We start from the raw sequence: 144,179 nt of genomic DNA on the forward strand, positions 1-144,179 counted from the left end.
CTGAGCAAAGATGAAATATGCTTGCCTGATTGCATGAGAATTCGTTTATTCATTTTTGCAGTCTATTTTAGATATATGTACCTCTTCTCCCATTCCAGATTACCTTCTGCAATGTATTACCACTAGATGTCAAACGTAACATTGCCATGGTCCAAGTCAAGTCTCCTTTAGCTGTTACCAATAGGACTAAAGAGCAAGACCCAACCCAGAAATATTATTGCTTCTGGAAGAGAACTATTCAGAAGACTCTTCTGAAACCTGGCTGGGCAAGTAATTTCAAGAGTGGTGGGGAGTTATTCAAGTATCTGCTGCCTGAAACAATAGCACCAGTTTGCTGAGGGATGAGCCATCCTTTCTGCCAATGTTTGCTGACGTTGGTCTGTACACATATTAGGCAATGTGTTTTTGACCTGGAGACAGTCAAGTGCATGTCTAGTAGCATTCTGAAACTGAGTGAAAAATTTACGCATCTTTGTGGAGGACTTGGAAGAGGGGCTTGAACATATGTTAAGACTCACAATCTTTAACATATCCATTTTAACTTTTATTTGAATGTAAATTATTTCTCAAAGTATGTGTAATGTTGGATTGTACACAAATGCAGTTTATTTTGTTAGATGTTGAAAAAGATGAGTAGGGTTAAATATTGATAAGAATTGATAAGGATCATGCAACAAAACCTTCCCTCATACTCTTCAGCAGAAGTAAACATGATAAGTTCTGTCCATTTGTTGCCTCATAATTGTTCCAGAGCAGATTGGACAGAAGCAGGAACTGGAAGGACCCATATTATTCAGGCCATCCTATTCATTTCTCAGCATTGGCTAATTCTTAAAAAAAACATGCAGCCAAATAACACAACAAATGTTCTTCCAGTTTGGTTCTGAATAAGAGCTTGTATTTTATGAACTATTTGGAGACAGAGAAAAACTGACAACTTAATCTGTTGAAATGAAATGGTAGTAGTATGGCTTCAAAAACCGGACAGCTTCACCTCCTCAGGAAAACTGAAGAGTTCTAGCACATAATCTTAGGCAAATAAAATATATCTTTTTGTGGGAAAGAAAAAAACAGAGAAAAAACAGAGAGATAAGGAAATATATTTTTGAAGAAAGCCTTGTGTGAAGCATATGTAGTCACTACCGGACAAGGAGTCATATGCTGGGAAGCCCATATGCTGCTGCATTTTAAAAATAGTGACACACCAGATCATTTTTTTAATATATTCCGTCTGGTTAAGTGACTCATGGGCTGCTTTAACTACTTCCTGAATAGGCTGTTGTTCGAAACTTTCTTTTTAAAAAATAGTAATTTTATTAAAAATTACATTGAAACAATAAAAGTTAATACAAACTTTTAATAAAGAAAAAGGAGAAGGTCAGATAAAAAAGAAAAATAAGAATATAGTAAAGAGGGGGGGGGGAGAAATATATAAAGAAATTATTTTTCCCTTCACAAGAAGTATAAACAATTTTAGTAATATATCAGCTTTGTTTAAAATGCAACAAATGATCAATTCTTCCCATATCCCTTCTTGCATCTATAAACCATACCCTGAAATCCTTGTCAATTCAGTTAGGATGTCAGTGAAAGTCCATAAAGTGTTACTACAAAAGACAACATATTGATACAACATATTAAGAATCAGTTTGATCTAGTGTTTAATGCACCTGACTACAAACCAGGAGACTGTGAGTTCTAGTCTCACCTTAGTCGTGAAAACTGGCTCTAGGGGGCAGTGCTCATCTCTGTTTCAAAGCCAAAGAGCCAGCACTGTCCAAAGACGTCTCCGTGGTCATGTGGCCGGCATGACTAAATGCTGAAGGCGCATGGAACGCTGTTACCTTCCAACCAAAGGTGGTTCCTATTTTTTCTACTTGCATTTTTACATGCTTTCGAACTGCTAGGTTAGCAGAAGCTGGGACAAGTAACGGGAGCTCACTCCATTACAGGGTGCTAGGAATTCGAACTGTTGAACTGCCAACCTTTCTGATCGACATGCTCAGCGTCTTAGCCACTGAGCATCCCTTTTTTTTAAACTTTTTATTACTTTCTTCAGTAGAAGTAATCGAATAGCACCTTCCATTGAAGGCAACAGGCTCCTTTCAGTGGCAGAGCAACACCTGAGACACCTGAGTCACTCTGATAAACAATAGCTGAGCTAATTCTTACTTACTTAGCAGCCTAACTTGTTTCCTTTTCATCTCTTTCCCTATTAGGTTTATTGGAGTAGGGGTGGGAATTAAGAAGGTCAAGCCATGAAGCCACTTTTGTCTTATTTTTTTTTATCCCACATCTCATTTAAGAGCTGAAGATTGAATACGTATCCTCTCTCTCTTCTCATTTCTTTTCTACAACAGCAACTTTGTACTCTTTTTTACACATCCACATCTTCAACATATAAATAAATTGTTACAAACTCTTCCTCCTTAGGGTGAGGGGAAGAATTCTGCAAATCAAATTCAGTTTCTAGTGATCCCATAAACACAACAATACAGTTTTCATAACAATAGTATAGAATCCTTTGCTATTAGCATGGAGTCCTTGGTGTTTTCCAGACTGATGATATTATATAGTTGGGTAATGAAAAGCTGCAAGAAAATAACCGAGCTCAGAGAGCACCAAGGACCCCACAGTTCAACCCTGAGCTACAAATATTCTCTTTCAATTTAATACAATAATACAATAGTAGAGTTGGAAGGGACCTTGGAGGTCTTCTAGTCCAACCCCTGCCTAGGCAGGAAACCCTATACCGTTTCAGACAAATGGCTATCCAACATCTTCTTAAAGACTTCCAGTGTTGGGGCATTCCCCACTTCTGGAGGCAAGCTGTTCCACTGATTAATTGTTCCAACTATCAGGAAATGACTCCTCAGTTCTAAGTTGCTTCTCTCCTTGATTAGTTTTCACCCATTGCTTCTTGTTCTACCCTCAGGTGCCTTGGAGAATAGTTTGACTCCCTCTTCTTTGTGGCAACCCCTGAGATATTGGAACACTGCTATCATGTCTCCCCTGGTCCTTCTTTCTCTTAAGCTAAACATACCCAGTTCCTGCACGTAATTTGCCATTACGTTTTTACTTCTGGGATGTTTTCTGACTTTCCAATCTAGCCTATAGCCCTAAGATTTCCTGGTGGTCTGCTACCTAAGTATTGGCCAAGTTCAATTCTGCTGAGCTTCAATCTTATTGGCCATTTCCTATCTTCTACATCAATGTTGAATAAAGCTATATCTCACCTCCTGAAATGTGGCTTGCTTCTGATTGAAGAATTGATTCTGAGAAACATTTTCTTAGCATGTTTTTATTCCAATTTACAATTAACAGCTTCTGGCTGTTGCAGCCTCTACATTCTGTAAATAAATAATAAGATTAAAAAGAAAAGAGGAAAAATAATGACATCTAACAGGGTGGTCCAAGGGATTTTCTTTTCTTTGTAAGTTTTGTTTTAAAGTGCCATAGTCATTTATATTTGTACGTGCTTTCAGAATAAGACAAGGAATGTCCCATGTGGTAGCAGTGTTAAGCTCCTGGAAGACAGACTGGTGTTCTTTATTACAGAATTCTTATATGTGTTTTAATCCATTATGCAAACCAACAGGATCAGATAAATCATAACTAAATTTTCATTTTCTTCCACGGAGCTGTGACATGCATTTTTATCTTTGTACATTATAGTATTAATGTGAATATTATATTTCCCCTTAAAGCCATGCTGTTAGAAAAACTGGCAACTTAAGAAGGTCTTAAATTTTTTAGCGCTCTTAAGGAAAGAAATATCAATATATATCCAATAAGTAGAGGAAACAGGAAAACTGTTTTATAAAGACATCATTAACTTTGACATATATTTCATTTATCCTTAAATTAGCACAATCTTGGTTATCTTTCTTCAGTCTCGGGGGTGGGGAGAGGTGTATGGCTTTAACAACCCTCTTTTGTAAATCCAGTAATGAGTCATTATCCAGGTTGTTTTTCATCCCCTGGGTTATCATTTGTATTTTTACTTTAGTTTTCATCTCTGTCTTACAGTTCAAAACTTCTATTTTATTTTCTGGTATTTTCGCATATGCTGGGTTTTGTTTTATTTCTTCATTCTGGCAATCTGTAAATTCTTCCAAGATATTCTCTCTCACGTCTTTCATTTCTTCGTTAAGATCTTTTTAAAATGGTACCTTTTCATGAGCAAATATTGTTGTTATTGTAGCTGCAAGCTTCTTTCATATTTCTTCCAAAAAAAAAGCCTTTGAAAGGTCCCCAGTGTAATACTTTTATCTGTCATCTTTGTAAGTTTCATTCCTGGTTATCAAATTCAAAAGGATAGAAAACAGACTTTTCTTTTTCTCTAACTGGAATCTTTAGCAACATCTAGTGTCTCCTTTGTGTAATCACATAAGGTAAAGGTTCCCACACACATATGTGATAGACCTGAAATGGTGAACCTATGGCACGCGTGCCACAGGTGGCATGCGGAGCCATTTGTCAGGGCACACGAGGCAATGCCCTGTCAGCTGGCGAGCTGACTTCGGCCTTCTTTTGAGGCCGTTTTTCACCTTCCGGAGACTTCCCTGAAGCCTCCAAAGCGCGAAAAACCACCCCTATGAGCAAACTGGAAGTGACTTCTGGTTTGTCCGTAGGTCCGTTTTCACCCTCTGGAACCTTCGGGGAAGCCGAAAAATCAGTTCTATGGACAAACTGGAAGTCACCATTCCCAAATTTCCGGGTTCCCCATAGGTCCATTTTCTGCCCTTCAGAGGCTTCGGGGAAGCTCCTGAGGCCTCCAGAGGGCATCTGGGTGGGCTGTGTTTGCCCTCCCCAGGCTCTTGGAAAACCTCTGGAGCCTGGGCAAGGCAAAAAACTGTGGCAAAAGTGGGGGGTGTCACTGATTGCCCGCACGCGCAGACACTGGAGTGGTGTGCACATAGCATTATGGGTGTGGCACGCCATCGCACAACCCCCCTGTGCTCCCCCAGCTTTTGGCACAGCAGCCAAAAAAGCTTTGCCATCACTGTGCTAGCCATTCCCGATTCTAGGGGGTGGCGCTTATCTCCATTCCAAAGCCGAAGAGCCAGCAATGTCCAAAGACATCTCCGTGGTCATGTGGCTGGCATGACTAAACACTAAAGGCACATGTTATCACGTAGCCTGCCTCAAATTTCTTTAGCTTCTTTTTCTTAATCAACCAATCATTTTTTCCCTGAAAGCCTAAACAATTTATATTTCCACAAGGATATTCTTTTGTTTTGAATTATTTCAAAAATCTTAAAAGTAAAAGTCATAAAATTCCAAATATGAAATCAAATAATTCACATTTGTCTGTTCTCTTACTTTGTTTCAAACTATTTAAAATTCTTATCTAGCTTTTTGTTTTTTATTTGCATTATTTAAATTGGTTTATTCTTTAAAAATGGTTTTTTATGAACCTGTTGTTCATATCAGCTCTGCTGGGCTTGAGAGCTTGCTGGATCTCCTCATCTCTTGATGGGCAAACTCACGAGTTAAACAATGTCCTTTCGCCTTCTCATGAGGAGCAGGTGTCTTGAGTGCAAGTAGATGATTTCTCATCCTCTCTGTATCCAGAGAGGCTCTGTTGGATGAGACTTGCCACTAGTTATGCTCATTATATAGGTAGTTAAATGTATTAATGGGAGGAGGGGAGATATAAAGATGTCAACTGAGTCCTACTAGTGTATAAAGTTCCAGTTTTAATGCTAAGTACTGTGCATATAACATATTAATTGAATTCTCACTCATAATCTCAGTAAATGCAGTTACATGCAGGATCGCATCCTGCCCCACACATCCCTACGACCAATTCGCTCACACAGAGAGGGACTTCTCCGGGTGCCGTCCGCCAAACAGTGTCGGGGGGCGACACCCAGGAGCAGAGCCTTCTCTGTGATGGGCCCAGCCCTGTGGAATGACCTCCCCCGTGACATCAGGATTACTTCCGATCTCCGCTCCTTCCGTGTACAACTGAAGACCCACCTCTTTCAATTATCTGGCCTGGCTCAACCGTAATTTTTCTCACTCCTCCTGACTGTCTTTTTAAATTTTAAATTTTAATTGTACATTGGGTTTTTTACAATTGGGGTATTTTAATGGTGATTTTTAACTGTCTAAATGTTGTAATTTGTTACCTCCTCCATGCATGTGTGTCTTTGTATATATGTATGTTTGTGTGTTTGTACACATGTTTTATGTTTTATATGCCCATTGTACGCCGCCCCGAGTCCTGCCTGGAAAGGGAGCGGCTAATAAATTCAAATTTATTATTTATTATTATTATTAAAATTAAAGCAATTTAAGAAAGTAATGATTAATTGAACTTTTTTAGTTTGACATCTATTTTAAAAACAAGTAATTAAGATATTTTTTGTTTCTTCTTGTCTTTTTTTTTCAGTCCTTAGTGTTGGATGAGTTTATATAGAAAGTTTGTATTTTCCTAAAGGGATTAACAAACTGCCCCTAACAAAATTTCTGAAGATAGTTGCTTAAAGATTTCTCCGAAGGACTTGTTATCAAAAAGTTCAAACTTTTCTTTTGGGGGGGCTCTCCAGATGCACTGTACAATATCTCCCAGTTCCTCTAGCGCCTAGTCATTCTAGCTGATGGCAATGAGAATTGCAATCTATCATATTTGAGAAGTGTCTGCTGGGGAAAATTTCTGTGAAACCTTTACTTTTAGTAAGAACTAAAGTGGTGCATTGGTTAGAGTGCAGTGTTGCTGACTGCTAGCTGCAGTTTGGCAGTTCGAATCTCACCAGCTCAAGATTGACTCAGCCTTCCATCCTTCCAAGGTGAGTAAAATGAAGACCCAGATTGTTGGGGGCAATATGCTGACTCTGTAAACTGCTTAGAGAGGACTGTAAAAGCATTGTGAAGCAGTATATAAGTCTAAGTGCTATTGCTATTTAACCTTAGGGAAGCCATTAGCTCTTTGATCACATAGCATCACCTTGTAGCAAAGACCCATAAAGAGCATATTCAGGAGACAGCGATGTCTCTAGAAGAAAAACACCACTTCTTGCTTCTGTCCATTTACAGAGAAAACTCTATTCCATGGATTCATTTGTTAAATATATGACCCCTCTTACTAGTTTTATCAACATCAGATTACATTGGTGATTGCTAGAGTTTTTTTAAAAAAAAGATTTAAGAAAAGGTTTTGGTGGGAGTAGGGTTAAAGCTGAATGTAGCTGTGAGTTTTTCATAATCATGTTCAGAAAGACAACAGTGTAATATGAAATAGGGTTTCCCCCCCTTTTGTTTGTCACAGTTATATCAGCAAGGAAAGTCCAGGCATGTTCAAACAGTACTTTAACCTTATTACTGCTGCCCAGAATAAACATCCAAGAATGTTTCTGTGGACAAGGCTTCAGATGATTGCCTTAGCCGCTCTCCCTTGGGTAAGACAGACAAGAAAATGCGTTTTCTCCCTCGATCTATCATCTTAACTTGCATAGGTTTCATTTTCCTGTTATGGTGGCACCATCATCTCTCTACCCCTCAGCAGCAAGGTAAGTTATCTCCCCCATCCCTGATGTGAAAGCAACACTAAGTTTGCCTCAACTAGCCAAAGACATGTGTTGAAGCAATATAGGCAGCGGAAGGCACTTTCCCATGTTCTTAGAATCAAGATATTTAATAGGTCTCTTGCAATAGAGGCCAAGAAAATTTTAATAAATGTATTAAAACAAAAGTCAACTGTCCCTAACACGTATGGCTTAATTGGAGAAACACTCCGCCAAATCTGCCATATTCTCTTTCTTTTTTTATACAGACATATATATCTGTTACAGTTTTTTTTTAAAAAAATATTTTTAGACATAAAAGACCAACCACACATGACATATAAAACTCTCATCCATTACATACAGCACGTCGTTTGGTTACAAGCATTTGTGAATCCATATTTTCAATTACATATATGATCATTAAATTTCCATCAAATATAACTAAGTACCTCACTTTCATTGTACAACATGTATTCAGTTGCAATTAATATTCCTTCCTTTTAAGCAAACCTAATTCTCTTGCATCCTTAATTATCTATTTAATAACAATATACCTTGCTATAATCACCTATCTCATTCTAGTTATTTTCACAATGTGAAAGAATTTTCCAACTGTTTATGTTTATACATCACTACTTTCGATTATGCATAGTCTCACCAATCATCCATCAAGTATGCTTATGTTCATTGTTGTCCTTGTGCATCATACATTCAAGCACAAATGTTATTCCTTCATTTTTAAACAGAGTATTCACTTCATACATGTACCAATCTTTCATTACTTCCTTATTAAACTGCTTAACAACAAAATATCTTTATAATATACATCACTACTTACAATTATGCATAATATCACCAATCATCTATCAAATATACATAGGTTCATTATTATCCTTATCCTTCATTTTAGAACAAAATATTCTAAATTATTCAATTCATATTCAATTCATACCAGTCTTTCATTGTATCATTATTAATCTATTTAACAACAAAATGTCTTGTATTATCATTTATCTCCTTCAATTGAAACATGAATAAAACATTTTTCATTACCAGGTTTTTTTTATCTATCCACTGATAAAACAAGTCCCATATCTAATAGAATTGTTCATCTTCTTGTTCTGTAATTTCAAATGACAATTTACTCATTTCAGCAGACTCCATTATTTTTCGAATAACTTCCTCCTGTTTTAGTATTTTCTCATTTTTCCAGTTTTTTTGCAAATACAATTCTAGCTGCCGTTAAAACGTTTACAATCAGATATTTCAAGTCTTTATTGTAAGTTTCTGGTATAATTCCCAATAAAAAAATCTCTGGTTTAAAGTCTATGTGTTTATGTAACAGTTTCTCCAACCACATGTGGATTTTAGTCCAGTATCAATGCAAGTCCACCACATGTGATAATATGACCCCGGTGTCTGATGACATTTCCAACACTTTTCCGACTTATTCTTGAACATTTTTGCAATTCTCGTTGGGGGTAGGTGCCACCTGTAAAACATCTTATACAAATTTTCTTTATATGCAGTTGACATTGTCATTTTTAATTTTGAGACCACAATTTCTGCCATTTTTCTAACTCAATCTCATGTCCAAAATTTCCCCCCAAGCTATCATAGTTTATTTGCCTTGTTCCTTGCAGTTTAACCTCTAATAGATATCCATATAATTTTTAATTACTTTTTCATCAGTACCTGTTAAAATTTTATCTAGCTCAGTCATTTTGTTGTAAAAACCTTCTGATTTTCTATCTTCATTATATCTAGAGTGTATCTGCACATATGAATACCAATTCATTTCTATTCCTTCTTGTTTCAACTCTTGCATAGATTTGAGTTCACCCTCTGCATTCAATATTTCAACATATCTAACTGTTTGTTCCTTTTTATATATTATTGGATATAAAAAGGCTTCAATGGTTGATATCCAGACTGGAGTTTTTAAGTAATGTAACCTTTTAACCTTCTCCCAATTTAATAACAAAGCCTCCCTTACATAATGTCTTCTAAAATAACCATGTGCTTTGGTTCCCTTATACCATAAAAAAGCATGCCATCCCAACAGTAAATCATGACCATCTACATTCAATAATCTAGACTTTCTTAGTGTTATCCACTCCTTAATCCACATCACGTTTGTTGCCTGGTAATATAGCTCTCAGTCAGGTAAGCCCAATCCTCCTCTTATTCTAGCAGCTTGTAGCAATTTGAGTCTTATTCTTGCTTTTTTCCCCTGCCAGATAAACTTCAAAACTATTTTGTTTAAATCTTCAAAAAAGTCCTTCCCCAATCTGATTCCATTTTCTGTACAAAGTCTTTTTCTTTCAATATAGTATTGTTTAATATCCATCTAGATCTTGTCCTTTGGCCTTTCCATTTGATTGTGATTGGATTATGATCCACCCGGGTGCTTGTTTCAATCTCGACTTATTGTATGTTACAAATCAATTCTGTTGAGGCCCATATCACATCAATTCTGGAAAATGATGAATGTCTATTTGAATAAAAAGTATATTGTTCTTTTGTAGGGTTTCTTTCTCTCCAAATATCTTTTAAATTTGTTTCATCTATCATCCTGAAAAAGGATTTCGGAAGCAATTTTCTATTTAACTTTGTTGTTTTGTGTGTTTTGTAGCCCATGTTCTGGTTTACAATTGGAATCATTGAAATAAAAAGGGAAAAAAGAAAGTCTTAAATCCATCGCTTTCTCTCTAGTCAGCCTTTATTTTAAATTAAATTTCCAGATTTAGGGTGTTCTCTCTCCAATAGAAAATTTTTTAAAAACTCTCACCAAAACAACATGCTTCTCATCTGTGCTTGCGTATAGGAGCTGTCAGCAGTTTCAGCAGCCTGGGGGCTGACTCGCAATCATTGGCAAGAAGGGCTTTTTCCGGGTCACCAGAAACTTTGCGGGTGTCTCTGGGACCACAGGATCTGCCCCTACCTTTCACCGTCTCTTCAGGACGGTTTAGGTCTGATTGGACCGTCCACATGAACTGAATTCAACAGCGATCCCGGAGATCCCAAACTCTGTTACAGTTTATTAACATTGCCAATGAATCCTGGCTCCATAGCAGAGGAATAATTTTGGTTACCGGGTAACACATAACAAGCAAATAATAGTATTAGAGTAACTTATACTTAGTTGTTTCCTCCTCTTCCTTTTCAAAAAAGTATCTCAATAACATAAAAAAGTAACTTCATTGATATAGTATAGCAGTAAAATAAACGCGGTATTCATTTCAAGTGTTCATTATTTGATCGGCAATTTGTAGTAGGAGAAAAAAGCCAGGAAACAAAGTGCTGGTTATTCAGTGGCACAACTGGAGGAGACTAAAAAAGTGGGGAACATACACACACACACACACACACACGTGTGTGTGTGTGTGTGTATGCATGTGTGTATGTATGTATGTATGTATGTATGTATGTATGTATGTATGTATATATGCTGATTTTGTTGTATTCGGGTCTTTTCCCATGTAAGATTGAGATTATCTTGGCAATGTTTCAGCGAGATCTCACTCGCCATCTTCAGGCTGTTGTCTTTGGCTTAAAGTGCGAAGGGAGCTGCAGTCTTTCTGTAAATCTTGGTAGGAGGGATGGAGTGCTGGCTTTGTTTCAGTAAGTGGAATGATTGGTTGTGTAGTTGTATCATGATTGGTAGATTGGTGCTGATTGATGCTGTCTGTGTGTACATTGTTGCTTTGTATTGTAATGGCCTGGGTGGTGGGTGGGGTGACGATACCTCCCGCTTACCAAACATCTGGAAACCAGCCCTAGTCAACAAACAAACCCCACCCACCACCCAGGCCGTTACAATACAAAACAACAATGCACACAAAGCCAGCACCAATCAGCACCAATCTACCAATCATGATACAACCACATATATATATATATATATATATATATATATATATATATATATATATATATATATATATATATATATATATATATATATATATATATATATATATATATGTATTTGTGTTACAACCCCTGGTATGCCCAAATATGGGAGGAAGCTCACTACTCCCTCTTTCTGTCCTTCGGCTCATTACAGAAGACCATGCAGGCAGAAAACCATATTTTTATTTTTAATGTTGCCTTTTTATATTTGTGTTGTATTTGTGCTGATAAATAAATAAAGGGAGACTAGTATAGATCTATTTCGAGCTATTTAGCTCTCATCAGCTAGCCATACCCTTACTGGGATTTGAACCTGGGCTGTATTACATATTAGGCAGGAGTCTTAGCCATACATACATACATACATACATACATACATACATACACATACACACACATACGTGTGTGTGTGTGTGTGTGTGTGTGTGTGTGTTCCAGCATAGCTCTGGAACGCTTCGAACAATTTCAACTAAATTTGGTACACAGATGACTTAGTCTCTGGAGAAAAATACTGTGTGGGTTAAGATACAGCCTGTGTATGTGCCATACTGGATTCTACTGTACAGCACAGTAGAGTTGCCATGGTAATGGCTTCACAGTACTCCACAACAGGCTTCTTCTGGTAAGGGAGAAAATCCACTATTAGAAATTACATTTGATCCGGACATTTCCCCGCCATAAATAAGTGCCAGGCAATGCTGGGTTATCGGCTAGTTAGAACTAAAGGGACAAATGTTATCAAGCAGCTGATGATTCACATCCTTGAATAGCTTTTACCATCCTATGTTTACAGACCATTTGACCATCGAAGTGGAGATTGATGTACCCCTCACATTTGATGCTCTGCTACATATTCAGCAGGTCAGAAAAAAGACATTGCGGTCTTTTTGCAAGAAAAAGAGCAAACTCACTAAACTTCCAGCTACCCAAAAGGAAGCTTCCCAACTACTCTCTTCTATTGCAGTGAATCACAAACTGAATTTCCTGTATTGCAAAATACCAGGCACCGGGGTGGAAGAGTGGGAGCAGCTGTTGGAAGTGATATTGGAGAACGAAAATGTCACATTGCAGGTGCCTGTCCCCTATCACCAGGACTTTGGTGACAAAATGGCCTTGAGTAAATATAACTTGACATCAATGGAAGCTCTGCTTAAAGCCTACACAAAAGTGGTTTTCATTAGGGATCCTTTCCACAGACTCGTTTCTGCTTACATGCATCGGATGGCAGACAATCTAACCTTCAAAGAGTTCATTGACTACATCTTGTACAGTGGATTGAAGAATGCCAGTGTTGAATGGACACCCTTAGTTAAGCTGTGTCATCCATGTCTTGTTCAATATGACTATATAATAATGTTTGGGTTTCTTGGCAATGAAGTGCACCATTTGATGCTCCGGAATGGATTTCCAGATAACATCCAGATGCCCAAGTTCATTGACTCCAAGATCCAGCGGACATATAACTGGCTAGAAGAAGAGATGTTCGGTGAATTATCCCTTGTGCAGAAGAAAAGGCTTTGCCATTTCTTTCGATTTGACTTTGCTGCATTTGCCTTTCCCAGAAGTTTGCTCTCAGACCTCATATGCATTTCTGGAAACAGCTAGGATTATCAAAGACATCAAAGAAGAATAGCCATAACTGAACTGATGAAGTGAGATCTCAGATTCTTATAGAATGGGGACCTACATTGGTAACCTTGACATCTCGTAGAAGCAAATTCCATAATGTAATTATGTGCCTTGCAAAGAAACACTTCCTTTTATTGGTCCCAAATATTCTGGAATTGTTTACAGTCCATTTTTTTATTGTATGCTCCTTAATAATTTGCAAATAATCAAAAGCATTGTCTGGATACAGAACTTTTGGAAAACAGTAGCACATTTGTACTACTGTTATTAATGGCATTTCATTCAAGGAAAACCAATTTGGGGAAACAAACATGTTTGTGACTCAACATCTCAAGAATCATTTCACAACTTCTTTTTCAGTTGGATAACTGAAGACAAGAAGCATGCACCAGAGGCTCTAGATTTTTTGTTTGATAGAGGTTTTGAATAAAAGGAAAAATGCCCTTCTGGTGTGTTGCACCGTTTCCCATTTAATCTTTTGAATGCCTACCCTTTGAATTCTGTATTTTCCATGTTATTCTTTTACTTACTGCAAAATGGAGTTATTCTCACACATTCCTGCCTGAAATATCTACAGGTGACATAAAAATCAGAACCACTTTGAATTTTACTTTTGAAGCTATCAAAATAACTGTTGTGACAGAACAGCTTGCAGTATAGGACCAATATATCATAATCTCTGATGACCTTTGTGACTCTTTACAGTTCATGGAAATTACCCACATATGGCTGGATGATTCAGTGGTGGTATATTGGTTTTTAAGAAGAGATTGGGCAGCTGATTGGAAGATCTCCAAGGTCAGCACTTGAGCAGCTGATTGGAAGATCTCCAAGGTCACTTCCAACTCTCTTATTCTGTATTCTATTATGTATAAATTAATGGTCCATATTTGATTTCTACATTTTGGGCACAGCTAAGAAATAAAGTCCAGATTGGAATTGTGTAGAGAATACAACATTTGATTCCCAGTGACTGTAATCTTCTAGGCAAATCTAGCTTCCCCCACATACATTTTGTGAAATATCTTCTCCCATAAATGAGAATGATGTTCATCTTTGATGATGGGCATGGGGGGGGACTAATGTGCTACATTTGGTGGCCACTGACAAGGAGAAAACCTTCTTCTGTTCAATGCATAGTTGCTCCTGGCAAACATCCAGGAAGGGGAGAAGTTGTGTGTCTCCTGAGTCATCATAACATTATGTAAAAACAACAAAAGCATTTAAATACACGTTTATTTTTCAAAATGTTACATTTAGCGCAGACATCCAGATTGATCATAAAAGAATAAGCTCATTTAGAAATGTCTGTAACTGATGCAGGTAAAATTAATCTGCATGCTTCCTGGAAAAGTAGCCTTCTTATGAAGAATCATTAATAACAAGATGTTATTGATATCTATCCCTTCTTTTGCAAATACCTCGGAGCAGATATGGTGAATTTGAATTCTTATTTAACATCACATTTTATGGGCACATTTTATATCACAGACTTTGTTAGCTTTTAAACGAGGCCAGTGAGGGGGAAAAAATTCTCTCTGAAATTAGAGATCAGCTAAGGAATGGTTTTTTCCAATGAATCAAGTGAATAAGAAACCAAAAAGTAGGGTTTCAGGATGATCCTTTTCTTCAACAGGATATTAGATGTGCCTCATGAAGTTACACAAACCACTTATTAAGATTGAAATGATACAAATCCATTATTTTCCTTCACGTCACTCCAACAACTTCATCCAACATTTTCAATGATGAAAAGAGTTTTTGTCATGACCTCAGTCCCTGGATGCTTTAGAGCAATATCACAGCAACATCAGATGTCTCAAGAATAGTGTCGTTTCTATGATGCAAAATGCCTAATTGTGGTGAATTGCAGCTGCAGGTAAAAAGGAACATCTCATCCTAAATTGTAATGCAGAATCAACCATGACTAAGCCCAGAATAGTGATGAATCCTGATTCCCCCACCCCTCCAAAAAATGGAGGCATAACTGGTCACTGGCCTAGTAATGCATTTTGATTTGCCCATCTCATGTATCAATATTAGAGCAAGTGGAGATATCAGGACATTGACAGCCCTATGAAACAATCTCTTCTCTTTCTTCTGTCAAAACACAAAATAGTAGCTATCAACATCAAATGCAAAGTATTGTTTAATAAATGACAAACAGGAGTTGTTACTAATTTATTTCACCTTATTATAAAACAATACCATAACTCCTTTTTTATGATCTTGTAGTCCATGAGGACATTTAATAAACAGCATAGTTGTACTGCATTGCTCTACTGAGCAACCACTTGTAAAAACAACAAATTTGATTAGAATTTAGTCATAACTTAGAGTACATCCATTGAAATCATTGGGAATTAAATTACATGAAAATAATGAGACTATATTTGGTCCATTCAAGATTTGGATTGCGAGTGCTTATGTACCTATTCAGTTTTGAGTGGTTCATTTCTTTTGTTAGAAAGCACTAAAATGTGGCATGTTGTTTTTCTGTTCTAGGAATGTACACATTGGTTTTATACAATTTTCTTGGTATCAACCAGAAACCGCATCCCAAGATCCCAAGGCAAAGTCAGGATCTTTGAATGACACCATTACCTGGTTTCTGAACATTTAGAAATGAATTTGTACTATCTGACATTGATTCTAAAATTTAGGATTCTAAGATCCTAACAGAATGTAAGGAGCTATACAGCACAAAGCGTACAATGGGATTTGATGTGGGAGAAATGGAGAAAGGCCCAATATGGTGAACTAAATGGCTTTTAAACATTTCAGATATATTATGAACTAACTCATCTTCAGGAAGACAGTCCAGTCAGTTCACCTATACATTTCTCCTCCTGAAATGGAACTAATATGATCAACTTGTCCAGAATTCTTCCCATTTCTCTAATATTTTAGGGTTCCTTAACTTCTTATCTATAGAAAATATGTTTATTGTACAATGTATTTCATTTTTTTGTAATTTGTTTTGAAATTTATGGATTTGGAACATATTCATCGTGAGTACAGAATGCAATATAATAACCTAGCCTACACACAAAAGTAAAGCATAGACTTGATAAAAGGAAAAAAATCAATATCCATGTAGCGGAGTGTTTGGTTAAAAAAACACTGCACTCAACAAACACTATAGGTCAAAATATAGGAAGACCCTAATAAGCCTCCATAAATTGTGCTTTTGTGCAATCCCACAATCCTCAATTTAACTGATCCATTTTTTGATAAAATTAAACTGAAGATAATGTTCCCTAAATTATGAGAAAAAACAGCTTTCTGTGATATATCCACATACAGGTTACTGATATCCTGGATATGTCAAGTCAAAAGTAAATCCCCTTGAGTTCAATGGATCATAATCCCATGGATTTGGGTATTGGATGATTATATGCTTCTTATCTCCTCCCTGGGGTGAGTGTCTCACTCTGACTAAGGGTCAGACTAACACTAATTTTACTCTAGCAAATTTGAAAGACCAGGAAGTTGAAAACAGAGGCCAAAAGTGCCTCTGTTAGCCATTACAATACCTCTCTCATCCTTGGTACACAAAATAAAAATGAAACAGTGGCCTCTCCCAACTGTCTTCCCATTTTCAGTGATCCATCCAAAAGATTAAGAAGAAATTAGATGTGATGATGATTAATTGGTTGCATCAAATCAGCTAAAACTACATTTTGGAGGCTGGATGTCATGATTGCGCTTGAAAAGTGAACATATGCATAGTGTTTCCCTGATTTTCACTGCAAGCTTAAAGAAACCATTGCAAACTTTCTGTTCATAAAAGAAAAGTCATTTTCTCTCTCTCCCTTCGTTATATACAACATCTGCAGTACTTTATCAACAATAACATTTTTCTTGCTCAACTGATGCTTCCACAATTACATTATAAAGCTTTCTCAATCAATAAGGCAGACACGGAATACAGTTTTGATTTCAGCTTAGAGATACTGCTTTGGTTGGTCCCTGGAGATAAAAACCACTTTGATAAGTGGAGCTAATTTCTAGAGATGTCTTCATTCACACGTTCACAGACCATGGTTTGAAAGTTCCTGGTTCAGCAGGTGGACACTAAAAAGAAAAAAATGGGATGAGAACAATTCTAGATGTTTCAATTTTTTGCATTTCCAGGTAGGGCTGAAAATAGGTTCTGCTTAAAGTCCTGAAGTCCTGAATCAATAATCCTGGACTTCATGGGTCAAGAAGGATTTTTAAGGATGACAAAAGATTTTAATTTTGTATTCTCTTAATAATTTCTGCAGCTATCTTGAATTCAATTCATCAATTGTGAAACTTTTTTTAAAAAGTCAGACTAACAATTGCATGAATTTAGGAAAAATTTCTCCAAACATATGCAGCTTTGTTTACAATTGTACCCAATGTTTAAAGTTTTGCAAATAATTTTGGTAATAAGATATATTGTGGTGCATTATATTCATTAATATCTGCATTTTAATGTTCTTAATGTCCTTCATTGCATTAACAAACTTCTGAAAGACTCTTACTTTAGAAAAGTGTACTTTAGTGTACTTAACTAAAAGACTAAGGTTCAAGTCAGAAATCTTTGTTCAAATCTTGCTTTTCCCATGAACCTGCAACAAGATCTATTTTGCCATGAAGATTTCAAGATTATACATTTTAAATCCTTGAAAAGCACCATAAAATTGTTAAATGTTGTGATTACCAAGTGTTCGGAAAAGCCTCTGCCAATGGAAAGCTGGGTCCTGGTTTGTGTTGATCTAATGCTTAATGAATTATACTTGCAGAAGGGAATAGTAGATAAATTAACTTACCAATTTGGTGAAGAAATCAACACAAGCATTGCGTATTCTTTCTGGAGTAGCCGGACTATCTAATCTGAATGTTCCTTTCAATCCATATTCTTCCCTTGCAGAGACAATTGCATCTTTGATAGCATAAAATACAGAGGCTGCTAAGAACAACGGAGGTTCACCCACAGCCTGTGGAGATGAAAGGGCAAAAGGCCATGCAGTCTTCCATCAAAAAAGTATTCTCAGCATATAATAAGATACACATATCACATGTCATGGACTGAGCCACAATTTCACGGGACCACATACTGTGGAATTACTAGGTACGATAATAGAAAAATGTATCATTTATGCATAATTTGTGTGTTGTATTCCCCATTATGCTCTCTTATATGTGCTCTCACCTAGCTTCCCAAGAGCATTAAGTAAACTCCTTGTCCTGACAACAAAACCTTTTATTCATTTGCTGCGAATTCTGTTCATTCACATCCAGCAACATCTTTCGAGGGAGGATTTACAGTCATGGACCTTATCTGGCTGGGAGAGCTGACATGCCGATATCTGCAAAACTTGGCAAGGAGTCTCAGAGAGTCACGAACGAATTAAGCAAACTAATTGTCTCCTGCAAACTCCACTCCCCTTTCGCTTCTCTTTTATTACCTCTGGGAGGGACCATTCATCATCTACCTGTGGCCTTACTCCCAAGTCAACCCCTGTTCTTTAGCTGTTCCCCTTCATCTGTCAACTCTGTGCATGCGCACACTGGGAACAGGCTCCAGCTGTTTATTTGCCTCACTGATGTCTGACTCTGAAGGCAGCTGATAACTAGCATATGGCTCTGGCCCCCTCTCTGCCTCGGACACAGAGCTTTCATCAGAGCCTTCCCCAGAGTCCAGGACTGGCCCATGTTCCTCCCCAACCTCCTCACTACTCAAATCTGCTGCCAGCTCAGCTGGCCACTGGTGGGCCACAACAATATGACATCATCAGCTAACTTGTGGATATATCATTCCTTTTATAGTCAACTAACGAGCACAATCTAGTAGTGTGGATTTGGTGAAGATAAATGGTATTGAAGGGATAGGACTCAAGGCAGCACTTCTTTCTTTTGATTCTTTTCCTTTCACCCAGGCTTCAGTGCTGTTCAAGTTTTTGTTCACATCGTAAGAAGAATCATGTGAGAACAAGTAATCATCAATTCATTCCCCTCCCATGACAATGCTATAGTCTGAATCTAATGTCTTCCATCCATATATTATACAGTATATATTGGGAGGTACGTGTCTGTAGAAGAAAGTCTGCTTTATTCATATAGACTCTAATTCTGATTATTCATGGAGCTACATTTCCTGGGAACATAGACTACAACAGCAAATTCTCTGCTTTCAAGTTTTTTTCACAACACATAATGAATCATCACAATCAAATAACTGCAATATGATGGAGGGAAAAATGAGTCCACTTTCACTTTTACAGATTCCCAATTGTGTAGGAAGAAGACAGATATATCTATCTGTTAGGGAATTTATTTTATTTATTTATTATTCGTATTTATAGACCACCCCTTCTCCTGAAAGGGACTCGGGGCGGTGTACAGTCACTAAAATGCGTTATAAAATACATACATAAAACAGTTAAATAATTAAATACGTAGGTGGAGGAGGTTGCAAGACTGTATATAGAATAATAAATATAGTACATTAAAAGCTTATTAAAACCCCAAACCCAATTAAAATGAATAAATCCCCGGGAGGTAAAACTAAGAAAGTGCCAGGCCAGCTGATTGAAATAGGTGAGTCTTTAACTTTTGCCGGAAGGAACGGAGGTCGGTGGTAGTTCGAATGTCTGGGGGGAGGTCATTCCAGAGGGTTGGGCCCATCACAGAGAAGGATCTACTCCTAGGTGTCGTCCGCTGGCATTGCCTAGCAGACGGCACCAGGAGGAGCCCCTCTCTGTGTGAGCGGATAGGTCGCAGGGACGTGTGTGGTAGGATGCGATCCTGCAGATACCTAGGTCCTATGCCATGGAGCGCTTTAAAGATGGTAATCAGTACCTTGAAACGCACCCGAAAGGCCACAGGTAGCCAGTGCAGCTCGCGCAGGAGAGGTGTTACGTGGGAGTAACGAGTACTTCCCATAATAACCCGCGCGGCTGCGTTCTGAACTAGCTGCAGACTCCGGATGCGTCCCAAGGGAAGCCCCATGTAGAGAGCATTGCAGTAGTCCAGGCAAGACGTCACCAGCGCATGAGTGACCGTGCGCAGGGCACTCCGGTCCAGTAGGGGGCGCAATTGGCGCACCAGGCAAACCTGGTGGAACGCCCCCCTTGCCACGGCTGCCACATGGTCCTCCATTGACAGCCGGGCATCGAGGAGGACGCCCAAATTGCGCGCCCGCTCCACAGGGGACAGCTGTTCGCCCCCTATGGCCAGCGATGGGGTCAGCTGGCTGAACCGAGGCGCCGGTACCCACAGCCACTCAGTCTTGGAGGGGTTGAGTTTGAGTCTGTTGTCCCCCATCCAGACCCCGACGGCTTCCAAACACCGGGACATCACTTCGACAGCCTCGTTGGGGTGGTTTGGGGTTGAAATATACAGCTGAGTATCATCAGCGTAAAGATGGTACTCAACCCCAAAACCACGGATGATCTCGCCCAGCGGCTTCACATATGCGTTGAACAGGAGAGGCGAGAGGACCGACCCCTGTGGCACCCCACAAGTGAGTGGCCTCAGGGACGACCTCCGCCCCCCTGTCAACACACATTGCTTCCGGTAGGAGAGGTAGGAGCCGAACCACCGCAAAACGGTGCCTCCGACTCCCATCCCCTCCAACCGGCGCAATAGGATACCATGGTCGATGGTATCAAAAGCCGCCGAGAGGTCTAATAGGACCAGGATAGAGGAACAACCCCTATCTCTGGCCCTCCAGAGATCATCAACCAACGCGACCAAGGCTGTCTCAGTGCTGTGCCCGGGTCGGAAGCCGGACTGGCGTGGGTCTAGATAATCGGATTCGTCTAGGTGTCGTGGAAATTGCTGCACCACCACATTCTCAACAACCTTCGCCAAGAAGGGGAGGTTGGAGACTGGACGATAATTAGCTAGCTCCATTGGGTCGAGCGAAGGTCTCTTGAGCAAGGGTCTCACCACCGCCTCTTTCAAGGCGGTAGGTAAGTATCCCTCACCCAATGAGGCGTTCACCAGGCCCAGGAGCCAGCCTCGTGTCACCTCCCAGGCTGCCAGTACCAGCCAGGAGGGGCACGGGTCCGTTAAACATGTGGTAGGTCGCAGCCGTCCACGCAACCTGTCCAAATCCTCGGGGGCAACAGAGTCAAACTCCTCCCAGAATGGTCTCTCAAGACTCGCTGTTGGCAGCTCGTCTGGTCCACTGACAGAGGCCCACCCGCTCCGGATCTGATCGATTTTGTCCTGAAGATATTCTCCAAACTCCTCTGCTCTACCCTGTAAGGGTGTCTCCCGCGCCCCCTGCGATAAAAGGGAGCGGGTCACCCTAAACAGGGCGGCAGGGCAGTTATCCGCGGATGCAATAAGAGCAGCACAATGTCTACGTTTGGCCGCTCTTATTGCCACAAGGTAAGTCCGCAAATAGGCTCTTACCTGTGTTCGGTCAGATTCGGAGCGTGAGGACCTCCACCTGCTCTCTAGACGTCTCCTGTGGCGCTTCATCACCCTAAGCTCCTCAGTAAACCAAGGAGCCCGGGTGGGTTGATGCCGCAGGAGAGGTCGCAAAGGCGCAACCCGGTCCAAGGCCCCAGTCGTCGCCCTATTCCAGGCAGTCACTAGGTCCTCGGAGCGGGAGCGGGACAAGGCTACAGGAATTGGCCCAAGCTCCGTCTGGAATCTATCAGATTCCATCAGGTGCCTGGGGCGGTACCAGTTTATAGAGTCTGGTTCCGCCTCCTCGCGGTGGGGGATAGCGCCAGGGAAGTCCAGCCGGAGGGATGAGTGGTCTGACCATGACAGGGGCGTGATGACTAAATCCCCTATTCCCAGATCACTCGTCCACTGTTCAGATACAAAAATGAGGTCCAGTGTGTGGCCCCCTTCGTGAGTGGGGCCCTGCACTAATTGGGTCAGGTCCATGGCCGTCATGGAAGCCATGAACTCCCGAGCCACCTCAGAAGCCGCTCCCGTTGACGGCAAGTTGAAGTCCCCCATGACCAAAAGTCTGGGAGTCTCAACTGCCGTCGCTGAGATTAGCTCGAGGAGCTCGGGCAGGGCTGCTGATGCATAGCGAGGAGCCAAGTATACAATCAGCAAGCCCCACTGCCTCCCTGGGCCCCAGTTCACACCAAGGGACTCACACCCGGGTATCTGAGGGACAGTGAACTCCCTCGGCTCTAAACATTCCCGCATAACCACCGCCACCCCTCCACCCTTACCCAGGGCCCGAGGCTGATGGAATGCACGGAAACCCGGTGGGCACATTTCCACGAGGGGTAAACCACCCTCGTGGCCCAACCAGGTCTCCGTTATCCCTGCAAGGTCTAGCTCCCCCTCTGAGATCAACTCATTAATGAGGGGGGCCTTGTTGGTGACAGACCTTGCGTTGCAAAGCATCAGCCGCAGGCCCTGGCTCTGTAGGACCTGTCCACCTAGACTGCAGGGGTTGGTACAAGTGACCGGGCGTAACCAACAGCCGCGGTCTCCCAACTGACCTTGGGATCTTATCCTGTCCTCGCATCCCCTCCTCCCCGCGACCGTTGTAATAGGACAACCCTCTGCTTTAGTGACCTTTATATTCCCCCCCTCCACCGCATCCCCGTCCTTCCTGGACTCACCTGTCTGTCCGGCTCTGGCCCTCCTCCCGGTCTGATTAACCCTCCCCCCCACCCTGGGACCCCCTAAAAAAGATAAAAAACATTTTACTAAAAATCCCCTTAGCTTCCGGTTCCTGCACCTCTCGGGGTCCACGAACCCGTCATCAAGGCAGGCCCTTGAGAGAGCCAAGGGCCATGCCTGCGAGAGAGGGGCCTCCCGCAGGCGGAGCAGGTCTGACCTCGAGTAGATTGTTAAAAACCCAGTGGGGTAAGGGTGCTGGTACTGAAAAGTTGGTAAACGGGGGTTAGAGTCTCAATAGGAAGTAGGAGGCTTCAATGTCCAGTTAGTACTTGGATGAGGGGGGGGGAATAACACTCTGTACCTCCAGGACTAAAAAGCAGTGACATTTTTTATCTTGTATAATGTTTAATTCAGCGTGTCAAACTTGCATCATCACATCATTATGTGATATATCACTTTTTTCTCCTTCACTAAACCAAGGTGTGATACATCCAGCCTGCAAGCCACAAGTTTGACATTCCTGGTTTAATTAGAAAACACATTAGGCTAAACAAAGATTTGTAAAACACATTAGGCTAAGCTAAGCTCAAATGGAATTGTATGTGATTCAGCATGTTGTTTGACCCTGATCATATTGAGCCATAGTATTGTTTAGCTGCTATTTACAGTATTGTGTTAAGCTGTATTGTGTTAGGATTTAAAGTGGTCTGTGCATTCAGCCAAAAAGTACTTAATTAGTGGAGAAACATTTACTATATACTAAAGTTTCTACAGCCAGTAACCCAAGTAGACAAAATGAGCAATTCCAGATCATCCTACAGTAAGGTCATTAAAATGTTTTAAAGTAAGGCAGGATAATATAGAAGAGATAAATAGAGTTGTTAAAACATAATATTTATATTCCTCAGTGTAATAGTATGAAAATCATTACGCTCTGTTGCTCCAGCTAATAAGTTCTGACTTAGCTTTGACCTGACCTATAAATACTAGACTGTTTTAGAATGGTGGATGGAAAGAAACAAATAAGTGGGGGGGAAATTATAAAAGGAAAGGGAGAAAAAAAGATATTCTTCAAAAGAATTAATCCAATGGTATTCATTACCTAAAGTATATTTGATGGTATTCTGGTTACTTACTGAAGCAATCAAAACAAGACCCCATGTTGCTAATTGTTATGAAATATCTGGAGTACAGGAGATATGAGAACAGTGTTCTGCCTTGCATATATGCTTAATAAATTAACATGTTAATTAACAAATGGAGAAATGCATTTCTCAATGAGATATTTACCTTAGATGAATAAATGGCTTTGTTGTTTGGACAATCCCGGAGAAGAGAAACATGGAACTCTGACGGGATGTCACCAAATGCAGGGATCTTGTACATTCCAGGCCCTCGTGTATACAAGTTGCCTTCAGGGGAATAGCGTAGCTCCTCCATGGTAAACAACCCAAGTCCTTGGACAAATGCTCCTTCAATCTAAAATAAATGAATAAAGCAAGTCCAAATTTGTTTTTTTTCCCTTTCTTTTCCCCATCGTTTTGGTTACAATTGAAAGATCAAATGGGTTTAGAGATTTAAAACCCAAATATTGCACAGGTCTCTGCAGAAATGCTTAGGCCAGCTTCCTAAATGCTTAATTATGACTGCAATCCTAGTCCCATTTTGGGAATAGGCCCCACTGGGTTCATTAAGACTGTGTGTAAACCTTATCATCAAACTACGAAAACTGCTCAATTCGAAGACTTCAGAGCCAGACTGCAATTATTTAGCGATTAAGAAAAACATTGTTTGCAGACATTTATGTAAATCACATTACATGATGGTTGCTTAAATGAGTGGCAAAGCAACTATTAAAATTATAATGAATATATTGCTTTACCATCTGTTGTAAGCCATGTTTTAAAATGTGTGCTTGCTAATGCATTTGGACATTATACTGAATTGCATTAGCAATAAAAGCCAAATGTCAATGGTCCTCTGTTCAGGTATGGCCATGAAAGGGAGATCCAATTGGTCTCGTTCAGATGGTGAGTCTGAAGTGCTTTTTCAGTAAGGTATTCAGAAAAAACCCCTCCCCTCCTCTTCCGGCCCTTTATTATGGTAAAATTGGCCTCTCTCCAGGTATCTAAATGCTCCAAGGAAGTCTGTTTTGTTGGAAGCTTTTGCACATGCAGAGTAAATGTTTGCAAGATCCTGACCCAAACACATTTTGTCTTGCAGGCATATACATTTCTCCTGCAGACATTAACAATGAACATGTGAATATTACAAGGAAACTTGTTATTTGAGTAAGATTAGCAGAAAAGATGATTTATCAGATGACATGCATAATTCAATTCAAGTGACACCTGAATGGGGCTTGTTTCAAACTTCAAAATGTAGCTATTTTGAGTAATTGTACGGTAGTTATTTAGAAAACTAAGTCAGGTTCATAAATTTTGAAGGTGGCTTGTTTGCCAAAATCATAGATAATATGCATCAAAACCTGTGATACCTTGTAGAGACAGGTGAAATTCATGAGAAGCCAGAGGCTCATGCTAAGACCTTGCTAATATTAGACCCAAAAATGGTTCATTTCATAGTGTAGATGAAAAAAAGCAATAATAATGAGTAGTTAAGAAGAAGAAACATAAATGTAAAAGTGCTTGTGAACAATGCTTATCTACAAGAAAAACATTTGCAGGTGAGGTTTAAAGTGTACCCAAAATAATACATGTAACAAAGTTAATTGTTAACCAGTGCCAGTTTTAATATTACCACATATTGAAGATTTGCCAGCTCAAGTGTGTATACATTCAACTAGATTGTATGTCTAAATCAGTGATCCCTAACCTTTCTGTCTTGGTGAACCAGCGAGGTGGGTGAGATGGGTTGGATCAATGTGAGCAGCAGGCACGCGCACCCACCACTCTTGAGCAAACAGAGCTTTACATGTGAGCGTGAGCACCTATCAGTTATGAAAGTGAAGCTGTGTGTGTGTTTGCACGCTCAACCCCCTCCCCCGAACTTGCACAGCCCTATTCCGAATGGGATGCAGCCCGGTACTGGGCCACAGCCAGGGGCTGAAGGGCCCCCTGGTAAAAATAATTGGTTTGCGGTATGATATTTGGTTGGTAGTACAGGAAACCTCATAGTTGGCTACATATCTGAATTCATTAATTTAGGTGAATTGCAACACAGGTTAAAATAGAAAGTGAAGTTTCTCCAAAACATGTGAGCTTTTTCTGAAATGAATCTACACTGTAACGAACAAACCTTTTTCCTTTTTCCAGCTGGCATAAAGATATGCATCATGTGCAAAACACTTGAAGACTAACACAAACTGATAATAAGCAATTAACAGTTTCCTGTGTTAAAAGAGTTCATAGTACTGCTGGCTTTTGCTGATTATTAACCAATGTAATCTGTCTGTTTGTATACACATTTATTTCAGCTGCACAGAGTACAGACAACTTGCACTACTTACCTGCCCTATATCTATAGCTGGATTCAGGCTGATGCCAACATCCATCACAATATCAGTACGAAGATTCTAAATATTGAAACAAGTAAAGTCTTAGTAACCACAAGGCTAATCACATACTATTAGCTAAATATGCATATCATTTGACTTGATGTTTTTTTATTTGTTTGTTCCATGGAAGAACAAAGTTTTCATCTGAGCTGGAACTAACCAGGTCAAAATTCAGCCTAGATATTGATGTTGACAAGATAACTCTCAGTGTGAAGTTAAGATCCCAATCTCAATGCAATGCAATGCAACACAATACTTGATGATTTAAAAAGTTATCCTGATTATAGAATTCATTGCTGAAAGATGCAGCCCTTTGGAGCTAAATGTCAGGATGGCCTTCACATTTGGGGAAATTCATCATCACTGCGAAATTAATGATTAAAACAAAATTAACGAAATAGATTATAAAGTTCCATTACAAATTTGGAGATGTTTTTTACCAATTTCATACCCAGATGAATCCACCAAAAGCAAAATACTCCAAGTGATTTTTAAAAGCAACAACTATATAAGCCTAGTTTGAAAAATAAGCATGGAGCAAAAGATTTACTAAAGTTCACACAATTGAAAGACAAACATAACTTATCCATTGCATTTATTCCTAATTAATGTAGAATGTCGCTCCATACATCAAAATGAAGAAGATGCTTTTAATCGCTTACAGGGGTGTCCAAACTTGGGAACTTTAAGACTTGGGGAATTCTGGGAGTTGAAGTCCACAAGTCTTAAAGTTCCCAAGTTTGGACACCCCTGGCTTAGTAAGTCTGCTTACCTTATGGTCACCGGTCAGACAATCTATCTCAACCTCAGAACAAGAAACACCATAGGAGAAATAATGGAAAGGCTTTCCTTCATTCTTTGAAAAGTCATACCCAGCATTAGGAATTCTTAACAGAAAGGGAACAAAAGGAGGAAAATATAAAATCATCAGAGAGATTATAAGGTACCAAAGGCAATGTATGAATCAATGTATGGACGTAGTCAATGCAAGGTTGGTTTGCAAGAATAAAAAAAGATGGAGAAATATAGCGAACAGCTGGGAGTAAACTACATTGTCTACATTTCATTTTCTTTTGCTCATGATAGCTTTGATCTCTTTGGCCTACAATTTCTTCTTATTGTTATTATTTACACTGTTTCTTATCCTAAAAGGAAAGAGCAAAGAGGATGTGTTTGTATGTATGTACAGGTTTTATTATTATTGCAGGAAAATCACTAATTGTGATTTAGTCCAATTTAGTTGTTAGGTCAGAATATCTGAAAATTACTAGAATAAACCAATACAGGTGGATACTTATTCATCAATATTATCAAGCAAGATGTTTGTATTTCCAACCTGGTCCCCAAACTCTGGAGGTCACATTGAGGGCCAGCATTGTTTCAGTTATTCCATGAAATAAGCTGCACTTATTCCATTTCTTTGTTACAGCATTCTTCTCCTCTCCCTCTGGCTCTCAGCCACAAACACATTTAGCTGTTCTCTCTAATTCTTATGTATTATTTAGAGCATGCAAATATTGTGACTCAAGTCAAGACTGCAGCCTTGGATTTCAAGGAGTTAACAAGCTTATTATGTTAGTAGATTGCGGATAAGAGACAACTCTGTCTCATCTTCATTATTATAAGCCCATTTTATAAAATTAACTACCAAAATCCCCAACATCAGAAATAATACTCAAATGCCAAACTTTATGACATTCTGCAAATCTTCTCTCTGATAGTTTCACTCACCTGTAAAATCCTGTAGCTGATAAACTCACACAATCATAATAGGCTGCTAACACCTAGTGAAAAAAAGCATATAAAATCATGTTAAGCTTTTCTCAAACTGGAATAGCTGTCATATCCTGGGGAGAATGGAAGTGTTTCATTGAGTAACACAAGTATTCGTAAGCAAAACGTTATGAACAAAAACTTTTTTAAAAATTCAACCGCATCTGATTAATTTTTACCTAGAAGGGTGTCCCACAGAACCAAATGCAATTTCCTTCTGAATAGAAATGTACAGGAGTGCATTGCTAAATATTAAAATGCCTTTTAATTGTGCTTTTATAGCTGCCAACTCAAAACCACAGGCAACCTTATTCTGCATTGATATTTTTACATGCTTTTAGATCAAATAGATGGCAACATCAGACTAACCATGGTTGATATAAAATCTAAGTTGCATTGGCTTTTATCAACACATGGATGGGGGACCATTTTTAAAGCCCAGAGTTATAGGCTAGGCTGGGGGGGGGGGGGATTTATTTATTTATTTTTAAATTTTGTTTGCCACCCATATCACTGCAATAGAAAGGTGGTGGGGAAACTGTTTCCATATCACATCAAGGAATCTGCATAGATGCATCATCAGGAATCAAACTTGGTTAGAAGGCAACCTTACCATGCTGTAACAGATAGTAATACAGGACAAGACATTTTTATCACCATCACTCCTTGAATAGGGCACATCTTGTATAGACCACAATGACATGAGTTATCAGCATAAGAGCTAGAAAATTGTAGTAGTTGCCTCCCACAAAATTCTACCTATCTGGAAAAAGCCCCAGATTGGGGAAGGCTGCCATATAACATTAATACAGAATCAAGATGAGATATGACAACAATACAATGCTATATGTAGTAATTAAGAGAAAGCTGCTCAGAATGAATGAACAGAATATATTAGCTAGCAAACAATATACAGGTAGCACATTTATTTTATTTAAACTTCAACTTGCACTCAATAAAAACATACCCAGTCTTTCCATGATCCTTTTGGTTTAGCACATCTGAATGGCTCCAATCGTTCTAAGATGGTCTGGCAAGCATTCTAAGAAATAATCCAAATCAAAGAAAAAATTGTTGCAAACATAATCTCTATTGTGCCCGCAGATTGCAATTATGTCTACATAGTTTTATTTGTCTGAAAATGAACTCAAAGGAAGAATAATGTAATGATCTATTTTATATTTAAAATTGCCATGTCAGGTACTTTTAAAGCACCAACTGTAGATATACTTAAAACAAAATCAGAATGCCCACTTTTACAGTGCAAACTAAATAAATTGTTTCTTGAACTCCCAAGCCAGACTAACAGCAACAATCAACTTTTCTAACTTTTATGGGACTGTACATCACAGATACGATCTCAGAATTGCAGACTATGGCCATGGAAGCTAAAAAGTAGAATTTGATCCAACACATTTGGAGGATAAGATGTTGTGGAAAGATACCACAGAGATACCTAAGAGTCATCTATTATTGTATCTTTGTTTATCTCAAATTAAACATCAGTTGAAGCTTAATGGCCAGATATTATCATTCCAAATGTTGCTATTTTGATCAGCAATAGAATTACAGGGTCTAAGACAAAGGATTTTCTCACCAACCTATAGATAATGGCACTCCATCACTTATTTAACAATTTTCTTTTACATTAAACTTGTATTAAAACACCTTTTGGGGAGGGGGAAAATGCAGCCAAGTCATTTGGAATAGTGCCCTGCTACAAATTGATAGTTACAAAATTGTGTATAAGCAATATCCCTTACAAAAATAGCCATCCCATTGATATCAGCACTGACAGAAGCAGCTGTTGGCGATGTATTTGGCACCGTGTTGGTGCTTGTCTCACTTATATGGATCTTAGAGGTAGGGATTCCCAGAGTCTTGCTGGCAACCTACAAAGAGAACATTGGATTCATTATTAAATGTTAGACTGTCGACAACCCAAAGAAACAGAACTTTATAAAAAGCTATTTCTTTCTTTTCTTTAAAAAAAAAAAGCAAGGCATTCTGGCTCCGACCAGATATCAAATACCGGCACCTCGGTTCAGCCAGCTGATACCATCGCTGGCCATAGGGGGCGAACAACTGTCCCCTGTGGAATGGGCGCGCAATTTGGGCGTCCTCCTTGATGCCCGGCTGTCAATGGATGACCATGTGGCAGCCGTGGCAAGGGGGGCATTCCACCAGGTTCGCCTGGTGCGCCAATTGCGCCCCCTACTGGACCGGAGTGCCCTATGCACGGTCACTCACGCGCTGGTGACGTCTCGCCTGGACTACTGCAATGCCCTCTACATGGGGCTCCCCTTGGGACGCATCCAGAGACTACAGCTAGTCCAGAACGCAGCCGCGCGGGCCATCATGGGGAGTGCACGATACTCCCGCGTAAAACCCCTCCTGCGCGAGCTGCGCTGGCTGCCTGTGGCCTTTCGGGTGCGTTTCAAGGTATTGATTACCATCTTTAAAGCGCTCCATGGCATAGGACCTAGTTATCTGCAGGATCGCATCCTACCACACATGTCCCTACGACCAATCCACTCTCACAGGGAGGGACTCCTCCTGGTGCCGTCCACCAGGCAATGCCAGCGGGCGACACCTAGGAGTAGGTCCTTCTCTGTGATGGGCCCAACCCTCTGGAATGACCTCCCCCCCGACATCAGAACCACCACTGACCTCCGTTCCTTCCGTCAAAAACTAAAGACTCACCTGTTTCAATTAGCTGGCCTGGCACACTCTTAGTCTTACCTCCCGGGGATATATTTTAATTGGGTTTGGGTATTTTAATTGGGATGTTTTAGGGCTTTTATACTATATTTATTTCTTTGTACAGTCTCACCTCCTCCACTCAAATGCTCAAGTATTTAATTGTTTATATATTATTTATATTGTTATTTATGTATTTTATCTGTGTTTCATTGACTGTACACCGCCCCGAGTCCCTTTTTGGGAGAGGGGGCGGTTTATAAATCCAAAGAAATAAAAATAAATAAATAAGTTATAACACAGCAAGGGAAATAAGGGGGGGGGATCTAGATTTTAATAGGGTATTTACATGTCACAATGTTTGCAGGATTTCAGAAGCTGTTATTATAAATAGATGTAGCTGAACAAATGATGTATAGATTAAAACAGCACAGAACCTTTATATACATATTCCTAATTTACCTGAATCATCTTGGTGTGCAGACCTTGACCCATCTCAGTCCCACCGTGTGTGAGCAACACTGAACCATCTGTGTAAACATGCACCAATGCACCAGCCTATCACCAAAATTAGAGAAATGAACTGTTAAGATCTACTTGAAATACTATTGTCTCTAGGCACATTTTTAACTATAGTCTTCCGCCTTTCATATGCTTTCATTAGGAATCAATCTAACTGATACCAAATTACTAATATTAGAAGCTCCATGGAATTTAATCATATGTAGCACATCCAATATTCAACTCTAGCTTCATCCAGACCATATAAACATATGTAGAAGAAGCATAGATACAAAAAAGTTGTAGAACCATATTTTATTTATAGAGCATCAGGGCTGAAACCTATGTGAAATTTAATCTATAGGTTGCACTCATGAATAACTAGGCACCTCATTATTGAACTCCGACCACAAGGTATAGCGAGACGGGACTATATAAATAAAGAATGTATTAATGCAGCCGTGTAACTGACAAAAGGTGTTTCATATTCAACTGAAGCTAAAGAAAAGTTTTTTTACACAAATCAACATGCTATTAGTTTATGATTTATGAGCAGACAAACTGGCCGGTCCCTTTAACTAGTAGATATAGCAGCAGAAGGCTGGGCAGGGAACAGCAGCGAGGTATTGGCAGACAGAAGTGTGAATATCATGCCTCTAGTCTGCTCCTGTCAGGTATGATGGAGCATGCTGTCCTTACATTAGTGCTGATGTAGTGCCATCTGGGACAGGTAGCAGTATCTTTTGCTTCAACCAGAAAACTAAACGTTTTGGTCCAGCACTTTGGAAAATGAGCTCATAAAGATAGTTGCTGCCCTCAACTGACATCCAGTCATTTTGAAGTTCAGATATAATCTGTCCTAATATAACTATATACGTTTGGTGCAATCTCTATTAAAAAAACTATTTCCAAAGTTTGCAAATATATGAAGCATGGGAATTCTATTTTTATATGAAGAAGCCCACCAGCAGCCCATAGGCTGTCTCAGTAAAAAATATAGGATGCTTGCCAACCTGATTCAGAAAAGGAACGGTGAAGCTGATCCCAAACTTGGTAGGAATAATGGCTATGCCCCTCTTCTTCCAGCGATTCTGCCTGGGAAAACAAGAGTATCAAATTGGCATGCCTTCCCAAACGCATTCTGCCTAAGCAAGGTATTATTTTCCAAGATTGTATGCAAAACAAATCTAGCATCCAGTCAGAAAATTTTATAAATAAGAAACATGATTGCTGATGGCAGCCTTGTAATACTGAATATAATGTTCAAAAGGATTCATCTAAAGTTTAAACCTAATAGTATACAAATCTAAATAGATAAATTTATACCACATTTATACCACAGGGTGTTTTCCCCTCTTTTTTCCCTTTGCATTTGACCTTGATTTATTTTTCTTTTTATCTTTGAAGTTTTGAAAGCTTTTGTCAGCATTTCATAGGGAACTGGAGTAATAAACCAATGCAGCATATCTCATTTGATATATGATATTTTATTTTAAGCCCACAGTAGGTGTGATTCATTAATGATCAAACTCATAAAAGCTAGCTGCTCAAGGGAAAGAATAATTTGTACTCTATTTAGTCCTAAATACAAGACAAAATTCAAGGAGATCTAGCACTAGTAATACAAGAAATTTTCTACAGTAGTTATACATTGCTTTCTTAGTGCCAGTTTGCTAGCCATCTGCATCCTCCCTCTTCAGTCTCCACCTACTGGTCATAAGAATCCATATGAATCCAGCTTTATCATTTAAATAATAAAAATGATTGGAAAAAACAGTTTTCTCTATGAATCACATTAACAGTGTTAGTAGAGAAATGTATCCATTGGAAAGTTGCACGTAATAAGGTCTAGGAGTGAGCTTGCAGGCCTCACTGGACCAAGGTTTTAAACTAACATAATTGCAAAATGTACCAGACATATTTCTAATGTGCTGACTTGTGTGCTGCTTTTTCTGCAAAGTGTGTAGTTGTGTGTATATATTTAGAGCAAACCCACTCATTTCAATTAGCAGAGAATTTATTTCAGATAACTGGGTATAATGTTGCTACATTGCAACCTTCAGAATGAAAATAATCCATATGAGATAATTTCAACATTCAGTAAAATCAGAAGTTGTAAAAAATAAGAAACTCACTGGTTGAATTTCTCAATGTTTGTTCTTCTTGAATGATACTTTGATTTTGCAAGGCATTCTTCCCAACATCTTTTCAAGGTGAACCCCTCAAGCTTTTGATCGAAATGAGTTAAATCACCTTCATTATACAGATTGATTTTTCGGACCTTTCAGAACAAAACAGAAACAGACAGACTTCAGTTCTGAAATAACTGGGATTTTTTAAACAAGCAGAGCTTTAGCAACATATTGAACTCTAATCAGAAACTAATCCTTGTCTTGAGCAAAACAGGTCCATCACCCCATCAATATTCAGTAGAATAAAGGAATGGGACACACAATTGCTATGACGCCTAATAAGATTTTTACATCCAGCTAATGAAACAATCCAATTATCAGCATCGGTGATGAAATCGGGTTCAGTGGAATTACATGAATGTATGCATTGAAAGGCAGGTGAAACTAATGCTAACCAAGTTATAATAGATAGAAGATAAGGAGATGGTGTCCACAGAATGCCTGAGATCTAGCCTCAGTCCAGGAACACTGCAAAGATCTGGAGAGAAAACAAAGGTTTGGAATTCAAAAAGAGGAACATCAAGGAGAGTGGTGGCACCAGCCTTTCACCAGACTGGCAGTTTCCAAAAAGGAATGCTGGTGATATAGACAAGGAGGAAATGATATCCAATTTTTTCCTTTTCTTTCAGGCCAAAAGGAAGTACCAACTCCAAGAAAGAAATTATGGGCCACTGTTTTTACCTAAAAGGGAACTGTGAAAGTTCTGATAAGTATAAGTGATTAGGAGAGTATTATAACTTGCTGTCTGCAAAATTATATCTCAGGGAGCTATAGCTCAGAATCGGTGAGCACATACCTCTTCTGCTGGCAGCCCACACTTCAAGGCTATATCAGTAATCCAGCACTCAGCAACCATCATTCCCTGGGGACCCCCAAATCCACGGAAGGCTGTGTTGGATGCCAGATTTGTTTTACAGACTACACCGATACCTCTGATATTTGGGATGTTGTAGGAATTGTCCAAGTGAAGAACAGCTCTGTCCATAACCTTGGGGAATCAATTTAAACAAATAAATAAATTACATGCGGGGTCTGTTTGTTTGTTTGTTTTGCTTGCTGTTATTCCTGCATCAATAATTGCAAACTGAATATTTTCTGCATACTGTACATAAAATGGTAGAAAATGTATGGTATTATGCAGGGGGGGAAAGCATCAAAGTTAAATCAAACTTATTATTTCATCATAACTTTATTGGTGAGCCTTTATTAATCTCAAGCACTCTCTTCACTTTTGAATCTCAAATTCTTTTTGAGGTTTGCATCAGAGTTGGTATTCAGCAGGTTCTGATCAGTTCTGAAGAACCAGTAGCGGAAATTTTGAGTATTTCGGAGAACCGGTAAATACCATCTCTGCCTGGCTCCACCCGCATCTATTTTCTGCCTCCCGAGTCTTAGCTGATCAGGAGGAAATGGGGATTTTGCAGTAACCTTCCCCTGGAGTGGGGAGGGAATGGAGATTTCATAGTATCCTTCCTCTGCCGCGCCCACCAAGCCACGCCCATAGAACCGGTAGTAAAAACATTTGAATTCCACCACTGGTTTGCATCACAAGCAGCCTAGCCTAGATTCCCAAAATCTACGTGGATTCCTGATATCACTGACTACTGGAAGCCTAACACACCTGAATAATATTCAGCTTTTCTTGATATGGTGCATCAGACCCAATTTAGGGATCAAGTCTTCTCCACATCTGACTTTCTCATTGGTATCATTATGCCCTTGTCTGCATTATATAGTTATCATTGTTGCCATTCTAATCTAAGCTATCCTTGCTATTTCCCAATTCTATCAGAAAACTAGAATTCCATCGAATTCAAAAAACTTGTTCATTCCTACAACCCCTGAAGTTGGTTCAAATGAATCAGAGTAGACAGTGATTTCCACTTACCCCATGGGAAAGATCAATAGAATTTCCTCCATTGCTGTAATATGACACATCTAGGCTGGTAATCCTTCCATTTTTCTTAAAGCCAACCTGGGAAAAGCAGAAAATAACTATTTTGTAGAATTCAATTATTCCAGTCACAGATATTCTAATATTCATTTAATTTAGCCATTTTGTTTTGAAGGAGAGGTTTTTATGGAAGCTACTGTTAGAGGACTATTTTTACACAAAAAAGACCATTTCTAGACAACTGTCTAATGATCAAGGCACAAGGCTAGAGATTCGGATATCACAAGTTATAGTCCTGCCTTAGGTGTGAAAGCTAGCTTTATGACTTTGAGCCAATCGCTCTCTCACACAAAGTTATTGTGTAGGAAAAATGGGAGGAGCATACTAGGCATGCATTTTTCTAGAAATATAAAAAGAGGGGTAAAAATCAATAAATAAAATAAATACATACATTTAGAATGAGATACATATTCATCCGTCTTATATTATATTACTTGCTTCTGAATGTGGACTGAACAGTGCACAGTTTCACTCATCATGAGTGTTTCGCTCATCACAATGTAATCTTTTTAATACTCATATTAATATATCTTTACCTTATACTGTGACCAAAATGGGTGTCTTCCACCAGAAATCAACATATCTTCATCTCGATCAAGCATGCATCTTACTGGGCGACCAGTCCTGTAGAATTAGGCTGAGAGTGAACCTACTGCAAAGGTGTCACAGTAACAATTTCTATTAAAAAATAACACGGGAGGCTCTTTTCTAAGTGGTTTCATTTATGAATAAACCTTTTTTATTCTGACATTCCCTCAGCCATAGAGCACACATAGAGCCCCCCCCCCCAGGCTACTATAAGTCCCACCCATATTTTCTAAAAGGACGTTAAGTAAAAAAAAAAAAACAGAGAAAAAGAGAGTGTTCTAAAGATGTATGAAATCATTATATAATTGAAATGACCAGGAAGGGGGAGAAATAAAGGCTTTTTTCCAGATCTGGCATTGAAAAAGATGTTCTTTTGGTATTGAAAAAGATGTTCTTTTAGATTTATGAATCTAATTCTAAAAGGCACCGAACAGTATAATGTACAGTAATAAAAATCTACAAATTGGCAATGAAAGTAAGTCTCTCCAGCATGATGTTGAAGGTGGCAGCCGTTTCCAATTTATAATAGAATTTTGCATTTCTATCTGACAAATAGAGGAGAGAAATTACCCTGGGAAAGGACATGTAGTGGTTTCTGGACCACAAATAAATCTATTTTCTTGATTCTCCATATGAAACAGAAACGGTAACTTCACATTACTACCTGAAGTAACCATACTGAGAGGCCATTCATTAGAACTTACTTAGCAGCAGCTACTGCAACAACTGTAGACAAGATAATGCTTCTGGATTCTTTCCCTCCAAAACCTCCTCCCATTCTCTTCACCCGAACCAGAATTCGATTAGCGGGAACTCCTAAAGCGTTAGCAACATGTTCCTAAAATAATAATTTAAAATAATACAACCATGTATTAGCCTACATTGAAATAGTTCTCTTTCTGGAAAGAGAAAGAGAGAAAGTAAGCTAAATAACTCCATTCCCAGCATAGAAGTAGCCTACACCGTTTCGCAAGCAGGGAGAAATATTGAATTCAGTGAGATTTCTTATCAATAACCTGCATAGATTTATGTTTCCTGAGGTCAGATTTTCAATTTCTTTAAGGGAGAGTGTGAATTCCTGCATGCAGATGTTAGAAGATAGTTTGCGTATAAGAAAGTACTTTATATGCATAGATGCAGATAAATGCAAATACATATACAAGGTGATGACATTCAGATTATAAAGTATCCAGGATTGGTTTCAGTTGCAGCAGTCAACCTTTGCTGATAAAATAGAAATGTGCAGGACTATTCAAGACTTTTGTTTGTGTTTATAATCTTTTTCCTATTTAATCTTTTTTTTAAAAATGTGTTAAATCAGAATCATTTTCCTTTCAGGTAAAGAAAAAATTGACTTCATGCTATGGTAATTTACTAATTTATCATATAATTCCACACGTAAATTTAGCAACTTATGAAAGTTCTATAGCCGAGCAAATGAGGATCATCAAGGAATATCAGAAACTCAAACTGAGTTTCTTGGTTCTCATATGTCAAAGATGGCCTGCATGTCCTTAGCAACGTGCTTTGCCTTGTGTACAGTTGAGCTAATCTGCTTTGTCATGTTTTGAAGAATGTGATTTCTGCAAAGGTACAAAAACCATATTGGGTTTTTTGATGTATGAAGCATCATTCCTACTGGTGGGTGTCTTCTCTTAAAGTTTCAGTAAAGAAAAGCATCTCTTCAAAATCATGCATAGCATTATGACATAAACTATTTGTACACAAACAAATAACAGATTATTAAAATTGAAGAATAAAACAGGACTAACTAGACAGGGGGACAAAAGGTTATCATGAACCAGACTAGCACGGACAGGAATGGAGAATGTAACAATTTCCTTCCTTATTGCACTCTAGAGGAAAATCTCTCCTCAACTCTTAATGAACATCCCTTTTCAAATAATAATAACAATAACAATAATAAATTATGCTTGCTGTACCAAGAGATGCCAGAGTCAAGGAAAAAGAACTAGAAAAAATCATGAAATATTGCGACCTGGCCATTGAAACTACATGGCTATGGATGAAACATGTAACAGTGATACCCATTGTCATTGGGAACTTGGTACCATGTTCAAGAATTTTACAATCACATAAAGAAATTGCAGCTTCCTGCAATAACACCAGTGGAACTGCAAAAAACTGTGCAACTAGGAATATCATAAGTTTTAAGAAGGTACTTGGTTGATACCTAGGACACTGGCAGCCACCAGTATCAACCATCAGTACCAGTCAATGGTATTTGTGATGCATTTTTGAATGTTCAGTTGACTGAGTTTTATATTTAATGAATAAAAGAAATAAATCATTATTTTTGGTGGCAAAACTGGCTGCCTTCTCCAAAAGCTATCAAGTTCAAAGCTATCAAGAGACTGGCTGACCTGTGTCTTTGCTAAGTTTTGGGTGGATACAAAGAGTTCCATTTCTCCATCTTCTCCTTTTGGCACAGCAATTGTGCAGTGAGTCTCCAGATAAAAATGTTCCTGGCCAGCGATGTGCATTTCCCCTAGGCAGGATGGAAAGAAAGGATTTCCAAATCAAATAAATTCAAGATAGTGCTTTCCGGGGTAATGTGAGAATGTATACAATAATGACTCTGATTCAAACTCATGGAGTTCAGGGTCCAACCACTGATCCTCATTGATTGAGCTCTTAGACTCCAATCACTCAGGAGGAATCAACCTTTATGCTTATCAAATAGCAGTTTGCCTCCCATTTGCTCCACTTAACAAGGAAAAATAACATTTTTCTCCCTTGTCCTATTCCCTTTACCCCATTAGTTACTGTGGGTGCCAACTCCAGGAACTATAGTTTGTTCAAGATTTCACCCTACCCTGATTCAACCATACCCAATCATGTTGTTAGTTACAAAAAAGATTCTTGTGTGTTCTCAGCCTCTGAGTACTAGATATGTGTCAAAGAAACTTTCCATTTTTACTCCAATATGGACAGACAACATGGGGAAGCTAGAAAAAACCAATGATAAAATGAGGAGCTTGAAAAGATTGTCCATTTCTAACCCCAAAATCAATGCAAATGTGTTATTCATCCAGTCAATGCTTTAAAAGAAATCTTTGTTATACAAATCAAAAAGAAACAAAAGAAATGAGGAAGCTTACCTTCCACAATATGATCAGCCTCTTCGAATCCTTTCTGAATATTTCCTTTTTCAATCTTCCTATCAGTCTTAAAGAAAGATTCTTTCTCAATGGCTTCCTGTGCAAATTATAGGAGAATCAATTAAATACACACATATTAAATGTACATTTGTATTCACATGTACATATATACACACATAAAACAACCAGCTCTGTTTTGTGTAGCTTAGCCAAGTTGAACCAAGTTATGTACTGTTAGGTAGTCTGCATCATATTTTGAATAAAAGATACAACTAAAGACAGAGTTTCTGCACCTTATGTAGAAAAAAAATATTGGCAGATAGTACCTGTCATTATCTATTTCATTAGAATTCCCTATTCTCTACTATGCTTTGGCTTCAACAACTTTCTTTCCATTTCTTCTAGGCTGAAAAATCTGAAACCTGAGGTCCTGATGTGGTCCTCAGAACAATTTCAGAAGCAGTCTGTCCAGGGAGATGGATCGCAATGAGTAGAAAGTAGAAAAGGAGGATATCAAAGAGACAGAGATTAGGTATCACTAATTTCTTCACCTTGTTTATACAGCCAATGATAGCTATAGCAATAGCGCTTATATTTATATACCACTTCATAGTGCTTTACAGAGTCAGCATATTGCCCCCAGCAATCTGGGCCCTCATTTTAACAACCTCAGAAGGATAGAAGGCTGAGTCAACCTTGAGCTGGTGAGAACTGAACCCCTGGTAGTCATCAGAATTAGCCAGCAATACGGCATTCTAACTTCTGTGCCACCATGAGGCTTGATGATGATTACCCCTAAGCGAATACAACTCTAAATGGAAAAATATTTGCTCAGCCCTAATTACAAACTTCAAAATTTACACTATAAAAGTAAAAGGAAGTGTCTGCATGGCCATTTCTTAGTTGGGACTAGTTTGCAAAAGAAAAAAGGGGTTTTACATGCACCAAGTCTGTCGCCCATTGCCCTGATTCATTAAAAAAATGATCATAACAAATAGGTGTAGAAACAAGTGCAGACTATTTTCACGCATCCATCTTAGAACCACAGTCACAGAAACCAGAGAAGTTACTCTCCAATCCATCTCTCTTAAAAAAAATAAAGAAAGAACTAAGTTTACTCAGTCGGGACTCTGAAATCAAGGTCTATGTCACTTTCTTGCAGTATCTCACCTGGATAGTGATAATTGGTGTAAGCTCTTCATATGTGACCTTCACTGCTTTAGCAGCTCTTCGGGAATGTTCCTGTGTATCTGCCAATACTGCACCAATAATGTGCCCAACACATGTCACCTATGAGAGGGAAAATACTTTAGTTTATTCAGCAACTTTGGAAATTTCAACTGATTTACTTTCAGTAATACATTAATTGGATATATTTATTTTTGAACCCCATCTTTACATTAACAAACAAACATTCTGAATGTAGACAAACTGTTGGACAACAGCTAGTTGGGGCACAAACGGATTTTCAAAATTGTCAATTAAATTTGTGAACAGAGCAATTGAACAGGCAATTTTTCCAAGTTTCCCTAGAGGAAGAAAACTATTCCTATACTTTCGAAAGGTGCTTTTTCAGGAGGCAACTGGAGTTTCTGTTTTGTTTTTTTTTGAAGAAGTTTTGTTTCTCATCTAAGTAGCTTCTTCAGTTCTGATTGGATGGTGGGGAATGGAAGGATTTAATTGCAGACAGCTGGTCATTTACATTCCTTTAGAGAGTCATTGAGGCCCCCAGACAACCATGATCTGGATGACTGAGAATCTCCATTGACATATTCCTACACTTTTCTTCAGGGGAAACCTTCCCTTTAGAAGTGGTGATTTCTATAGTACTTAAAGTTCCCACACAATATTTTTCCTTGGAATTTCACTGAACTGTGGATAGTCAAGAACATCAGAGTAATGGGAAAGGGAAAACTGTAAAGTGAAACACCGGATATTCCCACACATACCTTGCCACCTTGCAACTAAATCGGAGCAAGAATATCACATTCTTCTGTTGTAAAAGTTTTAAAAGCAAGTTCTTTCTCATGAAACTGAACAAGAAATTATAGAGAACAGACAATTGCATGTGATTATATTTGATCCCAGTGAATTTAGTGAGAACTATGTTCAATTGGTGTTGATGTAAAGTATTCCTCCCCATACACATTAATCTGCATTTGTTGCCAAATCTATGAGATGCCCCTTCATTTATACCAACTTCTTAAAAGAGCATTTTAAGGGGTTCATATGTTTGAGTGGGGACATCTCATAATTTAGTATGTCACTCCACCTGGCATACACATTTAACTGTGTATCTGAACACATACAGATACTATTTTCTTGGGGGATGGTGGTACATCTGCCAGTTGTCAACCTAACACTCACCAATTCAAGCCAAGGTGAAGAGAATAACATGTATAGAACACATCAGGGAATGAACCATGGGGGGAGTGATAATTGAGCTATAATGCAAGTGACTTGATTGCTCCATTTTAGTATCTTTGAGATTAATTGAACAATTTGTAGATGAAAAGCAATAGTTACATACAATGTCTTTTGCAAAGATGGTTTCATCATTGAAAATCCCAGAAATGTTACTCCCTGGAACATCCCGATCAGAGACAAAACACCTAAATCCGGGTACATTTTGAGCCTCTGTGATATCAATGGAGCTGAAATGAAAGAGTAGCACAGTAAGATTATTCCCAGGAGATTTAGGTGTATGTCTGCAACTACAATTTTTGACTGCATTAATTTCTAAAACAAAAAATTCTAAAATCAATATCTGCATTGAACAGCCCTCCTTTTGAGCATTGTGTCTGCAATATCCTTTGCTGAAAGAAGAAAAGATTCAAAGAAGGAAAACCAAGAGTTTTTTCTAGATTGGGAATCTAGAAATTACATCCTATACATACAGTTCTCAAAAATTCTCCAAGAAAAGGTGATCAACATCCTAAAGCTCAACTGTGTATACACACAACTGCAGATTACTACAGATCTTGTAATAATTTATGTACCTTGATAGTTTGTACTTTCCAAACATGCTGTCAGCTGTAAGAATTACACAACTTCCAGAGGAACAAACAAGTTACAGTCCATATATGGACTGATGAATGGAAGTGGACTATAGACTTTCCTGGGGGCCTTTATAATGTAAGAGCCACAAAAGACCACATCCACATCATAATAATTATGGCCTATACCATTTAATAAATAATGGTATATGTCATGGAAACAGGACTTACATAACTTTAGCATGGGCTTTGCTGCTGGTAACCAGTGTTAGATAGAGTTCATTTGTGTAAGAAGGGATGTCATCACAGTAGACTGCCTCTCCGCTCGCCTGCTTGGCAGCTGACAAATGCATCAGGGGTCGTCCCACTGTATCTTCAATGGATTGCTCATTAGGCACTTCCTATGAGAAAAGCAAAGACAGGTGTACTTTCACTGCTGATTAAATTCTGGCATCAAAACCCAACAAACATTGCTTCATTCAAAAAGTTAAAATTCTACTAGCTGCAATGAAGCGATTGGGGAAACAGCATTTAGCATTTCAAACACAGGACTATTCCTTCTACCTGAAAGGAACAGGTCTTATTAGGACAGACATCTCCTGTAATTAATTAATTTAAAGACAACAACAAAGAGCAAAAATCAGAATAAGGGCTAGTTCAAGGTAAGGTCTAATGCCCAGGCAAGTACATTTCCTAGAACTGAGAAAGGAGGCAATACAACAAATGCAAAACACAACTGGTTTTGCTCTTACTTACTTGGAAAAACTGGACGTTACTAACAGGGTCCTTCTTAAATAATTCAGTGGCACTAGCATGCTCGCAAGGGTCGAAATCACTCAAATTATTCTGCAAAAATATAGGAAAAATCTGCTTTTAATTTTTAATTTCTCTTATGCAAAGGTAAATGTATTTTAATACACCTCTTAATGGGCACAAGAACATTACAATCAAAACGTAAAAAGTTACCAATAGCCACATGGAATGTGCATGCAGACAGCCATATGAAACTGCTGAACCCTTATATCCCATCAAGAAGACAGAAGAACTCACATTCTCATTTAATTTTATACTTCGTTTCTGAAGCACTGTGAGGTAGAACTTAAAGAAAAAGCTGAGCACGAGAGTCCGACGGAAATCCACCATTCCACCAGGGGCTGAAGGGGAAAGATTCATCTCCTCAGCCAGCAAACGGCAAGCTTCCTGCAGGAGATCTTCTTTCCACTCCCTATTAAAAATGAACCATAAATTAACACAACATTGTTTTATTTGTCAATTTAGTAAAAATATTAAGCCAGGGATTCCAATTCGGCTGCCTTGTAGCTATATTGGGAGTTCATCTTCGAGAATGATCCTTTCCTGGCCCCACAGTATGGGTGTCCATAGGATAGGGTCAGAAAAGAAGCCAAGATGGTCACCATGATGATGTGATGTAAACTCTGCTTATTTTCTTTGCAGAGTGAGGCAGAAATAATCAGAGATGTAATTGCACCATCCCAATAAGAAAGTCTCCTTGAAGCTGCACTCAAGGTCAAGAGGGGCTTCTCTAAAATCATAAGTCCATAAGGCTGTCCCACTTTGCAGCTTTCCAAGTATGTCCACATTATATTGCCAATTTTCAAATATTAATGCATTTGTATTAAAGAATGACAATGAAGCCAAATGTTCTTAATCTTTCCCCAAAGTCATAAAAAAACCAGAATGAAAACATTCGACCCCCACAATTCAGCAAATAATCATATATGCCCCCCCACATATTCCTTAAAGCTGAAATTATAACAACATCGCAAACTTTGATATCCCAATTAAGAGTGTTGCAAAATTTTGCACCCGGCATGTGAGTCTCACTCATTTACCTCCCAATCAGCTCCTGGCAGGTTTTTACAGCCATGACTGTTGTGGGAGCCATTCCCCCATAACTCAGCTTAATCTCTTCTACTTGATTGGTTCCCTCTTGAATCCGAACTCTCATTCCGCAGGTCACAATGGCAATGTCATCCTCCCGTCGTGAAGCTTGCTTGAAGGCAGAGAAATATTCACCCTAAGAGAGGAAAAGGAAGTTCTGTGGACTTTTTCACATTGATCTCAGTGGGGGGAATGTGAAGTAAAGTCGGCCCATTGATGGCAATGGTGCTAAAATACGAGCAATAGCTTTTATGAAATAATTTATAGATGAAGGAAGAATGCGTCCTGGGAAAATATAACAGAATTCCAGACAAACTATGAACGAATTCCTGTTGCTATGTGTCTGAATAAAACTTAACATTGAGAAATTCACTTTCATCTCTGAGAATAGCAAAGCAGGATTATGCTTATAAATAAGTGTTAATTGTTATGCTGAAACTGACATCTATTTGCTACAAAGTGTTTCTATGCTATGTCTATGTCCAGGATCTTGGTTTGTTGTTGTGTTTGCGGAACCGGTCCGAATCGGTAGGAACCCACCTCTGCTTGAGTCCCCTTTGCAAATAATCATGATTCATTAATCTTTCTAGAAAATGTCAAGGTTGAGCACTCAAAACAGACCTATCATGTTGCTTTAGGAATATAGAAATGCCATGCCAAGACAGATCATTGGTCGACTTATCACTGTATCTTCATACTGTCAGTGTGCAAAACAATGTTACAATTTCTCCAACAAATTTGTTCCTAACCATCTGCACATCAATTCATTTCTCCTTTTAAAAATTTGCCCCGCTAAATAAATAAAAGCTATAACCCTCATGAATGAAACTGGGATGGATGGAAACATCTTGTTGGTTTACAATTTATATGGCTTTTATGTAATCCTTACAAGTTAGAGAAAACGATGCAGAGTTCTTAGGTGCTCCTACCCAGATGCCCTTCTATAGGTGACGGCACTACTTGCAAGGATGTAGAAAAAACCTTTGGATTTTCACAGGGCACCTTCAAAAGAGATAATTGAAAAAGATCTTGAAATTAGAACTTGGACATCTTAATGCACAGCAGAGGGTGCTCTGGCTGCGTGGTGCACCACTGGAATCAAGCCCCATGTAGCTGGGAAAGAGGAAAGTAGCAAGTGCTACACAAATTTCAGCAGGTCATCTTTAATGTCTGTAGTAAGTGCAGAATCTTGAAATTTCTCAGCTTCAATTCTGCAAGTTAAGTTATTTAATTGATTAAGGCAGAATCTCTTTTTTAACTATTTTACCCTAGTTTTGTGACTTATAATTATAGCATTTTTCTAATTATTGTTTAAACGTTGTTGTGTAGACCTGGTTCTATTGTATTTTTTCTCATTGCTGTTAATGTTGCACTGAATTTGGAAGGAGATATTTAAGAAAACTAAGTTAATAGTAGGAACATTTTGAAGGGGGAAAATGCTTGGCTGATATAGAAACAGAACAGAATGTGTGCAGAATTGATCCAATTTGGAACAAGATGAATCTCCCCCTTTCCATTCTTCATTTCATGTACATCAGCCAAATAAATGTTTTCTCTCTAACTCGGATGAAGCAAACATAATTGATGTCACAATTCAGATGGATTTTTTTCATGGGTTTCCCATACTGCGAATCATGAGATTCTTAGAACTGTTAGGAACCAGTCGACAAAAGCTGTGGGCAGGGATATAAAGCTTAATCAGCACATGTGTGGGATCAAAGTTGTACATAAAACTATCCATTCCTTCCCCCTAGTCTGTGGAAGGCAATTTTTCTTCTGGTTACTGGAGCTAGAAAGGTTGGGGACTGTTGCCTGCCTTAGTCTTTCTATAGATTGCATGAGTATAGTATTTTTGCTTGTTTCAGAAATTTAAAAAAAAGACTGGTCTAATATAATGTAAATTAAAATTAGAATGTAGTTAGAATAGAACCCTAACCCTAACACACACTCCAAAAAAGTGGGTGAAAATTGCAGTACGTCTTATATACCAAATGTTGCTGAAGTCCTGCCCTTTTAGCATGAACAGCTGATTGGCGGTTGGATTGGCCTCCTGGAAACCACCAATCAGTTATTCCAGGCTACAGGGATCACCAAAGCCCATTGCCATCTCCTCACGCCATGTTTTTGGCCTCTACAGGACCCATTTTAGACCCATTCCAGGCTGCGGGGATTACCACCTGGAACCAGCCAAAAATGTGATGAGGGGAGGCCATAAACAGGGCATGCAGAGGCCAAAAATGCAACACGCAGAGGCCAAAAGTGCAGTGTGTAAGTGGCAATGGGCTCTGGCAATCATGGCAGCCTGGAACAGGTCTAAAATGGAGTGTGTGGAGGCCAAAAATTTAACACGCGGAGGTGGCTGTGGGTTCTGGCAATCCCCGCAGTCTGGAACACCTGATTGGTGGTATTCTGGAAGGCCAATCCAACTGCCAATCAGTTGTTCATGCTAAATCAGTCTGCGATAATATGCTGAAGCTGACCAGGCTGTTTGCTGCAAGGATGCTAGCCAGATGAATAGTGATGGATGCTAGGAGGCAGAGGCAGAATTTTTTTTCTCGCTTTCTTCCCCAAATACTAATGTGTTTCTTATACTCTTGAGCCTCTTATACTCCAAAAAATACAGTATTTATTTGTTTGTTTATTTTGCTTGTTTCCCACTCTTGTTATTTTTTACAAAACTCAAAGTAGGAAACGTATCCAACACATTTTCCTCCTCCTATTGTGCCTACAACAACAACCCTGTGCTGAGGGTGGGACTGTGAGATTGTGACTGACCCAAGCTCACCCAGTTGACTTGCATGGCTAAGGTGGGACTAGAACTCACAGTCTCCTAATTTCTAGCCTGGTAACTTACGAAACTGATTTCGCATGTAATGTATTGTTCACTTCTTGATTGTTAGCATGATGTTAACTTTCTGTTGATCTATGTACATCTGGGTGCTGATTGCTGGTGGGGAGGTATTTTGGTTTTATTTTCCCTTTTGGGTTTGCTGATTTTCTCTTTTGCACAGTATGTAGAGGTTGTTTAGTACCAAACTAGAAACATAAGTTAACAAAAAAAACCACTCACTAATCAAGCCAAACAATCTAATATAGTAAACTATCCAACCAAAAAAACCACCAAGACCATTCCTACTAACACTGACAGGGCAATCCACTGGAATATAAATTTAGTGCAAAGCCCACTCCCTACTAGCAGTGATGATGTTACTGAGTTTGCATAATGAAGCATCAGCATGAAAACAACCAAGCTCAGAGAGCACCAAGATGCCCTCGTTTCAACCCTGAGCTACAATATTCTTCTTCGTTGAAACATTTTGTATCTTCCATGACCAAACTAAATGTTCTACATTTTATCTAAGAAGTACTTTATGCTAGAATTAACTCCTTCTTGGTTTCTTGGGCAGTACACACACAAAGCCACGATGGCTATGTCGGTCATGCGATTTCTTTTTGTAGCTCTCCCTAGCCATAGCAAACATGCTAAGAAATTGTAGCTTCCTTTCTTCTTCCACTCCCTGTTTTCTTAACTTTTATTTATTTGTTTTCTTCTAGTCTACTCATTCCTAAATTCAACATCTATGCAACAAACATATTTAAAGATTTTACATTTTTATCACCTTACTCCTAGTTAAAATTTTATACAAAATGAAATAAGTATAAGTCAATGGGAGGGGTGTTTTGGCTAAAAATTTCTGCAAAAGCAGAATCAACTACCTGATACTATAGCTAGTTTGTGCAACACCAGGAGAATTAATTTGATCCTGAATAATTTATTCCCTTTGTGAGGAAAAAAATCTAACTCGTTTTATATAGATTACGCAGATAATTTTTTTCTGGTTTAAGGAGTCTGCATGCACAAATAAGTTTGCACGAACAGAACAAGGTCAACATTTTACCCCATGAAAAGGACAATTAAGCTCAGTATAATTTATCTGATTATGAATAATTTTGGCTAGGATATATTTTGTTCTTATGATTTTTCTTCTACTTTTATTTCAGTTTTTAGGTGGTAGTAAAAAACTATATTGAAATAATGTAGTCGGTTTTGCTAGGTATGGAAGGAGCAAACACTAAGTTTGTGCCCAAGGTGGAAATCTTTTTAAATTCAATGCTCTACTTTGTAAGATTTCAGGAGACAGTTTACTTTTATTCGCATATGGGCAGCCATAGGGACTAGATATTTTTCAGCAGAAAAGAGATTGAGAGAGAGGTAGGGGAAGGGGAGGGGGAGGGGGAGGGGGAGAGAGAGATGATTGCTGTAGCCAAACCACCAGTACTTTCTATGTTTCTGAAGACTCATAGTGCACTTAATATGGCTTTGAGCATTGCATCTGCGTTATTGATTAATATGGCCATGTGAACTTATAGAACAACCTCTTGCTCAAGCAGGAGACTCAATACTCTTCCAAACAAATGGTTGTCTAAACTCTTCTTTAAAATCCTCAGTGATGGAACATCCACAACTTCTAAAGGTAAGCCATTCCACCAATATTTTCACTCTCAGGAAATTTCTCTTTAGTTTTAAGTTGGATCTCTCTTTAATAAGTTTTCAACTGTTACTTCTTGTCCTGCCTTCAGGTACTTCAGGTGAATTGGTTGACCCCCTCTTTGTGATAGCCCCTTAAATATTGAAGATTACTATCATGTCACCCCTAGTCCTTTTCTTTATTAGACTAGACCCGTGATGGTGAACCTATGACATGAGTACCACATGTGGCATGCAGAGCCATTTTTGAGGGCACGCAAGGCATTGCCCTGTCAGCTCCAGTGCACATGTGCACGCTGGCACGCTGGCAAGCTGATTTTCAACCTTGTTTTTTCAAGAACGAACTTCCTTTGCACGTTGGGTTGTTTTGAAGTCTCCTGAAGACTCCAGAGGGCGAAAAATGGCCCAATGTGCAAACCAGAATTTCGGAAACGGACTTCTGGTTTGTGCATTGGACTGTTTTGAAGCCTCCTGAAGTCTCCAGAGGGAGAAAAATGACCCAATGGGCAACACAGAAGTCCATTCCTGAAATTCCGGTTTGTGCATTGGGCAATTTTTTTCACCCTCCGCTTTTGGCATGCCTCAACAAAAAGGTTAGCCATCACTGGAGTAGACATTCCCAGTTCTTGCAATTATTCTTCGTAGATTTTAGTCTCCAGTCCCCTAATCATCTTTGTTGTTCTTCTCTGCACTTTTCCTATGGTCTCAACATCTTTTTTTCTTTTGTAGTGATCAAAACTGGATGCCAAAAGCAGAGGGTGAAAAAATTGGGAGGAGCTGATGTCGCAACGACACAACGTGCGATCTTGAAGCCCCAAGATCACAGTCGATACTTTTGCTGCTGGACCAACCTTTTGGATCTAAACCATCCTGAAGAGACAGTGACAGGGAAGAGTATGTCCTGATGATCTCAGGGACACTGCAAAGTCCCTGATTGATCCAGGAGAATCTCTTCTTGCTGGCGACAGAAGCACAACCATTGATGCTGCTGAAGTTGGGAGAGTTCCGGAACGGGAGGAAAACAGAAAGAGAAGTGTGTCCATCTGGTAAGGAAATCTTATTATTATAAAAGAGACTAACCCCCCCCCCCAAAAAAAAAAGAAGCAGCGAAATTAAGCTACATTAGACAGTGTGTTATCCTTTTTTAAAATTTTCTTTTATGGATGGAACTTTTGCAAATGTTTCCTATTCTTTAAATTGAACGGATTAGTTTTTCTTCTACTTTTTTTTTCTACCTATGGATTAAAATCTTTTTCCTTATTTTTATAATGCTGGATTGGATGGTGGGGTTTTTTTTTTGCTCCATTTAAGAATTTTGTTTTCTTTAAGCCTGGAATATAAAGAAGATATAAAAGTAATACAAAGAGGGCTAAAATAACAGAGGGAAAGGAAGTAACACTGCCACTTGGAGGCTGGAGGCTTGGAAGGCTTGGAAATATTATCATTTGACTTTGCATTTCAAGGTTCCTCAGCTTGTTTACAGAGAGTGATAGTAAGAGCATGGGTTTTGTTATACAGGTGCTCTTTGGGAGATTTATTGGAAGCAGGAGTGGAGTGAAAACAAAGCCTTGTCTTGAAAGATTATAAATGAACTTGCTTTAAATTTAATAAAAAGTTTTGAATGCCAGAGTAGCAGTGTTTACAAGTTGGAAGAATGGCGCAACATGAAAAAGAAACCTTAAAAGATTATGTTTGAAATTCAAAATTATTAAAAGTAACAGAGAGAATTGAGAAGAGATTGGAGAACATAGATCGTAGAACAGTAAAATTTGATGGAAAAATTGAGGATGTTCATCAAATGAAGAAAGTGGAAGTCAGAGTTCTAAAAACTGAAGGAAAAAATAAACAAAGATACAAGAAAATTGTTGGTACTGACAGTGAACTGAGCATGGTTGGAAATGGAAAGAGTGGAATATGGAAAGGAGAGATAGATGGACTGGAGCTCTACCCCAGATTTCAAAGTATAGAAGAAGAAAAGAGAGAAGAATTGATGGAACTAAGGAGAGAAATTTTGTCAGAAGCACTAGTGATAACCAAAGATAAGCTGATCGAAGAAGCAGATGGAGGGTTTCGAGCTTATACAAGATATGCAATAAGCAATAAGTTGTGAAGAGAAGTCCATACAAAACTTACTAAGGAAATAAGCAGAATACTAATGCCACAAATGGCAAGAGACATAAGACTGCACTATTACTGGATAGACACAGGTTGATGTAATGAAAGCGTATAATAAAAAAGTAGGTCAAATTTAGTTAAATTTAGAGCATTGTGTATGAAATGAAGTGATAATGGATACAGTTAAATAATTGATTGATAATGATAATAATGCATATATATGTATTGGTTTGATAAGAGGAAATTTGATGTAAATTGCATTGTGACTACAAAAGGAGGTTTAGAAACTCTGTTATTAACCAATTTTTATTTAGAACATGTTATAAAGATGTAATGTTATTCGATGATATTGGGAAGAGCTAATGGAATGCTATTATGTGGTTTTGCTTTAAATCTGGAATATTTTATATAAAAGGATGTAAAAACAATTATAGTCAAATGAAGGTTGAGGTATGATGATAGTAATATATATAAATATATTTGATTTAAAATATATGATTTGATGGTTTTTTTAAAAACATTTATGTGGAAAAGGGTAGGTGGAATTACAAATTTTGGCAGTTGCAAATGCGGCAGACGCCCCCTCCCTCCAAACTCCTAGATTACATCAAAATATCAAAAATATCTTTTTGAAAAAAAAAAATATATGATTTGATATGAATTGTAGGTGATGACTGTGGAAGGGATGCATGGAAGTTTTTGTAACCAATCAACACACTTTCTACAATTTGTAATGGAAGATGGTTTTGTGGAGGTTTTTTTGTGTTTTGTCTGTTTGTGTTTATTCAAAAATTTATATATATATATATATATATATATATATATATATATATATATATATATATATATATATATATATATATATATATATATATATATATATATATATATATATATATATATATATATATATATATATATATATAAATTGGATGCAATATTACAAGCTGATCTCACAAGAGCATATAAATCAGCACTGGCACATCACATGATCTTGATATTATCCCTCTGTTGATGCAGTCCAGGGTTGCATTGGCCTTTTTGGCAGCTCCAGCAGACTGATTCTACACCTATGTATTTGGTTTTTCTTGCCTAAGTGCAAAACCTTATTTTTCTCACAACTGAATAGCATTTTGTTGTATAGGGCCTAGGTCTGTCAGGATCCTTCTGCATCTTGAGCCTATTTTCTAAGGTGTTACATATGCCTTATAAAACTACACGGTCTTTTTTTTTCCATGACAATAAATATTCAGATCACCTCACCTTCCTACTGAAGGGAATCTCAACTGAAAGCAGTATTTCTTGGGGCTTCAGTATAGTTTTTCTATACCCAGTAAAGAAATTTTCATCCATCCTTATTGTCCGGCTGCCCTCTGTAAGAAAGCAAGATACATTACACAGAGGATGAGTTGGGTAGGCAGGTGGGTTCTCAATACAACTTGGCAACTATTTATTGTTGGAAGGGTAGCTAGTCTTTTAATTCCACAAGTAAAGATTGTGATGTACATTAGTATTACTACACTAATGAAATAATATATCCTAGCTATCTGTTCCAGACTGGTGCTCCCTAGACATCTGGCCTTCATATATGTATTTTGTGTCACCTCCCACATAACACATTGGAATCACAGGCAATATGAAATCAATATGTCTTTGAAGTTCTATATATCAAGTAACAGACAGGCTGGAATCAACCATCAAATGTTACCCAAAGCTCTATCTGTGGTTTTTAGACCACCCTTCTGGGAACTCTGAATTTCTTAGCTGTAACCTTCAGATGAAAAACTATTTATTAGTCTTTGCTGTTCATTCTCTGTACATAGGCATTTGTTTCACCATATATCTTGAGCAGAAAAGTGTATTCATCCACTTCTATCTCCAATGGAAATTAAAGGGCATCTAAAATATTTCCAAAAATTCTCTTTAATGCTCAACATTCTAACAGATTCAAAAACCACAGATGTCACCAAAGTGTGGTACACTATCACACAGCTATCAAATACTACAGCTTATCAATGCTCAGTTATGAAATATTAAAACTAAACTTTCCCAAAGGTGATTTTTCAGGAGGCAACTGGATTTTCTTGTTTTTTCCTTAAAGATGTTTCACATCCAAGAAGCTTCTTCAGCTCTGACTGGATGGTGGGGAATGGAAGGATTTATATTCCTTGCAGACAGCTGGTCATTTGCATTCTTTTAGAGAGTCGTTGAGGCACTCCGATGTTTGTCTGTGTCCTCAGGGTCACCTGATTAGTGCAAATGGTTCCTGTAGACTGAAATTGTTTTGGAAACCCATTTGGAATGGATTTCCCCAAAATTGCAAAAAAAAATATAGATAAACCTCCAAATGTCTCAATGACTCTCTAAAAGGGTGCAAATGACCAACTGTCTGCAAGGAATATAAATCCTTCCATTCCCCACCATCCAGTCAGAGCTGAAGAAGCTTCTTGGATGACAAACAAAATGTCTTCAAAGAAAAAACAAGAAAGTCCAGTTGTCTCCTAAAAAAGCACCTTTGGAACCACCATGACCTGGATGACTGAGAATCTCCATAGACTATTAAAACCAAACCAAAGTTAAAGAATCCATGTTGGAACCATCTAAGCAGGTGGGGTTATGGGGAACATTCAGCATTAGCTTTTAAAAAAGCAAAAGAAAGAATAACCAAAGAAAGTACTCGGCATTCTTTAGTGCGGCTCTTAAAAATAACAGGCCACACTACTTTTCCTGACTAACCCCAGAAAGAAAAATGAGGCATGGAAACTGTTCCATTCACACCCATAATAGAATGTGTATCTGCAACAAGGGAAATTGAGAAACTGCTTACCATTTGACACCAAATTCAATTTGCTCCCACTTGCCATCAACACTGGATTTAGGTCAGATATTGGACTTGCAGTCATTATATTTCCACCAATAGCCTGAAAGAAAATGTAGCACAGACATGTCTTAGAAATTAGGCCAACAGACATTGTTAAAATCACTCATCAAAGTAAGTAGGAAAATCCTGAATATTTTAACTTTATGCCATTAAAATTAAAATGGGATTTTCTTGTCCTCAAATAGAACAAGAATAGGTTAAGGAAGCAATACGGCTCGACTTAATTCATCATTTACTCTGCATGTTTTCACAACATGCAAAATGTTTTTTTCCCATGAAATTAACAACTGGTGGATTTAAACGATTTATGTTTTGATTCATTATTCTAAATTGTACTTGAGTGGGTGAATATAAAGACATTTAGATAAATTATTTAATTTCACTGTTTCTGTAAAACTTCTGGGCATTTAACATGTCCTAGCAAAGAAAATATATAGGCAAATCTGATTTGTCAGTTCAAACACTATTACTCATTTTCAGTCTAAAATATATCTCTCTGGCCTGAAGGTTGGTATAAATTAAAAGATATGCTTCTCCTAAGCTGACATTTCCTCTGAAGATTTGTTCATACTAAGCCATGCAAGAGAAGATTCACTGATCAGTTTGAATTTACCAAATAATGAGAAATCTTATTGCCTTGTAGGCTTGTTCTCTTTATTCACGGTACAGGAATTATTCTAGTAGGAACAAAAATATATGATTTCTAGTCTACAATTAGCCGCAGAAATTCACAGGATGGCTTGGATCCAGCTATTAATTCTCACACTACTTGCCATAAAATTGGAAGAGGAAGTGGAAATACTTTTGCAACAAAGGATGATTACAGGATCATTTGCTACACAACTCCCTGAGATCATGCATTGTTGCCCACCATGAAACTTGTGGGGGAACATCAGCATGTCTAGCAATTTATGCATGTAGGTATTCTGACTGTGAAAACTATTTTCACAGCCAGTATTTCTCAATCTTAACAACCTCAACTCCACAACTTAAAGTTGTCAAGGTTAAGAAACATTTACATTCGGAAGCAGATGAAGTTGTGTAACATTGAAATTAAAGTCAGTAGACTAGCTTGGCCACCAGTATTAGGGGAAGTATTGTGTGAAGGATAATAAAATAAAGTGGGATATAAAAGTGCAAAGACAGATACATTTTAAAGGAACTGTAAGATTCTCAGCTATCCAGGTCATGGTTGTCCCAAAGGTGCTTTTTCAGGAGGCAACTGGACTTCCTTGTTTTTTCTTCGAAGACATTAAACTTCTCATCCAAGCTTCTCCTACAAAGCACCTTTGGGATTTTAAAGGAACAGTACATCCCACCTGCTTTTCTTGTCTCCTTCCTTTATCAGAAACTATTTGCAAGCACTTACTGCAACATTGCGGATCTGAGGCCCTGCAAACCATCTCAGTTGTTCTAGGACAGCTTGGAAGACCTCTACTTTGTAGGAAGAAAAATGGGCCACTGCCTTCCTGAGTTCCTCTTCCACACAGCTCAGGCTGCAGGAGGCACCAAATATGATTCCTGTAAAACCAGAAACAAGAGCTATTTGACCAAATGGACCTTCATAAGGTATTGCTCTCAGGAGCTGAACTGAAGAATTTTTAAATCTTTAGTCTCCTCCCTTTACTGTGGTTTATTTTTAAGAATCAGGAAAGGTTTTATTTCCTGCATATCTTATAAGGATGAATACTTGACTTAGCAAGGAAGGAATGTGAGGGTCATGGTAGATGGGACTATATCACATATGTGGGGACAGTTGGTTTTTGGGATAGAACATCCAGTTTGGAGGCTTCTTTTAAAACTGTGACATGCTTATTTTCCAATGTACATTACAGATTTGTTGTCTTTCTTCCCTGAAAGCAGGAAAAATTGGGCCACTGGCTTTCAGCAATCATAGTGGCAAACCTGAAAGAAACTCTGAAAAGAGGGGGTGGGAGTGGGGTAGAGATTACAGGTTGACCCCTTTCAGGAGAAGTTAGAGAACCAAAATTACTGCTGTTAAAAAGGTTGCAAGCATTCTCAGCATGCCAAGATGTTGGCTTTCCAGCAGTTACCAGATTTTAGATGATACATGCCAGTTCTACCATTACAAGAAAGTGAGTAAATCCTTGGTTATGCAGCAAATCACCCTTTTAAAAAAAGTTTTATTACATTTGTAATAAGTGAGTATATATGTTTTATTAGTGCAATGCAAATATATGCTCCCTTTTCTAAAGAAATCATTTGGAGTGTGATGAGTGCACGTATATGTAAGTCTTCAATCAATTTCTGAAGAACAAATCAGTTTGTTTATCTAAAACAGAGGCTTCTGAACAAACGTCCCACTTGCCACCTGATCCCAAGTCTTCATTCAGAAATTTGGCCATCTGCTCTGGGATAGCTTGTCCCAACCAGACACACTGTAATTTACATTAAAATTGTAGCCCCTGGAATTCCCAGGCAATCTGATAGGAAAATATTGCTCTAAGGCAACTGGCTTGCCTCAGTGTGGTCTTGGGCTGGGTTGGACTCTACTTGCTGTGTCTGATTTGGCCATGTGTTGTACTTACAATTTTCCCAGAAGGTCCTAGAAAAATGCCTTTGATAGTGCTATTCCCTGCCTATCCAGGCTTTTGTTGCTTGTTGAACAGTACAATTCTTAGTACCTTCTTGGCATTTTTCAATAGATTACTCCACCAGCCAATCTCACTGTTTCAGAAGCTAAATGTGTTCAGAAATTGTGGCTGGCAAAAGTGTCAATTGAATCTGAATTTGGTTAGAACCTGCCCCAGGAATCAGTATACCAGGAACAGAGAGAGGTTATAAGTGCAAGGGGAGTAGAGCTGCCACCCAAGTTTTTTTTGTCATGGCTTGTAAATATTTCCTTGTGCATTTCAAGTGCCTCTTGCCAATCCCTTGAGGCAACAGGCAGACTGCTTACCCTCTTCTGTGCACTGAACAGAGTTCATTTCCGGGATCCAAGTTGGGGCTATAATCACAGGATACAGCAAGTTCTTTAATCTCATTTCAATACCTGAAGAAAACAAAATCCAATGGGGTCAGTGCAGACATGGCAGCCAACTAGAAGTAGTAAATCTGCCAATGAAGCAACGAAGTTCTCATATAAAAGACTGCCAGAACAGTGGATCTCATCTCAGTGGCGATAGTACTCCCTTCCTAAAGCAATCTCCAGAGCCATTCCTGCATGCCTAAAAGGGAAGACACTTGCACTGGCTTGTAATGAATGTATAAAGCCAAGAATTTTTCTCTTCTGCTTCACAGATTCCCAAATCTTGGGTCTCCAAGAGAGTAGGGAGAAAATTGTTAATGGGTGCTGAAAAATGCTTGAAAATCTATTTTATATATATATATATATATATATATATATATATATATATATATATATATATATATATATATATATATATGTGTGTGTGTGTGTGTGTGTGTGTGTGTGTGTGTGTGTGTGTGTGTGTGTGTGTGTGTGTGTCTTTGGTTGTTCGCGTTTTCTCCCGCGTAGAATTGGAAGTATATTCACGACGTTTCGATGAAGTCTCATTCATCATCTTCAGGCTGCTGCTTCCGGCTTGGTGCTTCCAGGAGCAATGTGAGATCTCAGCCGGTTCCTCTTTTTAACTGCCAGTGGGGGTTTGTGCTGATTGGGTGGGAGCTTGGCTGCATTCTGATTGGGTGGAGGTGTATTCTGATTGGTAGGGGGTTTGGCTGTGCTCTGATTGGATGGGAGTTTGGCTGTGCTCTGATTGGATGGGGGCATGTTCTGTTTGGGTGGGGGTCTGGTTGTGCTTGTGTTAGTCTGAGTTGCAGAGGGATTTGAGCTGGTGAGCTGCGTTACTGTTGTTTGGCTTCGCGTTTGTGGTCGTGCCACATCTCCGTGGTGGGCATCAGTTTGCTTCATGTATGGGTTGGAGGGGTTTAAAGTGGCTAATAATGCAGCTGTGGTCTGGCTTCTGGTTTGTGGTCGGGCTTCTGGTTTGTGGTCATTATCGGTGTGGGTTTGGGCTTGCTTTTTGCGTGGATGTGTGATAGTGACGTCCTGTGTGGTTTTCGTGAGTGTGGGTCTGGTATCATTCTTAGTGTTAGGGACTCGTTTGTCAGTGAGGGCGGGTTTCCAAATGGCTGGTAGGCGGGAGGTATCATCTCATTTATTCATGCTGTGTGGTCGTTTTTCTATCTCAATAGCTTCTCTGATTATTCTGTTGTTAAAGTGTTCAATTTTGGCAATAGTTCTGGTCTTTTTAAAGTCTATATCATGTCCTGTGGCTTTGAGGTGTTGGACCAGGGAAGAAGTTGGTTCCTCCTTTCTGACTGAGTTTTTGTGTTCTTCAATGCGTGCCTTTATTCTTCTGTTGGTTTGTCCGATGTATGTGGTGGGGCAGGTGGTGCATGGGATTTCATATACTCCTTGATTTTCTAACTCTATTTTGTCTTTGGGGTTTCTCAGGATGGTGGATATTTCCATCCATCGGATTTCTTATAGACTAAGACATCCAGGAAGGGGAGTTGGTTATTGGCTTCTGTTTCCATGCTAATCTCTACATGGAACACTTTGAAACCCAAGCTCTAGAAAAATCCGATCACAAACCCAAACTCTGGCTCAGATACGTAGACGACACCTTCATAATCTGGCCACACGGGAAAGATAAACTGGACAACTTCCTCACACACCTCAACAGCCTACACCCCAAAATACAGTTCACCATGGAAACAGAAGCCAATAACCAACTCCCCTTCCTGGATGTCTTAGTCTATAAGAAATCCGATGGATCCCTAGGACACACCATCTACCAGAAGAAAACACACAGAAACCGCTATTTGCACGCACTCTCACACCATCACCCAGCACAGATCAACTCTGTAGCCAAGACACTCATCTCCAGAACAAAACGCTTAGCTGACGAACAACACCTCAAAACCGAACTACACACTCTCACCAACGTACTAACATCCAACGGATTCCAAAGAAACAATATCACTAACCTAATCCAAAAAGAAAACCCCACTAAAATCCAAGACAGTGAACAAGAAAACGGCAAAGCCCTCCTCCCATACATAAAAGGCACCACAGACAGAATCAGCAAGATCCTCCACAAACACAACATCAAGACAGCATTCTACACAAACCGAAAAATATCCACCATCCTGAGAAACCCCAAAGACAAAATAGAGTTAGAAAATCAAGGAGGATATGAAATCCCATGCACCACCTGCCCCACCACATACATCGGACAAACCAACAGAAGAATAAAGGCACGCATTGAAGAACACAAAAACTCAGTCAGAAAGGAGGAACCAACTTCTTCCCTGGTCCAACACCTCAAAGCCACAGGACATGATATAGACTTTAAAAAGACCAGAACTATTGCCAAAATTGAACACTTTAACAACAGAATAATCAGAGAAGCTATTGAGATAGAAAAACGACCACACAGCATGAATAAACGAGATGATACCTCCCGCCTACCAGCCATTTGGAAACCCGCCCTCACTGACAAACGAGTCCCTAACACTAAGAATGATACCAGACCCACACTCACGAAAACCACACAGGATGTCACTATCACACATCCACGCAAAAAGCAAGCCCAAACCCACACCGATAATGACCACAAACCAGAAGCCCGACCACAAACCAGAAGCCAGACCACAGCTGCATTATTAGCCACTTTAAACCCCTCCAACCCATACATGAAGCAAACTGATGCCCACCACGGAGATGTGGCAGGACCACAAATGCGAAGCCAAACAACAGTAACGCAGCTCACCAGCTCAAATCCCTCTGCAACTCAGACTAACACAAGCACAACCAGACCCCCATCCAAACAGAACACGCCCCCATCCAATCAGAGCACAGCCAAACTCCCATCCAATCAGAGCACAGCCAAACCCCCTACCAATCAGAATACACCTCCACCCAATCAGAATGCAGCCAAGCTCCCACCCAATCAGCACAAACCCCCACTGGCAGTTAAAGAGAGGAACCGGCTGAGATCTCACATTGCTCCTGGAAGCACCAAGCCGGAAGCAGCAAGCCGGAAGCAGCAGCCTGAAGATGATGAATGAGACTTCATCGAAACGTCGTGAATATACTTCCAATTCTACGCGGGAGAAAACCCGAACAACCAAAGACGTACATACAAACACCCGCGAAAACCTCAGAAAATTTTATATATATATATATATATATATATATATATATATATATATATATATATATATATATATATATATATATATATATATATATATATATATATATATATATATATATATATATATATATATATATATATATATATATATATATATATATATATATATATATATATATATATATATATATATATATATATATATATATATATATATATATATATATATATATATATATATATATATATATATATATGGATTATGAGAGGACATTTAGTGGCCTTACACCCAGTATCCAATATCAAATTTCCCCTAAATTAGACATAAAGCATAGCCATCATACTATAGTCATATTTACTAAATAAACTACATGTTAGCTGGGTTCATACAACTTGTTAACTGTTGTAAGTTAACTGTTACAAATGATAGTGGTTGGGTTCCTATTGCTAACCACATTATGACCTAATATACATGTTAACCCAAATTGTGGGGAGCAGGGACACTAGTATTAATTCATTATAAATTTATTAATTATCTTTAAAACAGAATTCCTGTTTTAAATGTGTATAAAATTGCAACCTTAATTATTAATGGTGATGCAAGGGACTTTATCTGGCATTATGAAGGAAGAAGTAAAATCTTGACTGGTCAATCAATTATATACTGCTATGTTTATGTTTGTGTGCAATTGTTCAACAGCAAACAGAGTTGGTCCTCTTACCCACTTCTGTGTTCCCTACTACAAGCTTGGCATCAGGATGCTGAGCTTTCAGAGAAACAAGTTCCTTGAGAGTTGATGGTTGCAACCACATCACTCGCTCGCCTTTGAAACACAGTTTTTCAACAGGCTTTTTCTGTATCTATAGAAAAAAGGCCAGATTTAACTTCATGTAATAGCATGGCATCACAAAGCAAGCAATCTCCATTTGGTATGAGGGAGAAGAGGAGGGTTGAATTCTAGCTGCAGCTACTATTTCGAGTGAGTGACAGGCTTCAGGATTTTTTGAAACAAGGAGCGCCACAGGATCCATTCTATGAAGTTAATAAATCTGCTCTCATTATCCAGTTGGGTATTTGTAAGTGGGAGGGGCAAGAGGTCTCCAAGATCTATCTGCAACAAATCTTGAGGCAATGCAGCTTGAGAAATACTAGCTTTTGTTCATCAAAATCCTTTGCCCCTTGTGTCTGGCAAGGCTGCACCAAAGCCCTGTTGATTGCAGGCTAATAAGGCAGAAGTGATTAGCTAGAATTTAAGAAAATTGGTTGCAGTGGATTACTCCTTATGGTGCCACAGTGTTGGAAGGCAGTTTTGCAGGATAACTCTGGACACAGCCTGGAACTCAATCCTAACAAGGCTCGAGGTTGATTCAGCATTCTAAACTTCCAAGGTTAGTAAAATGAGGACCCTGGTTGTTGGGGGTAAAATGCTGACATTGTAAATCACTCAGAGTATTGTTAAATCAAATCAAACCTTTATTGTCAATGCACAACATGTATACAATGAAAATGAATATATACAGTATATCACTATCACTTATACACTATCACAATAAGTCTAAATGCTTTTGCTATTACTAAAGCAAATAATTTCATAGAGGCTTGGATTAACGTTAGACAAAGAAATAAATATACCATCTACATTTAATAATTAATTTCAAATTGTGTGTGCGTGTGTGTGTGTGTGTAAAATGATAGAGATATTTGTTTTTTGTGATAGAACCTGTAGAAAATTCTGATTTTGGAACCAACTTATCTAGACAGGACAGGAATAAATTCTGGCAGCAATCTGATATTCAGTGTGCAAACCATTAGGTCTGTGTGGACAAAACAAGAAGAACTTCTGATAGTGATTTTGTTGCGCTTGGACATGTCGAAAATATATGTGGCCATCCTCAGATTTGCTTTACATCATCTAGGAGTAACAACCCACAGATTTGGCAGCTCTGCCATGGAATTTATTTATTTATAAACCCTAAAATCACTGTAACACAATTTGCCCAACCTATTTTTTGTAACCACAGAAACCTGCCACTTCATGTTCTATGCTCTCCATTTCATGGAATCTCATAAAATAATGCAATTGTTATATTGGTTTTATATCCACGTACTCTCTAATATAAGATTTAATTTGAAGTTGTCATAGAATGGGGTTTGAAATCAATTGTCTATTTCTTGTCCAGATACGATTCTCTCATCTTCATATATGGACATACTCTTTTTATTTTAAGGCAGCAGACTCCTATTTATTTGTTTGTATATTTACTTATTTATTTATTTCTCTGTTGCCACAATTAAAATGATTTTTGATGAATCATATAGGAAAAAAATACATCATAAAACAAGTTCCACAAAAAAATAAAAACAAAAGGACACTGCAAGAATACAAAGAAAATAAAAAACATGGCAACATGAAATCAAATCAGGGGGAAACTCTCTGAAATAGCTCATTGAGAGCCTTCAAAGACCAGCAAAGAAGGAGCCTTTGTGGGCATAAATATATATTTTCTTGCTTCTCCCTTCTTCTAGGACTTTTTTGTTATTATTATTTTAATAATATAGAATATAATCTACAATTATATTCCCTGAAAGGTCTCCTGAATACAGCTTCCTTGTCTAAGGAAGATCAGGATGCAAAATGCCTGAATGCAAAATTCCTGAATTATGGAACAAATTGCTTGACTAAGGTGAATAGATAGCTTTGATGCTAAAAGGAGATAAATATCCATCATCAGATGTTTCCTGGTCAGGACACAATTCAACTCCTGTGCAGGGCCATTATCCTGGACTGATGTTCTGTGATCCAACAAGCTACATACACAGAGGAAATACAGATGTTTTTCAGCAGCCAACTGTTGCTTAATGCCTTGGGTCATTTGCACTGTTTCTGTATGGAATTGCAAACTGTTAGTGATAACATTTCCCATCATATCTGAGAGTATTTACTTTAAGATTAAAGAGTGATGAATCAAGGACTCCCAATTTGCATTTAGTTGTTGTTGACCCATTTTCTTTGATTTACACAACCAACCAACCTTTTCTCTTCCTCCTTCTCTCTCTCTCCAGCTCTATATAATTCCTAATTCACCACTGAAATGTGTCAAGAAAAAAAAAGCTGATGATATAACCTTCAAGTTAGCTCCAGACAATTTATCTAAGTTTGTTGTTGTTGTTGTTAGTTGCGGTCATGTCCGACCCATCGTGACCCCATAGAAAATGTTCCTCCAGGCCTTCCTGACCTCTACCATCCTCTGGAATCCGTTTAAGCTCATGCCTATTGCTTTGGTGACTCCATCCAGTGATCTCATTCTCTGTCGTCCCCTTCTTCTTCTGCCCTCAATCTTTCCCAGCATTAGGCTCTTCTCCAGTGAGTCCTTCCTTCTCATTAGATGGCCAAAGTATTTGAGTCTCATCTTCAGGATCTGGCCTTCTAAAAAGCAGTCAGGATTGATCTCCTCTAGGACTGACCCAGTTTGATTGTCTTGCAGTCCAAGGGACTCTCAGGAGTCTTCTCCAGCACCATACACCATACACCAGCACTAAGTATCTAAGTTTACTCTTCCTTAAAGTGGTGCCCTCCAAATATGTTGACAGAGTCCTAGTTTATGTGTGCAAATCAAGAAAAATGCCAAAAACTTTCATAAAGAAATTCCATTAGCTTGGCGAGGTAAAGAAAACTCACCAATAACTCAGGTGGGAATATAGGCTCCTGGGTAGGGTCTAAAGGCTGGAACTCTGATGTACTGAACAGAGTTGTGGTAATCAGTCCCTGCAGAAGAAAAGCAATGTATATATTATTAGATTACCCCAAGATCCAGTGGATTATTTTTTCAGAGATATTTCCTTACCTAAACAGGGAAACAGTATGATCAGGGGTAAAAAAGCAGTGGGAGTAGAAGTGGCTTTTGGCTTCCTGCCAGCTTAACTTAGCTGACTGCCCTTCAGCAGTCAATGGTGGCACAGTCTACTGGTTTCCAGAGAGCTAGGATGAGACTGCTCTACCTGATCTTCAGTGGCTGAAAAGAGGAATCAATCTACCTAGCCTCCAGAAGTCTTGGCTGAGACCAGTCTACCAAATTGGGGTAGGATGGGGTGCACCCAGAAGTGCAGTACAAATTTGTGACAACACATTTGCCAAATTTCAATTCCACTGGCATCATGGGTCCAAGATTTTGGACACATTCCGTAAATTAGGTCATTTGAGGTACCTTGGTTCAAAATTTGTTGCCCTATGATGCATTGATTCACCTAATTAAAGGTTACAGGCATAAGGAGAAAAGGAGAGAAAGAGAGAAGAATACAAGAGCTGAGGAGAAATTTCTTAATGGTGAGTACAATTAACCTGCGGAATGCCTTGCCTTCTGAAGTTGTGGATGCTCCATTACTGGAGGTGTTTAAGAAGAGGCAGGATAGCCACTGTTTGAAATGGTATAAGGTCTCCTGCTTCAGCAGGTGTTTGGACTAGAAGACCTCCAAGATCCCTTCCAACACTATTATTCTATGTTCTGAAGAGTTTTAGTAGTATAAAATTAAACAATATAGTATATACATTTTCTTTTCTTTTTGGGTTTTCTACTATTATACTATTAAAGACTATTTTCATGTTTTTAATTTCTAAATTTGTAAAAAAAAAATTGGGAACAGTAAGAACCTTCAAGAAGTAACGATAATTGCTCAGGTATTACATGACCAAGTAATTCTTAAGTCAGTTTCCTACTATCCAATAGTTCCTAATTTATTAAACCTACAACTTTCAAAATTCCTAAGCAAACAAACTAGTAATTATACTGGGACAGTTGTACTTATGAATTCTGGGAGCTGTAACCCTAATCCATTTATAAAACATCCTGCTGAGGATAATTTCTTCAACTGTTTATTTCCATTGACTTGTTTATCATTGCACCCCTGAACCTTTAAAAAAATATAAGACATGATTTTAAAAAATAGCAAATTAGCAGACATATTAAAAAGACAGAAATCGGAAAAATAATAATTCTTTTTTTTAATCTTCTTTTTTTCTCTTTTTTTCTCTTTTTTTCTTTTTTGGTATTTTAATCTATGTTAAAACAAATTTACTTATTTTTTCCTTGCATTCTTGCTCTTTCTCTCACACACACACATATGTACAGCAAGCACAATACAATAGAGATTTTAATATTAAATAATTAATCTTAGAAGTGAAATCTGCTACCGGTATATACAAGTTAATGCAAGTTGGAGGACACATTTTCATTTTTTTTCTTTTCTATACTTAGTACACTTTTCCAACTGATTTATGCCACTTACCGCATTTTTTTCTTTTCCAGCCATACAGCAACCTTTTCCTTTTACTAGTTTTCCACAGCATCCTCCTTCCTAGATAGAAACAGGAAGATATAGAAATAGTTCCAAATAAACTATGGAGCACATATGAAAGAACATGCAAACATTTAAAGAGTTGTGCTGGATCAGATTCAAGTGTCATGGATAAAGGATAGGGTTTAAGCTGAAGACACTGAACTTTAAGTCCCCATTCAACTATAAAATGATTTTGAGCCAATTATTGCTTTCACCCTAATCCACTTTCAAGGTAAGAATTAAATCAGGAGAATACCACTGTTAGATACTGCTCTGTCCCGTGATTCAAATGAATATGCAGACACAGGCTTGTCTGTCTGCAACGACCAATTACATAGATAAAGCCACCCTTTGGCTAGGAGCCTAGAAAGCTATCTTCAAGAAACCAAGATTAAACTTACGGAATACTTTCTCAACGGCTAGTAAAATAGACTGTTGTTTCCTGAAAAGATTCCGCTCCCATCGGTCCACCTATAAATTCTTTGGGAGGGGCCACAACCTTAGCCAGCTGTCCCTACTTCTTTCTATGACGTCTTCTCCACAGCTGTTCCTTTTTCCTCTCAGCTCTACGCATAGGGACATCAGGGACAACCTCCCTCTGTTCCTCTTCACTGCTCCCTGACTCAGATGCCACCTGGTGGCCAACAGGCCTCTCTAGTTCCTGCTCTGACTCCAAACACCCTCCAGAGTCTTCCTTATCCTCCAGAGCAGTCCCATAATTGTCTGAGCTGTCAGAGTCCACCAACAACTCAGCCCGCCACAACAGTTACCCTAAGTTCTCAGAGAAAAGGTAGGCTACAATGGCAATAACAACAATAACAACAAATGAACAATCAATTCCCATGGTGGACAGTTACTGGTTTATTTTGCACCCTGTTTTTTATTATACAAGAAATCAAATAAGCTTACAATTATAAAAGCAATATAAAACCAATACAATTAAAATATGAAAAATTAAAATTGTGGGTCAGTTTGTCTAGTGGATAAGGTGTTGGCCTAGAAACCAGGAGACAGTCCCATCTTAGACATGAAAGCCAGATGAGTGACTTTGGGGCAATCACTCTCTCTCACCCCAAATTCACCTCACAGGCTTATTCTTGTGGGGAATATAGGAGGAGGAAGTAGTATAAGGCATGTTCACCACCTTGAATTATTTATAAAAATAATAAAAGCAGGATGTAAATAAATATTAAATCTAAATTAAAATTGATATAGTAAACAACAGATAATTGATATGTGTTCCCCATTTTTCTAAATGTTGGAAGAGAAGTCACCAAATCCATCTCCTCAAAAAAAAAACATTTCATAGGTTGGGAGCCACATAGAAGACCCTCCACCAGTGGTGAAATTCAAAGATTTTTTACTACCGGTTCTGTGGGGGTGGCTTGGTGGGCATGGCTGGGGAAGGATACTGCAAAATCCCCATTCCCTCCCAATTCCTGGGGGAAGGATATTGCAAAATTTCCATTCCCATCCCATTCTGGGGCCGGCCAGAGGTGGCATTTACGAGTTATCTGAACTACTCAAAATTCCCATTATCAGAGCCAGTCAGAACCTGCTGAATTTCACCCCTGCCCTCCACCATATATCAGCAGCCAGGTCATCTTCAAAAAGGTCTCTCCTGACAGGTTGATACTTGGGAAGGTAATTCCTCAAATCGTCAAGCCCTAAACAATATTTAATTTGTGCCCCTCAGGCAAATGACAATTACTGTAAATTATTCCACATGGACAGCTGTTCCCCATATCTTTCATCAGTTAGCAGTCTTCCTACTTATTTTTGCAGCAGTTGTGATTTCTGAACATTCTTCAGAAGTAACCCCTCATAGAGTGCAAAGCAGTAGCCACAATAAGTTGGAACCAAGATGTGAATAACTGTCACCGTATTGCAGAAAGACTTGCAGTTGATGTACTATCTATAGTTGTGCACCTCACCACAAACTTACCACCTGCAAATCTAGTCACAAATGAATGACAAAAACCATTCCCTAAAGGAGATTGCAACGCCAGGCTTTATTGCAACCCCCATAATGCAGTTTTTTTTTTTGATAACAGCGTTTCTGTCTTGCCTGAGCATAATTTTAGCATATTCTCTCATTGAGCCCATTTTCCAAACCCTCAGTAATGTTCCAGAATCTTTTATTGGAATTGGATGATAAAGAAAAACAAAATTGTGTATCATTGGCCTATAAAACTCAAGATGATTATCCCAGTGATTCTATGGCTAGGTGGGTTGCTGCCAGCATTACTGGTGCTGGCATGATTTGCTCTGTGCACATGCTCAGTTGCCTGTAAATAGGCCTGCACAGATGCAGAAGATTAAAAATGCCCCCCAAAAACATGCCATGGCAACCGAGGAACCATTCCGGGGGAATCACGAGCCTTCCGACCCTACCAGTTCGATGACCCAGTCACAATTTCCACTACCGGTTCACCCGAACTGGTGCAAAACAGTAGCAACCCACCTCTGTTCTTTTTTTTTTAATAAAATTTTTATTTTCAAACAAACACAAATACACAACACATATAACATAAAAGCCTCTTCAACTACATACAGTGTGTCGATTGGTTACAAGGTCTTTCTGCGTCCTTTCCATAGTCATCACTTGAGCTTTATCAAAATTCACATATTGTCAATCAAGATATCTTTGTATACATTATTATTATGCTTCTTTTGTTTGATTATCACTATTGTTTCTCCATTTTAGACAAGGTATTCTAAATATATAACCATTAATATAATGATTCATTATATCATCTTCAATATATCCAATAATAAAGTTATTTTTTATCCTATTCTAAGTCATTCTATTATTTTAGCATTCATAACATTCTCTAATAATTTTCAATCCCATGTTTTTTCCCATTATTAGTATCATCAATCTAATATACATGTACATAAATTGTTATAAATAAGCCTAGCTATTATTACATCCTTTCAACATAAGGTATATTAAATTTGAAGTAAATTTATGTTATGGCATTTAATTACATCATCCTGAAATCATCCAATGATATTTGATCTTTATATTCTATTCTATATAAAATTGTTTATCTTTTATAAAAAGGCTTTTCAACATCATCTCCATAATCCTCACTTACAGTTTGTATAAAATTTCATATTATCAATCTAGTATATATTGATCAGAACATAGATGAAGAAAGGAGAGAAAATTTGGCAGAAATAATGAGGGTAATCTCGGCAGAAGCACTAATGATAACAAAAGTTAAGCTGATAAAAGGAGCAGATAGAGGGTTTCGAATCCTTATGACATGCAATGAACAACAAGTTCTTAAAAGAAGTCCTCATAAGACTTATCAAGAAAACACTTAGAATGCAGACTTTACAAATGGCAAGAGATATTGGACTACACTATTTCTGGAAGGATACAGGATGATGAAATGAAATGTCACAATAAAATTTAGTTAAATGTAGTTACATTTTGAGTGCTATATACAACGTAATAATAGCTATAGTCAAATAAATGATTAATAATGATAACAAACCACCTCTGCTCTATGGAGACAACATAGGGAAAACATTGAAATTGAAAACCAAGCCAGTAGGAGATAGTGGCAATTTAGTTCAGTACTATGGTCAAGTAAGCTACATAGACATGGCTATGAAGTATTCATTTCTTTAGCTGAAGTCAAAACAGATTGCATCTTCACATTTACGGTACTTGGAAAAGTCAGCCTGTTTCCATCCCCAAGACATTTTATCTTTAGTTCCTTACCTTTGCAAATGTTCTGTACCCTTCCAGGATGGGTCTGTATCCTGTACAGCGGCAGAGATTTCCTATGTTGCCAAATCAAGTTGAAAAAGTTAACAGGCATGTAGAACATAATAGGAAAAGGGTTATTTTAGTTTTTGCTTTTGTCTACCATAAAGAAATTCATTTTTTTTATTTCCAAGAAAGGAAACTGTCCATAGAGGGGGGAAAAATAAATGTCTCTGGGGCCTTTATAACTTTGGAAGGCAAGAGTCCAGTGTCAAAAGACATGACAACAAATTTACCAAGTCATGAGAGATCAACCTAATCATTTTCAAATGGATTTCTTGCTTTATTCCATGATGAAAAGTAATTGTGCCAATAAGGATGGGAGTTGTGGTCGATTGTGTCTGGCAATCTTACCTTGAAAAGCATCTTCAATCTCTTCCATTCTAGGCTGAGGATGATTACGAAGCAATGTGTACATAGACATGACAATCCCAGGAGTGCAGAAACCACATTGTGATCCATGGCTTTTGGCTATTCTCTCCTAGAAGAAGAAGAATTGGTTCATACAATATGCCATTACAAATCAACTAACCAACTTGCTTTTAGTGACAGGTATGAACACAATGATGTCTGGTCTGATCCACACATCACATTACATATAAATAATAGGTCTTTGGGTTTTGTGTATTATATGAACTGCCAATTTTTCCTACATATAGCTTAATTCAATTTGTGAACCTAAACATTTGTTAACACATAATCACATTGCTCCAGTTTACCTGTACAGGGTGCAACCTTGTCTTTGTGCTTCCGATGCCTTCAACAGTGGTTACAGCTACATGGTGGAGAGCGCAGATAGGGAATAAACATGCATTTGCAGAATAATGTCTGGAGAAATGAATTAAGGAAATCGCTTGTTTTACAAAATCTTCATTTTTCTAAAGAAGTACAATAAACCAATGAAAGCCAATGTTCGGGATTAGGCTGTCTCATACTGAAACTGGAAGTGATATAGATATATGGGCATCATCCCAATGTTTTGGAAGGTGATGCCTCCCCATTTGGCCTATGAAAGTTGACATCCTAGGCAAACATTGGACAAAAGATGTAGCTTCTGATTTCCAGCACCATTATTAAATAAAGATGTGGAGGGTAAATGGGAAAGCAAATAAAATAGCATTAAGGCAATGATATTATCATTCCTTCAGATGATCATCATTCACTGTCATTCACTGAAATCTGCCAAGTATTAATCTAAGAGACCAGAGCTGAAAAAGTGCAGTGATTTTAATAAATGCTATCCAATCCAATGCTTCTGTAGTACTAAAATATTAGTAAAATTGTTAGACAAAATTTGAATGTTGAAACTTTAAATTCAATTGAACTTCAGGATTTCAAAACCAAAAGGCTGGACGGGAGCTTGGAAGTCTTCTAATCCAAGCTGAAATGTGGCTGATTAGAAATGTTGGGGAAAGTTATTCCTTCTAATAATCATCCCAAAGGTGTTTTTTTCAGGAGGCAACTGGACTTTCTTGTTTTTTCTTTGAAGATGTTTCACTTCTTCTCCAAGAAGCTTCTTCAGCTCTGATTGAATGGTGGGGAATTGAAAGATTTATATTCCTTGCAAACAGCTGATCATTTGCATTCTTTTAGAGAGCCATTGAGAGGTTTATGACCTGGATGACTGAAAATCTCCATAGACTCCTAGTAATAATCCATACAATTATTGCACAGGACAGCAGTATATTCACATAGCTCTAACACATATCTGTACAAGGGACAGTAAGCAAAGATTTTGTGATATAGTTGCTATTTCTTGCATGCAATCTTTTTTCAACCTGCAAAGGAGTTTCAGGAGGGACAGATTGATTCTGACAAACACATGTTCCCAGCACCTGTCCTGTCTTGAAATTCTGCACTCCCACATTCAAGACCTCTTCCATCTTAGTGAATGGGGTACAAAGGATACATGATTTTGTTTCGAGAGTTGTCAAACTTGGAAATCATGACTGTGCAAGCACCACAGCCTCCTTCTCCACAGCCGAGCTTGGTTCCACACAAGCCCACTAAGAGGATAGAGCTTAAGGAAAATGTACCAACTTGGCTAATCGCATACAGTTCTTTATCATTGAAAGTCTGTGGTCCTGGTAACAAGCTTGCATTGTGGTTCATAAGAACAGGCTAAAAAATCTGCCTTTTTTTTAAAAAAAAGAAAGCTATTTGGGTTTATTCATATGTATTCCCTGATGGGAAAACTGATTTTTAAGTATAGGATTTAATCAAATGATTTTTTTAAATCACACAATTATTGAACAAGACTGGACTAAATTGACTCTTGACTCCTGAACCATGTTCACACCACATGCTTAACTTGATTACTGGATTCACAGAATATCAAATCATAAACTAACCAAAAGGATGAAAGCACAAAAGATAATAAAGATTAAAATAAATCATGTATTTTAATGTATTTATTATCATATTAGGAACCATTCATCTCCTTCACAGGGCGACCTTGGCTGGTGTTTTTTTGCAAGTGATGTGAGTACAGCCTCCAATTATTATCTTATTTGGTTTGTATGTCAAGAAGCACAGCCAATAATGGCACATGGCTTTCTCATTTCAGTTCTTCAAGCAAGCCTTTATATCAATCAGTTCTGAGCTGCTTTTTGCTAATCGGTGTTTTTGGTTGATAGTTCTTTGAGAGATTATGTTAATTTAATGTGTTGTGTATAAAACTGCATACAAAGCTGGAAGTCTCATAATATGCCTTTTTATAGTTTGTGGTTAATATGTCCAACTTCAACTGTGCATAGATCCTTAAATAAATACAATTTTATCCTTTTTTAATTGCTGAAGAGCATCAGCTGGCAAAAAAGGAATAATTGATTTACATGCACTAGATATATTTATTTGTTCTACACATATGACTGAGAAAAAAAACAGATTAGGCATTAATTCTCTAGCACAGAATTCAAGTAAAATATTTCTAGTAAAATATATAATATTCCACATTCTTAATGTAATTAGTACTAAGCAATTATTTTTCCATGGCAACACTATTCAACTTCTTATGAAAAACAAATAAACTGGATCCTAATGGATGAACTTTCCCCATTCGTCTGCTCTTCTTTCCTGGCCCCTCTTTCAGCATCTAAGATTAACTATGATGTAAGCATTAATATGCTACTTATTTTAAACAAGATTGAAGGCTTAGATTTAACCCAAACCAGCGAATTAATTCCCTTAAATTAGCTAGCCTATATCTTTCCATCTCCTGAATTTCTGATATCCAAACTGAACTCCCTGGTTCAGTTACTGCAGGAAAGAAGCACTGACTCATTACTTACAACAGAGGACAGATCCCAGCAATGGCCACCTACATTCTTTAAACTTAAGTGCCAATGGTTCATTTAGGATCACTCAGTCTAGATTTCTGAGCTCCAAAACCACATTTATTGCCTAAGCTACATTTGTGCAACTTAAATGAAGTTGTTAGTTTGTGTTTGGGCATCATGTGACCACAACTGGATTTAATTAATGAGAAAGGAGAAGGTAAAGATATCTTTGTGGCACCTGGCATTTTGTTTGTCAGTTTATTGAAGCCTTCTTACGTTATCTGGGAAATGTATTTTAGCAAAGGGTATGCCAGTCCTTAGGAAAACCATTGTTGTCAGGCAACAGATATTGGAGGGAGAGCAGTCGTCCTTCATATCCTCCAGTAATGGCCAGCTGTAACCATGACATAATAGTTATTGCAACTGGTGATAACTGAGGCTATTTAGAAGAACTTAGGACTTAATAACAAGGATCAGTAGATAAATGTGAGGTAAGAGAGGTTGAGTGGTTGATGTGGCATTGCTTGTTCATCTTGAAATCAGATTTGATTAGAAATAAGCCATGCTATTTTCCAGGTTAGTCATTAATTTTCCAACGTAGGAATCAAGTAGCTCAGCTTCTTTCATACTGATGCAATGCAAGACAGAAGACGAAAGTTATCCATCTTCTCACACAGAGATTGTACTATGAGTTGTGAATGTGCTTCCATTCAGTTTAATTCAGGCAACACTAGAAATATTGGAAATAACAGAAATAGCAGGCATGGAATACTCAGAAATCTTAAAACTTATTCTACTGTATTCTAGTCTGCTCCTGAACCCTTAGGCCACCTGGGAATATATGGACTCTTCTAAATTCCATACAGTGCATGTTTCTTGAGCTCAGATACGTTTCCTTCTAAGGTAGGTTAGCAACGTAGTTTCTGGATCCACATTCTTCTCCACTACCTAAAAAGAAAAAAGAAAAATAGTTTCTTAAAACACATTTGACTGTAAATGTATATGTATGCTGCAGCTATTTTCAGAAACAAATGAACTGATAGCATCTGGTTACATTATAGAAGTCAGCACATTCTAACTATTTGTGAATGAATTGCACAAACCACCCAGCCTCTTTGACAAAGTACCATTTCTTAAAGGAAATACTCCTGTCCTTGATATCTTACATAGTATTTACAATACAAAACTGCAGATGACAATGACCTTGGGAGGTAATCAGATTTAGGCCTGATCAATATTGTATAGGAGACACCAACATGTTGCAAGGCAATAGAAATTGTGTAAGATGAAAACAATAAACCAATTTGCATTGTTGCCAAGCTAACATTTTGAATATGGATATGTTTATGCAGTCACAAGGAATTACCGTAAGCTCTTTTCCTGTGGCTTTCAAACAGATTTTGGTGCCTTTAATTATTCATTTTTAAACAGGTTTCTTATGTTTCCTTGTTTTGATTTAAGTATCAATAGGCTTACTGTTTAGTAGAAAGAATAATTTCAGCTTAAATAAATGGGCAATATTCTTAATGAAATTGTAGAATCAAAATCAACTAAGTCTGACAAAAAAAACTTGTACTAAACATCTCCTGTCGTGTACTGAGGGCTAGAAATATCTCTAGAAATCACAAATTAAGTGTACTTTGCCCCCCTGGTCCAACATAGCGTACTAGGTGCCCTATGCACCAAAGCATAGGTTTTCAGTCACAAGCATGCAGACTGTACCAAGATTTGAATGGCACTATCTGTTCTGCCAATATTAACATACTTCCCTTCCTAATTGCAGTAAACAACTGGTAGACACTGAGCCAGGTTGTTCATTTACTCTTCAAGGCAGATTTTATGGCGCAGTTACACTGAATTCCTAGTCACTTGTCTTGCCACTCCATTCTTGCTCTACCTTTAAGCCAGATTTTTAATTGAGTTATTTATCAGCATTTCTCTGTAATAGTACTTCTTGTTGATTCCTGATTACTTTCCATGTCTTTCTCAGGAAACTCTTCCCTTTAAGCTATTAAATATCTACAGTGCCTAATTTTGCATAATATACAAAAATTAACTGTAGTTAATCAGCTAATAGTTCAGTAGATTGTACGAACCCAGACAGATGTATAACCATTGCGCACTCATGCTTAAGTGAATTCCTTTTCTAGGGTGGCACAGCAGTAAAAAAAATACAAATGAACCCCAAAGGTTGGGTATAATAGGCTAAAATGTGAGCTATAATTTGGACCATTTGAGCAGTTTCAAGGTGCTGGGTCCCTATTGCTACTCACTAAACATGCAGTTTTTCTACCTTAGTTTCTTTAAGTGATATGTAGAGGATGAGATCTTGAGCAAGAGAAAATTTTAATCTGCTGAACTCTAACTAACTTAGTTTTAATTATTAACAATAAACTTTATTTCTAGCTTTTCAGATTAGAATCAGTTATAAAACTGCTTTTCAGTTGAAAACTTTGATCCCAGGTGAAAAAAAACAAAAACCTGTGCTTGCTTCTCTTCCTGACAAGGTACTGAATTACTTTTGTTATTAACAGATTATCTCAGCACATTTCTTACATTTGTGTAAAAGAAGGTTACTGTGTGCTTTAATTTGTGGGGGTGATGCTGTAAACATAAACTAAGTGTTTGTTAACATTCATTTTGCCTGGACATGCAAGAATTTTAGGATAGGCAAATGCACATTTCTTGGCATAATTTGGTTTACTGCCATAAAATGTGGTGATTAGTTAAGGAAGCTTATTTAAAGGAGTTTGAGGAAATTGATACTGACTTTACAGAACCATAATCTTTTGTAGCTGTGTGCTACTCAATAATAATTGCTGGGGAGGTAAGGACAGCCTGTGGAAGCAGTACGTGGGATTCCATAAGTCTCTGGGATAATCCAGGAAGACTCAGTATAATACATGTTACACAGCAAGATCATAATTTCAAAGTCTATTTCCTCCTGCATGTTCATTTGTTATCATTTTACAGGAACTACTTGTCACATAAGAACTGAATCAGGATTAAGCTACATTTCTAGGGGGGGGGGGGACTTGTTGCTATTGCCATTGATTTAATGGGAGATCATTTTTTCACCAAGACTATCAGGTGGAAGGGAAAAGGTTTGCCCCCACTCCCTCAACTTCCCCAGCCTAGTTCCTTCCACATATGTAGGGCCTGCAACTCCCATAATTTCTAGCCACCATCTATAGACCACCTGTTTTGGGAAAGCTGATTTAATGCATATGTACTCAAACAAAGTCAAGTCAAGCCACTCATCTAATACATCATTAGAAAATTAAGTGTCTAAGGAATGGTAAAATAAATGCACATGGTCCTCCTTTGATTGAAGTAGTTATTTTTCTTTTTATATCGCCTTCTTACAAAATCCATACTAATCAAAAATCTTCACATGACACAGTCATGATATAATGAAATGAAAAAAAAAATACTATGATTTTGACTGTATGAGACATTAGATGCTTAATGAATTTCAAATGATAGCTAAATATAGGTGGTCCTCGACTTATGATCACAATTGAGCCCAAAATTTCTGTTGTTAAGCAAGATAGTTGTTAAATGAATTTTGCAAATTTTTCTTGCCACAGTTGTTAATTGAATCACTGCAGTAAGTTAGTAATACAATTGCTAAGTGAACCTGACTTTTCCATTGACTTTCCTTGTCAGAGGGTTACAAAAGGTGAACACATGGCCTCAGAACACTGCAACCGTAATAAATATGAAGCAGTTGTCAAATGTCTGAATCTTGATCATGTAACTTTGGGGATGCCACAAGGGTCGTAAGTTTGAAAAACAGTCATGTCACTTTTTTCAGTGCAGTTGTAATTCTGTACAGTCACTAAATGAACTGTTATAAGTGTAAGGCTGCCTGTATTATTTTTGGCCTGTTTGTTTACATCTTATCAAATCCTCCAATCACTCATCATGGTGGCCTTGAAGTCACATGCAGAAAACTATACCAGTTATTTACCATATCAGGCTGCCAAAAATAGAGACAAGGTAACCTTTCTCATCAACTGCCATATATTGCATTCTTAAGCTCACGATCAATTCATTCTCATAGTTTGCTGAAATGCTCCATCTCTACTTTCTGCCTCTTCTTCTGGTAGCATTTCATCATCTTTCCATGCTGCAGTGGGTTTTGAAGGATCTGAACAAACTTGCACCACAAAGCCCATTTACGTCAAGGTGACTATCACAGAACTCAGGCATCTTTTATTTGCAGGGTGGACTCATTATATGTAACAAGTAATCCAAATTATCTGCCAACCTTTTCCCAAGGTTGAGTTGCTAAATCAATACTGGCACCGTTTCAGAGGATTTTTGACTCATGGAAGAGACATGACTGACATAAAACTTACTATATGGGGGAGGGGGAGAGGAGAGGATTTGCAAGGGTTTCAGTTAAGATCCGTAAAAGTCTGGAAGAAACACTTTTGCACATTTTGTACCATGAATTGTTAACCTGTCATCAAGTATGTTCTTAATAGGGATTTGGAGTCTGTCCACCTCCACCCCAGCCTCAATGTGATTTTCAATGGGGCACATTCTAAAGAAGATGGACATTGTGAATGCTGCCAGAATTGTTTACATGAAGAGGAAGGTGTCCAGAAGCATCTAGATGAGTTGCATGAACTATCAATATATTGCCTATTCTGCTTGATCTGGTAGCAGTTGTTGAAGAATTCAAAAGGGGAGGGATCTTTTCCAGATATCCGGTAAGCTTTTTTAGTTAAAGATCTATGGGCTGAGCTGATTTTTTTCTATATGTAAAGCATACAGTCTTCTGAGCAATGATCTATTCGGATAGTACAAAAAGATGTAGGAACAGGACTTTACTTTTCTCTTTATTTCAAGGAAGCTCATAGTTAGAAAAAGACAAGGGAAAAGAAAAGACCTCTGTTGGAATAAATGCTACAGACATTTAAAACCGCAGTGTTTTTAAGGAAGTAAAAACAATGACTTTGTATTCCTTGATGAGGTAAACTACATAATCTCCACCCTAGCTGTGATCCATTCGTCTCTTCCGTATGACAGCCCTATGATAGAGTGATTGCTAAGGGTATTTTTTTTTAAGGCAAGCATCAGTCAGATGCTCAGCCATAAAAGCAGAATTTGACCACGCTGAATGAGATTAATCTAATTCTAAGCTATTTATAATGGAGTTAAAAGGGAGGTTTTAACTTTCAATTCATAAACTACATCCTGGCAGTCAGAGCAAATTGTATGCAGAGTCTGGCGGTAAAATTTTCTGGAGGAAACCAGGACATTGCAATACACAGTATATTTTTCTTTAAAATTCATCAGGAATAAGCTATCTGTTCCTCCAGCTACAACATGGAGCCCATCTGTTATTGATAATTACTAACTTTAAATCTCACTGTCAAACAGAAATATAGGGCTTTGGGAGGGGAAAAACTTTTGTAATTCAGTTCATCTTGGATGTTAATATGCTAACTAAAAAGCAACCAAAGATAGGATCAGGAAAAGCTAAAGGCAACCAAGAAATACCGTATTTATTCGAGTGTAATGCGCAAAATTTTATACCAAAAAAAGAAGTCAAAGTTTGGGTGCGCGTTATAAACGAGGGCTGGGGTGGAGTGGCAGTGGCGGCCGGTCCATTGAGGGCGCAGGCGAATTGTAAATTCGCACTGCGCCTTTTCCGGGCTGCAGCCGCAGCGAAGGGCGAAGAAAAAAAAAATGTGGCGACGAGGGGACGTTTTTTTTTCCTCGCCTCACTCATACGTGTACATGAGGGCGAAGAAAAAAAAACGTCCCCTCGTCGCGTACAGTGGGCGGCCCGAACTGGGGGTGAGAATTCTTATTACCCGCTGTATGGTCGCCGCTTCATTTCCTCGCCTCGCTCACACGTTACGGTAAGCATTGCCCGTTAGACGTTGTCAATAAATGATTTTTATCATGGCCGCATGTGTTCAACAACGTTTTTTTGTCAATTACAATGCTTGGTGTGAAACAAAATTTTATACCGATTTTTAATCGAAAATTAGGGGGTGCGCGTTATACACATGTGCGCGTTATACTCGAATAAATACGGTATATATGTTATCTATTTGATTACATACTTTACCATGTAGCAGATGAGATTGCATTAATTGTCTTACTTTAGTGGTTTTCTGCAGTTTTCTTTAATTCAGCTTTATTAGTTTATTGAGCATTTGCTCGGCACTAACTTAAGAATGACATAAGTAAAATGTCATTGACTTAAGTAAAATCTTTATTAATGCAAAAATGGGAACAGAAACAGACTGAAAAGTGCTATGTTTTTTCCTCCTTTTTTATTAAAAGAAACATTGGATCCATTAAAAAGTTTAATTGTTTTCTAAAACAACCACCCCAACGGCCTTAATGACAGCTATTCATCAGCTATCCATGTTTCTTCAATCCTCTATCATTTATTGAATAAATCAGTAAATATCTTGAAGAAATATCTTAAATCCAGTGCTGCTTCTTTGAGAAATGATTTTGCCATCTGCTAAAGAGGGAAAAAAGCATTGGGAATAATCCATGAACTAAGAAAAAGCTTCTTCCAACATGTTAAAAACAAGAAAAAGGTTAAGGAAACAATTGGTTCTTTGCTGGGAGAGAGTGGCAAGAAGGTGACAAGCAAAGAGAAAGCAGAACTATTTAACTCATTTTTTGCATCTGTCTTTACACAAAGGGATAAAACAGTCCAACTGATCAAAAACAGCACCACAAAAATCAGATTAGGAACATAAATTGAAATAGGGAAGAAAATGGAAAGTGAGCACCTGTCTACCCTAGACTAGTTCAAATAACCAGGACCGGATTACACCCCAGGGTTCTGAAGGAACTGGCAGATGAGATCTCAGAACCACTGAACTTCATCTTTCAGAGATCCTGGAGCACCGGGGAACTGCCAGAGGACTGGAAAAGAACTGATGTGTTTCCCATCTTCAAAAAAAGAAAAAAATAGATCCAGGAAACTATAGACCTATCAGCCTGACCTCAATACCAGGAAAGATTCTGGAAAAGATAATCAAGCAATGAATTAGCGAACACCTAGAATAAACAAAATAATAGCCAAAAGCCAACATAGGTTTGTCAAAAATAGATCATGCCAGACTAATCTTATTGCATTCTTTGACAAGTGACAAAATTAGTGGACCAGAAGAATGCCATCGATATAGTTTACTTGGACTTCAGTAAGGCATTTGATGAGGTAGACCATAACCTACTACTAGATAAAGTGTAGTCCTCAATGGAACTGCATCTACATGGAGGGAAGTATGCAGTGGAGTACCCCAAGGATCTGTTTTAGGCCCAGTATTCTTCAACATCTTCATCAATGATTTGGATGAGGGAATAAATGGGGAACTCATCAAATTTTCAGATAACACCAAGCTGGCAGGAATAGCCAACACTCCAGAAGACAGGCTTATGATACAGAAGGATCTTAACAAACTTGAACATTGGGCACTATCTAATAAAATGAAATTCAATGGTGAAAAGAGTAAGGTTCTACATTTAGGCAACAAAAATGAAATGCACATGTACAGTATAGGTGGTACCTTCCTCAATAGTAGTAACTGTGAGAGGGATCTTGGAGTCCTAGTGGACAACCATTTAAATATGAGCCAGCAGCAGCTGCCAAAAAAGCCAACACAGTTCTAGGGTACGTAAACAGAGGGATAGAATCAAGATCACGTGAAGTGTTAATACCACTTTATAATGCCTTGGTAAGGCCACACTTGGAATACTGCATTCAGTTCTGGTCGCCACGATGTAAAAAAGATGTGGAGACTCTAGAAAGAGTGCAGATAAGAGCAACAAAGATGATTAGGGGACTGGAGATTAAAACATATGAAGAACAGTTGCAGGAACTGGGTATGTCTAGTTTAATGAAAAGAAGGACTAGGAGAGACATGATAGCAGTGTTCCAATATGTCAAGGGTTGCCACAAAGAAGAGGGAGGCAAACTATTCTCCAAGGCACCTGATGGTAGAACAAGAAGCAATGGGTGAAAACTAATCAAGGAGAGAAGCAACTTAGAACTGAGGAGAAATTTCCTGACAGTTTGAACAATTAATCAGTGGAACAACTTGCCTCCAGAAGTTGTGAATGCCCCAACACTGGAAGTCTTTAAGAAGATGTTGGATAGCCATTTGTCTGGAATGGGATAGGGTTTCCTGCCTAGGCAAGGGGTTGGACTAGAAGACCTCCAAGGTCCCTTCCAACTCTGCTATTGTATTGTATTGTATTAAGGTGCAAGAAGAAATGTTAAAAAAGAAACACAGGTTCTCTCCTACCTTCTTGCCATTTACAAAGAAGACCAGTTCATTCTTTTCTGGGATCATTTTGCGTTTCTTCGGAATGGAAAATAAGGATAAGTTCCTGGATCACACTCTCTAAAGTTGCCCAATACAGCTGCAGCCTCAGTTCCAGAGATATCAAATCAGGCACTATGAGAAGTTCTTAGGGATTTTTGATCTTATATTGCAACAGTAGAAGAGTTCAAGTTACAAAAGAACCACCCAGAGGCGTGTCAGCTTCACTTGGCTGGGACTTCATGAAGTTAGTAAAGGAATAACAGGAGAAAAAAGTAGTCTCCACCCCATTCAGTGTTATGAAATTCCATGCAGTCTTCTATAGATCAGGCAACCAAACTTTGGCAATACAAGATCGCTCAAAATTAATGTGTGCTCTTTTATGTTTTTTGCCATAACTGATTCTAGAGTAGCGGTTCTTAAACTATTTGACCCAATTACTTCCTTTCCCAGTCTCGAATAATGTCCTTACCTCCATTAAAAAGAGCCCAGACTCTATTATTTCATTAGCTGCAGCCCAGACTGGATTCTTGACACACAAAGAAGCAATTGCAAATTGCTTCATTTGATATGCTCAGATTATCCATTGGGGGTAATAAATGCAAGTTTAGAACCAATGTGTCATATCACCATAACTAACAATAACTTTGTTAGCTTCTCTCAATTTTCGCTTTTAAAAAGCTGTTCAAACCTGAGAAATCTGTGCTTATAAACTGTATCATTAGTTTAAGTTTATATTTGCAAAAGGATTTGCATTTAAGTTAAGACTGTATCAATGTAGCTTAAAACACAAATTAGATATATTCATCCCATTCAGACATGGGTTGCTCCCAGTTCAGCCCGGATTTGGGTGAACCAGTAGTAATGGCGGCGGGAAGTTCCACCCACCCACCCAGACGCTTCTGCGCATGTGCAGAAGCATTGCACAAATGCCCAAACCAGTAGTAAAAAAAATTGGCAACCCACTACTGATCCAATTGATTTTGTAATTCTCAAATCCTCGTAAGTACAATGTTCGTTAAATAAATGAATGCATCCATCTTGCCAATTATGCTTTTGCAGGATCCAATCTGAGTCGGTCAATTACCTCCTTTCCCAGTCTCGAATAACCAGAGGTTTAGTCTTCGGAGCTTTCAGACTCACACAAAAGCCCATCCTCAGGGATTTTCGTTCAAGCAGAAGAAGTATGCTTCTATTGGATGAGTCTTCATTTCATTTTCATTTCATTTATTAGCACTTATATACCGCCCCCTCTCCCGAAAGGGACTCGGGGCGGTGTACAGTCCATATTAAAAAACACCAAATAAAATACATGTATGCATAGGAGGAGGATAAAATAGGCCAAAACTGTACAGCTAATAAATAAACAATATAAGAATTTAAAATATCATACAATTTATGCACTATCCCTCTAAAAACCCGTAAAAAGTATATGCCAGGGGGGCAGACGTTGTAAATTATGCCAAACCAGCCAGTCGGAACAGGTGTGTCTTCAGTTTCTGTCGGAAGGAGCGGAGGTCAGTAGTGGTTCTAATGTCGGGGGGGAGGTCATTCCAGAGGGTTGGGCCCATCACAGAGAAGGCCCTACTCCTCGGTGTCGCCCGTTGGCATTGCCTCGTGGACGGCACCAGGAGAAGGCCCTCCCTGTGAGAGCGGATTGGCCGCAGGGATGTGTGCGGGAGGATGCGATCCCGCAGGTAACTAGGCCCTATGCCATGGAGCGCTTTAAAGATGGTAATCAGAACCTTGAACCGCACCCGAAAGACCACAGGTAGCCAGTGCAGCTCGCGCAGGAGAGGTGTTACGTGGGAGTACCTAGTACTCCCCATGACTACCCGCGCGGCTGCGTTCTGGACTAGCTGCAGTCTTCGGGCGCGACCCAAGGGAAGCCCCATGTAGAGAGCGTTACAGTAGTCCAGGCGAGACGTCACCAGCGCATGAGTGACTGTGCGTAGGGCATCGCGGTCCAGAAGGGGGCGCAATTGGCGCACCAGGCGAACCTGGTGGAACGCCCCCCTTGCCACGGCTGCCACATGGTCATCCATTGACAGCCGGGCATCTAGGAGGACGCCCAAATTGCGCGCCCGTTCCACAGGGGGCAATTGCTCGCCCCCTATGGCCAGTGATGGAATTAACTGGCTGAACCGAGGTGCTGGTAGCCACAGCCACTCAGTCTTGGAGGGGTTGAGTTTGAGTCTGTTGTCCCCCATCCAGACCCCGACGGCTTCCAAACACCGGGACATCACTTCGACAGCCTCGTTGGGGTGGCTTGGGGTTGAAATGTACAGCTGCGTATCATCAGCGTACAGATGGTACTCAACCCCAAAGCCACGGATGATCTCACCCAGCGGCTTCACATATGCGTTGAACAAAAGGGGCGAGAGGACCGACCCCTGCGGCACCCCACAAGAGAGTGGCCTCGGGGTCGACCTCTGCCCCCCAGTCAACACATATTGCATCCGGCCGGAGAGGTAGGAGCCGAACCACTGTAAAACGGTGCCTCCGACTCCCATCCCCTCCAGCCGGCGCAATAGGATACCATGGTCGATGGTATCAAAAGCCGCTGAGAGATCTAATAGGACCAGGATAGAGGAACAACCTCTATCTCTGGCCCTCCAGAGATCATCCACCAACGCGACCAAGGCTGTCTCGGTGCTGTGCCCGGGTCGGAAGCCGGACTGGCGTGGGTCTAGATATACGGATTCGTCGAGGTGCCGTGGAAATTGCTGCGCCACCGCATTCTCAACAACCTTCGCTAAAAAGGGAAGGTTGGAGACTGGACGATAATTAGCTAGCTCCATTGGGTCAAGTGAAGGCCTCTTGAGCAGGGGCTTCACCACCGCCTCTTTCAAGGCAGCCGGTAAGAAGCCCTCACCCAACGAGGCGTTCACCAGGCCCAGAAGCCAGCTTCGCGTCACCTCCCAGGATGCCAGTACCAACCAGGAGGGGCACGGGTCCATTGAACATGTGGTGGGTCGTAGCCGTCCCCGTAACCCGTCTAAATCCTCGGGGGCAACAGAGTCAAACTCCTCCCAGAGTGGACTCACAAGACTCACTGATGTCGGCTCGTCCGGACCACTGGGGGGGGCCCATCCGCTCCGGATCTGAGCGACTTTGTCTTGCAGATATTCTCCAAACTCCTCTGCTCTTCCCTGCAAGGGCGCCTCCCGCGTCTCCTGCAACAGGAGAGAGCGGGTCACCCTAAACAGGGCGGCAGGGCGGTTATCCGCAGACGCAATGAGAGCGGCACAATGCCTACGTTTGGCCGCTTTCAATGCCACAAGGTAAGTCCGTAAAAAGGCTCTTACCTGTGTCCGGTCAGATTCGGAGCGTGAGGACCTCCACCTGCTCTCTAGACGTCTCCTATGGCGCTTCATCACCCTGAGCTCCTCGGTATACCAAGGGGCCCGGGTGGCTCGCTGCCGCAGGAGAGGTCGCAGAGGCGCGACCCGGTCTAAGGCCCCCGCCGTCGCCCTATTCCAGGCGTCGACTAGGTCCTCCGACCGAGCGCGGGTTAGGGCTACAGGTAACGGCCCAAGCTCCGCCTGGAACCTATCCGGTTCCATCAAGTGCTTGGGGCGGTACCAGCTTGAACATACTGGTTCCGCCTCCTCGCGGTGGAGGGTAGCGCCAGGGAAGTCGAGCCGGAGATATGAGTGATCTGACCATGACAGGGGCATAATCTCTAAATCCCCTATTCCCAGATCACTCGTCCACTGTTCAGATACAAAGATAAGGTCCAGTGTGTGGCCGCCTTCATGTGTGGGGCCCTGAATTAGTTGGGTCAGGCCCATGGCTGTCATGGAAGCCATGAACTCCCGAGCCACCTCAGACGCTGCTCCCGTCGACGGCAGGTTGAAATCCCCCATAACCAAGAGTCTGGGAATCTCAACCGCCGTCTCCGAGACCAGCTCGAGGAGCTCGGGCAGGGCCGCTGACGTATAGCGAGGAGCCAAGTATACAATCAGCAGACCCCACTGCCTCCCTGGGCCCCATTTCATACCCAGCGACTCACACCCGGGTATCTGAGGAACAGTGAACTCCCTCGGCTCTAGACGGTCCCGTATAACTACCGCCACCCCACCACCCTTACCGAGGGCCCGAGGCTGATGGAATGCACGGAAACCCGGTGGGCACATTTCCACGAGGGGTAAACCACCCTCGTGGCCCAACCAGGTTTCCGTTATCCCTGCAAGGTCTAGCTCCCCCTCCGAGATCAACTCGTTAATGAGGGGGGCCTTGTTGGTCACAGACCTTGCATTGCAGAGCATCAGCCTAAGGCCCTGGCTCTGTAGTTCCCGACCACCTAGGCTGCGGGGGTTGGTACAAGCGACCGGGCGTAGCCAGCAGCCACGGTCTCCCAACCGACCTTGCGATCTTTTCTTGTCCTCGCATCCCCCCCTCCCCGCGACCGTTGTAATAAAACAACCCTCTACTGGAATTACTTACTCTTAACTGTGGTAGGCACTACTGTCCAGTAGTTCTCTTGTGAAAAAATAATTCTTCAATCAATTTACAAAGGGTTATTCAGCTTAAAAATGCTTTTCTTTCATAATTCTCAAAAAACAGTTTTAGTATCTATTACTTAATTTTGAAGAGATTAGCATTAAGTAGTCAGCATCAAATCAAGCATGACCTGATTATAATTTATTTGTGTTCTCATCTTCTTTCTAAGTAAAATATAAGTATACCGGTAAGAAAAATCCTGTTTAAATTGATGATCAGTATAACCCTTCCTGAGACCCTTATGATAATCCCACTGCAATTCTTAATGTTGCTAATAATAATTAGTAGCCTTTAAAAGGAGTATTATGCAATACATAGCTACATTCCTCAGCTTTTAGTAGGGTGATTTGAAACATGTATCTACATGCATTTAACACATACCGTATTAAAATTAATGTTTGTGCATGTGACAAATTAGACTTTCATTATCACAGATGCATTTCAAAATTCTTTTTCCATATATTTGATGAAGCAGTATTCCAAAACTCAAATATATCCAAACTCCACATGCATTTGCATAAATAATTCTCAAACAATTGATTAAGCAAGTTGGAAGTTGATATTATTCATGTTCATAACAAGCTGGTTGAGTTTCCAATGTCATACATCATAGCATTTTTGATACAGTACTGTATAGCTCAGCAAAATATAAACCCTGAAATATTTGTAATGTCACACAAACTTTAATTAAATTTCAACCGTATTTTAGGTCACGTCTTTAAAGGCACACAGTGCAGCAATCTCAGATTTATCAGACTTGGGTATGTTTACTACCTGAATGATGAATTGCCTGATACACTGTTGGCAATGTTGAGATTGGTGGAAGAAAGCCAGAGAGATTAAAAATACTTAAACATTGACTCGCTCTTCTTAATGATGAAAGGGAAAGTAGAACATTTTCTCATCTGAACTTCCTACAACCCACTGGGTAGCCCAAGATCACTGTAGCCAAATGGCCTCTACATTATTTATCCCTGCCTTTTTAATGATCACAAACAATATAAATTCAAGTACAGAGTACATGTTCTGCAAGCCAAATATCTCAGTTTCATCCTTAGTCTATTTTCAGTCTATGCATCTCAGACTGAAGAAGAAAAAGAACAGGAAGATGTTCAAACACAGAGACACAGATCAACCACTAGGCATAATGGATTAATGAACAGACTTATTAGATGATAATTTAATATTCTTAAAACTTTTCCTTCTTGGCTGGCCAGATAAGAGCTCCAAAGTCACTTAAAGCCTGCTAGTCATTTTGTGTGTAAGAAATGAAAAATAAAATGTGAGATGTGGCTGTAAGGCCAATTACTACTGTTAAAAAAAATAAGATTCTGAAAAACAATATATATAAATATTTATAGAACTGTGTATAAAAGTATGTAAATATAGAAGCGGAATGTTATATATATGTACAGATATGATGATATTACAATGTAAACAATGTTGATATAATGATTGTAATGTGTGGTAGAAGGAGAAAAATAATAATAAATCTACTGCAAAAAAAAATAAGATTCTATATATTGTGGAGAAAGCATAACAATTGAGAATTGGTTTAGGTTTGCTAATGATTTAATAAGATTCCCTTATGAGGTAAATTCATAAAACTAGGAATCAAATTAGACATTGGACCTTATGTTTAACAAATAAACCAGTCCATGCCCATTTGAGGTGAGAAGACTTTGGATTTTTTTTAAAAAAAATTAAGGCTTTTAGAATGAACTGAGGCTTGCAATGAATACCAAAACAAAAACAAGAAACCCAACCCCACAGTATTTTAAGATAAATGTAGAACAAGGAAAGCGTCAATGAGGTGGTCAATTTGCTGATTGGAGAAGATAACTAGATGGTGACAGAAAACAGGAAGAAGGTTGAACTGCTTAATTCCTATTTTGCTTCTGACTTTTTGCAAAGGAAAAATGTGTTCCAATCCGTCGGAATGTCTACAACAGGGGACTGAAGAAAAATGCAAGTCAAAATAGGCATGAAGGTGGTAAGAAAGAACTTACTTGCTTTGAATATAGTCAAGTCGCTGAGACTGGATGGATAACATCCCCGTTCCCCAGGTGCTACAGTTACTGGCAGATGTGATCACAGAACTATTTAGTATCATCTTTGAACATTTCTGAAATAGTGGAAAAGAATAGACAAGGGGTAGCCTTTTACCAATTTTGAGAGGTAAAAGAGGAGAGGGGGAGAGGATAGATACAAATCAACTTGACATTTGCTGTATACCTGGAAAAATCCTAGAAAAAATAACCAGACAGCAAGTTAATCACTAGAAGCCAGCATAGTTATGTTAAAAATAATTCATGCCAGAAAAATATTGGGGGTTGGGGTGGGAGGGGGGGCATCAAAGAGACTAAACTATTCCACCAAGACAATACTGCCAATATTCAGTAAGGCCAGAATCTCCTTCTTGATAAAATGAAACAGTGGAGGATGGATAACCCAACTATCAGATGGATTTGCATTTGACTGAGCCACACACCAAATGTGCAATGCGATAAATAGACCTGTGACTGCACGGAAGAAGGGTAGCTTATGGTTTTGTCCAGAGGTGGGCTTCATATAATTTAACAACTGGTTCGCCTAGTGCAGAACTGAAAATGTGAGTGTGTGGCTTCAAACACACAGCAATTTCATGCGTGCACCTTCCAGCACATCTTCATGGGCAGCCTCAGTGAGTAGAGTGGACGAGGCGTAGAAATCAGCTGGGCTGCATGGGTGGGGCGAGTGATCCAGAGAGTGAGATCTATAGGACAGCATAGCACTGGGGTCAGAACAATATGTATGGGTGAACTGATCTGAACCAGCAGCAGCCCACCTCTGGTTTTGTTCTCTGCTCACTCATCTTCAACACTTTAGAATTACTTAAGCAAGGAGATACAATAATACAATAGTAGAGTTGGAAGGGACCTTGGAGGTCTTCTAGTCCAACCCCCTGCCTAGGCAGGAAACCCTATACCGTTTCAGACAAATAGCTATCCAACATCTTCTTAAAGACTTCCAGTGTTGGGGCATTCACAACTTCTGCAGGCAAGCTGTTCCACTGATTAATTGTTCCCACTGTCAGGAAATTTCTCCTCAGTTCTAAGTTGCTTCTCTCCTTGATTAGTTTCCACCCATTGCTTCTTGTTCTGTCCTCAGGTGCCTTGGAGAATAGTTTGACTCCTTCTTCTTTGTGGCAACCCCTGAGATATTGGAACACTGCTATCATGTCTCCCCTAGTCCTTCTTTCTCTTAAGCTAGACATACCCAGTTCCTGCAACCGTTCTTCATATGTTTTAGTCTCCAGTCCCCTAATTATCTTTGTTGCTCTTCTCTGCACTCTTTATAGAAGGGATGTCCATCAAATCTGCAGATGACACAAAACTGCAAAGAAGGGATAGAAAAAAAGCTAAAGCTTGGCTTCTGGTATGAGGAATGGCTGGATAAAAACATCTCCACAAATGAGCAGAGACAATGACTGTTGTGAAAATGAAAAACCAGTAGAATAAGTCTGATCCTTAACATAGAAGGTCCGACAACAGGATAAGTTGTTTAAATTTCTCTATTTGTCTCAGTAGTTGCCAACATCTGACTGACTTTGAGTTTGGAAGCTAAGCAGAGTCCGGCCTAGTTGGCACTTAGATGAAGACTGAGAATTTAAACAAGGATTTCAGAAATATGGAAAGTGAAATAGGAGAAGTAATTAGAAAGATAAGGCATTCATCAAACTTGGTTTAAACTTTGAACTTGTACACTCAATCAAGATAAGACAGAAGTGAAAATAGATGTGTGAAGTGAGTGAGACTGTAGACCTGTATTTTGGCTAATGTATAGTTGAATGCCTGCATACAATTTACAGAAATATATTGATATATAGATACTGCCCTATCTCTACAATGAAAAACCTTGAGAAAGATTTTAGCTGTATTCCAGGATTTTCATATGTAGGTTTTCAAATAAATGTATTTAATTCAAGGAGCAGAAATATCCTATTTGGACAATCAGAATACCCAAACAATATGCTTATTAAATACCTGTTTAAACCCAGTAAAAGAAAATAAAAGGTCATTAAAAATAGCAGCACGGTGGCCAATAGAATTATTAATACTATCTTAATTTAAATCTTGATACTGGTGTACTTTGTCCACCATAACACATTATATTGCAGTGATGTATACCCAGCTTGATTTTGAACTTGATTATATACAGAAAGGGAAAATGCATTCAGGGTTGTGGTAGTCCTCTAGCCATTCTCCAGATCTATCCAAATAAGTGCAGCAAACAAAAGCAATGTCTGTTGGACGTGATAGGTTCAGGGCTGGCCAAAGACATCTTTCAAATGAGTAGAGATGACAGCCTTCTCTCTGGAGAAGAAGAGAAAAGTACATATCTCATGTCTTTCATGAATGCTCTGAATGACAGCTTCTCACAAGAAGACCATAAAACAGCAGTCTCCTCCAGATTTAAAATCCATAAGCTACAACACATTCAGTTTCAGCAGTAGTGGGGCCTTTTATAAAGACACTGTCAGAAACGCCTTCAGAAATGTTTAATTTAATCACTTAATGGATGTTACAGACCTTTAAAACAGTGAGTTTAATTTGACCCTTGGTGAGTTTACCTTCTTTGGATTTAAGAAATTTTAAACAGAGACTTAAGAATTTAAAATAATATACAATTCACAAAAAGTAAAAATAATAGATTTTGATTTAAGAACATTTTTAATGGATTGGGAGATGAGAGAGGTTTGAAATGTTGATTAATTTTGCTGTAAGTTTTGAAAAACAAGTATAATTAAATAATTTGTGTAATTTGTTAAAATTAATGAAAGGGAAATAAATCTATAGTAGGAATCTTGATGAAGGTTGCAAAATGGACACTAAAGGAAACTAAAGATACAGGCAGAAAAGAGTTTAAATGGCAATGCAGCTATAACTTTTTCTTATCTTACATCTTATCTTAGTTTTTTGAAATATGGATTGCAATATTAATAACTAATATCTCAGTAAGTATTCTGATTGCAGTGGATAAACCTTTAGAACATGATGAGAAAATATTTTAAAACAACCTTTACCTGATATAAACATTCTAGAGTTTGAAAGCATAGAAGACAACAAAATTGAGACTACTAAAATGGAAATACAAAAGATAAGTCAAGAAGACAATTGGACGAAGAACAGCTACAACAATTAATTCTGGATGATGCATTTTTATGGAATTTACAAAGTTAGGCTAGTGAACATTTTGAAGACTGCATAAATGCCAAAGAGAGTTGAAAGCTCAACTCCTGCAATTCCACAGAAATGATCTAAAGGTCAAGTTGAGGACACAATGCCCAAGATGGTGTCCTGTCGCGTTTGAGGAGAGCTTAGGGGAGATGATTGTCCTTCTCGGGCTTGCAGGGGGTAGCCTATCCCATCATTGGTTCCAGGTCCAGCTATGAGAACTTCCTGGGACCTCGGGGATACCCTTGAGTTGCGATGTCCTGCCTTGAAGCCGGAACGTTGTGAGTGAAACGGGGCAGTTGGCGGTGAAAGGAGAATGGAGAGTGTTGACGGCTGCCAGCGTGGGTGTGGTCAGCGGCGGTGGCAGGACGCCCGGCCTGGGGTCTCTGCAGCCACCGTGGGTGTGGTTGGTGGCAGCGGGACGCCCGGCCTGGGGTCTCTGCAGCTGCTGCTCCCCATGCCATGGTTTTATCCCAGTTGCTCCCCCACTCCACCTTGCTTATGGATGTGATAAATTGGATCAGCGGGGAGTGGCTGAGGCAGCTGGCATGGATATTGATGCAAGCAGAAAATGGCTTCGGTAGTTGGCATGGGCGCGGTTGGAGTGGGGGGGTCTTTCATTGTGGCCCCCTCCAGTATCACCACCATTGCCTGGGCCATTGTACTGTGCCATTGGCCATTTGGCCCCTCTTGTGACACTATGGACTGGGTCAATGAAGTGCAGCCCTGGCGATGGATATGAGTGCGGCTAGTATGGACGGAGCTTAGCTGTTGGAGTCGTTGAAGTTGGAGCAGCCGCTGCTGCCGCCACTGTCCTCACTGCCACCAACACTGGCCGCTTCACCACCTCGCAATTTATCATCTGCTGTGATGTTGACATCTGACCATTACTCTTACATATTGTCCTTAATACCGACCATTGCTATGATGGACATAAGCGTCCTGCTACCCCCTTGAATACTGTCAGCTGCCCCCCCCCCCCGTGGACATGTCATCTCCTCGTTCCATCTCCCTATGATGTCATCCCGTTTGATTGATGCCACACTCTCCTCTATGTTATACTGCGACAGAACTTTACTCCCTTCGGGAACTCCCCCTTTCCCGGGGATGGCTTTCTTGCCTATCAAGACATTTCCTTAATGACGGATCTTGGGATCCCTAGAGGTGGCATGTGAAGAAGAGACTTCTTAGGGGTTTCTTACAGGGGTTTTAAAATCAAATTTTAAGGGGGTGGGTGGGGGGGTTGATTCGGATGGCTCAAACAGGCTTGGGGGGGAGTCTGCCAGAGCACAGGCCAGAGCTAATTAATGGGCGCAGGTTGGGAGTTCTGGGAAGGGTTGGGATTCCGGGGGAGACATTAAGCCATTCTATTGGGGGGTTCACCATCTCTACTGTTTGTGGGAGAGGCAGATATGGTGGAGGCTGAGGGCCAAATTATGTTCGGGGGACGCAGGTTCACTGTTTAAGAGTGATCTCACATTCCAACCATCATCGTCCTTCTCGCACCCCCGGCTGCTCGGGATTACAGGACCCTGGTCTCTGGCTGGAGTCGCTTAACGCGAGGTCTGTGGTACATAAGGCTTCCCTCATTTATGACCTCATACAAGAGGGTAGAGCAGACCTGGCATGCATTACAGAGACCTGTTGGGCCATGAGGGGACTGTTCCCTTTAGTGAACTAAGCCCACCAGGCTTCCAGGCATTTCACCAGCCGAGAGCCAAGGACAGGGGCGGGGAGTGGCGGTGGTTATTAGGGAAAGTCTCGGACCTCAGGAGGTCACCGTGCCTCAGATAGGTGGGTGTGAGTCCCTTTTTATGAAATGGGGCCTTGGAGTTCAGGTGGGTCTTTTTGTTACGTACCTATCTCCCTGCTACATTTCATCGGCCCTGCCGGAGCTTCTGCATGTGTTAGCTAGATTGGCGGTTGATTTCCCCAGGTTTATGATCCTGGGGGATTTCAATCTGCCTTCCATTGGTGAGACATCCGAGTCAGCTCAGGAGTTCATGGCTTCCATGACGGCTATGGACCTAACTCAGTTAATTCAAGACCCCATCCATAATAGGGGTCACATGCTCGACCTGATTTTTGTCTCTGGGCAGTGGATGAATGATTTAGATTTAGGAGATATTGTCATGGTCTGATCATTTCCACATCAGGCTTGACTTCCATACTGCTACCCCTTGCTGCAGGGAGGCAGAACTGAATAGATGGTTCCACCCCAGGCGCCTGATGGACCCTGAAAGGTTCCTGATGGAGCTTGGGACTTTTCCTGAATCCATTGCTCACAACTCAACCAAAGCCCTAGTGGAAGCCTGGGATAGGGAGGCCACTGGGGCCTTGGATCGCATTGTGCCTTTGCGGCCTCTGACCCGGTGTCGATCCCTGGTTTAGCGAGGAGCTCCGGGAGATGAAACACCAGAAAAGACACCTAGAGATTGGTTGGAAGGCCAGCCAATCCGAATCTGATCGAACACTAGTAAGAATTCATATTAAATCCTACTTAGTGGCGATAAAAGCGGCAAAATGGCAACATTTTCCGCTCTTATTGCATCCGCAGACAACTGCCCAGCCGCCTCGTTTAGGTGACCCGCTCCTTACTTAACCAAGGAACTGGGAAAGACCCCTTGCAGGGTAGGGCTGAAGAATTTCTTCAGTATCTGCAGGCTAAAATCGCTCAGATCCGGACAGGCTTGGACTCTGACTGGGTAGATTCGGGCAAGTCAACGGGGATGAAACTTGTGGAAACAATCTGGGATGAGTTTGACCCTGTGACCCTCGATGGCATGGACAGGATTATGGGGAGACTCAGTGCTGCCACTTGTGTGCTGCACCCGTGTCCCTCTTGGTTAGTTTTGGCTTCCCGGGAGGTGACACGAGGCTGGCTCCAGGCAATTACCAACGCTTCATTGAGAGAGGGGTTCTTTCCCAATGCTTTGAAAGAGGTGGTGGTGAGGCCCCTCCTTAAGAAGCCTTCCCTGGACCCAGCTTCTTTAGCCAACTATCGTCCGGTCTCCAACCTTCACTTTGTAGCGAAGGTTGTTGAGAGTGTGGTAGCACGTCAGCTTCCCCAGTACCTGGATGAAGCTGTCTACCTGGATCCGTTTCAGTCGGGTTTCAGGCCTGGGTCCAGCATGAAGATAGCATTGGTTGCGTTGGTCGAGGATCTCTGGCGGACCCAGGACAGGGGCTGCTCCTCTGTCCTGGTACTATTACACCTCTCGGCGGCTTTCGATACCATCGACCATGGTATCCTACTGCGACGACTTGGGGGGGTGGGGAGTGGGGGGCACCGTTTTATGGTGGTTCTCCTCCTACCTGTCGGATCAGTCACAGTTCATGTTGACTGGAGGGCAGAGATCGACCCCGAGACACCTCACTTGTGGGGTGTCCCAAGTGTTGGTTCTCTCACCCCTCCTGTTCAACATATATATGAAACCGCTGGGCGAGATCATCCGTGGTTTTGCGGTACGGTATCATCAATATGCTGATGATATCCAACTTTTCATCTCTACCCCAAACCACGTGACGTGATATCCTGATGCCTGAAGGCTGTGCGGATCGGGATGGGGAGGAACAGGCTCAAGCTCAATCCCTCCAAGACTGAGTGGCTGTGGTTTCCGTCATCCCGATTTGTGCATCTTGTTCCATCTTTGATGATAGGGGGAGAAATTTTAGCCCCCTCAGAGAGGCCCCGCAATCTGGGAGTCCTCCTGGATACACGGCTTAGTTTAGAAGAACACCTGATGGCCGTGACCAGGGGGACCCTTTACCAGGTTCACCTAGTATGTCAGTTGCGCCCCTTCCTGGATCCGAATGCTCTGTGCACAGTCACTCATGCCCTCATCCTTTCTCGCCTGGACTACTGCAACGCTCTCTACATTGGGCTGCCCTTGAAGAGCACCCAGAGGCTTCAGCTGGTCCAGAATGTGGCTGTGCGAGTTTTCATGGGGGTACCTAGGTGCTCCCATGTTACACCCCTTTTAGGCGGCCTGCACTGGTTGCCGGTTGTTTTCCAGGTGCGATTCAAGGTACTAATTATGACCTTTAAAGCTCTCCATGGCTTAGGCCCAGGGTACCTGCAAGATCACCTACTACCACCAGTAGCCTCCCACCATCCAGTGCGATCCCACAGAGTTGGCCTCCTCAGGTTGCCATCGGCCAGACAGTATCGGCTAGCGATCCCCAGGGGGAGAGCCTTCTTTGTGGAAGCACCTTCCCTCTGGAATGAGCTGCCCTCAGAACTTCGCATAATCCCTGACCTCCGGTCCTTCCGATGTGCCCTAAAAATTTGGCTTTTCCAGCAAGCCGGCCTAGCCTGAACAAAATAAAATAAATGATTGATTTAATTGTTAATTTTAATCTATTTTTTAAATGTTATTGTTAATATTAATTGGGTTTGTTTTTGGATACTCTATCTAATTTCCTTTTTAACTTTTGTAATATGTGTTTTTTTTAATGTTGTATGCCGCCCTGAGTCCTTTGGGAGAAGGGCAGCATATAAATCCAATAAACAAACAAACAAATAAACAAAATGAAAAAAAGAAGAAACTTCCCCTGTAGTATTCTTCCAATGACGTCAGGCTTACCCTGCCTGACTTCTGGCAACAACCAAGCCGCGTCTGATTGGATAAGATGCGGCTTGGCTAAACACGGGCCTTTCCTCTCCCCTGATTGGTTGCCCTGCTTGACAACTCCATATAAATAGCTGTCAAGCAGGGAATGCTTTGGTTCTCTCCTGTATTCTTGCTGTAAGACCTGTTGTGATTAAACCATTTGAATTACCTCAGCTGTGTCAGCCTATTACCTGCCCGCCTTTTAACATTCCCCTTCTTCCTCAGAAAATACGGTCAGCATTAACAAGTTATCACTACGTCTGAAAACACAACCAAATACTTCATTCCATTCCTCAGTCCATGTCTAAATCTTCAACCTAACTATTCCTATGCTAATATAGTAAATTTTCATCCTCTTCTAAAGTTACAGATTGCTTAGTTCTGGTAAGCTGAGGTAAAACAGACGCTGGTAGATTCAGTAAAGCGCTTTATTAACTGGGCAAACACTGGCAACAACAACAACTGACAGGGAATGCCTGGCAGCTATTTATATGACTGCTGTCAGGCGGGCAGCCAATCCGGGGACTGCAATTTCCATGCCTGCAAACAGGTGCGTCGCAGCCAATCAGAACAGACCCAGACTTTTCTGCCTGGCACCGGTCATAACTCTGAGGACTTGACACAAATGAAAAGCAATCTCCCTGTAGCCTAATTTTTCTCTTTACGGAATCAAGACATCATAATCTTTTCAGCAAAAAAATCCATTAAGATTAACCAGAACTGTCAAACAAATCGTTTATCCCTGGTTAAATAGTCCAACGTTATAGTCCATTTTTACTCTGCACAATCCTGACCGTTAGATCATTTCTGTGGAATTGCAGGATTTGAGCTTTCATCGCTCTTTGGCATTTAAGTAGTCTTCAAAATGTTCACTAGCCTAACTTTCCTGAACCCTGTTTGTGTTGGCAGATGGTTGCAGGAAGTAGTCACAGCTGAAAATGGAGCTCATGATGGCCGCAGACTGCCCTGCTGAGCTCTGTTTTAGCCAGCAGAGAGTTGCAGGAGGCTTTCACAGCCGAAAATAGAGCTTGGGAGCACTGGCAGAGCACTCGAATCACCACCGGCGCCCCTGGCACAAATGACATTGAGTTGGCCACTCACCCCAGCCTCCTGAGGGCAAACACAACCCTGATACGGCCCTCAAAGACACCCCTGTCTTACACTCTGAGCTAGAGTGTAGCTGTTTTTTCATAGGCTACAAAAGGCTTAGTTTATTGTGTAAAGACAAGAAAGAAAAAGGCCAAACATGACTAAGCCTGTTTACTTTACATCTCTGTATTTATCTAATAATAAGATTGGTTACATTTGGGTTGGGCAGTAAAGCGAAAAGAACTTTCAGATCAACACATAAAATAAAATACATCAAAGCGCCTGCCTTAAGATGCACACATCTTATGAAAATGACAGGCCACAAAAGTTTGGGAAGGAAAGGGAGGAACAAAATCTGGGAGTAAAGATAACATCCTTCTTCTGTCCTTAATCCTGGTTTTGCACTTTGTGAAAATAATGCAGGGCAAAGGGTGCAGACAGCGATAACCATTAGCGTTGTTCAAAACCACCAACAAAGCTGACACCAACCAGAGCATAGAAGAACTCAAAGAAGTTAATGCAAGATCAGAAGATGTGAAGAGACCTGCCCCCATAGAATCTCCCAGAATTGAGCACCACTGAATGGACAAGATCATTATCGCTCAAAAAAAGTAGACTGCCATTATTATATAGGTTCAAAATAGGAAATTCATCTGCTTTTAAGCAAGGTCAGGACTCCTAGCATTGCCATTGTAAAACCTACTCTTCTTTCAAAGACAGAAAAGATGCAACTAGAACACTGGGGTGAGTTTGTTAAACTGTTGCCAGACTGTTAAATAATGTTCACTCTCTAGCATCAAAAGCAAGATGAATAAACTGAAGATACAGAACGTTACTGAACTACTTTGTTCTGCATTATTCTCTGAATGATCATAGAATCATAGCGTTGGAAGGGACATTGGAGGTCCTATAGTCACAACCCAAGACAGGAGTCTTCATATCATCTCAGACAAATGTTTTTTCAATCTTTTCCTTAAAACCTCTAGTGGGGGAGCATCCACAACTGCGGGAAACAAACAGTGGTGGGATTCAAAAAAATTTACTGCCAGTTCTGTCGGTGTGGCTTTGTGGGCGTGGCAGGGGAAGGATATTGCAAAATCCCCATTCCCTCCTGTTAGGAATGTAAGCTAACAGTTGGGTCAGCAATATGTAAACCATGATGGTAGTACTGTAGCTTTAAGTACTGCTGTAATGGGATTGGTTGCAGTTACCTCAAGCAGCCATAAGATGGCGCCGGAATGATTGTTAGCTCTCTGTTTGTTAGATGCTGATGGGTGAATACTATTTGTTAGATGTATTGTGAGTTACTGTGGGTTTTTGCTACTGTTATCGACTTTGTGTGCTGAACTGATTAAATGATACTGGACTGTGTTCGATGGTTAACTGACTGACTGAACCGTGTGTAAATTGAACTCTGAATACCTCTATTTTCCACAAAAGTAAAAACCTATTTAAATTGCAATGTCTCTGTACGCTGGTTTGTGGGTTCTTCCACACCACTCTCATTATGCTTCTCTGCACACTCACTCTTGTAACGGGGAGCTTAATTACTTAACACTGGTTATGGGCCCAGGTTGTACCAGACGTAGCTAAAAGAGAGTTGGTGTCGATACCCAAAACCGTATACAGACAGCGGTTTCATTTGTGATTGTTACTATCGTGGAGAAGATGGCACACACCCCATCAGCAAGTCTATCACTAATAACCCGGTTGGATGGAACGAACTATGTTTCCTGGTCTATGAAATGCAGCCTACTTCTGCGTAAAGAGGGATTATGGGATGCTGTACAGAATCCACCAGACATAACTTCTTGGGATCTAGATGATGAGGATGATGCCAAGAAGATAGCAGAGTTTCAACAATGCAACAAACGAGCATTGTGTAAGCATTGTCTAACACTGACTGACCAACAATTAGTTCATATTTGTGGGGAAAATTCTGCTGCAAGTTGTTGGGAGAATTTGAAGAAGATTTATGTACGTGACACTGTAGGTGCACATATACATCTTACCCGCAAATTGTTTAGGGCATGTCTTCTGAAAGGTGGAGATATGTTAGCTCATTTAAACTTTATGAAAGGAGTTTTCCAGGAGCAACATGAAAAAGAACTTATTTTCTCAGAGTACATCAAGTCTACATCATTCTGTCCTCACTGGATGAGAGTTACGATGATTTCGTGTCTTCCCTTGAGGTCCTAACCTGAAATGAACTAACATTGACTGACATAACTGCACGTCTGTTGGAAGAGTCCAGAAGAAGTTTGGAAAGAGAACAACTGAGAGAGAAACCACCACAACATGAGGAGTCACCTTCAACGGCCTATACTGTTAGAAAATGTTTTTCTTGTGGGCTAGGGGGCATATAGCTAGATTCTGAAAAAATTCAAAACAACAGAGTACTAGAAAGGCTAAGAAAAATGCTAATGGCTACTTAGCTATGTCTACTTTGGCTATGTCTAGAAATGCACCAATAAACCATGATTCATGGGTTGTTGATAGTGGAGCATCATAGTGCATTACTAGAAATAGAAACTGTTTTGTAAAACTGTTCGCCAGCAAGCAACAGGTATCTTTGGCAAATGGATGGAAGGTGAAAGCATCTGGTGAAGGTATGGCATATTGTTTATTTGTAAATAAGCATTTATCCATGTTGTATGTACCTAAACTGAAATTTAATTTATTATCAGTAAGGGCTTTAGTTAATATTGGCAATGTAGTAACCTTTAGGGGAGATAACTGTCTCATTGAAAAGGAAGGTAATAGGGCTACTACCAAATTAACAAATGGTTTATATGTTATATCTGATGCCCATACAGTTAACTCAGTGTATGATAATGTGAAACCACATGATGAATGTGTACATTTACTACATAGGCGTATGGGGCACATTAATTTCAAGATGCTGCAACAAACTGTTAAATTGTCAGAAGGAGTAAAATTAAAACCTTGCAGTAAATACTTACATTGCAATGTGTGTAGTCAGGAGAAAAGCAAGGTTACTCCAGCAAACAGACGAAATGGTTTTAAAACAAAGGAACCTCTGGAAGTTGTTTTTGCTGATCTAATTGGACCTATGAAACCCAGTTTGGGAGGTGCCTGTTATGTTTTGAGTATCATGGATCATTATTCAAAATACAATTTCTGCTATTTACTGAAAAACAAAACAGAAACGTTTCAACATTTCTTTAATTCGCTAAGATTTGCTGAAAGAAAAATGAAATCTAAGGTGATTACTGTTGTAACCGATAACGGAACTGAGTTTACAAACAGTAAATTTCAAATAATGTTGAGATCAGCTGGTATTGAGCATAAACGTTCTGCTCCTTATAGGCCACAACATAACTCGTTTATAGAACGAAGGGGGCAAACATTACAAGCCATTACTCGAATTATGTTAGTTGATTCAGGATTGCCTGAAACACTGTGGGGCGAAGCTATGATGTGTAGTAACCATGTTTTAAATAATGTGGTAAATACAACAACTGGTGAATTGCCATTCACTCATTGGCATGGCAGAAAACCTGATTTAAGCTATCTTCACACATTTGGAGCTCCGGCATGAGTGCATATTCCCTCCCAAGTAAGACTGAAGGGACAACATAGAGCTCGACAGTTATTTTTCGTAGGTTACAAGGCCAACCATAGATCATTTAAGTTTTGGGGAAAAGGCACGACTAAAGTACACTGTAGCGCTAGTGTTCAATTTATTGAATCCGTTGGGTGGGATAAATTGGAATATTACAATGATGTAGTCATTGACACCCAGGTATTCCCTAGTGATGAAATAGAAAAACCAACTATAGCAATTAAAGAGGAAGTACAGAGTCAGGAGGAGTTAGAAGAACGGGAGCAGACGCAACAGTCCACTGGTGAGCCCTGAGTTGCCTAGACTCTCAAATTTTCCGCTACCGGTTCTCCAGAACCTGTCAGAACTGGCTGAATACCACCTCTGGAAACAAATTATTCCACTGCTTAATAGCTCTCACTGTCAGTTTTCACCAGTGTAGTACAGAGCAGTGCTATCACTTCCTTTGCTCTTGATGCAACTCAGGACTGCTGGCTTTTTTTGGCAGCTGAACCACACTGCTGATTCTAATATTTCCAATGTTATAACATTGACTTGTGTCATTATGTAAGTCTCAGTATTAATTGACATCAAGAACCAACTGTGGTTTTTTTTCTTCTGCTTAGAATCTTTAGTCCCCTTTAGCGTCTACTCTTTAAATTCATCACTTTTCCTTGTTATGATTTACAGCAGAAAGGATAGTCAAAATACGTCTTGTTTCCCATAAGAAACTGTTTGGTTTTTATAGTTAATTCCAAAATATTATACTAAAAAAATACTCCAAATTTATAGCATCATTAGATCAAAAGCTTATTTAACTTTTTGTTGTTTATTTCAAATTATTTTAGTTCTTAAACTTATTTTTTGTTGTTGCTGTTGAAGATAACTTACTTTCAAACTTGTTTGTTCTAAAGGTCTCTGAAAGGTTTGAGACGATTAATAGGCAATTTTATAAAGTGATTAGAATGTGAAATTTGATTTATATCTGAATTTTAATTGTAACAGTATTGTTGGACATTTCAAGTTTTAGTTAGTTTCCATTTTTTTAAGCTGCCTTAATCATCAAACAGCAGAAAAATAAAATAAAATAAAAATAAATTAAAATAAACATAAATAAACATAAAAGGGTAAGTTGCATTAGTAGTATATTCAAATATATGTGGTAAAACAAGTGACACAGTCAAGAATGAACAGTGATGAATGAGTGTAAATTGGATACAAATGACAAGAACTGAAGATCTGGCAAATTGCAAAAAAATAAGGGAAAGTGAATGGATCAGGAGGGAAACTGAGAACGTCTTTGGTGAGTGATACTGACCCCCAGATAGAGAAAGTTTAAAATCAAAAGGCAGTTTATGATGTGGGATATAGATGTGGTGGAAGCAAGGATGTTTTGCAAGAAGAAAAAGTATATGATGCTTGCATAAATTAAATTTGACTACATTTCTTTTTCCATTTTCTTTCCTTGGTTTCCTTGGCCTTTCTCTATCCTTTTCTGCATTTTGCTGAACGCTACTTATTCTGGAAGGGAACAGCTTGGTGGGATGGAAAACTAATTCATAGGGGGCACCTGAACTATATTTGAAAAATATGCTGAATGAAATCAAATTCAGTTTGTTTTTGCCAATGTGCTCCTATTCTGACCTTGCTTACTTCTGCAATTTTGGAACCAGCTTGAGGGAAAAAAAAAACATTATGCATCTGTTCAGTAAGACACAATTCTTTCCTTAGCCAATATTTGTTGAAAAATCCATAGCAATGTACATATTGCTGAATGGTAAAACCAAAAATTCATTTGAGTTCCAAACGTGTGTGTGTATGTATGTACACACACATACATACATATATATACTGTACATACATACACATACATGCACACACACACACACACAATTAATTGTAGGACAATTGAACAATTAAAGGGAATGACATGTAATGCCAGTGGTGGGTTGCAGGTGGTACAGCCTGGTACGGGCGTACCGGAGCCTGCCCAGAGCACCAGATACCGTTCTGGTATGGTGCTCCAGAGGGCCCACCCGTCCGCCCGAGCTCCTTACTAGTCTTTGGGGCTTCCGCATATGCACACGGCGCATATAGTGTCTGTGCGGCACTCCACTGAGCAGCTGGAGCATCGCGGAGGCTTGCAGAGGCGCTAAGACACATGCGCATGCTGCGCACCCATGTGGATGACGCCGGGCCCATTCCAACCGTACCAGTTGGAACGGAATCCGGAACCCACCACACTGATTACTAATTGAAGCTTGTTTGAGGATAAGCCTCATCAACCATTATAGATACTTTAGGGTCCACCTTCATGTGTGTAATTTAGTGACAGATGATTGAAATCTGCAAGATCAGATTTCCAAAGGACTACCTCCGAATCATTACTGAAATACACACAGCATTAGTGTTATTGTTTAGCAATGTTTTGAGACTGCATGGCATATGAATGGAAGCATCTGATACCATATCCAATGCCTTATTAGCCACAGAGTTTCTTTTTGAATCAAACCATTATTGTGTCACTAGAACGTCTGATCATTATTTCTAGAGTTGTTATGAAACCAATTTGGCATTTCATGGATCTTTTCAAAAGAGCCAGCATTTATTCGCTTGCAACTGGATACAAAGAATTTCCAATCTTAATTTGTTCATAAATGAGCAATGAACAAAATGAAATGAAATCAGATTGGGAAATTGCAACATTCCACCTTCTTTCTTAATATTGGGCCACAGTTACATACCATCAGGAATGAGCAAGACAAGCGACTAATGAATAAATGCTTATGAGGAAATTGGTGGAATTTAAAATATTATCTATGAACTAATTCCCACAGCTTGGAAAATATTTCTTAGCATCAAATCTAATCCTGCATGGCTCATAGTTGGACATATGACTCCATGATGTCTTCCCTGTGGATCTGCTAAGAACAGATAGTCTTTTAATCCTTCATAATTATTTTTGCTTGCTCAAAATATTTCTTTTATTGTGTTGCTTTGATGTTTTGTGAAAGAGGATAATACTAATTGTCGTAGTGCATTGAAAGGGGCCAATTAAATAGACAGATCAAGGCAGTCTACTTGCTTCTTCCATGTTCCAACCTGATCAGCTGATTTTACAATGAGGTAGTTGGAAGAGCAGCATTGGAATCTGAGAGAACCTATAAGTCAAATCAAAGGTGTTAGCACCATGTTTCCCTGAAAATAAAAAAAGGTCTTAATTACTTTTGACCCCTGAAATAAGCACTTGGCCTTATTTGGGGGGAGGTCTTATTATTTTTGAGGTGCAGGAGGTGGTGAGTGTGGTCACCTCATGGCTGCTGCTATGTGGCAATATTTTCGGGGAGGGTTTACTTTCGGAGAAGGGTTAATTTTAGCGCATGCACTCAAAAGCCCAGTTGTGCTTATTATGCAGGGAGATCTTATTTTCAGGAAAACAGGGTACATAAGAAGCAGTTTAAAGAAAGAAAAATCAGGATTTGGGGGGGGGGAAATCTTAAGGGGGTGGAATTGAAATCTCACAATCCTAACTTAGGTGGATACCTTTGGGTTGGTTTCTTTCTCTTTCTCAACCCAACCTGCACCTCAAGATTGTTCTTATAAGAATAACATGGGAACTTGTCATTTTACTTGCCACTTCGAGCTCCCCAGGACTAGGATGCAAATTTAACAATAAATAAGGTCAAATAAGCATGAATTCCACTCTTGCACCTTTTAAATGCAATTGAAGTCAAAGAATGGATAAGTACTTGAAAAATTAAAGGATATATACGGTATTATATGCACATAGACCCACCCCCTTTGTGTGGGATAGGTACAATGAGGGCACCATTTCTTTGAATTGGTTTATGTATATGTTTGTTTATTTTGGAAATAAAATGTAGATTTGTGGCACTATTTTGCTTCCTTAGCATAATGAAATGTGTTGAAAGATATAAATGGCTTGGCTTGATACCTAAGGATTGTTTCCTCTTGAGACGACCTGTTCATTCCCTAAAATCAGAAAGTAAAAGGCTTTCCACGTGTGAGTAGGCACCTGTCTTAGCCTCTGTACAGCCCCTGAGGTTCTTCACTCAATCAAAAAAGTGATTTCATATACCGGCCCTGTGAACTTCAGAATTCAATCAGTTCATTTGCTGTTATAAAGGAGGCACAGTGAAGGCATTGTCGCACTTCCTCTGAAGCTATAGGGTATGCAGCTCCCCACTTGTGAGAATTCATTTGATTGATTTACTAGACTTTTATCTCTCCTTTGCTTAGTTCCCTGGATACTTTGCCACCGAGCATAAGAATGACACAAATCAATTTCATTGCAAAATAGTTGTGCCTGACCTTGACAACTGGCTCTGCGCAAAATGAGAGTATGCCACAATCTCTAGCTCTGACTTGTCTGATATTCAACAGGTGTTCAACTTTGCCAGTTGCAAGCAAGGGCCACAAAGTTGCACAATTTTCTGATGATCTCTGTGCCCACCCCTTAGTAATGATGCAGTTGGATAAGTTTACTTTGTTCTACAAACAGACACACACACAGAGAGAGAGAGAGAGAGAGAGAGAGAGAGAGAGAGAGAGAACGAACTGCATAAAGCTTTTGGATCTTTACCCCTAACCCTGCCCAGGCAGTACCTTTGCTTATTAAGATAAAGAGGATTACAAGCAGGAGTGAAATTCAGCAGTTCTGACAGGTTCTGGAGAACCGATAGCGAAAGTTTTGAGCAGTTCAGAGAACTAACAAATGTCACCTCTGACTGGCCCCACAGTAGGGTGGGAATGGAGATTTTGCAATATCCTTCCCCTGCCATGCCCACAGAACCAGTAGTAAAAAAAAATGAATTTCACCATTGATTACAAGGCTACATTTGTGCACTTGCATAGGTCTCATTCCACCTCAGTAGAATGGGCATATAGGAAGAATGTCTTTGCTAAATCCACAATTATCTCAAGGAATGTGCACATCTGAAATCTCTTGCAGTTCAGCCTTCTGTTCCTCTAAATCTAACATAGATGTGAGAAAATCTTGTTATTTAAGATGTTGGTCATCATCACTAAAGACCTATATGGCATCAGGTCAGGTTATTTGTGGGACTGCCTATCTCCAGTAATTTCTGCCAGATGGACTGGCAGAGTTGATGAGCTCTGGGTTCCCTCAATGAAACAGCATCAGCTCTCAGGGCCCAAGAAGTGTATCCACTGCCCTCTGAAAGGGGCAATCCTGCCCTCTGAGAGACCTGCCCTCTGAAAGGGGCAATCTGGGTCCTCATTTTACCGACCTCAGAAGGATGGAAGGTTGAATCAATCCTGAGCCGTTCAGGATTCTTGGAGTGAGCAATGAGTCTGCAGTACTGCATCCTAATCACAGCAGCACCACAGCAGAGGAGGAGGAGGAGGAGGAGGAGGAGGAGGAGGAGGAGGAGGAGGAGGAGGAGGAGGAGGAGGAGGAGGAGGAGGAGGAGGAGGAGAGAAGAAGAAGAAGAAGAAGAAGAAGAAGAAGAAGAAGAAGAAGAAGAAGAAGAAGAAGAAGAAGAAGAAGAAGAAGAAGAAGAAGAAGAAGAAGAAGAAGAAGAAGAAGAAGAAGAAGAAGAAGAAGAAGAAGAAGAAGAAGAAATAGTAATAGTAGTAGTAGTAATAATAATAACAACAACAACAACAACAACAACAACAACAACAACAATCAGATTATAACCATGGCTTGGAAGAAGAGATTTGTATCCTTTGCACACACTACCACAACCCCTCTGGATTTGGGAAAAGGAGAGTCTGCAGTTGGGGTAAAGCTCTTAGTTGTACAAAAGGAAACTTCCCTCTTATTGAAAATAAGAGGTGTGTGTGGAGTTATAACCAAAGTCAGGAAATGCACATTTTGACTTTTCATTGGGTAGGGACTATTAGTCACGGCTATATGCATGAACAGTATCCTGTCAAGCTTGATCTTAACTTACCAAGACAAAATGAGTAAGATTGTTCATAATGTTATTTTTCCTAGCGTCTTGATTTAATTGATAGTCACTGGGCCATCTAGTGGCTGCTTCTGGGAATGCATGCAGCAGAGATGGGCAAATATCAATAACAATTGTGCTATGAAACTCTGTGCCTGCCAACATGTAACTCTCACAAATAAAGCCACAACAGACAATGTACCTCTGAAGAATTTGGACCTTGATTGGTGTGGGAAAATTGCTTTGGAAAAGATAGCTAAGCTTCCTGGTCTTAAGAGAAGGAAAATACTTGAATTTCTAAGTTTTGGCATAGTTTCATTATTCCACTGTTAACTCTGTAGAAAGGCTGGTAGTTTAATATTATATCAGTAGTGTCATTAGATGTCCTTCCAAGTTAAAAATAATTAACCAGAAATTGTGTAATTGAAACTGTTTGCATTGTTTATGGCAGATCAAAAAGTTACATTGGGACACATCAATTATCCTTCCTCTAGCTCCGGGATGGCAAACCTATGGCATGCGTGCCACAGGTGGCATGAGGAGACATTTGTCAGAGCACGCGAGGCATTGCCCTGTCAGCTGTTCACCCTTTTTAAAGCCACTTTTCGCCCTCCCCAGACTCCAGAGGCTTTATAGGAGCCTGTGGATGGCGAAAACAGCCTCCCCCTCCCCACCCCGCCCCCCAGAGGCCCTCCGGAGGCTACAGAAGCTTCCCTGAAGCCTCCAAAGCGCAAAAGGCCAGCCCTATGGGCAAAATGGAAGTTCAGGAATGGACTTCCGGTTTGCTCATAGGGCCGGTTTGATGCCCTCCGGAGCCTTCAGGGGCCTTCCGGAGGCTTCCCTGAAGGTTCCAGAGTCACTTCCGGTTTGCTCGTAGGGCCGTTTTTAGTCCTCTGGAACCTTCAGGGAAGCCTCTTGAAGGTCCCCGAAGGCTCTGGAGGAATCCCCCATGCTGAATGGTGAATTCTGAGAGTTGAAGCCCATACATCTTCAAGCTGCCAAGGTTCAGAAACACTGCTCTAGAGTCTACAAAATGAGAGGTTTATGGGTTCTGCAGGCCACAGATTGCTCACATGTCCTTTGCAATGTATTTCATGTAGTACCATACTTTGACCCTTCATTTCTCGGTTCCCCATTGAAAAATGCACGTGAACTTGCCTTACCTCATCTCAAACCATTGATCAATATTGCTCAGTATCAGAGCGAGAAAGATTTTGCAACTTGTTCCTATGGACACATTTTCTAAAAATCAATGGCCTCCAAGGGTCAAAGCAGGTTTCATCAATGATATTTTGAAGTCAATGAAGCACAACCTGTTTACTGTGTAAAGAGAGAGTTGATGAGGAAATGGAGTCGATTATTTTGCTCTTTAAAACTACTCCATAACACAAAATAGAGCAAAAATGTTAGCCCTTTGGGGTAGTCCAAACAAGGTACACAAAAATAAACACCACAGCTATCTTTAAAGTTATATCAACAGAAACTTGCAAGACTGAAATATTTTCCCTCCTTTCCTTTTACTCTTTGGAAAACCAGGAAGGGTCCCTTGTGAAATGCTTCCCCTGGCCCCCTCCCCTTCTTTCTGTGAACTGAGATGGCTTTTACATCAGTGGTGGGTTCCTATCACTATCAGTTCAGATCGGTTCAGCCGAACCAGTACTAGGTAGGCAGCCTGGGTCACTGGAACCAGCAGCGACCCAGGCTTGCCACATTCCCGAACTTGTTCTCCCGGAGGTGCCATAGGCGCCGCCATCTTGTTTTTTGCTTCTGCAAATGCACAGAGCAATTTTTATTGCTCTTCGCATGCACACGCAGTGCACCCACGAGCGAACTGGCAGTAGTGACTGCCGGAACCCACCCCTGTTTTACATGCCTTCTGTTAGGCTGCCCATTGTTCCAAACTAGTTAATTGAAGCTGTACATCTGAGGTTATGTTAAGCAGATCACTTTTTACAGAAAGCTAACATTATAACAAAGAAGATTCTGAAAACCAGCCTTGGGAAAGCCTTCATTCAGTTATGATCTCTCTTATTAACATGGGTATGGACCACATATCTGTTCTGTCCCGTGATTCCAATGAATATGCAGACACAGGCATGTCTGTCTGCAACGACCAATTACATAGATAAAGCCACCCCTTGGCTAGGAGCCTAGAAAGCTATCTTCAAGAAACCAAGATTAAACTTACAGAATACTTTCTCAACGGCTAGTAAAATAGACTGTTGTTTCCTGCAAAGATTCCCCTCCCGTTGCTCCACCTATAAACTCTTTGGAAGGGACCACACCCTTAGCCAGCTGTCCCTACTTACTTCTATGACGTCTTCTCCACAGCTGTTCCTTTCTCCTCTCAGCTCTATGCACACGCACATCAGGGACAACCTCCCTCTGTTCCTCTTCACTGCTTCCTGACTCAGATGCCACCTGGTGGCCAACAGGCCTCTCTAGTTCCTGCTCTGACTCCAAACACCCTCCAGAGTCTCCCTCATCCTCCAGAGCAGTCCCATAATAGTCTGAGCTGTCAGAGTCCACCAACAGCTCAGCCAGCCGCTGCTGGGCCACAACAATATCCTTCTTGGTTACATCAGAATTTTGTACAGATATAGAAAACAAAGAGGCAGCGTTCTCCAAATGTGCATGTTCGTTCTGATTCACATCATTTTACCTTAATAATACAGATGATTGTTTACTTCCCAGTCTAGTCTACAGGTGATGGATTCCTGTGTATGTACTAGAAGCTTAACTGTCCTTAGTGTCTGAGCCAAGTTACGGTCAGGATGGTTTTATTACAATCACAAATATTAGTCTAATTCAGGCATTCAATTTCTGGGAGTGAATAATTGCATAATTTGGGGGGGGGGAAGTATACTCACTGAATCTACTCATATGGTAGCCATTCCTCTAGCATGTAGCATGTTCTGAAAATGATATGGAAGAAATGCTTAGAAGAAATTTTACACAAATGGAAGAACTGTATTTCTCTGGTATTTATAAAATCATTTCCAGCACTTGTATTTTTAAGTGGATACCTAAGAAGTAACTAAATACAAAAGATGACTTGCTCCAGCTTCCATTTTATTAAATGTGTATTGTCACTTAAGTAGAAAATCTAATGGGTGTTATCAAAATTAAGATAATTAACATTTGACATCATTACTGGGCAGGATTTATTTTATAGCCTATATAAAGGTTGTGTGCACTCTCCTTAAGTGTGTAGGACCTTCCCAATGCTGCTCAAATAAACGTGGCTCAAGCAGATTGTGTGGTTTCCACTGATAAATTGGGTTTCTCCTTCAGTAATGGCCAAGTAGAGAGTATTGAATATGTTTTCTTCCACATTAGACAGGCATTTGTAATGCTTTTATTCATCCCTACTTCCAAGGATACCTGGCCATAAGAACCACAATACACTTATTTATTGTACCTGAACAATGTTTTTTTGATTACCTACAGTGTAGCCAAGTACTATAGGCAGGATATAAAATCAAACAACACATTGATTATTCTAGAAATACTCAGTATTTCTGTTTTGTCCTTACTTTCTAGAAAGTTGGATTTATCATTTCAAGCTTTCCTAAGCAAAATATAATTTTAACCCAGTTACTATTATTTTAAGGCTAGAACTAGCCTGGGGAAAACGTTTTACATTCATTCTTGCAATTGGTTTATACAATTTGTTCTCAAATTATTTTGCAGTAAATTTTGCAGTATTATGTTATTAATACTTATTATCGCAGTATGCTTTTAGGTTATAGGAAGATGCTAAAATTCTTGTTTTGGCGTTGTTCTAAACTTAGCGATGGTCAAAGATTGAAATCAAATCGATTGATGGAAAATAAATACCATTTATTAAAAGATATTGAGATTTCTAGCTTTATTTTTAGTATCACATAAAATTCCGTGTGCTGCTGCTTTAATGGAGAGATAAGTTGAGCCAACACTTCCACATGATGCAAAACTATCTTCAAAAACATTGCATAACTGCTCACATCCCTACTTTTTCCACTTTATCCATGAATTTAAAAGAGTCTCTAGAGCAGTGGTGAAATTCAAAAAAATTTTACTACTGGTTCTGTGGGCATGGTTTGGTGGGTGTGGCAGGGGAAGGATACTGAAAAATCTCCCTTCCCTCCCTGCTCCAAGGGAAGGATACTTCAAAATCCCCATTCCCACCCCACTCCTGAGGGAAGTATATTGCAAAATCTCCATTCCAAACCCACTCTGTGGCCAGCAGAGGTGGAATTTGCCGGTTCTCTGAACTATTCAAAATTTCCACTACTGGTTTTCCAGAACCTTTCAGAACCTGCTGAATTTCACCCCTGCTCTAGAGGAAAGCTGTCCTCTGTGACTATGATTAAGACACAATGTTATACAGTATATTGGTAAAGTGTTGGGGTTTTGATCAGAGAAATATAGTTTTAAATTGCCACTTCAGCATGGAACTCATGAGTGACTACTGAATATATCAGTCATTCTCTCTCAATCCAACCTACCTATCTCTTACACCTATGGAAAATATGTGGTCCTCTCTGCAATAATACCTACCTAAAGCCACAACTTTTCTAAACAGAGGAGGCAGAGTTACAGTAGTTTCAGGTTCCTGCATTACTATTGCACTCCAGAACTTCTAGAGTTCCCTGCAACTTACCACAAAAGTTCTCAGTTTCTGAGACTCCGCATTATATCAAAAAGTAAAAAGAAACAAGTATTCTTCCCAAGAATTCTCAAAGAGATTTGCAATTCAGCAAAAATCTGAATCCAGCAATAATAATATCTCATTTGATACCTTAATGGTTCTACTTCATGAATTGAACTGTAGTGGATTAACTCATATGTTTGTGAGGTCATCAACTTGATCTGCAGAATCAGTGCATTGCATTCTTCCAATAACAAAACTTAAGAAGAGACATTGTTTCACAACAAATGCATAAGCAAGATAAACATTTAACTCCCTTGTTTTTCAATTAGGGGAAATGTAATAAAGCAGTGAAAGAGTGAATGAGGAAAGACGGTGAAAGAAAACAAGTTGAACTGGTTTACATCCACGTCTCATGGCTTTAAGAAACAAAGTATTGTAGCTGCCTTAATTTTAAACACAGCTTACCTTGTTATACCTGTCTACCAAAAGCAAATATAATAATTATTTAAAACAGAAACTTGCCCTGAGTTTGAAAAGCTAGTTTCCACAAGACTTCCCAGCCAAATTCTTTTCTAATCCTCTTTAATCGGGCCTGAGGCCAGTCTTCAGCTAGCTGAAGGACTCAAAGGGACAATCTCACTCCTGCCCTGAGCATCCTGGAAACCTTTGAATGGGTAAGAATAAGTTCACAACTTGCATAAAAACCATCCACAAGATTTACAGCAATGTTTCATACATATAAGAATAACTTTAAGCAATACTGAGCCAATGAACACATTGGCAATAGTAATTCCAATTATTTATTTGTTTGTTTATGGGGCCACCTATCAAACAAAAAGTGATTCTGGATGGTATAGATCAACAATGTATTGTTGTTAGTTGCAAAGTTGTGTCCGACCCATCACAACCCCATGAACAACATTTCTGCAGGCCTTCCTGTCCTATATCATCCTTTGGAGTCCATTTAAGCTCACACCTACTGCTTCGGTGATTCCATCCAGCCACCTCATTCTCTGTCGTCCCCTTCTTCTTTTGCCCTCAATCTTTCCCAGCATTAGGCTCTTCTTCAGTGAGTCCTTCCTTCTCATTAGGTGGCCAAAGTATTTGAGTTTCATCTTCAGGATATGGCCTTCTAAAGAGCAGTCAGGGTTGATCTCCCCTAGGACTGACTGATTTGATCATCTTGCAGTCCAAGTGACTCGCAGGAGTCTTCTCCAGCAATATAGAAAACAATAAACATATCAAAATTTGTTTTAAAGTGATATAGTTTAAAGTAAAGAAATGTGCGTATGTCAACCTCCTATAGCTAGATGTCTTTCAGATATATAGAACTACAATGTCAGGAATAACCAATCATCAAAGGAAATCCTTGATGAAACTTCTGAACTTTGTAGACCCAAAATTTCTGATGAGCACATCAAAAATTCTGATTTCAGAAAACTGGTTCGCATTGCCAGTTGAGTCAGAAATGCACAGTTCACATGGTGATCCCTTAGTTTGATCAAATCCATTTTTATGTGCAATCAATTTTTAAATCACTGAGAAAAGAATGTACAGGAGTAGATAGATGCTCGATTTATTTGGAATCTTGGTTGCAGTTCATTTAAAAACCACTTGATGGCTTCACTTGAAACATTTGCATTACCGTAGCTGACTGGGGCAAATCACATCTATAACTGAGTCTCCTAAGTTAATTAAAAGCATGTTTCGTATTAAAATAAAACTGCCTCAGCCGATGCATAGCAGCAATTATTCACCATCCTCTGGCGAGCAAAGAGATGATATATCAGCGTCAGCAGTAGTGTCAGACTCCGGAGGACTATTTCATATGGGAACAATGTCCAGAATTTGGTTATGGAGGAGGGAGAGGACCAAAAGAGGCCAAAGAGAAGCTGTTCTTAGCTTATGTAAATATTGAAGGCTACCACAGCCGTTGGCACATTCTTCACATTGCTAACCACATAAGTGTATGAGTAATAAAGGGAGAGGGTGGTTCAGGGCAAGGAAGAATGAAGCTCTTCTGCAGCTTGCTTTATTCAGATGCCATTGAGAGGAAAACAGGACATATCACACACACAGGCACTCACTCACTCACTCACACACACACACACACACACACACAATTTATCCCCCAAAGCTTGTTCTCACACAGTTCAAACACATGACTGGGCTGCCAGAACAGAAGGAAAGATTTAAATCTGCAATCATATACAGAGAGGAGACAGAGAGAGATGCTATATTTATAGCAGGGATTTTTTTTTTCCCATCAATGGTTGCATTCCTTTGGATATAGTCTGTCAGGGGCTGCGTGCCTGCGTTGGGTGGAGTTATTCTTTCTTTTACCACAACTGCCACTGCCGTTCCTCTCCCTCCTCGCCTCCCCACTCAAAAATCTGCTAGGGGATAGCAATCGTACACATATCACAGAAATGCCTTTACTGAAGGCTTTCTCCAGATTTTATTCCCTCTATTAACAACAGTTTTATTTGATGCTTTTTGTCATTTGGTGGTGTTTTATGATCAAACGGGCCATGGATTAACTAGTTTTGGCCTGCCACCTAGTGGTAGGTAAGTAATCAGTTGGTTAAATGGCCTTAAATTATCATTTAATTGTTTTTACTCAGAGAACAAAGTTTCTCTAATTTTCCATCCTCCTCACACTTTAAATTTCCCTTGATTTTTCCACTCTTTAGCAGTAGTTTAACACCCTGACAAGCAAAATGTAGGACAGGTTATGTAGGAACTAATCTGGTTCTGTCTACTGTTCTTTTATTCAGTTAGTCAACCCTCTGACTTCTTTGTTATCCCCTTTCCAGTGTAATAGGATGTAATTACATGTGTAAAATATGCAATGAAGCATATTTCCATCCAGTTTCTCTTCTAGGTATCTGGACTTCAATTCCCAGAAATGTATTGGTAGCATTTCAATTGCCTGTTAATTCTGGCAATCACAATTCACGGAACCGTTGAGGTCATCCGGGCTGGAAAAGGCTGCATGAGCAGAACTCTGCTGGACCTCAGGAAGTAAGAATTTATCTCTACTTTAGCATACTGTTTCCCACAGATCTACCCAGGTGTTTGAAGCCCATAAGCACAGTATGATGGCAACAACATTCTGCTGGTGCTCCCTTGCATTGCATAAAGGCATGTTATAACTGATCTTGGAGGTAACATATAACATTTAAGCATCCCATTTGAGCAAAACCCAGATTGTTAAGTGAAGTGATTGGGAACAGATTTGTATTATTATTATTTTGCCAGCATGGGATAGATGGGTGTGTGAAGTATGCTATGAGGAATAAGGGCAGCCAACACAAATTCATTTTTTAGGTAAAATGCCAAGGTGAGGAGTGGCAGGGAGAGTTTTGTGATCAACCCGTCTGCTTTCAAATCATAGTGTCCACTTGCAGCTTCTTGCATATCGATGGAGAAAAGCTGGAGATCAAGCAAGATTCTTAATTTTAGCATTTTCTTCCTCTCTTTCTCATCTAGTTTTTCGTTTTGAGCAGGTGTGCCATGTTTTCTGAACTGCATTAACTTGCTGGCCTTACAAAGGCAGCTACAGAGTAACAGAATTGGAAGGGACCTTGGAGGTCTTCTAGTCCAACCCCCTGCTCAAGCAGGAAATCCTATACCATTTCAGACAAATGATTATCTAATCTCTTCTTTTAAATTTCCATTGTTAGAGCATCCACAACTTCTGGAGGCAAGTTGTTCCAATTGTTCTGTCAGGAAATTTCTCCTTAGTTCTAGGTTGTTTCTTTCCTTGATTAATGTCCATCCACTGCTTCTTATCCTGCCTTCAAATGTTTTGGAGAATAGGTTGACGCCCTCTTTTATGTGGCAGCCCTTAGATATTGGAACACTGCTATCATGTCTCTCCTACTCCTTCTTTTCATAAAACTAGACATACCCAGTTCCAGCTACCATTTTTTATATGTTTTAATCTCCAGTCCCCTAATCATGTTTGTCGCTCTTCTCTGTACTCTTTCTAGAGTTTCAACATCTTTTTTACATCATGGCAACCAAAACTGGATGCAGTATTCCAAGTATGATCTTACAACAATACCTTATAAAGTGATACAAATATAAAGTTGGTATATTTTATGGAACTGATCTCCTTTGCTTTGCTCTCAGCCCTGCATGAATAGTTCCACTTAGTGATGTGCGGTGAGGATTATGGCTGGTGAGGCTGGTGATGTCATCAGGAAGGCGGGGAATGGGACCACGTGTGCAGGAGGCTGAGGCAGCCTCAGCCTCCAGCACACGTGGTCCCATTTCCCACCTTCCTGAGTGAACACTAAGGGGACCGCGGAGTGCACTGATCCGCATAGCGTTGCTTCCTCCACTGGCGCCAGTCCCTTTCCCTCCCCACTCCTTCAAGGTCTCCCACCAACCCAAAGCCCGATCACCAGAGGCCTCCCCTGGGCCTTCTGCATCCCCCTAACTCCTCCTGCACGGCTTCTTCAGCGTCGTCACCTCAGCGAAGCCCTGCCTTGGCAGCCAGCAAAAGACCCGCCAGCTCCCAGGAATGGCCCCACATCAAACGAGAGATTCACCTACAGGGCGGGCCTTTCCTGAGCCGCCGACTCTGAGTGGCAGGAGCTTCCCAGGGGTGTGGGAGAGGAGGAGGAGAAAGAAGAAGAGCCCATCCAAGGCTTGCAGCCACCGGCACCCACAAATGAGGGCCCGTGGTGGTGGGTTCCTTTGCGTTCGCTTTCTAAAGAGGCGGCGGGCCGGCTGTGTGGCTGTCAAGCGGCTTCACCAATCGCTGCCCAGGAAAAGCGGCTCCGCGGGGCCTGGCGGCAAGGCTTTAGCGGGGTGACAGCGTAGTCACCTGAATGGGAAAGCAACGAAAGGCACAGCGAGGGTGGCCGGTGGCTGCAGGCGGCAAGGCTTGAGCGGGGTGACAGCGCAGCTGCCTGAATGGGAAAGCGACGAAAGGGGCAGCGAGGGTGGCTGGTGGCTGCAAGCTGCAAGGCTTGAGCAGGGTGGCAGCGCAGCCGCCTGAATGGGAAAGCGCCGAAAGGCGCAGTGAGGGCGGCCGGTGGCTGCAGGCGGCAAGGCTTGAGCGGGGTGACAGCGCAGCTGCCTGAATGGGAAAGCGACGAAAGGGGCAGCGAGGGCGGCCGGTGGCTGCATAGAGGAGCTCCGAGGAGCTGTGTTTCCCAGGTGTTGGTTGGTGGTAGCTGGACCGGAGCCCAAGTCAACATGAAGGGGACCTTTCCCCCCCTTTTTTTCTTTTTACGATGAGAGTGGTGAGGCTCTGCTTCCCCTGCCTCCCCTGACCTCACATCACTGGTTCCACTGCATTCAGAAAAGTGCGTTCATAATTTGTAAAAAATATTCCTGCATTTGGCATTAAATATTTTAATAATAGTTTGCTCACTTGTAAAACTGAATACATAAGCAGCAGAAAGCATACCATGCTTTGCCTCTCCCCATTGCTTACAGCATGATCATTTGCCGTGGGGTTCTTTCCTTTTCTCTCAAACGCTTTCAAAAGAATTAAAACGTCACTATGTTTGGAATAAGGGGACATGGTGGCTCAGTGGCTAAGACATTGAGCTTGTCGATCAGAAAGTTCAGCAGTTTGGTGGTTCGAATCCCTAGTGCCGCATAACGGAGTGAGCTCCTGTTACTTGTCCCAGCTTCTGCCAACCTAGCAGTTCGAAAGCATGTAAAAATGCAAGTAGAAAAATAGGAAGAACCTTTGGTGAGAAGGTAACAGCGTTCCGTGCGCCTTCGGCATTTAGTCATGATGGCAACATGACCACAGAAATGTCTTCGGACAGTGCTAACTCTTTAGCTTACAAATGGAGATGAGCACCCCCCCTAGAGTCGGGAACGACTATCACATATGTGTGAGGGGAATCTTTACCTTTACCTATGTTTGGAATGCATCCATTTATTTTAGATACATTCTGGGTTGTTTAGGTATGCAGCTTGTAATTACTGAACATCAGGACCATTTTATAACGGTTGGCATGACTATTGTTGCATGATTTAGCACATCTACTTCTTAGATCCCCTAAATTTGTCCCAGTAATTTCTAAAACTAGGACTTCTGTTGCATGGGAGATAGACATGTATTTTTCCATGCCTTCTGCCAAATTCATCTGAGGTAATGTTTCGTCTCTTTCAGATATTCAAGTGCAACACTACATTCAACAAATTTCCCACAAACTACAGTTTTCGATGTTGTCTTGCTAGAGGATCTCTTCACATAAACATCACATGAATATTGGATGGCTGAGAATCTTCATCATATATAATATAATACAATACAATAGTAGAGTTGGAAGGGACCTTGGAGGTCTTCTAGTCCAACCCTCTGCCTAGGCAGGAAACCCTATACCGTTTCAGACAAATAGCTATCCAACATCTTCTTAAAGACTTCCAGTGTTGGGGCATTCACAACTTCTGTAGGCAAGTTGTTCCACTGATTAATTGTTCTAACTGTCAGGAAATTTCTCCTCAGTTCTAAGTTGCTTCTCTCCTTGATTAGTTTCCACCCATTGCTTCTTGTTCTACCCTCAGGTGCCTTGGAGAATAGTTTGACTCCCTCTTCTTTGTGGCAACCCCTGAGATATTGGAACAATGCTATCATGTCTCCCCTAGTCCTTCTTTCTCTTAAGCTAAACATACCCAGTTCCTGCAACCGTTCTTCATATGTTTTAGTCTCCAGTCCCCTAATCATCTTTGTTGCTCTTCTCTGCACACACACAGTCCCCTTATATGAATAATGTTTCTTTGTGGTTCTAATACAGTACATTCAATAGCATCATTTTGGATAACCATGCCATAGATGAGATTGATACTGCTGAATGAGTCCATCAATATCAACATATATTTTGGTCTACCCAACACAGTTTGACAACATAGATTGGTCTAGCGATTAAGGCACCAGGCTAGAAAGCAGGAGTATGAGAGTTTAAGTCCCCTTATAGCCAATGAAGCCAGCTGGGTGATCTTTCTCTCTCTTACTGTTACTCGCAGTTACTCACCTCACAGGGCTGTTGTTGTGGAGAAAATAAGAGGAGGAAGGTGTGTTGTATATGTTCACTGCCTTGAGTTATTTGTAAAAATAATAAAGGTGGGAAACAAATAAATAATAAAATGAATCACATGGATTATCACGGAATCATAGGGCTTGAAGGACTTTGGAGGTCTTCCAGTTTAACCCTGTGCCCAAGGCAGGAGTCCTTATACCAGTGATGGCGAACCTTTTTTGGCTCACGTGCCACAAGTGGGGGGAGCGCAGGGGGGTCAAGTGCAGGCGTGCCGCACCCATAATGCAACACGCGACCCCCCCAGTGCGCATGCGTGCACAACGCGCGACCCCCCCATTTTTACATGTTTTTTTTTGCCCTCCCCAGGCTCCAGGGGCTTTATAGGAGCCTGGGGAGGGCGAAAAGAGCCTCCCTCGACCCCCCGGAGGCCCTCGGACGGTCCCTGAAGCCTTCAGAATGCTTAAAACCACCCTCCGAGCAAACCAGAAGTGACTTCTGGGTTGCTCGGAGGGTGGTTTTAAGCGCTCCGAAGGCATCAGGGAAGCCTCGGACGGTCCCTGAAGCCTTCGGAACGCTTAAAACGACCCTCTGAGCAACCCGGAAGTCACTTCCGGTTTGCTCGGAGGGTGGTTTTAAGCGTTCCCGGGGGGGCGGGGGAGCCTCTTTTCGCCCTCCCCAGGCTCCTATAAAGCCTCTGGAGTTTGGGGAAGGCGAAAAATAGCTTTTAAAAAGGTGAACTCAGCTGGCCAGCGTGCGCATGCTCGCTGGCCAGCTGACAGGGCAGCGCCTCGCGTGCCCTAACAAATGGCTCCGCGTGCCACTTGTGGCACGCGTGCCAAAGGTTCGCCATCATGGCCTTATACCATCCAGGATAAATGATTATCCAATCTTTTCTTGAAAATCTCTAGCAATAGAACACCCACAATTCTGGAGTTAGTGGCGATAGAAGCGGCAAAACAGCAATATTTTTCCGCTCTTATCGCGTCCGCAGATAACCACCCAGCCGCCCTGTTTAGGGTGACCCGCTCCTTACTTAACCAAGGAACTGGGGAAGACCCCTTGCAGGGTAGGGCTGAAGAATTTGTTCAGTATCTGCAGGATAAAATCGCTCAGATCCGGACAGGCTTGGACTCTGACTGGGTAGATTCAGGCGAGCCGATGGGGATGAATCTTGAGGAGACAATCTGGGATGGGTTTGACCCTGTGACCCCCGAAGGCATGGACAGGATTATGGGGAAACTCAGTGCTGCCACTTGTGTGCTGGACCCGTATCCCTCTTGGTTAGTTTCGGTTTCCCGGGAGGTGACACGCGGCTGGCTCCAGGCGATTACCAATGCTTCATTGAGAGAGGGGTTCTTTCCCACCGCATTGAAGGAGGTGGTGGTGAGGCCGCTCCTTAAGAAGCCTTCCCTGGACCCAGCTTCTTTAGCCAACTATCGTCCGGTCTCCTACCTTCGCTTTGTAGCAAAGGTTGTCGTGAGTGTGGTAGCATGTCAGCTTCCCCAGTACCTGGATGAAGCTGTCTACCTGGATCCATTTCAGTCGGGTTTCAGGCCCAGGTACAGCACGGAGACGGCATTGGTCGCGTTGGTCGATGATCTATGGCGGGCCCGGGACAGGGGCTGCTCCTCTGTCCTGGTCCTATTAGACCTCTCGGCAGCTTTCGATACCATCAACCATGGTATCCTACTGCGACGACTCGGGGGGTTGGGAGTGGGGAGCACCGTTTTACGGTGGTTCTCCTCCTACCTGTCGGATCGGTCACAGTTTGTGTTGACTGGAGGGCAGAGATCGACCCCCAGGCGTGTCACTTGTTCTCTCACCCCTCCTGTTCAATATATACATGAAACCGCTGGTCGAGATCATCCATGGTTTTGGGGTACGGTATCATCAATATGCTGATGATACCCAACTTTTCATCTCTACCCCAAACCACCCAAATGAGGCCCTCGACGTGATGTCCCGATGCCTGGAGGCTGTGCGGATCTGGATGGGGAGGAACAGGCTCAAGCTCAATCCCTCCAAGACTGAGTGGCTGTGGTTTCCGTCATCCCGATTTGTACATCTTGTTCCATCTTTGACGATAGGTGGAGAAATTTTAGCCCCCTCAGAGAAGGCTCGCAATCTGGGAGTCCTCCTGGATACGCGGCTTAGTTTAGAAGAACACCTGACGGCCGTGACCAGGGGAGCCTTTTACCAGGTTCGCCTGGTACGTCAGTTGCGCCCCTTCCTGGATCGGGATGCTCTGTGCACAGTCACTCATGCCCTCGTCCTTTCTCGCCTGGACTACTGCAACGCTCTCTACATGGGGCTGCCCTTGAAGAGCACCAGGAGGCTTCAGCTGGTCCAGAATGTGGCCGCACGGGTTGTCATGGGGGTACCTAGGTGCTCCCATGTTACACCCCTTTTAGGCGGCCTGCACTGGTTGCCGGTTGTTTTCTGGGTGCGATTCAAGGTATTAATTATGACCTTTAAAACGCTCCATGGCTTAGGCCCAGGGTACCTGCAAGACCACCTACTGCCACCAGTAGCCTCCCACTGTCCAGTACGATCCCACAGAGTTGGCCTCCTCAGGGTGCTGTCGGCCAGACAGTGTCGGCTGGTGACCCCCAGGGGGAGATCTTTCTCTGTGGGAGCGCCTTCCCTCTGGAATGAGCTGCCCCCAGAGCTTTGCATAATCCCCGACCTCCGGTCCTTCCGACACGCCCTAAAAAGTTGGCTTTTCCAGCAAGCCGGCCTTGTCTGTTAATTTTAACTCATTTTTAAATGAATTGTCTTATAAATTTGGGGTGGGTTTTTTTTTGGATATGTATTTAATTTCTTTTTAACTTTTGGGATGTGTGTTTTTTAATGTTGTGCGCCGCCCTGGGTCCTTTGGGAGAGGGGCGGCATATAAATCCAATAAAAACAAACAAACAAACAAACAAACATTGATTAATCGTTCTCACTGTCAGGAAATTCCTCCTTATTTTCAGGTTGGATCTCCTTCTGATGAGCTTCCACTTATTGTTTTTTGCCCTGCCCTTAGGTGCTATGGAGAATAATTCAATGCCCTCCTTCCCTGTGATAGCTCTTCAATTATTGGAAGATTGCCATCATGCCTCTCCTAAGCGTTCTCTTTGTTAGGCTAAACATACCTCGTTCCCTTAGCAATTCATCATACAATTTAGCCTCTGTTAAATATGAGTTTGAATATGATCTAGAAAAGTTTGTCTTAAGTTTATATATTCTTAAATTACCAGCAATAAACTAATAAATGATTATGATGGGTTGGATCTAGATTTCTTCATACAGTCACTGAAATCTTATGTTCTTTTTTTAAAAAAACCTGTTAAAAAGCAGTTGCGTTTCTGCTGTGTTATTTAATGTTAACTTAACAACAATGCACACTTGCACATCATGGTCAGGAAATCTAGAATCAGAGGGTGATGGAGGTTTGCTAGTAAATAATTTCAGAATGTGCATATCATGGACCAAGTGCCAATATTTCTTGGCATCCATAATGTTCGTGGAAATTATGTACCAACTGTGACCTATTATAGCCCAATGTACTATGCAAATTAACTGTAGCCAAGTTCACTGATGTGCTTTCCATATGGCTTGGAGTGTTTCATAAGTTCCCTACTCAGTGGCTCCATGGAAGTACTATTTTTGATAGGTTTTTTTTTTTTTTTTGGTCTCAGCTGGAATCTAAATGTTGGCAAACTTTTTTCCATCAGTTGCTTCATCCATCTGGTATTTTAACTATATCTATTTATATAAACCATCTTGGTTGCATACATGAGATGGTCTCCATGCTCCCGATGCGGCCTTAGCAACATTGATACTTATCTATGTCAATACTGGCCTTTCCTAAACAGCCAGGAGTTCACTTGGCAGCACTAATGTCTGTCCATCTGTTAACAATAAAGACCTGAATTCAGTTGATGTAGAGCTCTGCACAATAAGTCTCCAATCCCACCAGCAACAGCAGTTTGGAATTAGAGTTATAGATGACCAGGCCTTGTTTTTGTGGAATAAAATGTACAGCTTGAATGATATGTAGAATTGATGAAGAGGACAATTGACTCTTCAGGCAAAAGTTCTTGAAGGAATTGGAAAGCCTGTTGTAATTGATCTGCTAGGATCTCCTGACATCATCTCATAGGCATTAGGAAAGATTTATGATTCAAGCCCACATGGCCAAGTCACCTCTGACTTCTATGGCTGAGCTCTGATATTGTGCATACTTAGTGCCCATGGGAGTCTGGAATGTTTTTTGTGGTTAGGCATTACTGTGGAAAAGACAGGCATTTTTTTGCCAAGAGCCCAACCAATTATGGCACTTTCTACTTTCTTGTGTTCCGCTGATATGTTCTCAGAGCACTTTGTTAAATTCTTCTCAGTCATTATTTCCCCCCTTGAAGCCAGATGACATCAAATTCATTGCCAACAAGCACAGACTAGTATTTTGCTTTAATTTGTTTTCTATTTTTACTTCTTACTTCGTCAGGTATCTGGAGATTAGGACAAGAGGCAGACAATGAGGAAAACTAGTTAGGTATCTGTAAATACCTACTTTTTCCATGTCACGGGGGCACCCATGGCAAGAGATGTGATTTTCTCCTGGCAAGTCTGTAGAATTGTTACGTATAGATCGCTCTAAGCCACATATAGGCATTCCTAAGAGCTAAATAAACTTCCTGGTCTTCCCAAAAATAAGATAAAGGCAATTATCAAATGATTGACCTCTACTATGAGTGTGGAAGGGAGGGTGGAAGAGGAGTTTGGTTGGATTGACAAGAGGAGGCACAACCTGAAGTGGCTGTAGGAAAGGAACATTTCAAAGAGACTGCCTAAATTAGCTTGTTTTAAGTCCATCTGTGGATTTATTCTTACAGATTTCAAGAATATATTTTTATCCTTGACTATTATTAAAAATTCCTTTCTAAAATCCATGTGGCTCTCACTTCTGTGAACATTTACTCACAGATGGTAGACCAGTAATTTCAGCTCTAGTTTTTAAAAGTAAATTATTTAACTCACATCAATTAATTTCACATCATTTTATCACTTTTCATATCATTCATACTGGTAGAGGCTCCTTGTTTAGCCTTTTTCAGATCTTCCAGAACAATTTCTCTATTTTTATCAAAATTGCTCTACATATTCTCTGTTTCTTTTAATTTTAATTATTTAAATTATCTTTTTCTCTATATTCCTGTATAACATGACATCTCATCTTTTTTTTTGTAGCAATTATTTCCTTACATGTATTTTCCCCTTATCCAGTTTTTCATACAACTTCCCATTTGTGTGACTTCATAATGTCTGTGGCAGAGGTGGTATTCAGCAGGTTCTGACCAGTTCTGGAGAACCGGTAGCGGAAATTTTGAGTAGTTCAAAGAATTACCACCTCTGACTGGCCCCACCCCCAGTCTATTCTCTGTCCAGCTGATCAGTCCCAGCTGATCAGCAGGAAATGGGGATTTTGTAATCCCCATTTCCTGTAAAAAAGATGTGGAGACTCTAGAAATAGTGCAGAGAAGAGCAACAAAGATGATTAGGGGACTGGAAACTAAAACATATGAAGAACGGTTGCAGGAACTGGGTATGTTTAGCTTAAGAGAAAGAAGGACTAGGGGAGACATGATAGCAGTGTTGCAATATCTCAGGGGTTGCCACAAAGAAGAGGGAGTCAAACTATTCTCCAAGGCACCTGAGGGTAGAACAAGAAGCAATGGGTGGAAACTAATCAAGGAGAGAAGCAACTTAGAACTGAGGAGAAATTTCCTGACAGTTAGAACAATTAATCAGTGGAACAGCTTGCCTCCAGAAGTTGTGAATGCCCCAACACTGGAAGTCTTTAAGAAGATGTTGGATAGCCATCTGTCTGAAACGGTATAGCGTTTCCTGCCTAGGCAGGGGTTGGACTAGAAGGCCTCCAAGGTCCCTTCCAACTCTACTATTGTATTGTATTGTAGTAACCTTCCCCAGGAGTGGAGATTTTACAGTATTTTTCCCCTGCCACATCCACCAAGCCACTCCATGCCCACCAAGCCACCCCATCCCACCAAGCCACGCCCACAGAATCGGTAGTAAAAAAAATGAATTCCACCACTGATCTGTGGCATTCCATAACATAATGAAATGCTTACCTTTATTTACCTAGATGTATTTATCAACTGCATCCCACAAGATCAACTACCTTCATTCAGATAATAATGATCCTTTTTCTCTTAAGTAATTTTCCTACTAGTGGCTAATGGTGACTTTTAAAGTCATCTAGCCACAGTTGTGCCAAAATAACAAAATGAGGACAGGCATTATATAATTGATGGCTTAATGATATTTATTCATCCATTTTACTTGCACAGTGCAAAATCAATATATCCATGCTATAGAGACACTAGTGGGAAAATAACCTTAGTTTTACAAACATACAACGTAAATCATTTCCTTTCCTTCTTTAATAGTTATTCCTTTTATGTTCCAATCTTCTTTAGACTGTGATAATTCCCATAGATTTTGGCCCTGGCCATCCATCAAGATTTTGGTTAATTGAAGCTTTTGCATAATACTTTGATAAGATACAAAGGGTGGTTACCAGCCTTAGTCATAGCCAAGCCACATGTAGTATCCCTTGTTAAGAGCATAGTTAGTGTCTGTCAGTTCTGACATATTTTGGTGAGTATGCCACAAACATAATAAACAAAGATTCTAACTGGGGTTTTAACTTATTCTATGCAAACTAGGATCTTTAATCCAGATTAATTTATAAACCATATTGTTGCCCACTTGCTAACAATAAGGAGACACTAAATGTATCTAGGTTTCTTTGTTGTTCAGATAATGAGGAAGACTTGAGTTAAATGTTTATAATAATCAAAAGCTTCTGCTGATCCTGTCCAGTGTGCTTATGTAATATGTCTTCCTTCCTTGAATATTCTTATCCTCATTACAGTTACTTCTTCTAACCAGAGCAACCCACATAGGCTCCATCCTGCCTGCTAACTACTAGCATGGATGAGGAGGAATGTAGTGAACAGGTGGATCCCAGGAGGTGGGTTGTGCATTTCAGAGGAGTGAGAGGCAATTCAGCCCAGATATTATGTGTGAGAGAGAAAAGGTGAAGACAGCCTCTTCCTAATAGTTCACAGAATATATTGTACCTTCAGACAGCAGTCTTCATTCTGGCAAGATTTTGTCTATAGGTATAAGAAATCAGCTTGGAAAGAATTGCTACATGTCATTCTTTGTTTTGGGCCTGACAATCAATCTCATTCCCAATACTTCTCTTTTATTCCTGCCATATCAATATCACAGAGATGGACAAGTTTTCAAAGTTGCTACAAATCTGTCAATCATTTGAAGCCTTCAGGGCCAAGTCACTGCTTTGTTTGAGGTATACATTCAAGTTTGATTCACTCAAGAAGCAATATTATACTTGTTATGATCTCAGATAATGGGCATTAGTGACAAACCAAACCCATCGGATCCCCATTTAGCCTACAGATGGGGGCAATGGTCATGCTTGCCTGTTGACCCGAGATTCACATTAGCTCAATAATTTCATTGACATAATAATGACATGCAAATTAAGGTTCATAATTTAGCTTTTCTTTCCCCACATTAAAATAACATTGTACATGTAAGATGCATCTTGTTACTCAAGACCACACACATTTAAATGTTTGCTGAAAGCACTAATTTAAATTTACTATCAGAAATATGACTATATGTTGTCTGGCCTTTATAAAAAAACTCATAACAAAAAGGGAATCCCCCAGAGACAATTGAGATTCATCATCATATGTTTTAAAGAGTGCTGCCACAAGAAACTCTTGGAGTGTATTTTTATTACTTCACCATATATATCTTTCAGAATAAGGCATAATTAGAATCCTTGTTTATTGTTCTTACCCAAGGTAAGAATCCCTAATTTCCAGATGGAAAAATGTTAAGCTGTAGATCAGAAAGCTACCAAAGTGTCATATTTTAACTCTGAGAGGAAAAAGAAGCAAAACATTAATAGGTTGGCAATTAGTTTAGTGGTTTATTTTTATTGTAGTCAATAGTTATTTAAGTTTTTTAATTCGATGGTAGGGCAAGGATGTAAAGCTAATGGCAGGGTTTAGAGGGGATTATTTAACAATGGGCAGAGGGTGGAGCTGTCAGGACAATTGAATCATTGCTTTGAAATCAATAGAACTTAAATCACATATGAATAATTTAAATGAAGCAAATTGGGATCCAATATTATAAAGGTAGAAGCGAACAACTATAACATATCATTGCATAGTATAAAATTCATCATAATAATACCAAACATCAATTTTAAAAAAGATCTGTGTATTGACTGTCAAATGGAATCTGTTTATCACACATCTGGTAATTGTGGTGGGTTAGGTTTAAGTGTGTTTGTTTTTATTAGCTTGTTGCTAGTTGAAGGTGCTAGTTGAAAAGGAACTAATAGCTATCTATCCCTATTTAGTAAAGCCAATTTTTAATTATACAATTACTCAAGTTGTCATTACATTTATTACTTGACATTTGTAGACCTAGCATCTATTATCACTACTTCATTAGAAGTGATTGTAACTTTATTGCAAATCTAGCCACCTGGATTTCAACTATTATAGTTGCCCTGATGCCAAGGCTTGGGAGGAGGAGTTTTTGTGATTGTTCATGAATCCCTTGGGGTGACCTCTGCCCCAGAAGTGATTGGGCCTTTGTTGATTTATGAATCATCTAGCTTTCTCTATATGCTCCTGGACTTTATCTTGGGACTGGTGTTGGATTTCTCAAAATGTCTGGGTGACTTCCATGCCTTGGGGAATGGCTGCAATTGAGTTTATAGCTTCTGTGGCAACCATAGGACTGTCACTGGTATTATAGCCTTGACATTTATGTGTGAGCACATCCTTGATATAGTCTTCACTTTGGAGTGCATAAAACATATATGAAAATGAAGGACATTAGCGCATCTCAGTTGCAAGATCAAATAGCAAATCACAGTCACCCTGGACTATGAAAGGTTTGCAGACTCTGTCTCTGACTCAGGCAATATTAAGTGTTCCCAGATTGGTGTTTGTAGCTCAGCCTGATGGACAATTCCATCTTGCACCTGGATAATCTGTGAAAAGCAGAGATAACCAAAATAATGAATGAGATTGTTTCTGTGAGTCCTCTGCCCAGTTACCATTCCCAAGCAACTCCTTGTTTTATCAAAGAGCTGGAGAAAATTAAGCATGTAACTGAAAGACTACCTAGAGCGACAGTGATGAAAAGCCAGAAGTAGACCCAGCACTATATCATAGTGAGGATCACATTCAGGCCTACAATTAGCAATAACAGCAGTGAAGCATCAGGTCTTATCCAAACATTGTGATTTACCTACAGCCATGATGGTGAACTTGTGGCACGCGTGCCAGAGGTGGCATGCAGAGCCCTCTCTGTGGGCACACATGTTATCATCAGCTGCTCTTTGAGGTTCCGTCATATGCGCATGCACACCGGCCATCTGCTCTCTTTCGGGTTCTGGTATTATGGTGCGCAGTTTTGGTACTCGGTTAGCCATCACTGACCTAGAGTCTATGTTCACTAAACCTATACTTTCTCTTCCCCAGTGTAGTGTTTTATATACACATCAAAATACATATTTTTTTTCTCAAGTGACAAGAATTTGATGAGGTTTAGAATTAGAATTGAATAGATTCAAACCTCTCTACACCACCTCAAAAGTGGGGCTTCAAGTGCTTCTGATGCATTCCTCCATTTATTATAAGTCAAAGGACCAGAGCACTAGGAAGTTTGAATTATTTTCTACACCTCCCTTTAGCCTTGGGACACAATTGGCACATTGGGCCACAACTATTATTTTGAGATGAACTGCATTAGAGGCAACTGTCCAATATGTGTGAACAGCCTTCATTTTATTGTATCATATTTGTCCTTCTCCCTAAGTTGTATTCTCCTCAAGTGGATTGTCAAAAACATCAGATAAAAACAATGTAATAGCAATTTTCTAGAATCTTAAACACACACACACACACACACACACATAATAAATTATGGAATACAATACATTTTTGTGGGTTAGAGTCACCTCATCAGATTCACCAAAGCTTATGACAAAAAATGTTTGTCTTATAATTCACTCACTGGTTTCTTCCATTTCAAACAGAAAATTGAAAAAGTTGAAGCAGCTGGTTTTTTTCAATCAATGCCGCCAGTTAATCCTGATACAAAGAAGAATCATTATTCCTATACTGTGGATTTTCTGCAAATTATACAAATTCAATTATTTTGAAGAGTGTTTAAAATAAAGTTATGCCATCAGTATATTGGTTTGTTTATGGAACTTAAAACTTTGGTTTTAAACTATTGGATGTTTTATTGTACTGTTTTCTTCTTCACTGTATTCACAGCAGGACAGTAAACAGGGAATGGTTTCTCATTGGTCTGTGACTTCTATCTTAATATGCAATCTTTAGTTTGTCTGAAGAGGCTTATGTTTTAGAGTAGTTCAATACTTTCAAAGATTATTTTAAAATTCCAACCCAAAATGGAAAAAGTTTTATTCCATAATAAGAGAAGGTATGCCGAAAATAACATCTTTTAGGATGTGATATATTTATTGTTGCCCAGTTCTAATTCATACAGATTTATCATTTAGCGCTTTAGGGAAGTGTTTTCATAAACTTTAAGAACCTTTGCCTTACTTGTGAAAATTAATACTTGTACTTCATTAAGAACTGGGTAAATAGCTGGGCTATTTTAAAAGCTTGTTACTGAGGCAACTTTGTTATTAGGATTTAATTCAGAAATGTAACTACATTAATTGCTCAAATAAAGGACTGCAAACTTTCGTTGTTGTGGTCAGACTCCTTCAGATTCTAAAAATGCTACTAACAATTTTTAGCATTTCATTTCTGGAAAACTAGTTAGGATGGAAATTCTTCCATGAAAAGAGAACTGCCAACAGCACCTTTTACTGAGTCTAAATGTACTTACCTAGAATTACATAGTGCCAATTATCTGATGGAAACATAGTCCTTTGATGTGGAGCTGCATCCCATTTGACAAGAGTGTGACAGTGGATTTAAATTACAGAAACCTGTAATAATATGTTTACTATAACATTAACTTTCCTTCATAAGAGCAAGGATAGCCAGACTCCAAATTAGCAGGACTGACTTTGTTTATTTCTAGCTCTCTGAGATCAACCGATGCAAAAATTGTACATTTACACAATCCTGGGCTACTTGTTAGCACTTGCCACTATATAGGACCGACAACACTTCCATTGCATAAATTCAATCCTCAAGCTTTCTTCGTTTCAGCAGTACAAATCTAGTGAGATTTGAGAGCAATTCTGTTGCTGTTTTTGCTCAAAAAGTAGAAGTCAGAAATCATTCCCAATTATCACAAATCAGCTCATGAACTATTATAATCCAAATATAAATTCTGTCCAATCTCAGCTATAGTCTATTTGTCCTGATTCTCTAATTTATTATGTACATTTATTAGCTTTGATCATGTTTGGAATTCATAAGTTCTGTATGTTTGAAACCATGCACGTGTGCACACGCACACATATACTATGTGAGACAACTTTGAGTTAAGTCAATGTCATTTTTACATTTAGGTAGTTACCTTTGATTGTACTGTATTTTAAAGTACAACCACCTGAGCTTGCAGGATAGAGTGCTGGCTACATCTATAACATGAATAAATTGAGGATAATTATACCATATGCTGCATTTGCCAAGAGGGTGAAAACAATGTTTACAGGGGAGGAAGGCAGGAAAATTATTGTGTTGAGCCAAGAAAAAAAGATGTTGATTTGCTCCAAAACATCACTTTCCATAATGAAAAGGTCTGGAGATAAATACAGGAAACAACATAACACAATTAACATACATCATTAAAGCGAGGAGGGAGAATATATCTTGGATCAGAATGTATTAATTGTATATTAAATAAAGAGAAGACTATGATCCAGAAGTAAACATTTTACAGTACTTTAGCAATGGAGATTAATGCTGGTTCAGAAGCTGTTCTGTATCAATTCACAGTACAATCACAAGTCTACATGTCAAAATGACAGTCTGTTACCAGACCGTCTATAAGTAAACTATAAGTAAACCCACCCCCCTCTTTCCAAAAAAGATAAATTCTCTGATCTTTTAAAAACAAATTAGCATTTGGGAGCACAGCACATAAAGAGGACCAAGCCCACTGGCACTCCCACTGGCTATTAAGCCATACCATATGCAGCATTTTAATACAATATGATCTCAGGTTTAAGTGTCAGAGTTAACATGTATTTAAAACTGAATATGAGAGTTAAAATGTGCTTATAAGAATTTAATTTTGTTGCCTGTCTTATTTACTTAATTCCACATTAAAACTCAGTTTAGTCTAATGGTTAAGGCACCAGGCTAGAAACAAGGAGACCATGAGTTCTAGTCCCACTTTAGGCATGAAAGCCAAGTGGATGACTTTGAGACAATCGCTGCCTCTCAGCCCAACCCTCCTCACAGCGCTGTTGTTATGTGGAAAATAGGAGGAAGGAATATTAGGTGTGTTCACCAATTTGAATTATTTATAAAGCAATAAGAGTAGAATTAAAAAACCTAAAAAGCAAACAAACATAATGATTCATTAAATCAGGTTGATGGTATGCTCATTTTCCAATGTATTTTAGAATAAAAGTGGTTGTTAGTATTTATAACAAGGGGTTTCAAATAGATTTATCCTGAAGTAGTTTATATTTCACAATTCAGACATGGGTAATTGTGAAATTTGTGTTGATACTGTTTTATTACATTATTTTTTCAACGAATTATCCACATTGCTTAGAGCTTTTTGTGAATTAGGACAGAAGGCTACTTCAGGCAAAGCTGTAGTCTCCTAATTCCTTCCATGTACAACACATAGTGTATAATTAGCCATGCTTTGTATTTGCCATTTCTCTCAAATATCCTGCATTCATAAGAAGCCAAAATAAAATTAATGAGATTTACTTGCACTCAGATAAACAAACTTATTAAATAGGGTCACGGTTCCTCGTGAAGTTATACTACAATTAGAAAAATGCTAGAATCCCATCAACATTGCTGACTTATTCAAAATCCTCCCCTTTTTGATCCAAAGGCACAATTAGTTGATGTTATAATGACAAAAGTTTTCAATTCAATCAGCACTATTACGTTACTTTGTTAAACAAAGAGAAAAGGGAGACACAGAAATAACTACAATATTCAACAAATAAGAGACCTTCCTTTTCTTAATATCTGGATATTCATGAATACAAAGATCATGATTTGTGAGCACTGTTGAATTTCCCATACTGCTCTTTGTTCTTAAGAAAATGATAATAAATGACACTATGACATGCTAATTAATAACAAGCAGTACATAAATTTGAACTGGATGGTAAAAAAGAAAGAAATGGATATATTTCTGGATTGAAAATTGTATTCTATGACTATATTACATTTCTTGACAGAATCACTGCAGTTGTTAAATTAGTAGCACAGTTGTTAAGTGAAACTGGTTTCCTCATTGACTTTGCTTGTCAGAAGGTTGCAAAAGGGAATCACATGACCCTGAGACACTGCAGCCGTCATAAATGTGAGTCAGTTGTTAAGCATCTGAATGTTCTTTGTAAGTTGAGGACTACCTGTAGTCTCACATCACCTCTAAAATAATAACTATCAGGGTTTTCATAGAAATGTATATTACTAGGAACTTTTAGCTGCACTGATGGCATATGACTAGTTGTCTAAGGCCAAATGAAAGCAATTTTCAAAAAGGAGTACTTTTGGTTTTTTTCCAGAATGCCAAAGGAACTGTGAACAGGATATAAGTAGAGTCTGTAAAGCCTTCCTTTGTATAAAAACTGCATTTCCTCAGTTTAGGGAAGGAATTTCAGTAGCATGGGTTATGATGATTCTGTTTCATATTGTCACAAAGGTGACCTACAAAATGATAGGATCACTTCTAAGCAACTCTACTTGTTCCTGTTTGAGATGAAATGGGAAAACTACCAGGGGAAAAAATTACATTTATTCTGGCCACTGTTCTGAAAGCAAAATGCTCAGTCTCATTGGTTTTGTAGTGAGTCCTAATACACGTAGATCTACTTTTCTAAACCAGTCATATTAAGGGAAAAAAGGGGGATGGTTAAATAACCTCATTTGACCAGTTTTAAATTCCTCCTGCACAAAGAACCAGCCAAAGTATTTGATATTATTTAAGCTTACTTCAGAGTTGGAATTATTTAAGAAGTCTGTAAGCTTTATGCTGGCCTTATCGACAAAAGATAATAGCTTTGCACTGCATCTAGCAACCACGTGCTTTCCAAGTACAATGAAATAAAATATGGGGACTGATGATATCAGGATATATCTGTAGTGTGATACAATGAAAAGTGGAGGAAGGCTGAAAAATTAAAGCTGCGGAAGGGCTTTGCATTACTGATTTCCCAAAGTTAAATCAGCTTTGCTGCCAAAATCTGGCTTCAGTCTGCTGGGCAGACATCTCCCCGGTTTCCTGCTGTAGTCAACAGAAACCATTGAGCTTTTTCTTGTAAAATGCCCTAAGGAAACTTGAGAGGGGAAAAAAACAACACAATTGTTCCATTTAAAATGGCTTAAATGGCTGGGGGATCCACTCCCTTTATGAACAGTACATTGCATTCCCTTAGTTTTTATAATACATAAACATGACCAGCGAAATTCATTTGCAAAAACAAAAAGGAAATAAAAAGCATTACTTTGATCAACATGCATTCAGTTTTGGAATATATATAGGCAATGCCACTAAGCTGAAGTGATCCAGTAAAGCTTGTTCTTGTAGGATATTGCAGAAGTAAAAGTGGTGAGAAAAATGTTTTGTTGCCCCATATTTAACTGACACGTATATTCTCAAAAACTTTGTAAAATGTTAGTATTATCAGTTGAATTTGCTTCTTTTGCAGACAATGTACTCTTTGATCTTGGCTAGTACTTAAACAGAGATGGATTAATTTATTCCAAGGAAATACTAAATATACTTTTTTAAAAAAAACAGCTACTATTTAGTAGGAGATATTAAAAAATCTCCAGCTTTTATTTGATCTATCCAGAATTCTTCAAGCCTTTGTATACATACATGACTTGGTCTGAATTCACCTAGAATTCTTTTTTGCTTCCTGCCTACTGCTTTTATACTTGAGAAGATCTACATTTATACTTAGCATTGTCCAATGTATAAGAAGTTGAAATGGTTTCACTCCAGATAGTTTCCCTTTCATATGGAATATCCAGAACTGTGAAAGTTAACATTCAGTGAATAGTGGGATTTTGTATATATCAGAATGAGCTAGGCTTCCACACCATTGACCCTAATTTCTAGAGATGCTAGACATTGTATGGCTAAATGCCTATGGAGATTATCAATCATTCAGGGCATGGCTGTCCCAAAAGTGCTTTTTCAAGAGGCAACTGGACTTTCTTGTTTTTCCTCGAAGACGTTTCGCTTTTCATCCAAGAAGCTGTTTCAGCTTTGACGTATGGTACCACTCAGGTGACCCTGACTACACAGATGAATTTCCAGGTGACCTGAACGACTTGCTAAAAGAATGCAAATATCTGCAAGGAGTATAAATCCTTCCATTCCCCACTATCTAGTCAGAGCTGAAGAAGCTTCTTGGATGAGAAGTGAAACGTCTTCAAAGAAAAATCAGAAAATCAGAACTGGGGTGTTATATTCCACCAGTTTCTGGAATACATCCTTAGTGCCTCTTGGCATCATAAAGAAGCATGCCAAATCGACACGATTCCTTCAGATGGTTGGCTAACTCAAATTCACTGCCAGGTTGTTCAGATTATTCAGATTCTAGAATCAAATTACAATTTACAGATGTTTCTGAATTTGACAACAGTACTAATCTTTGTTGAACTATGAGTTTCAATGACTTCAATGCTTATAGAATAATTTTGCAGTTAGGGACAACAAGGTTCTTTTTATTCTATTTCAGTTCTAGGTGTAAATCTGGATTTCCTTTTTTCTTTCCTTTTTTCAATAATTTGTTCCAAATGTTCTTTAGAAACAGTTTAAATGAAGCCTTTTCCAGTCTGATTCCCTCTGGCATGTGTAACAAAAGATTCTGGCAATTTGACATGAACAAATGTGCTATTATCACCTAGGAGAAAAAGTTTAAAACAACTGGCATTTTATTTTTATGTGATTAGAAATATTTTGGAAATCAGTTCTTGAAACAAGTACCAAATGCTAATATTGACACATATTATTTTTAACCTACGTTACAGAACAGAGTGTTTTGTTATTTTTCTTCTAGATATGTTTTATGTTGTAAGCATATTTAAATAGTATATTGATCAAATCTTCTAACTTTAGGCCAGATAGGTGTTGCCATATTATAATACAACTGTTCTATCATTGGTGAATCATACACCATTAATGAGTACAATGCGTAATAACTTATAGTATTTATTTTGCACATACTAATACAATAGTACCAGAAGTGGTATTCAGCAGGTTCTGACCAATTCTGGAGAACCAGTGGCGGACATTTTGAGTAGTTCGGAGAACCGGCAAATACCACCTCTGACTGGCCCTGCCCGCATCTATTCTCTGTTTCCCAAGTCCCAGCTGATCAGGAGGAATGGGGATTTTGCAGTAACCTTCCCCTGGAGTGGTGAGGGAAAGGAGATTTTACAATATCCTTCTCCTGCTATGCCCAAGCCACACCCACCAAGCCACGCCCACAGAACCAGTAGTAAAAAAAATTGAATCCCACCACTGATCAGTACTCTTTGCACAGCACAGGAAAGGAGCAATATTAAGTTCAGTTTTCAGAAAGTGTGGTGAGAATCATTCAGGAGAATGAATTTATTTGTTTCATAATGAATAAAAAATTGCACTTTATTACCTGCTGTTACAAATGGTAAGGGAAATATCTTTAAAAAGAATGCTGTGCATAGCTAGAGTGATTAAGAATTCTAACATTTTTGCTTTTGACATAATTTTACTTTGCTTTTTGTAGATTTTACTTCTGGCAATTTGTTTTACTTTTACATGTGTTTCCTTTAAAAAGAGTCACCCTATGCTTTGTAATGCTGTAATGACTAAATATAAAATGCATCTGTAATCTGAGGTATTGTATTAGTTAATGATCAGATTAAAGAGAAGCTTCTGGGAATGGAAGCATTGAAAGCTACGGTAAATAAAAAGTACAAGGACGTACAATATTATTTTTTGTTAATTATGCAAAACTCTGCAACGTGAGAATATGTTTAGACTCCGATGCCTTAACAAATTTATCAAACTGCCCACTTTAAGCAGGTTTGGAACAATTTGAAAATTGTTTTCCTTCAGCCCCACCTCTTGACTTTTGGTATCTTAAAAGCCCATAGAAAAGTTCCAAACTCTGCACTCTTGGTATAGACTCTTGCAGCTCCCATTTGGCAAAATCTCTGCTTCTGCAATGATCTATTAGAGAGTTTATATAATCAGTGGTGGGATTCAGCCAGTTGGCACCAATTCAAGAGAACCAGTTGTTAACTTTCTGAGCAGTTTGGTGAACTGGCTATTGGAAAAAAATCATTAGGGCAGAGAAGCGGTTGTTAAATTATTTGAATCCCACCACTGTACATAATATACGAATAAGTGATGAGACATGATACCTCATGGGATGCTATTATTATGGGGAATTCCACCAGGCAAGAACGAGATCTGAGATTTCTATACTTTGTTTTCGTTTTTCATTGTTTTGGAGCAGTGCTTCTCACCCTTGGCCCACCTGAAGATGTGTGGACTTCAACTCCCAGAATTCCCCAGCCAGATTCTGGGAGTTGGAAGTCCATGCATCTTCAGGTGACCAAGGTTGAGAAACACTGTTTTAGAGGCTGCACCATTTATCTATGACAGTTCCTCAGGAACAAACTATTCAAACTGATCTCCTCTTTTGGTAGAGTTAGAAGGTCAGCTGGCCACAGAAATGCAATGCACCTTGACTTCAGTAAAACATTAGACAAAGTCTTATTCAGAGGTAGCTGATTACAGGAAGCCCTCAACTTACGACCACAACTGAGTCCAGAATGTATGTTGCTAAGTAAGAAATTTGTTGAGTTCTGCCCCATTTATGACTTCTCTTGCCACAATTATTAAGTGACTCACTGCAATTGTTAAATTAGTAACAACTAAGTGAATCTGACTTCCTCATTGACTTTGCTTGTCAGAAGGTGGCAAAAGAGGAACATGTGACCCTGGGAGACTGCAACCATCCTAATTAGGAGTCAGTTGTCAAGCCCCCAAATGTAAATCACATGACCATGGGAATGCTGCAAAGATCATAAGTGTGAAAAATGGTCATAAGTTATTTTTTCAGTGTCATCGTAACTTCGAATGAACTGTTGTAAGTCAAGAACCACCTGTATACCATGGTCATTAAACGAATGGCAACATCCTGGGATGTCAGCTGAACTTGGTCTACTGACATTTTTCAGCTTCTAAATCTTCTAATCTAGACTTAGGATAGCATCTCTCATACAATGTAAGTATATTGAACAGCACTAGACTTAGAACAGAGCCCTGAAGCATATTGCTTGTCATTTTAATCCAGAGAGAGGTAGGGCTCTGTTCTAAGTCTAGTGCTGTTCAATATACTTACATTGTATGAGAAATGCTATCCTAAGTCTAGATTAGAAGGATGTCGCCATTCGTTTAATGACCATTCAAAGTTACAGCAGTACTGAAAAAAGTGACCTGCAATTGATTCTCATACTTATGGCCATTGCATTATCCATGAAGTCGCATGATCAAAATTTGGGCAGTTGGCAGCTGGCATGTATTTACGATGGTTGAAGTATCCTGGGCTCATAGGATCACCATACGCTACCTTCCCAGGCGGCTTCTGACAAGCAAAATCAATAGAAGCCAGATTCACTTAACAACCATGAGTCACATAACAACCATTGTCAAAAAAAAGATTGTAAAATTGGGCACAACTCACTTAACTGTATTGCTTAGTGATGGAAGTTTCAGTCCCAATTGTGGTGGTAAGTTGAGTATCTGTAAGGAAATTGCAACTTCGCTGGCTCTTTTGTGGAAATCAACAAAGCAGGTTCATCTTGGGCATCACTTTCATCCTTTCATTAAACATCTGGATGTGCTGGATATATTTTTGACAGCCTTACCAGATAGATCAGATAGGAAACTCAAACAGATAAACTAATTCAACAGAGCTACATTAACAGAATCTTGCAAATCTGAAAATACAATTCTCCCACTGTCATCTTTATAAACCAATGGGCTGCCCCCATACACAGCCTCACATATGGCAAGAGGTATTCAAACCACCCAAACAGGTCCTTAGAAAGCACCCCCATTGCACAGGTCCTGATTCCAAGTTCAGTACAGCAAGAGTCACTGGGTAACCAAGTCCAATGGGCGTACACAAAGTCCAGGAAAGCAGTCCAGGAATCAAAGGATGCACAGAAAAAGCATACAAGGCACAGAACTTGGCACGTTGCTTCATCAATACTCAAGTCTTCAGGGCGTGGTTGAGTAGGCAATGCCGGTGCAGCTATTCATAGGAGGCAAGGTTCAGAGGTGAATTCTGCCGGTTCGCCCTGGTTTAAGCAAACTGGTAGTGGAGGTGGCAGGAAGCTCTGCCCACCTGCCCAGATGTCATCAAGGATGCTCTGTGCATGCGCAGAAGGGTCTGTACATGCGCAGAACCACCATGCACAAGTGCATGCGCGCTCCCGGTTCTGAACCAGTAGCGAAGTTAAGAGGATTTCATGCCTGGCAAGGTTGCATTCTCATTAGTAATCTAACTGATCAGTATTGTGCCTGTCTGCTCTCTGTTCTGTGTGTCCTTGGATCAGGAGAAGGTGTAGACTCTACCTCCTCCTCATTGCTAATGGGTGGCAGCTGCTCTCAGTCCTAGCCAAAGCCTTCTGACCAACTTGTTGCAGCTGTAGCTCACCACCCTCAGCCTCAGCCTGTGGTTGATCTGATGGACCCCTCTGAGACTGCTCCATCAGGCTAGCATTCTCTGAGCCCAATCCTGACCAATACTCAGTTCCACACTTTCCTCTGTAGACTGAAACACATCCTCCTCTAAACTTGCATCTGGATAGGGGTTTTGGGATGGAGCCATGACACCCAAGAACTTAGGGAGAGTCCCTTCTGAGTCTCTTGCTCAGCCCACAATGTATCTGTGGGCTATGCCCTCTTTTATCTGACTGTTCCTAAGGCAGCATCTCTTTGCCTTGTCTCCCAAGTCTTTCCCACATATAGTTTTCTACGGAGGAGAAAAAAACAGGGTAACATTATGGCTGTCTTCAAGTATCTGAAGGTGTCTCATGTAAAAAAAATAGATCACATTTTTCAGGGTTATTTCAAAAGGCTCTAAAAAAAGTGGGAGAGATAAGCTACAAGGAGATAGATTTCAGTCAAACATCAGGAAAAGTTTCCTAAGAGGAAAGGTTATTCAGTAATGGAAGAGACTACCTTAGGAGGTAATGGATTCTCCTTCTCTGGAGGACTTTCAACAGAAACAGTTTCATCCATTCAACAGTTTCATCCATTAAGTAATGGGGGGTGGAGTAATTGATATTTAAGATTACTTCCAATTCATTATTCTAAAATAAGACAAATCCAATTTAGTGAACACTCAGGTCTTCTTTTGCAGTCAGTAACTTGGAGGTACCTTTGAACTTCTTCTATTCCCACCTCCTTGTTACTGTCATCTGTTCAGCTAAGAAAATGGAGCAGCATCTTTCATGTGTTCTTATATTGGTTTGCAATCATCCAATAGTTTTAAGAAAGGGAAACCATACAGAAAAAGTTCCTATTAAGGCCCTATCTTGCTCGTAGACCAAGATAAACATTATCCACTGTGTTTTTTATATGCTTGCTTCAATTAAACATATTCCACTTCTACCATCACTGTTTTTTCTCTGTAATTCTTTCTGAGATGTTATTATAGACACCAAAATGTCCTTTACAACTTGCTCCCACCCCCCAATGTCTTTCTGTAATTCCTATTGCATTCACTTCATTTTTTAATGTTACCCAATAACAAGCCCATCCATGGATAAGCTAACCCTTTAAGCTTTCTTTAGAAAAAGTTGAGAGAATTTGTTATATATCTTGAAAGTTTTCAAAAGAGAAGCAAATATCCTTCCCTTCCTTTCCTTCCCATCTCCTTCCTTCCTTCCTTCCTCCTTTCCTCTTTCTTTCTTTTCCTTGGCATTTCAAACCTCTTGACTTGGAACAATAAAAATGTTAGGAAGACTGTGGTTTGGAATATGCAGACATTTAAACATACACTGATTTATAATAACAGAAAACTGCTGTCTGGTGTTTTCAAGATGCCCAGTCTGTGAACCAGGAAATTCATAGCATAAGGCTAGGATCTAGTTCAGACAGCAATTTTGATTACTTTATGTTCCTCATTGCCTTGCCAACAGATTTCTTAGGACTTAATATTCTTGGACATCTGCTAGAGCTTTGACATTCTGTTAGCACCAAAGCTAGGAAATTATTCCCTATAATACCATAAGACTTTAACAGAGCACTGCATTTTATAAAAAATAAATGGCAACTGCAACTTTATAATGTAGAGCGAGCCCTGTCTTGCTAGCAGTTCCCTAAACCTAAAACTATACCGAATAGTAGTATCTGTCTTTTGCACTTCAAGCTCTAATTGCCAGCCTTCAGAAATTAATTTCAGGAATCTTGAGCTATATGACATTATAAAGATAAGTTCACTTGTTAACTAATATCTGCCTTCTTAAACTAACATTCTGTCAGCCCTTTGAATCTTTTGGAATGTACTGCTAGGGGGGGGTATCAAACCTGTGGGCCAGATGCATCACGTGCTGGCCATGCCCACCCCCGATTTAGCGAAGGGGGAAAAGTTGTGATACATCACTTGATGACAACGTGACGCTGCAAGTTTGACATCCCTTAGCTAGGGTATTATAGCGCAATGTTAAAAAGCATCTCAAAGCCCCCCTTCAGTTCGATCTATATCTGAGGCAAGTTATTTTCTCACTCTTTCTACTCTCCTGGAATTAGATCTCTCTTCTGCAATTCCCCTGCCACTTCTCTTGAGTCAAACCCACATTCCATCATATCTTCATAGAAATCAGTCAAGAATGAGAACATTTAATATATGTTAATAGTCTGCCCCAGTAATATTCGAACTAAAGTATGTTCTAGATGGCTGTATTATTTGGCACTTCTATTGTTGGCAGAAAACTGTCCTGGCATAAAGTGTGCTGTCCCCTTTGATGGAACCTATTCTGCAATAGTACCCTGATTTCCCCGAAAATAAGACCAGATAATAAGCCCAATTGGACTTTTGAGCACATGCGCTAAAATAAGCCCTCCCCTGAAAACAAGCCTTCCCCGAAAATATTGCAACCCAGCAGCAGCCATGAGGTGACCTCAAAAATAATAAGACCTCCCAATAAGGCCGAGCGCATATTTCGGGGGTTAAAAGTAAATAAGACCCTGTCTTATTTTCAGGGAAACACGGTAGTAAGTCTGATGAAAGATACAGTATGCTTACTACAAAACAAATTGAGAAAAAAGATTGGTTACTTTCCCTGGTTTTATTTTCTCTTCTATCTCTTGCAGGAAAATAACCACTATTCTTCCTAATATGGATGGTGGAATAGGATTGAATGAGTGAAAATGATTAAAATGGCAGCTTTAATAACCTCTTAAGTTGCCTAACAGGTCATAGGCACAGAAAATCATGAAGCCAAAGGAACCTGCAGAAAGTTGCCCTTGTGACTTGCCAGTCAAGTTATTTCTGGACATAGATCTACCATTTTTCTGAATGAGCACTAAATCCATCTTAAAAAAATAATTTTGCTGACAAGTAGCATATATAGAACAGGAGGAACTGTATCAAGAAGGAGCACAACAATGTTCCTTTGTATTACAAGGGGATAGTAACACTGACAGTTAGTGACCAAGTAGTCCAGTTATAATTTCATGCTCAGTAGCTTGTGGAAGTAGTCAGCCAGCCAGCCAGCAAGAACATGCCATTGTGACTGGAACAACAGGCATTAGCATGACACCTTGCTATACAAAAATTAGGACAGAATAGGTAAAATAGTACCTTCTCTGAGTAATAACAACAGTAAAAATACAGCTAAGTAAAAAAAAAAACTTTGTCAACCGAATCAGCAAAAAAAATGTAAGGAACCCAAAGATGATAAAACTGGCAATTTGTGGCTCGTAAGACATGGATTAGGTTTAAATTAAATTCTGTGCAGCCCAGGACTATTGCATAGTGTCTGAAACAGCTCTATACCTACAGTATGTTTGGAAACAGGTCTAGCACTTTAAAAACAGTGCTGAATCTATGTTTATAAAGACCCTACATAAAACTTGTCAAGCATTTTAGAAAGGCAATCTAAAGGCAAAAGGCATTTTGGAAATCCAGTCAAGTATTATGCAGGCAGATACCTCTGTAGAAGCCAGATGCCTGGCATAGCCTGCAGCTCAAGCCAAAATGGCCATAGTTTCTAGGCTCTGAGAGTGTTCCTGCCAGGAGTTTGTCAGTCCTTCAGGATAGGCAAAGTTAATGAAGAAGCAGCAGCTAAAGTTTTAGAAATTCTCTTTCTTTGTGTAAGGCAGAATAACAGAATTTTGAAACCAGAGGCTCCCTCTATCCTATCTTATAGCAAACCAAATCAAGGCAAATTTTCTGATGAACCAGGCTTCCCTGTTGTATCTCACATGATACACAATATTCAGAAGGCTTACTGAGAACCGAACACCACTAATGTTCTCCTAACTTTCCCAGAGCCATCCCATTTCCTCCAGAGGTGGGTTGCTGCTGGTTTGGCCTGGATCGGCTGAACTGGGAGTAGTGGTGGCAGAAGGCTCTGCCCACCCACTTGGACACTTCTGTGCATGTGCAAAAGCATTGCACACACGGGAGCACACTCGAACCGGTAGTAAAAAATTTAGCAACCCACATCTGATTTCCACATGCTTAAAATCATATTTAAAATGAAGAGAGAAATATTTTTTCCATTTCTGTCTCTTCCACTTTAGAAGTTATGCCCTTATTGCATGTGAAGAAATGAATTATGAGTCATTTGGACTTCTTATCTTGTCGTTTCTGACAAATATACCAGTCATGCATTATGCAGGCAGAATTTACCTTACATTTGCAAGAGAGATGGTATTGCAATTACCTATGACAATTCTACCACTTGCACTGAAATGAAAATATTAACATATGTTAAGAAGACAGACAGATAAACAGTGTTGGCTTATACCTATAGGAGCACATTATTCCTTTATTATAGTAAGAGCAATAAAAAGTACTTGAAGGGATTATATTTGCATTGCAAAAGCATTGTCTGATGTATTATCTGCTGTATGGTTTCCATGCTCAATACTCCCTTTTTAACTTTTCCATAATTAAATGCAATCAGAGAAATAAAGTTGCATTCCAAAAGGGGAAACTAGTTCCCTGGCAGAAGCAGGAATGGAACCAAAGAATCCAGAGGTCTCCAGTTTAATCATCACAGATATAAAATATATAAAATATCTTTCTATTTTTATTGAAAGCAGATGGCACACATTTTTTCTGCCTATCGCTTTAACTATATTTAAATCACTGCATTAAAATGTGCTTATATCATGCCTAAGTATGCCTATATTGCCATATTACCTTTGTATATATCCACAAATAGCTGTAATATGAGTACATATTCATTTACATATATCATATACACATATAATGGCTAGATTGACAGATAACTACTGTACATTAGAGGTGCAGCTGTGACTGAGTATCTTATATACAAGTATGCTACTTTTAATAGAGATTCAAGTCAGCTTCATCTTCTGATCTAGAAATAATCTTTATATTATCTATAAATTGAATGATGCATGTGAATACTTCTAAATAAAATATGAGTTATTTAAAAAACATAGTTGTCAGGGTTCCAAGTAACACCCCCAATGAAAGAAGACCCTGAAGCCTGAGGTTCCTCAAAGTTCCATTTTATTAGAGATGTCATATTGGCACATTTGGGAAAACCTGAATATGAAAGTTTCCAGGTTTTCCCCACCCAAAAGAAAGTTCAAGTCCTTGCCCAGCACCCACATGTCCATCACATGGTCCAATCAAGCACCGTCCCAACTGGAGATGCCCCCCAGTTACACTACTCCAGGTACAGGGAAGATGTACTTGACTCTCTGAGAAAGGAAAGTTATTTTGACTATATCTACCCCACTCCATATAATCCCCCCTCCCAATTTCCCACATCATTAAATGTGGCAGGTCTGAAGGCTCAATGTAAAAGATGGCTTCCAGGCCTGACAATAGATGTCAGGCTGCAGCCATCTTTCCTTTTGGATCTTTGGCCTGCCACACTTTCTATTATTCTATCATACATTTTCTATTGTGGGAAAATGGGAGGGGGGATTGTACGTAGTTAGATGCTATGTAGCCATAACACAATTCTTTCTAGAAAGCCAAGGTCATCCTTTGTCTTTGCACCTCTGCACCTGACTGGAACTGGATGGCTGGAACTGCCAGCATGGCAGTGGAAAATTGGACCATGTGATGGACTTGTGGGTGTGGGGACAAGATCTTGAACTTTCAACCGGATGGGGAAAACTGGGAAGCTTTCAGATTTCGGTTTTCCAGATGTGCCAACATGGCTCTCTTAATAAATTAGAAATTTGAGAAATACTTTGCTTTGGACTCTGATTTACTTTTGGATGCTATTTGGAACCTTGACAATAGTATTTTAAAGAGAAACTGTATAAAGCAGAAGTGGTGGGCCTGCATGCACACCAGAGGTAAGTTCCTACTGGTTCGGATCGGTTTGGCCAAACTGGTAGTGGTTTGCCGGTTTGGGTCACTGGGACCGGCAGCAACCCAGGCCTGCCACGCCTCCGAACCAATTCCCCAGTCGGCACAACATATGTTTTTCCATTTTTTAATGTTCTGCGCATGCACAGACCTATTTATGGGCAACTGCACATGTTCATGGAGTGCACTGAACCAGCAGTAATGCCGGCAGCAACCCACCCGACGCATGCATGCTCACATAGCCCTTGCTCAAGCAGCAAGCCTGTGTGCAAGTGCCCACTGGCCCACTGCTCATGCAAGTTGAGTTGTGCATGTGCACATTCCAGCCAGCCACTTGCGTGGCCCAATTCTGAATATGCTACAGCCTAGTAGTGGGTCACAGCCCAGCGATTGGGGACCACTAGTATAAAGTACTAGATCTGATTTTTCTGTACACCTATTTTATTATGATTTTCTCTCCTGCCAGCAAGTAGTTTTTTCCTAATCATGAAAAGAAGAAAATTCAATTATTTGCTCTTTTTTGTCATTTTGTAGTGGTTTTTTTAATTAATTTATATGGAACATTTTTCAAACTTACTAATTTTTCATGTTTATTCATTTCTAACTCATAGCAAGATTGTAGCAAATGTTATTAAGTTTTTTATGGATTAAGGAACTGAGGCTCAGATGTAGTGTTTGGGCTTATATGTCTCAGCAGGCAATGGTTTGTTTAACCATGATTTACCAAATTATCTGTAAATGACTGGGCTCAAACAAGGTCACTGAGTGAGTAAAGAGGAAGAGCAAATAGGAATTTGTTGGAAAAGATTTTTCTTCTTCTTTTGTTCATCGGAGGAACATGAAACAGAGAAAACTACTATCATGTCTTTCCGGGGATGAGCCATGTTTGTTTTCCTCACTGAAGATGATGACAACTACACATGCTGCATGCTGATTGCCCTCCTGAAAGAGAAGGGAAGGAGCTAGAGGCATTCCTATTTACCTTCCAGCCTATCATCAGGAAGAAAATTTTAGATCTGTCATAGGAAATGATTGCAGGAGAACAATACCAAGACGCATCACAGAACTTAAAAGAAAAACAAACAGAGACAATATAGAGATGAAGAAATCAACATAAATGGCTTGCTTGCAAGAAGGGGTCCATTTCTCTAGAGCTTCAGAATAGATTTCCAGCAAAGAGGTATTGGAAGAAATGTCCATTTGGGTTCAGTTCCAAGTGGGGAGAAAGACACTAGAAACTTGGAAGCTGATTGGAAAGATGGTTTAATGGTGGACAGGACCACGTGGTTTGATATCCTGGGCAATCGAACACATGGGTGAGAGAAAGAGAGAGATTTATACCCTCTCTTGGGCTTTGAACTTGCTTCCTGTTCCTGTGAAAGAAATGTATTCTGATTGGTTGTCAGACTCCCATGGGGCCAAGCAGGGGTACCTTTGTAGGTTGTCTTGAGTCCCAGGCTTGGTTGAATCTTGCTGGATGATGTAATTAAGGGGCTTTGGCCAATTCCTATTATGGCTGATAGCTAAT

General features: G+C 39.7%; 2 protein-coding genes across 2 annotated transcripts; one reads left to right on the plus strand and one right to left on the minus strand.

The window, feature by feature from the left end:
- Positions 1 to 7,362: 7,362 nt before the first annotated feature.
- Positions 7,363 to 13,818, plus strand: LOC309386364 (carbohydrate sulfotransferase 9-like). Its single transcript, XM_081941648.1, has 2 exons — positions 7,363 to 7,517; positions 12,223 to 13,818. The coding sequence occupies exons 1-2, from the start codon at positions 7,424 to 7,426 to the stop codon at positions 13,032 to 13,034; spliced, it is 906 nt and encodes a 301-aa protein (XP_081797774.1). The 5' UTR covers positions 7,363 to 7,423; the 3' UTR covers positions 13,035 to 13,818.
- Positions 13,819 to 14,276: 458 nt separating this feature from the next.
- XDH (xanthine dehydrogenase) lies at positions 14,277 to 80,373 on the minus strand. Its single transcript, XM_081941646.1, has 36 exons — positions 80,202 to 80,373; positions 72,801 to 72,858; positions 70,542 to 70,638; positions 69,352 to 69,460; positions 68,987 to 69,113; positions 68,588 to 68,649; positions 64,801 to 64,869; positions 63,197 to 63,283; positions 60,239 to 60,377; positions 56,288 to 56,380; positions 54,737 to 54,888; positions 53,314 to 53,407; positions 51,750 to 51,859; positions 43,834 to 44,018; positions 43,031 to 43,205; positions 42,737 to 42,826; positions 42,212 to 42,381; positions 41,515 to 41,638; positions 40,155 to 40,274; positions 38,985 to 39,081; positions 38,247 to 38,371; positions 36,567 to 36,700; positions 35,811 to 35,898; positions 35,209 to 35,295; positions 34,117 to 34,308; positions 33,264 to 33,409; positions 32,142 to 32,223; positions 31,090 to 31,185; positions 29,691 to 29,819; positions 28,895 to 28,969; positions 27,886 to 27,938; positions 26,927 to 27,041; positions 26,107 to 26,172; positions 23,928 to 24,116; positions 17,858 to 18,025; positions 14,277 to 17,135 (listed from the first exon to the last, which is right to left on the minus strand). The coding sequence occupies exons 1-36, from the start codon at positions 80,247 to 80,249 to the stop codon at positions 17,085 to 17,087; spliced, it is 4,002 nt and encodes a 1,333-aa protein (XP_081797772.1). The 5' UTR covers positions 80,250 to 80,373; the 3' UTR covers positions 14,277 to 17,084.
- Positions 80,374 to 144,179: the final 63,806 nt, after the last annotated feature.

Source organism: Natrix helvetica (assembly GCF_964273705.1).
Source record: "Natrix helvetica genome assembly, chromosome: 2".
NCBI lineage: Eukaryota > Metazoa > Chordata > Lepidosauria > Squamata > Natricidae > Natrix > Natrix helvetica.

Excerpts from the sequence above, each read along its gene's own strand:
- LOC309386364 (XM_081941648.1), top strand. The coding sequence starts at position 7,424 with ATGCGTTTTCTCCCTCGATCTATCATCTTAACTTGCATAGGTTTCATT. Across the intron at positions 7,518-12,222 it reads CTCTACCCCTCAGCAGCAAG|ACCATTTGACCATCGAAGTG; the intron begins GTAAGTTATCTC and ends CTATGTTTACAG.
- XDH (XM_081941646.1), bottom strand. The coding sequence starts at position 80,249 with ATGATCCCAGAAAAGAATGAACTGGTCTTCTTTGTAAATGGCAAGAAG. Across the intron at positions 53,408-54,736 it reads CTCAGATCCGCAATGTTGCA|GCTATTGGTGGAAATATAAT; the intron begins GTAAGTGCTTGC and ends ATTTTCTTTCAG. Across the intron at positions 27,042-27,885 it reads TCAGCTACAGGATTTTACAG|AATTCCTAATGCTGGGTATG; the intron begins GTGAGTGAAACT and ends CTTTCTGTTAAG.